This window comes from Rhododendron vialii, chromosome 5a (assembly GCF_030253575.1).
Source record: "Rhododendron vialii isolate Sample 1 chromosome 5a, ASM3025357v1".
In the NCBI taxonomy this organism is placed as follows: Eukaryota; Viridiplantae; Streptophyta; class Magnoliopsida; order Ericales; family Ericaceae; genus Rhododendron; species Rhododendron vialii.
Window position 1 is genome coordinate 8,702,578 of NC_080561.1, and position 133,163 is coordinate 8,835,740.

The 133,163-nt window shown below is 38.6% G+C and overlaps 11 protein-coding genes and 2 non-coding genes across 23 annotated transcripts; 9 read left to right on the plus strand and 4 right to left on the minus strand.

Annotated features, from left to right (window-relative positions):
* The first annotated feature begins 4,555 nt into the window (after positions 1 to 4,555).
* Positions 4,556 to 10,268, plus strand: LOC131326485 (probable receptor-like serine/threonine-protein kinase At4g34500). The gene is made up of 7 exons (XM_058359279.1): positions 4,556 to 5,377; positions 6,297 to 6,401; positions 6,508 to 6,630; positions 7,421 to 7,591; positions 7,720 to 7,849; positions 7,959 to 8,168; positions 9,918 to 10,268. The coding sequence occupies exons 1-7, from the start codon at positions 4,740 to 4,742 to the stop codon at positions 9,978 to 9,980; spliced, it is 1,440 nt and encodes a 479-aa protein (XP_058215262.1). The 5' UTR covers positions 4,556 to 4,739; the 3' UTR covers positions 9,981 to 10,268.
* A 5,812-nt stretch (positions 10,269 to 16,080) lies between these two features.
* On the plus strand, positions 16,081 to 21,418 carry LOC131326486 (cyclase-associated protein 1). The gene is made up of 10 exons (XM_058359280.1): positions 16,081 to 16,655; positions 17,705 to 17,873; positions 17,960 to 18,024; positions 18,942 to 19,251; positions 19,334 to 19,478; positions 19,574 to 19,683; positions 19,819 to 19,874; positions 20,004 to 20,060; positions 20,249 to 20,392; positions 20,936 to 21,418. Exons 1-10 carry the CDS (start codon positions 16,377 to 16,379, stop codon positions 21,020 to 21,022), a joined length of 1,422 nt encoding a protein of 473 aa, XP_058215263.1. The 5' UTR covers positions 16,081 to 16,376; the 3' UTR covers positions 21,023 to 21,418.
* A 3,717-nt stretch (positions 21,419 to 25,135) lies between these two features.
* LOC131328139 (small nucleolar RNA snoR100) lies at positions 25,136 to 25,243 on the plus strand. Its single transcript, XR_009200418.1, has one exon. It is a non-coding gene; the product is annotated as a small nucleolar RNA snoR100 (small nucleolar RNA).
* Positions 25,244 to 26,464: 1,221 nt separating this feature from the next.
* LOC131326487 (glucan endo-1,3-beta-D-glucosidase-like) lies at positions 26,465 to 36,692 on the plus strand. 2 transcript variants are annotated; one of them, XM_058359282.1, is made up of 7 exons: positions 26,476 to 26,869; positions 30,131 to 30,505; positions 33,152 to 33,441; positions 34,190 to 34,513; positions 35,219 to 35,327; positions 35,506 to 35,561; positions 36,348 to 36,692. In XM_058359282.1, the coding sequence occupies exons 1-7, from the start codon at positions 26,797 to 26,799 to the stop codon at positions 36,384 to 36,386; spliced, it is 1,266 nt and encodes a 421-aa protein (XP_058215265.1). In that variant the 5' UTR covers positions 26,476 to 26,796; the 3' UTR covers positions 36,387 to 36,692. The 2 variants fall into 2 exon arrangements, with proteins under 2 accessions (XP_058215264.1, XP_058215265.1); XM_058359281.1 differs by having other exon boundaries at positions 26,465 to 26,869; positions 35,219 to 35,561.
* Positions 36,693 to 38,636: 1,944 nt separating this feature from the next.
* On the plus strand, positions 38,637 to 38,708 carry TRNAE-UUC (transfer RNA glutamic acid (anticodon UUC)). The gene has a single exon. It is a non-coding gene; the product is annotated as a tRNA-Glu (tRNA).
* A 3,408-nt stretch (positions 38,709 to 42,116) lies between these two features.
* LOC131326488 (guanine nucleotide-binding protein subunit beta-2) lies at positions 42,117 to 47,697 on the plus strand. Its single transcript, XM_058359283.1, has 6 exons — positions 42,117 to 42,481; positions 42,622 to 42,716; positions 44,559 to 44,983; positions 45,731 to 46,088; positions 46,723 to 46,836; positions 47,405 to 47,697. The coding sequence occupies exons 1-6, from the start codon at positions 42,376 to 42,378 to the stop codon at positions 47,438 to 47,440; spliced, it is 1,134 nt and encodes a 377-aa protein (XP_058215266.1). The 5' UTR covers positions 42,117 to 42,375; the 3' UTR covers positions 47,441 to 47,697.
* Positions 47,698 to 48,183: 486 nt separating this feature from the next.
* Positions 48,184 to 49,553, plus strand: LOC131326489 (transcription termination factor MTEF1, chloroplastic). Its single transcript, XM_058359284.1, has one exon. The coding sequence runs from the start codon at positions 48,637 to 48,639 to the stop codon at positions 49,498 to 49,500; it is 864 nt and encodes a 287-aa protein (XP_058215267.1). The 5' UTR covers positions 48,184 to 48,636; the 3' UTR covers positions 49,501 to 49,553.
* Positions 49,554 to 54,929: 5,376 nt separating this feature from the next.
* LOC131326490 (BURP domain protein USPL1-like) lies at positions 54,930 to 58,548 on the minus strand. Its single transcript, XM_058359285.1, has 2 exons — positions 58,407 to 58,548; positions 54,930 to 55,969 (listed from the first exon to the last, which is right to left on the minus strand). Exons 1-2 carry the CDS (start codon positions 58,467 to 58,469, stop codon positions 55,187 to 55,189), a joined length of 846 nt encoding a protein of 281 aa, XP_058215268.1. The 5' UTR covers positions 58,470 to 58,548; the 3' UTR covers positions 54,930 to 55,186.
* Positions 58,549 to 75,296: 16,748 nt separating this feature from the next.
* On the plus strand, positions 75,297 to 76,609 carry LOC131326985 (uncharacterized). Its single transcript, XM_058359928.1, has 2 exons — positions 75,297 to 75,397; positions 76,172 to 76,609. Exons 1-2 carry the CDS (start codon positions 75,344 to 75,346, stop codon positions 76,502 to 76,504), a joined length of 387 nt encoding a protein of 128 aa, XP_058215911.1. The 5' UTR covers positions 75,297 to 75,343; the 3' UTR covers positions 76,505 to 76,609.
* Positions 76,610 to 79,474: 2,865 nt separating this feature from the next.
* LOC131327309 (ras-related protein RABG3f) lies at positions 79,475 to 84,071 on the minus strand. 2 transcript variants are annotated; one of them, XM_058360412.1, is made up of 7 exons: positions 83,822 to 84,071; positions 83,401 to 83,427; positions 82,682 to 82,781; positions 81,463 to 81,609; positions 80,955 to 81,035; positions 80,698 to 80,843; positions 79,475 to 79,831 (listed from the first exon to the last, which is right to left on the minus strand). In XM_058360412.1, the coding sequence occupies exons 1-7, from the start codon at positions 83,872 to 83,874 to the stop codon at positions 79,765 to 79,767; spliced, it is 621 nt and encodes a 206-aa protein (XP_058216395.1). In that variant the 5' UTR covers positions 83,875 to 84,071; the 3' UTR covers positions 79,475 to 79,764. The 2 variants fall into 2 exon arrangements, with proteins under 2 accessions (XP_058216395.1, XP_058216397.1); XM_058360414.1 differs by having other exon boundaries at positions 83,401 to 83,468; positions 83,822 to 83,909.
* A 2,079-nt stretch (positions 84,072 to 86,150) lies between these two features.
* Positions 86,151 to 92,941, plus strand: LOC131327308 (ATP-dependent Clp protease proteolytic subunit 6, chloroplastic). 6 transcript variants are annotated; one of them, XM_058360408.1, is made up of 9 exons: positions 86,151 to 86,306; positions 86,416 to 86,474; positions 86,652 to 86,724; positions 88,325 to 88,523; positions 88,652 to 88,717; positions 89,384 to 89,524; positions 91,401 to 91,454; positions 91,646 to 91,738; positions 92,709 to 92,941. In XM_058360408.1, the coding sequence occupies exons 1-9, from the start codon at positions 86,221 to 86,223 to the stop codon at positions 92,754 to 92,756; spliced, it is 819 nt and encodes a 272-aa protein (XP_058216391.1). In that variant the 5' UTR covers positions 86,151 to 86,220; the 3' UTR covers positions 92,757 to 92,941. The 6 variants fall into 6 exon arrangements, with proteins under 6 accessions (XP_058216391.1, XP_058216392.1, XP_058216393.1 ...); XM_058360409.1 differs by having other exon boundaries at positions 88,343 to 88,523; XM_058360406.1 differs by having other exon boundaries at positions 86,181 to 86,307; positions 86,396 to 86,474.
* Positions 92,942 to 93,361: 420 nt separating this feature from the next.
* On the minus strand, positions 93,362 to 100,994 carry LOC131327307 (pentatricopeptide repeat-containing protein At5g18390, mitochondrial-like). Of its 4 annotated transcripts, none has more exons than XM_058360404.1 (8): positions 100,781 to 100,994; positions 98,081 to 98,132; positions 96,806 to 97,076; positions 96,606 to 96,667; positions 95,956 to 96,142; positions 95,757 to 95,853; positions 94,334 to 94,416; positions 93,362 to 93,550 (listed from the first exon to the last, which is right to left on the minus strand). In XM_058360404.1, exons 2-8 carry the CDS (start codon positions 98,126 to 98,128, stop codon positions 93,543 to 93,545), a joined length of 756 nt encoding a protein of 251 aa, XP_058216387.1. In that variant the 5' UTR covers positions 98,129 to 98,132; positions 100,781 to 100,994; the 3' UTR covers positions 93,362 to 93,542. The 4 variants fall into 4 exon arrangements, 3 of the variants coding, with proteins under 3 accessions (XP_058216387.1, XP_058216388.1, XP_058216386.1); XM_058360405.1 differs by lacking the exon at positions 100,781 to 100,994 and adding an exon at positions 98,868 to 100,374; XR_009200262.1 differs by lacking the exons at positions 93,362 to 93,550; positions 94,334 to 94,416; positions 95,757 to 95,853; positions 95,956 to 96,142; positions 96,606 to 96,667 and having other exon boundaries at positions 96,990 to 97,076; positions 98,868 to 100,969.
* Positions 100,995 to 113,528: 12,534 nt separating this feature from the next.
* Positions 113,529 to 117,701, minus strand: LOC131325746 (polyol transporter 5-like). The gene is made up of 4 exons (XM_058358168.1): positions 117,466 to 117,701; positions 116,642 to 117,004; positions 115,450 to 115,899; positions 113,529 to 114,467 (listed from the first exon to the last, which is right to left on the minus strand). Exons 1-4 carry the CDS (start codon positions 117,611 to 117,613, stop codon positions 113,824 to 113,826), a joined length of 1,605 nt encoding a protein of 534 aa, XP_058214151.1. The 5' UTR covers positions 117,614 to 117,701; the 3' UTR covers positions 113,529 to 113,823.
* Positions 117,702 to 133,163: the final 15,462 nt, after the last annotated feature.

Below are 133,163 nucleotides of genomic sequence, written 5' to 3' on the forward strand. Positions count from 1 at the left end.
TACCAGTGAACCACCACTTCACAATCAGTAATGCTACACACACAGATTTTGTGCATAGATTTTTTGTGGGGCCCACTACGGGTCTCACACAAATAATCCAAGCCGTTCATTAAATGTAAAACATTTTTTCAAGGGCTCCCATAAAAAAATCAGCTCAATCCGATATCTATAAGTGTTTGATTCAATCATTTAACTTTTCATTATCCTGAGATTCGAATGAAAAGTTAAATGATTGAATCAAGCATCTATGAGTATCGGATTGAGCTGATTTTTTGTGAGAGCCCTTGAAAAAATGTTTTATATTTAATGAACGGCTCGAATTATTTGTATGGGACCCGTAATGAACCCCACAAAAAACTGTGTGTGTAGCATTACTGCTTCACAGTGCATCATGTGGCAGTTACGTTTGGATATTAGTTCGTGCGGAAACAATGATCCATGAAAAGTTTATCTTTTGGAAGAAAAACATAATAAAAGTAGAAATGCAGATAAAATACACTTTACATAATCATTTGTAGGAGACCTTACCATACCAATTCGGGCCGAAACCAAAGCGCCAGGCATGCTAGGGACCAGGGGCGGAGGGATTAAGAGCCAAGGGGGGTAGCTGACCTCGCTGCCTCCCAAATTTTTTTAGAGATTGGTATAATTTTTACCCAATTTTGACTCTCTTTTAAAATTTATTTTTGCCTCAACCCATATATAAGGGTTTTGTACTTAGGAAAAAGATGAGTCAAAATAGAATTTCCAGCCACAAAAATTCTCAAAGCGTGAATAGTATTTCATTGTTCTTGTTATTAATATATATCTACTTTTTTATTAACTTGTTAATTTGATTGTTCCTTTCAAATAGCAACTAGAAAAAGTGAATCATACATAGTTCAAACTTTCGACCCCATTTATCGAAATTCTGGCTCCGCCCCTGCTAGGGACACAAAGGAGTATATATTTTAAGTTGAGTTTGGTGGCATTGTTTTAAAAAAAAAAAAAAAACTATATGTAGGGCTTTTTTGTGACGGTCTTTTAATTGTCTTTTCATGATAGTCTTTTCAAAATCCAAGTCAATTTTTTACATCAATCCTCTTTTTCTTTTCACAATATATCTCAATTTTTTTGGATCTTTTTCGTCGTCTTATACAAGTTTTTTTTCAATATTGGACTATATTTTTATATTTTTTAGATTTCTCTCGTTGAGTTCGGTGAGAGGAAAAATATAATGCTAAATCTTGACCAAAAATTCGAAAAAACTAAGAGAAAATAACACCAAAAAAAAAAAAAAACTCGTCAAAATTTTTCCGAAAAAGTGTTTCCAAACTCTCCATTGTAATCTTTGCCGAGGAGCTATGGAGGCTTTTGAACCCTAGAACTATTGAGCAATCTCACCCTCTCTTTTTTTTTTAAGGAACTGTCCTTGTCCACCGAACCGACCAATCATCCTCTTATCCAAAACAAAGTTTTTGCATGTGGGTGGCTCATTGGGACCGGACTACACGGTAGTCGTGACTGTGTTACAAGATTCCAATACACGGTTTTCATTGGGGTCCTATCCCAAATCAGTTTTCTAACCAGTCTGGTGCAGTTTGGACCATTTGTGAGGCCTTTTCGGATTCATGACAATGATCGAAATTGTTCACTTTTTAGAGCTCGTCGATAACATTAACCATGATAAAAATCACGTTGATCTAGAGCTTGTCGAGAACGTACGTTGACCACGTCAAAAATCACTTTGATCGTACATAGTTTGACATGATATGATATTGAAATAAATTGATCTTCAAGTAATTGTGTCAAATGGATTGAAATCCAGTGTTGTACAATTTTTTTCTTACAAACTTAATGCATTTTGAAATCATATCAAACAATATTCGATCAACGTGGATTTCGGTGTGGTCGACGTTCGCGACGAGCTCTAAAAAATGAACGATTTTTATCACGATCCCACAAATAATCCAAAACTGGACCGAATTGGTTGGAACCAAACTGGACGGGATCCTCTCCCGTTTTCATTAATCTAGTACATAAATAATGCAACTAAATGCACCGCCACCTAATAAGTTCCTTCATCGAGAATCAAGGCGCGTTTTATTTCAGAAAACAAATAATTGAAGACAAGTATTGTCAAAGGGCCTATTGCCCTACCCTACTCCATTAGATGGGTCGTGTGCATAATTGCCCAATTTAATTCTCCCCAATTATTTTTCAGGCAATAGTGTAATTTCGATTCCCTAATCATATCTGTCTCGAGAGAAAGAAGAACAAAATTTTACGGTAATAATGTAATATGAATTTTGAAAAAATGGGGTGTAGGGACATCTAACAAATATCCATTTTTGATAGCAAAATTCACATTTACAACTCCGGGGTTTCTCGAATTCTATCCAATCTTTGTTTCAAATCGGATCCCGCCGTCTAAATTTCGACCGTTTATTCCAGCAACTATTGATCAAAAGCTACTGATAATGTCTTTGGAGAAATTTTATGCCATCTTTTTGGCACCATCTTATTTTAAGTTTTACTAGACTTGAGTATTATTTTGTTAGAACCTCGTACGTCTCGACAAGAGGAATCTGAAAAAGTGTAAATATATAGACCAAAGTTAAAAAAGTTCACATAAGACTATGCTAACATTCTTTTAGTGCTTCTAGCGTTGTCTTTAATGAAAAAAATTTCAACTTTGATGCATATTTTTGAAACTTTGTTAGTTTTTTTGGTCGAGATGGACGATGTAATGCAAAAACTATATCCTAATTTAATAAAAATAAAGGAAGAACAACAACAACAACAAAAGACGGTATCAAAGGAAGGGGCCAAAAATTAGCCCAAAGAAGCTCTAAGAGCATCTCCAGCAGATCCCTCAAATCTCAAACGTCAGAAAATTTCAGGGGTCAAACATGAAATATGTTCTTCAGTAGATCCCTCAAAAACCAAATAATTTGAAGTCATTCTTCAAATTTTCTTTCTCTCTGTTCAAATTTGGAGAATATTGTGAATTACAAAATATAGACCATTTTTTAAGAAAATGTGAATAGTAAAAATGGACATTTTTTGTGAGATGGAAAGGGTAACATATTATACTTCATCCACACCACAAAAGGTGTACATTTTACAATATTCAGAGCCTTCAAAAAGTTGCCTCTATTTGTTACTTCTTCCGTCCTGTTACTTCTTCTGTCCCTTTTTTAGAGTCCAATATTTTATTTTGGGATGTCCCTTAATAAGTGTCCATTTTGTAAAGTTAGTGGGTAAAAGTTGGTGTATTGTCTATTTTATCCCTAAAAGTAGATTTCTTTTTAAAAAGTAAGTGAGTAAAAATGTAATGATGATGGGTAAGTAGGAAAAGTGGAGGAAAAATTTGATGTGAAAGGTATAATGATGATGTATTTTTAATAAGTTGGAATTACAAAGCAGGACACTTAAAAAGGGACGGAGGGAGTAATTTTTGCATATTGTTTGATAAATCTCAGTTAATCTTATAAAATAAAATCATAACAATATTAGAAATTAGGAAATCTAAATAGTTTTTTTAAAAATGTGATAGTGAAAATGACAAATATCTTTTTGGGGACGGAAGGAGTAGTTCAAAGGATGTGTTGGAGTGCATTGTAAAAACTCTAATCCTTTTGGGATGGAAGGAGTAGTTCAAAGGATGTGTAGGAGTGCATAGTAAAAACTCTAAAAAGTCTAGGACTACCACACACATAGTCACCGCATGGCTAGTGGGATCCATTCCAAGCCCTAAAAAAATAAAATAAAAATTATAAATTTTAAAGTACTAATTTTTTTACGAGGCTCTGTAGAAAATCAACTCTAACGGGAATATCGACAGCTTTGTTTGGTTGTGAGTTTAGTTTTGGCAGTGGGCAGAGAGAGAAATAGGATAATAATTGAAGAGAGAAGTAATGATTGGAGAGAGATAGAGAGATGAGAAAGTAATAATTGGAGAAATAGAGTAATGATTGAAGAAAGAAATAAGGTAATGATTAAAATATAAACTAAAACTAAAAATGAAATGGCAACCGAACACTATCGATAAATCTGTGTTTTTCTCGATTCGCAGAGGCGAAAATAATTTTTGTGGGGCCCACTCATGTGCGGTGGACTTACGCAGTGGTCCTAAGCTTATGTAAACTCACCCTGGGCGCTGCTATTCGCAGTCTTCTATTTTCTCCCATAGCCTACTATATTTCGGTAAATAGTTGTTGAAAATCATACATAATATTTCGGTAAATAGCTGTTGAAAACAATATTATATTTCGGTAACTACATGTCGAAAATATGTTCAACTTTTGGTAAACAACTGCCGAACATACATTTTCGGTAAATAGCTGTTAATTTTTTTTTTATATTTCGGTAATTGGATGCTGAAAATATATCTCAATTTCGGTAACTAACTGTCGAGTATAATTGAAAATTTTTAACGGGCTATGGGAGAAAATAAAGAGCTGCGAATAGCGGCGCCCCCAAATTTTGAAGAAAGACGGAGCAAATTACAACTTTGATACTAAACTTTTGATGTATTTATAAAGATGCCACCAATCTAACCGAAAGCTACGGAGTAATTATTAAGAAATCTAAAAAACCTGTCGGATCCAGTTGAGTCCAAACCAAGTCCCCACGTCGAACGCATTCCATTCAATTCTACTTCTCCCTTTTCGAAAAATCCCAACGATTCTCACCTTCTCCCCCCTCACTCCCATTGGTACTCCCTTGAGTACTTCCAACTCCTCTCTCTCACTACAATGCCAGCCTCTGGCAAGAACCACTCCCTCACGCCGCCGCCGAAACCAACGCCGGTAGTCTCCGGCAGCAAGACCCCCCGGCCCCCCGACGACGACTCTCTCTCCCACCACCTCACCTCCAAGACCTCGCTGCTCGGCCTGAAGCTCTACATTGTCATCGCAATCTCCCTCGCTTGTCTGGTCGTGATCTTCCTCTCGATCTGCATCTGCCTCCGTTCGAAGCGGAAAAAGTCCAAGCGCCGCAGGATGAACGGTTCGGATCGCTACCGTCCCAAGGAGATTGTTGCCGGAATCAACGGCTCAGATCGCGCGGAGGAGTTCAAAATAATGAATTACGAGGAGGAGGAGGAGAAGATTTCTGAAGTGGAACAGGGGAGATTGGGCGGGGGCAAAATTGGAAGTTTTGGAAGCAACGGGTCGAGTTTAAGTGGGACGACGACGACGACGTCGGCGGCAGCGGCGGCGCGGGCTGGGGAAGGGATGGGGTGGGGCAGGTGGTACAGCTTGAGGGAGCTGGAGATGGCGACGGGTGGATTTGCCGAAGGGAATGTGATTGGGGAAGGGGGGTACGGCGTCGTTTACAGAGGGGTTTTGGGCGATGGGTCTGTGGTTGCTGTGAAGAATCTTCTGAATAATAAGTGAGTTGTCTTCAATTGGAGCATAGTTTGTTTTAGTGTTTGAAATAGGAATTGAATCCTCTCCGGTTGGTCTTTGATTTGGACGGTACACTTCAAAATTGGATCGTTCGTTGCTGTTGCTGTAATTAATGGTTTGAATTTGCTCCGAGTTTGCCGAGCAAATCTGAACCATTAATTGCAGAAATAAACGATCCAGATTTCATGTTCTTAACGATCCAGATTTCATGTTTGACATAAGAATTGGATCCTCTCCCGTCCTAATTAGAACTGTATGGGGCGGTCCTAATTTGGATTGTTCATTGCTGCAATTAATGGTTTGCATTTGCTCCGAGCAAGTCTCCCAGCAAATCGAAACCATTAGTTGCAGCAATTAACGATTCAAATTTGGACTGTCAGGCCTGGTCCAAAATTTGGACTGTCAGGTCTGGTCCAAAACTTGGACCGGAAAGAATGCGAATGCTTGATATACATTTCTTGAAAGTTACACACTTTGATTCTTTTGATAATGTAAGTTGTTTATCTATTGGTTTGATTGGGAAAAAGTCTTGAATGGAAGATTATCAGAGCTGCTTAGATCTGGAACTGATTATCGGCCACTGAATTTGTCCCTTTTAGTAATGTATTAGTCCTAGGGAAAGCAAACGACTAGTTACTTTTTTTCTGTGATTCTTTTGTTCCTTTCTTGCTTAATTTAGTCTAACTTTGATTATTTGCGGGCGCTTTCTGAGATCACTTTAATGATCGAAACCATTCATATATCAGATCTCGTAGAGATTATCAACCATGTGATTGGATACCAATTAAATGATTACGGAATAAATTTATCTTGAAGTCAACTATGAGCAAAGTCTCACCATTAGTGTTTTACCTCTAATCAAAATTTCCTGGTTGATACATTTTATCATGGTAATCTGGACAGGGGTCAGGCAGAGAGGGAGTTTAAAGTGGAAGTAGAAGCAATTGGAAAAGTAAAGCATAAGAACTTGGTGAGTTTGATTGGGTATTGCGCAGAAGGAGAAAGAAGGTAAATTCCACGAGCCCGTTTGCTTCTGTATCATATTCTATTGCGGAAATTGCATTTGAGTTGTCCTTATTATTGTCCTAAAATGACTCAACCTGTGTCCAATCAGGTGCCTCGTGTACGAGTACGTAAACAATGGCAATTTGGAACAGTGGTTACACGGTGATGTTGGGCCTGTCAGTCCTCTAACTTGGGATATTCGAATGAGGATTGCAGTTGGGACGGCAAAAGGGTGAGATATTCTTGCTTCAAGTTTCACAATCTTGTAAAGTTCAGAACTTCAGCATCTGCCCTAGATAAAATTCTGCATTACCTGTTCTCGTCCTTGATCAATTTTTACTTCTAAAATGTGGTTGAAGAACGAATAAGACAAGTTATACTAATGTTGGCAAGGCAGTTTCATGCATACCATAATTACTATTTTCTTGAGTGGGGATTGGGGATTATGGGAAGGCAATAAGGTCGCACGGTGATGGTATTCAATTATTTATTTACCTTCTCACAGCTATATTTAGAATTGTAACTCCATTTTTTGTTGTATTTTTTTTTTTTTTTTGAAAGGCCATTTTTTGTTGTCTATGACTATTATCACATCTTTTGTGTGTTCCAAGCCATTGGAAGGTTGCATGGCGCACATAGCACTCGAAGTTAATTTGTTCTCATTAGTGTGACCACTGCACTCTGCAGACAGTGAAATCTTCTAGACATGGGATCGTTTTTAGAGTTACTTCTGACAGACTTTGGGCGATGCTCATGAAATTGCATTAGGGCCATTCTATTTACACTGGGCTAACATAAAGTTGTAGTTGTAGCCCAGCCTCCTCTGTTTGTAGGCCAGCAGCCTCCGTAGTTTTTGTCAAGTAGACGTTGTAGTTATTTTATAGTAGTTTTCATCTTGTCTTCTATTTTGTTCTCTTGGCTGAGCTGTCAGATTCCTCCCTTATATCATGAAACGGTGGTTTTTGTCTTGTCTTATATTCTGTTTTGTCTTGCCTGAAGTAGCTATCTTGTTCCTGTTGCAGACTAGCATATTTGCATGAAGGCTTGGAACCCAAAGTTGTTCACCGTGATGTGAAATCTAGTAACATTCTTCTTGATAGAAAATGGAATGCAATGGTGTCAGATTTTGGACTGGCCAAGCTCTTGGGACCTGAGAAAAGCTATGTGTCTACACGAGTGATGGGAACATTCGGGTTTGTTGTTCTCAAAGTCCTGTATCTTTAGTTAATTATGCAGTTAACTCTAGTTTAAAAGGAAATAAACCATTTGTTTGTTCTCCCTAATTTTAGTTACTTGCTTACTTTTTACTTTGTCGCTGCAGATATGTCTCTCCAGAGTATGCAAGTACAGGTATGCTCAATGAGAGGAGTGATGTGTATAGTTTTGGAGTTCTACTCATGGAAATAATTACAGGAAGGATTCCAGTTGATTATTCGAGGCCACCAGGAGAGGTGAAAACAGTTTTTGTTCAATCTTGTTCCTCTCTTTCTCTTAATCTTCTATCCTGGCAGTTATTTTAACATATTTGTCACTAATCTATTTCCATTGTATTGTATTCAGATGAACTTGGTTGATTGGTTTAAAAATATGGTGGCAAGTCGACGCGGCGAAGAGTTGGTGGACCCCCTGATTGAAGTACAGCCCCCTCCGAGAGCTTTGAAGAGGGTATTGTTAGTTTGCCTTCGCTGTATAGATTTGGATGTTAAAAAGCGACCAAAGATGGGGCAAGTCGTACATATGCTGGAGGAAAATGAGTTCCATTTTCGAGCTGTAAGTCTTGGATCTATCATTATTGAAGCATATTCATGATATGATTCACTGTCTTGTGTTTGTTTTTTTTTTTGATATGTGCAGGATAAAACAAGGTTAAACTATCAAAACAGAAAACATATCTCGACAACTTGCAAAATTCTTTCGGACAGACCCCAGATCTCACAAATGTTTTTATTTTGTGTGGGGAGCTTCATATTTCTTCTTGCACTGAGGAAATCAACCACCTGTGCATGTCCCTTCGCCACTCATCGAAAAATTTGAGAATTTCGTTCCTGACATAACCCATATACATTAGGCAGTTTTTACAATCTGATCAACCACCTGTGCATGTCCCAGTAGCAGAGACGGTGCTTTTAAGGCTGATGAACTTAAGACCATGGCCATTGCCACCTCCATTTGAATGGAACCAGTCAAGAACTTCCCCTAACTTCATAGGCATCCCATGCACTCTATTCTTGGTTATCATAAGCTGCCACACTGACTGAAGAATAGGAACATTCAAAAAATATGTGTTGGTGTGATTCTTCCAGAGAACTACACAGGCAGCAAATCCCATCCACTTGCATGCCCCAACTTCTCAACCTATCTTTAGTACTCAATCTTTGGAGAGATGCCAGCCATAGAATGAACGACCATCTAGGCACATTATGTCTACCCCAGATTATCTTGGACCAGGGATTACTTGAGTACTTCACCCTAATGGCATTCCAAGCAGACTTGACATTGAAAACACCACTCGGATGAGGCAACTAAATGACAGCACACCGCAGGATGTGGTCTAAGATCTTAAAGAGTTTGAGCAATGATAGCTTGAATAACAGGGTTCCTTAAACGAGGCCATCTCCAAGACCCTTGGTCAATTATGGAGTTAACCTTTGCCCTTAAAGACCTGCCCACATCAGTTGGTCAATTATGGAGTTAACCTTTGCCCTTAAAGACCTGCCCACATCAGTCACCACCTTTCACCAAATGTAGCAGGCAATGGCCCAAGTGGGTGCCAGATATCTAATAATCATAAAGGTGTTCTCCCCATTTCCAACTTGATACTTGATAAGAGGTTGCCCAATTTGTCTGAGATCTAAGAGCTTCCTCATGGTCCATGAGGCATCACAAGGTATCTCCATGGTCCAGACACACTGCTCTTTTATGATGTATATATGTATGTACCCACTTTATCCATGGTGACTGCCTTCTTGCACTGGGCCCAAAGATGCCTAAGCATGGCTGCCTAATTCCAGCCCCAAACCACCTTCATCTTGCGATATCTTCTTTGGCTGGCTGTCAAGTTGTTGCCATTGTAGCTACTAGCTGTGCTAATATTTTCCTATAATACTAGCAACTGAGAGTTTCTGAACTCCTAAAAACTGAGAGTTTGTGGTGTGAGTACCTGTTATTCCAGCCTAAACGAGGTAATTGATCCACTGAGGGTACCTGATATTCCAGCTTGGACTAGGCAATTGATTCCTGAACAAAATCTAGATCTCTAATCTGCAAAGAGAACATACGGTTGGTTAAACAGCGAGTCCATGCTAGCATGATTTTGCCCTCCTTGTTTACTTGATGTTGGGACTCGGGACACCTCAAATTTCTGTTTTCTGAATTCTGATCCATTTGAGAGGAATTTTTCAAATGAGTTGGAAATCATTTACCTTTTTTTTCTTCTTCTGATTACGTTATTGCCCTTCCAAATCCTAATTTTTCCTATCCCTTCATCTCATTCTTGTTAAATTGCTTCATCCTTTGTAGGAACCCCGCTCAAACAGAGATACATCACCTCTCAACTCCCCAGCGGCTAGCTATGACTCATAACCTTTCTGCGTGCATCCAAGGATGTAGAGTGGGTACGTGGTGATGCCCAAAGATCAAGATAGAGATGAACACTCTCTGCTGAAGACGCGAGGCATGGAAAGGTAAAATATTTTTGCGGAGTGTATATTATTTCTGGCACTGATTTACAAAGAGGGATCACATTGTTTTATCTTTATCCTTCAACACATGCCCTTTCATTTTTTTGTAAGATATTCAACTCAGCCATGTAAATACATGCTGGTTTCCCTCATTGGTAGAATTTATCAGCTCCTTTGGAAGTTACCAAAATCGTTGTTTCTATCAACCTATGGAGGCTTCAACATTTCTCAGCCTTGGTTTTTTCTTTCTTCGTGATGCCCTCTTGCCAGAGGCAAAGGCATGATTTTGGGGTAGTGGGATCAATACCAAGAGGCATACCAGATTTTTTGTCCTATTAGCTAATCCAAAAAGAAAATTGTATGAACCGTAGGAAAAAAAATGCTAACGACTCCTTTGTGCGATGGTTAATGTGCACACTGCCACATGGCTTGATATCTATAAAATATGTGTAGAAAATCTGAGAATTTTTGTTGAAATTTGAAGTTTTTCGGTATTATGGTGTGTTTTTCGGTTATTTATAGGTGATTAGCAAAATTGTAATGGGGCACGTATGAATTTTTTTAGTGAAAGTGCTTTATGCTTTGGGCGAATTCTATCATTGCGGGTGAAGTTCACCAAAGGAGGAAAAAACATGGAGCCATAGATGGAGAAATGTAGAAGTCCGCCGGTGGCTCCTTCACCTGACCTTTGTCTCCTCAGCCCTTTTGCCAATTTGTAGTGAGTTGACCTTTAGCTCATGTGTTTGTAGTTCTCACTGATAAAAGCAACTTATTTAACCTGTGTGTTACGATTTTGAATTGATCTTCATCCGGTCCTGAACCACCGTTCTTCAATGCCATTTTCTTTTATCGGCACTTTTGCATATACCTTGATTTTTTTCTTTTGAGATCGACGAATATATAGAAAAAAAAAAAAGATCCTCTAAGGTCCTTAATTTGGACTTGGACTGGACAGGACAGACCAACTCCGGATGGACCAATGGATCATTTGAACCATTGATTATTCCTATGTATGGTCCAGATTCCAAAATTTGGACCAAACCCAAAGAAAACGCAGGCCTTGAAACTTTTCCGCGTGAATCGGTGGAATTTTTTGGTTGGGATGTTAATGGCTGAGAAGCCTTTTCCCTACTCATTTTCTCTCTTTGTTTTGAATCATACGGTCTCCAGTTCAGTTTACAAATGGAGTATTACTCAATGAACTAATTTACAGAACCCATCTTTTAAACCTTTTTTTTCCTTCCCTCTTAAAGTTTTCCATTCCTGTTAATATCATCTCTTTATTCGTTGCTCTGCTACTTAGAAACAGCGATTTACACTGTAAATTTAGGAAGGATTAGAGCATTTCCTCCCTCTGGAGGTTTTGCCTAGCTAAACCTCCCTGTTTCCCTCTTTTCTGCCTCACAGGCGTGAGCGAAAATCTCAAAGCTGGTAGCGGTTGCGCGGACATGCTAGGACTTGATGCGTCCAATGAATTTTTTAATTTTTTTTGTTATTCGTTAAATCTAATTTACTCTATCCTATGGGATTTGAGAAGGGGAATGAGTGCTTACAGGATTTGAACCCTGCCCATGTGCATGGGACTACAAGGGAGGCACCAACTGCACTCCACTCCACTTGCTGTTGCGTCCAATGATTGACAGGAATTGTTTTACAAAAAAATATTTGGATCAAGCATTTATGGATATTCATTTGAGCTTATTTTCTTGCAAGTACCCTTAAAACAAACAAGTTGAACGGCTCCGATTATTAGCGTGGGGCTCCGAATTATGAGTTCCGCACCATAGGAAAATAAGAGATCCCTAACAAGAAGGGTTCTACATATGGGTTCTCATTTTATAGATCAAAACTGATATCTTGAACAAAATGAGTTGCTTTGACCATTTTTCGGGATTCGATATGGGTCCCAAAGCCATATGTACGTGGGATATGTACATATCCGTATGTACTCATATTCTTTTCGCGGGACCAATTAGTAAAGGTTTATATGAGTTTACCTTTTTTTTGGGTACTCGGTTTATAGTAGAAGGCTAATGGGTTCATGTTATGGTGACAGCGATACCCTACATATAACGCGGCCGATTACCAAAAATCTAAGTAGGGGTGTACACGATCTGTGCAAGTTGGATTGGTTCTATGGAAATTTAGTAACCGGACCTTTTTTAACGGTTCCAATGAATTGAGAACTGGAATTGGACCACCACCAGACTGGTCTTGCGGTTTCTACGCCCAACTTGATTCATCGGAGATTGACGGGTGTGATCGCATCTTTTGAAAGGGTAGCTGTTTGGGCTGACTCTCACCGGGATTTCTGATTGCAGCAAATACTGAAACAGCTTTTGCTCGGATAGAGAGAAGGTTGGCTCGTAAGAAAGCTCACCAAAAGTGCTCCACAAGTGCGATAGAAGAGCAAATAAGACGCATTGAGAAAGCAGTGAAGGTCTTTATTCGGACCTATATGGTGTCTTCAATTAGAACAGCTCTACATTGTACTAACTGCTGAATACTCCTTTCTTCTCTAGGTCTCGTGGATTAGTCCTCTCTCCCGATATGTGTGAAATCAATCAGTCACTAGCCGTGCCTTGTCCATCATCAAGAAGAGATTACTCCCACTGCTGCGCCAGCTCCTCTTGTTGGCGGTTAACACTACCAGTATGTTCTAGTTCTGTCTGGACGGGGTAGAACAAGAGGATGGAATTGCGTCTGGGAGAACCATGGAAATTTAGTAACCGGACCTTTTTTTACGGTTCCAATGAATTGAAAACTGCGCGAGTCCCCACCTCGTCCTCCAATGAGTAATCGTTGCTGATCTTGCTCTGATTATCGTTTCATTCCCCACTTCAATTGTCATTCTGACATCATTTCCGATCGTCATTACGTTGGTGGTTTTTCGGATCGAACTAGTGATGAATCACAGCCCTAAATTTAAACAGAGGGTTCAAATCAGAGTGGGTGTTGAATAACCAAGTCCAGCCTCGACGGCACTTTGAAGTTGTCGTCGTTTTCAAAGTCATCGCCGCTTTGGCTTGGTCGAAGAATTTGTCAGCTTTCAGTACTTAGTTTTCTATTTTCAGTTTTAGTCTTATCAAACACCACCTTAGTGGCTAGCTATGCTTAGCAAGAGCTAGAGATGCTCTTGGGATCAAAGAAACAGATTGGTTGCAAGCTTCGAAGTGAAAAAAAATAAAAAATATGTGTATTACAGTCTTCCACCTTTTTTCCCCATACCAATCGAAAATGAACAGTGATTTTAAAGCTCAAATGGACTGAAATCTGTTAGGTCTCGTTCTGCTAACTAGAATAAGTACTAGTACTTATGTTTTCAAATTAAAAGTGATGTATTATAAAAGAGTGACTTGTTTTGTAAAACGGAAAATAAGTATTTGAAAAATAAAAATCTTAGCAGAACGGGACTTAGCCCAAAGCATTCCTAATGGGACTGGAACAAGATTTATCCCAGAACATATTTGACCTCACATGTATAGAAATTGTTTTGCCTTCCATTCATGAGATAAAAGTGACGTGTTGATTACATTATCGATCGATTAACATGACATTGTACTCCATCTGGTGGATCCGGGGTGCTGTCGTGAATCCCCGTGTAGTGCATGTGTAAGACAGCACACAGCCGTCGATCTCATCAATCAACGGTTCAGATCAAAAATTTGATCGGTAAATCAGTCATAATTAAAAATTATATTTCAACCATTTATTGTCAAAATTGATGGTCCGTGTATGCCCTACAGGGTGCCTTGCACTATAGGATTTCCCAATCCCACAAGTTAACCCAACCTGACTGGAATTGGGAAATCTTGTAGTACAAGGTCATACAAGGCACTATGTAGCTTTTTTTACATGGCCGAAGGAAAATAATTATGAGCCCGCGAAGCTAAATCTTTTTTCTACAATAGTTATCATTTTAAAAAAAAAATGGACAGATTTGACCTCACATGTATCAGGAAAAAAATACCCTAAGAATCCTATTGGAAATCAATCGATGCCCTTTATCATGTCCAAACTCGACCAAATTCTTTTTGGCTCTACGTACTCGAGCTTTAATATCTTCAAATGGTAACCATTGATTTTTTGAAAGGGGAATTTGCACTTACACCCCTTATACTATCACCGATTAAAAAATACACTCATTGTACTTCAACATTTGAAGTGTAAGGGGTATATCTTCAAATCGGTGACAGTACATGGAGTGTAAGTGCAAATTACCCTTTTTGAAATTCATAGGAAATAAGTACTAATTGTTAAAAAGCATTTCAGCGGGGATATCAAAAATTTTGAGTTCACAATACATTATTACTCTTATACTAGCACTCCATTATTTAGCAAGGAAAGAATTTGTATATGTAGTTGTAATCATCCATGTGGCCCCATGATGGTTTAAGATCTGAAAAGCTCCTAAGGGGTTAAGATCGGATGCTAACGGTGTTTTCTCAAACTTTGCACTCCTACTAGCAGCGACTCCAGGATTTTAAAAACATAGGGTCATACATAAATAATAAAAATGACAATCAATTATCTACTTCAACAAGAAACACGAAAATAAATAAATAAATAAATAACTCAAGAGCTTCTACAATTGCATTCAATGGTGTTTTGCCAAGTGGCGTCACAACATATCAACACCCCACATTTTAGTGGAGTCTATACATTTAGTAGTGAAATTCACGAAAATATGTAGTGTTTAGCAGTATTGGGGAGCCATGTAACAATGCTCCAAGACCACAAAATAATTTTTCCATAGTGGGGTGGATTTCAAGTGAAAAAATAATCTAGTGTGGTTTTGTCATCAAATTACAATGGGTCATTTGTTAATTAAAAATAATAATATAGTAATTAAAAAAAATTAATATAGTAATCGTAGTTTTTTTTTCGTCGTGGGGTCGCCCAACCCCATTACTAAGATTGTGGCATCGCCACTGACTCCTACGATCTGGTTGTGTTCCACTAGTCCTTGGTTCTGTGGAGCAGTAATTGCCAAGGTTTTTTGGTGTCTTTCAAAGCCCGTTGCAAGTCAAGTCTTTATAGTTACGTCTATGGAAGGGTTTCTACACCTGATCGCTCTATCAGCTCTCTTTCACCTTTTCTACTTGAAAACAAAAAAAAAAAAAAAAAAAACACAAATTTGAGAAATTTTTGGGAATACGTCGCTGTGTTCACGTAGTGCCCGAGTAGTCCATTTGGGCTGCCCAAAAGTGTGTTGGACGGCTTAGATTGAAACTATTTCTCTCCTCTCACTCCACCTCTCTCTCTCCTCTTTCTTTTTCCAAATTCAAGCCGTCCAAAATCAAAATGAATGGTCCAGATGCACTGAGCAGACACCACATAACACCCACCCGACATTGAAAAATTTTCCCCCAAATTTTGATTTATCCCATTCGGTTAAATAAGTCAACTGACTCCTACGATCTAGTTGTGTTCCACTAGTCCTTGGTTCTGTGGAGCAGTAATTGCCAAGGTTTTTTGGTGTCTTTCTCAGCTCGTTGCGAGTCTGAAGTCTTTATAGTTACGTCTATGGAAGGGCTGCTACACCTGGTTGTGTTCATGTGATGTCCGAGTAGTCCATTCGGGCCGTCCAAAAGTGTGTTGGACAGCCTAAGGCCCCGTTTCAGAAATCTTCTTAAAAAATAAGCAGCTTATTTCACATTTTCAAAATGAAAAATAAATTTTTAATTTTTTTTGCATTGTATTAAAGATCTTGATGAAATCTATTAAACAAGATTTATATTGGCAAAAAAATTATTTGCCTAAACACATTATTTTTGAGCTTGAAATTGTCTTTTTAAAAAATAAGTACTTATTTTACATTCCGGAACGGGGCCTAAATTGAAACTATTTCTCTCCTCTCACTCCACATCTCTCTCCCTCTCTCTTCTTTCTTTCTCCAAATTCAAGCCGTCCAAAACCAAAATGAATGTTCCAGATGCACCGAGCAGATACCACATAGTATCCACCCGATATTGAAAATTTTGCCTCAAATTTTGATGGATTTTTTTTTGGTCCGTGGTTTGTTGCCACAGGTGTTCTCCAACGCAACAAACGACCAAAGTTCACTGTTTGTCTACCACGTGGCACCCACTATCAGTACACTCCCCTGTAATAATCCCATCCCGCCTCATCTCTCTCTGGCCTTTCACATTTCCGCCACCATCATATTCCTCGCCTTTTTCCCTTTCGGCGTTTCAGTGGAAAACTTCAAACAATACATACCCATATACATATCCTACACAATCAGATCAAGAGAGAGAGAGAGAGAGAGAGAGAGATTGGGTGAGTAATTTGGGATATGGAGGAGAAGTTGGTGGAGAGGTTGGAATCGGCGGTGGCGAAGCTGGAGGCGATTTCGATTTCAGGGTTCCGGCCGGCGGAGGGTGGCGGAGATGCTGCGGCGGCGGCGGCGCTGGATCCGTCGATCGTGGCGTTCGAGGATCTGATGGGCGAGTACGTGGGTAGGGTTTCGGCTGCTGCGGAGAAGATTGGGGGACAGGTTCTGGACGCGACCAAGGTTGTGGCGGAGGCGTTCCTTGCTCAGAAACAGCTCCTTGTTATGGTCAAGCAAACTCAGGTTAGGTTTCGCGATAATATTGCATTTTATGGTGTGAATTGATATTCGTGAGGTTTAATTTTGGTGAAGTTCGTGCTGAAGTTAATCCAACGTTATGCGCTGTTTTAGAAATGTATCTGTTCCTAATTTGAGTACTGTAAATCTTGATCTAAAGTCACGTAATGCGCTTGCCCGTGCGGAGGCGCGAGCGTGGAAGCGTCTTCCAAAAACATCTCAAACTACTAAACTTTGGTAGAACGAGAATTGAGAGATGGAGCGGAGGGTCCTACTGAATAGTTACGTTGTTTCAGTCTGTACCTAAGTCACATAATGCAAGTGTTTTTTAAAAATATCCCAAAGTACTAAAATTCCCGAGGGTGAGAATTGAGAGTGCGAGTGCAGAGTGAGTTTTGAGAGCAGGAGCAGAGGGCCCTACTGAAGGATTACATGACTAAGATCTGTACCCAATATGAGTACTGGAAGTCTCAATTTTTTGATTTCTGATGCCAAAGTGATAAGTGCTAATTGGGATTAGTTTGTATAGAGGGTGCACTTCTGATATCTGGTGAATTTTGATTCGCTATATTGGGAAGAATCCTTCACTTATGTTTTGAATGTTTGTGAGCATACTACAAATGCCCCAGTGAAGTTTATAGATCCAATGGATTGGTATCAGGTCGGGTTGATGGTTCTTCTATTGTTTTTCCTTTTTTTCTTCTGGTTGTTCTGCTCTTTCTAAGGGGATCTTGATAATTTGTGCGAATTGATTACTGGAGGCAAATTGTTGCAAAAAAATTCTTCAAATGCGATTGCAATTTTTACTTGTATTCCGAAGTGCTTTTACTCAGTGTACTATAGATACATTAGGTTATAAATCCAATGAATTGGTATCATTCATCAGATCACATTGAATGTCATTCTTGTACTCTGGGGATGTTGATAATTGATGTGGATTGATTACTTGAGGCAAATTGTAGCAAAAACTTCTTAAATTCTATCGTGACTTGTTTTGACATGTGTTCTGAAGTGCTTGTACAGGGATGTTGATTGTCTTTGTTTTCATTTTGTAGAAACCTGACATGGCGGGATTGGCTGAATTTCTCAAGCCACTAAATGAAGTGATACTGAAAGCCAATAAGATGACTGAAGGAAGGAGATCTGATTTTTTTAACCACTTGAAAACTGCTGCTGACAGTCTCTCTGCTCTGGCTTGGATTGCATTTACAGGCAAAGATTGCGGTGAGGGAAATTTTCACACATTTCTCAAACACTGTAAACAAATGATTTTATTCCTTGTTGGTTCCTTATTTGCTTCCCATTTCAAGGTATGAGCATGCCTATTGCACATGTGGAAGAAAGTTGGCAAATGGCTGAGTTCTACAACAACAAGGTACCTGGATATGTTCTCCAAGCTAGTAGCTCTCCTTTAATGAACCTAGATTATGAGTTTGTCTTGCAGAAGAATCTTTACTGACAATTGGGTATACTTGTTCATTCAGTGTTATATTTCTTTATACTCCCTTTAGTTCCCTTTTGTTTCCATGATAATGTTTCCCTGTCGGAAACCAAGTTTGGTAAATAGAAATTGTGCTGGGGTTGAGAATAAAGACTGTTAGTCCCTCCATCTCATTTTTTGGTCCATTTTTTGTTTTGCAATGTCTGAAAATATTTGTCCATTTGAAAGGTGAAGGCACATAATTTTGTGATATTTTCAATATTACACTTCTTAATTGAAATTCGTTGCATTTGGCACAATGAAAACTATAGTTTTTTCATGTTCTTGGTGGTGTGAATGAATCAAACGATCTTCGAAACAGTTGTGATTTTGGACATGGATGGAACATGGTAAGTTAGCTTCATTGTTGAAGAACTTTCATGTCGTAGTGAAACAGAGTTGGTAATGCCCACAATATATCCTGGAAATTGGCAACCCCAACAATTGAAATGAGATATTCCTTTTCTGTCAATTTTGCATGACTAGACAGTTGTGATAAGCCAAATATTGTTCTGTTGTGTTGCAAGAACTATGGTAGCTGGGGTTCTTTCAATGTGGTTTCTAGGATCTTCTCTGACTGACACATTCACGTGTAGGTTTTTATTTAGTATTAGAGGATAAAGAGGTCGATGTATACATCTGACGGCAATTTGTTGAAAGCAAACTAGCAAGCAGTTAATTACCCAAAAAAAAAACTAGCAAGCAGTTTTGGATAAGTATTTATGTTTGATTGAAGTTTGTAGATGGTGCTCATGGAAGAGAGTTTTTTCTATTGGTCTATTCTGATCTTCCTTTTTGTGTGCGCTATGAAGATTCTTGTTGAGTACAAAAATAAAGACCCAAATCATGTGGAATGGGCCAAAGCTTTGAAGGAGCTCTATGTACCAGGTTTGAGGGATTATGTGAAGAGTCACTATCCTTTGGGCCCCATTTGGAGTGTCACAGGAAAAACAACTGTTCCTGCTCCTGCAAAAGTTCCTAAGTCAAGCGGCCCTGCTCCTCCGCCGCCTCCACCAGCATCACTCTTTAGTTCTGAATCTCCACAGTCTTCATCATCACGCCCAAAGGTTGGGATGGCAGCTGTTTTTCAAGAAATTAATACAGGAAAGCCTGCGACTGCAGGTGGTTGTTCCTTTTCTGTTTTGCTTTTTATCTCTCTAGCATGGTCCATTGGGCATTTTCAGATGATTTTCGTGCATCCTAGGGTTGAGAAAGGTCACAGACAATATGAAAACCAAGAACCGTGCAGATAGAACCGGCATTGTTGGTGCGGGTGAAAAAGAAAGCGGAGCCAGTTCTCGCTCTTTCTCTAAAGCAGGACCTCCGAAGCTAGAGCTTCAAGTTCGAAAGTGAGTACGTATTTTATACTATAATCTGCTTCGTAACTGCTACCTAATATAGTTTGATCTTCAATTTCTTCCTTATTACATTGTCTCTTGTGCAGGTGGGTAGTGGAGAATCAAATTGGAAGGAAGAATTTAGTGATTGATGACTGTGATTCAAAGCAGTCAGTTTACGTTTTTGGATGCAAAGACTCTGTTTTACAGATCAAAGGTGTTTTTGTTTTTTCTTAGGCACTCTGATTGTTATTTTTATCATTGATAATCTTTTTGCAAATCAATAGATACTCTGAGTAGCATTCCTATTTAGGTATCACGAAGAGCTCATCCTTAATCTAACAATGTGCAGGGAAAGTAAACAACATAACAGTTGATAAATGCACCAAGATGGGTATCGTGTTCATGGTCAGTAATAACAAAAGGAAAATCTGATATTGAATTATTATTTTTGATTGGCAAAAAAATAAAAGATAATGAATAATGGTAACAACATTTACTGAGTGATATGTCTTACTTAATGTGCCTTGAAAACAGGATGTTGTAGCTGCTTGTGAGATCGTCAATTGCAATGGTGTTGAGGTGCAATGCCAGGTATCTATTTATTTTCTTCACATCTTGGTGATTTCTTAACAAGTTTCATGTCGTTGACTTGTCTGCCATCCCAAAGTTCAGAGATTCATATTTTGCTGATTCCCTTCGTGAAATTACTCGGTGTTTCTTAGGGAATTAGAATGACTGCATGATGATCTATGTTCATCAAATATCTGTGGCTGTTGTAGGGTTCAGCTCCAACAATTTCAGTGGATAATACATCAGGTTGTCAATTATATTTGAGCAACGATTCTTTGGAGGCTTCTATAACGACTGCCAAGTCGAGCGAAATCAATGTGCTGGTGCCTGGTGCTGGGCCAGATGATGACTGGGTAGGTTTATAAGTTTCGCTTTACTATTACTCATTGCGTTTAAAATACTAAGCCTCGTGTCACAAGTCCAAAGTTCAGATTAGGAAGGTTAAATACTATTCTTGACCTTTTGCTGTTTGTCAGGAGGTTTTCTTGTTCTTTTGCTCGTGAATATACCCTATAAATCTCAAGCTATGATTACCTTAATTGATTAATTACTCATTTGTTCCTCTTATATAAAATCCTTATAGCCCAATAGCAGATAGGCAATGTGCAACATCTAGGATGGCCTAATAAGGAACTAACCATGTTGTTTAGGCTTTCGTACTAAAGACTCACCCGACTAATGTTTTCAGTATATGATTGTCTCATAGAAACAGGCATTATTAAAGTAGGAAACTAAACATGTTGCTATTCGTTACCCTTTATTTTCCTTTCTGCTTTTGTTAAGAAACCCTTTATTTGTCTTTGCTGAATGGAAAGTTATTTGGGTATGGATTGTGTTAGCTCGACTGAAACCACAGCGGGAACTCACCAAGGATGATTTATTGGGTTATTTTGCAGGGGGAGCATGCATTACCACAGCAGTTTGTTCATGTATACACAGATGGCCAGTTCGTAACAACGCCAGTCTCCCACTCTGGAGGGTAATTTGGAAAAATCTTTTCATTTGATTGCTGTCGTGGGTTTTTAAATTCATTTCTTTCTTCTCATCTCTTCCATATTATTTCCTTGGAAGTGTTCAGGTGTGGCTTTTCATTTTTCTCCTATTGGTTCAAATGCTTGTCTGTATACGTTCATATTCTGCTGGTCTTGCTATCTTTATCTGTTTCCTTTTCCATTTATTTTGTTCGACCAAACTGCTCAATTGTCGGGAATGATTTTTCGGTTGTCGTGTTGAGATTCTCTTTCGGCTAGTGTTTTGCAATTGGGTTTGGGTCATTTGCATCAACTTCATTTTTGTAATGGAACGGCTGTGGATTATATGTTCTCTTTCTAGTGTATTGTCTGGTGTTCACGAAACTGAAATTGATGAAGTTTTTCCTACTCGAATTTTGTGAAAGCGCGAAACTGTTTCTCATATAGAGACATGTATGTATTCATGTTTATGTATGTGTGCACTGGATCATACTGCAACTTGGTTGCAACAACTCGAGCCTTGTCGTGAAATGGAGTTCAAAAGTCTTCATTGGATTTTCACACTAATGGCCCACGTATTACTTCTCCTATTTGATGACATCACTCGTGTAAGGTCATTAGGATGAGGTGTGGATGATGGCAACTTGCAACCACCTCTTTAATTGCAATTAGGTTCTTGATGCTTCGTATTATTGAATCGATTGAAAAATGACATGAACTTTAAAAAAGAACTATTAAATCCAAACGGAGGGAGTATATTTTTCTTCAATTATTACTCTTATTTCTCTTTCTCTCTCAAATCATTACCCGTTTATCCCGTTCGGTTAAATAAGTCAATTGGCTTATTTTTTTGTCTTTATTCAATTTTTTTTCATATTTGTTAAATTTTCGTCAATTTTTTAGGAATTATTGTATCGTCATGACAAGAGGAATCTAAAAAGTAAAAATTACAATCGAAATCTAATTTTTTTGAATAAAGACAAATAAGTCAATTTTTTCGTCTTTATTTAAAAAAATTTGATTTCGATCATAATTTTGTACTTTTTAAATTTCTTTCGTCATGACGATGCAATAATCCACAAAAAATTGACGAAAAACTAATAAATACAAAAAAATTTGAATAAGGACAAAAAAAAAAGTCAATTGGCTTATTTAGTCGAACGGGTTATCTTTATTTTTAATCATTATTCTATTTTTCTCTACACTCATTACCTACAAACCCAAATTCAAAATCTCAAAACGGGCGGGGTCTAAAAATTTTCAAATCCACTACATCAAGATCAATTTGAACCGTTTTATCATGAACTTGTACTCACTGTTCGTTTTAGATCTCAAAACCCTTGCGAATAGTCCCCAATAAATTTTCTTTATCTCTCTCCACTTATTACTTCTAAAAATCTCTTTTAAAATTCAAACCGAACAGGATCAGAGCACTGGATCATACTGCAACTTGGTTGCAACAACTCGAGTCTTGTCGTGAAATGGAGTTCAAAAGTCTTCATTGGATTTTTACACTAATGGCAACTTGCAACCTCCTCTTTAATTGCTATTAGGTTCTTGATGCTTCGTATTATATAATTGATTGAAAAATTACACGAACTCAAAAAAAAGATTATTAAATTTGGACGGAGGGAGTATATTTTCCTCCAATCATTACTCACATTTTTTTCTCTATTACTCTCAAATCATTACCCATATTTTCAATTATTATTCTATTTCTCTTTACACTCATTATTTACAAATCCAAATCCAAAATCCCAAAACGAACGGGGTCTAAATGTGGGAGATCTCCATTTTCCATTTTCCACATACTCCATCTGTTCCATAATGTTTGTCCAGTCTGCAAAACGAGGATGTAAAAATAATACAATTTTTGCAAGGAAAATTTAATTTTTTTTCAAAGAATTCACTAGATATAGATGAGTTCTTTTAATTTATGAAAAAAGTTTGAATTTTTTCTTAAAAGAAATGCATTATTTTTTAGTCATCGTTTTGTGGACCGGACAAATATTTTGGAACCGAGATAATAATATTTTAAAATGTGAGACCGTAGTCACATAATATTTTAAAATATTTTGCACTCGCGCTCTCAATTCTCAAATCACATTCGTGCTCTCAATCTTTGCTCTCAAAAATTATAGTTGTTTGGTATGTGTTTTAAAGACATTTTCCGTCTTCTATTTGCGCTATCGCTCGAGCACGCAATGTCTTGGAAGAGTTGTGCTACCTCCACACCCACATGCACACCCATATACACACCCACACATACTGCATAAGTGCAAAAAAATCGACTATATATTGTTTCTTTTTTTTTTTTATGGTTTTATATCAGTGAAAAGATCAAATACTGAATCCGTTTTTTTCTGGTAGTTAAGCAGATTCGAATATGGAATAATATAAAATGTAAAAATAAAAAGAATTCTCTTCAATAAAAAAAAAATCTCTTAATTCTATACTATAGGGTTGAATAATTGAGTAAATAAAATGGAGAAACCGCTTTTACGGTTAAGTACCAACGCGGCAAAAGTGTGTCTTTTTTCCTGCTCGCTCTTAGAGAGTTCTCGATGTTCTCTTTCTTGGTTTGTTATCGAAATTGTTTATAAACGATTCCGTTTTACCATTTTAGGGAACTCTTTGCCGTTGATAATTTCCTTCATTTTCTAGTTGTGTGTCAACTATTTTGATGTTAAAATGATAACATAATCATACCGTTGTGCAGTGTGTGTAGGGCCCACACATTTGTATGTATGGGTATATATATGGGTGTACATGTGGGTGTGGTCCTAGAATTTCCGGTCTTTGAAGGGGGACTTGGTTTTCCATTTTTCACGCGTCGTTGGTGCTGGCGGCTGAGGACCTGAGGTCAACTAAAACCCTCCTATGGGTTGCAACGTCTGGACCAATATAATTAAGCTTTGTGGGGCCCCTTCTATTTTTTTCTATGACTGCTATTCATCAAGTATGATTAGAGTAGTGTGGCGCGGTACACATTACTCGGAGGAGCTATAATTATTAGGAAAGGGAAAAAAAGAAGCTATGATGAATGGATGAGGTTGGATGGTCCGATGATCCCTGGTTGAAGTAAATTGTGACAAATTAGTTTGTTAATCATATAGTGCGTTGATTTTTGATATGGAAAGTCCTCTCTCTTTTCTTTTCTTTTTTAACGAGAGGCAATTTTATTTTATAAACTCGAAGGCATTACAAAAATTTCATTACAATGGAAGAGTAAACATTCCACAACGGGCGGATAAGCACTCCACAACGGGAGTGGAACAAAAATGAAACAAGCTAATGCTTTGTTCTCTTTACAATTCAAAAAGAATTTTTTTAAAAATTCTCCTTAGATTTCCCTTACTTTCAACATTTCTTTCTCTATTTCTCTCTACTTATTACCTTTACTATTTTTCAAAAAAAAATTCAAACACCAATTCAAACAAAGCATAAATAAAAAACCCCACTCATTATTCAATCTTCTTCTAGAAGCTGAAAACAAAAAAAATCTGTCGCCGAAGCTAAACCAAGTTGCCAAAGAGCACGGAGGGTGACAAATCTAACACTGCATGATGCTTGGGGAAAAGAGATATAGGAGGAGGGGAGGGGGAGGGGATGGATTGAGCAGCGATGGAGGAGGGGGTGGAAGAGGCGCAACCCCCTCCCCCAAAGCAAAACTCTAAGATCTGTAAGAGAGAGAGAGAGAGAGAGAGAGAGATAGATGGATGTGATATCTGACATTAACTTTGATATTAAAAGTTTGATTGATCATACAGAAGTATTCACCACATTAAAACATATTGTCACAAGAAAAATGGTGGCATTGTGCTCTTCATCTTACGACAAATATGATTCGATCTAGCATTTGTTGATGCTCTATCCTCTTGTTTTTTTGTGCGGATGGTAAAAAAATCTCGACTAACAATAGCTATGGGTTTTTCTTTACATCACATGAAGGTCATATATTTACGCGATGAGATAGGATTCGTATAAATATGAATCTTGATTCATAGTAATGGAAATATGAATCTTGATTCATAGTAATGGATTAGATGACAACGAAAAGGTATCCATAATTTTAATTTAAGGACAAAGTATTATTGTGTTGTGCTTTTCGATGCTTTGGACTATAAATGAAGGAAGCATGGTAATGTGCACAAAAATTGATTTGGGTCTCAAGGCTTGCCTTCTCTAATGCCTTCATGCTTTGACTTGTTGGCATGGTTCCACAGCAAAACATTTATGTGGTTCCTCGGTTCTTGGAGGTATATGAGAGCCACTGTCTCAGTGGTATTTTGAAGAGAAGATGCTTTGTGCATATATTGCCAAATATTAGGTCTGTCTCCAATCTTCTTCCGTCCAAATCCCTCAATGATCGGAAACTAGATGTATTCTGCTGTTGTTGTAAGGAGAAGGTATTACTGTCACTTGAATATTTCTATTAAGATTTGATTATAAAAAATGGAAGTTAAGACAACAATCAAAATAAGATTTTCCTTTTCTTAGTGTTTAAGGAAGTACTCTTTTGAATGTTTCATGCCTTGAGTTGCACGGTTTGAATGTCTAGTTCCACGAGAAAGACTTTGAGTCAAGCAAACGAAAGTCATCTTTAGGTGCTATTCCCTTTTGAATACAAACGTCCCAAACACGCCCCTATTGAAGTAGTGTTGGAGGGTGAAATGTTTTATTAATTCTTCATTTGGGCCCCCTTATATTTTCTTTCTTTTTATATTTTTGTTCCCACCAGGAGGCAGGGAGAAGGCAAAAAGAAACCAAGCAATATGTACTCATGTGTCATTTTCTTTAACTTTAATTTCTTATTGGTTTCCTTTTATTTGTTTTTACAATCATTAGGACCTGAATGGGACATGAATCCACAAACTCGACGATAAAAAAAAGAAGTTGGAAGCACCTTAAGAAAAAGAATTTAACACGAACAAAACAAACACGATGAGGTAATTTTCGCGAGGAGCTAGTGCAGATTTTGTATTACCATTAGTGTAGCTTTTTTTGTTATTTCCCGATCAATTGTTTTTAAACTGCTTATTTATCTAATGAATTTTTTTACCCGCACCAAAAAAAAAAAAAAAAACCACGAATTAAGACCATAACAATAGTTTTACCCAAACTCTTGTTACTTTCACTTACTTTTTTCCCCTTACCGGAGATGCAAGTAATAAGCAAAGAGAAATTTTATTAAAAATCATGAAAAAAAAGAGGAGCGTGAGTTCGATTTTTGAGCGTAAGCTAACTAGTTAGAAAGTGAAAATCCACAGGGATAGCTTCATGGTCATGTCCAGTAGTCCCGTCTCCTGGCTGCTCCTCTAGTTTCATCTCGTTTGGGTGTGAGACCTCCTATGTCGTAGTAAAAAAAAAAAAGAAGGGAGGGGTGTTTCTGGTTATTCACGTAGGTATAATGAGTTATGGCAGTTAAATGTCCAATTATTATCCCTTGATTTTATTTGATCAACATCTGCTGAGTTCTCTCTCTCTCTCCTGCAAACACAACGAAGGTTTCTCTCTCTCTCTCTCTCTCTCTCTCTCTCTCTCTCTCCTGCAAACACAACGAAGGATCGACACCTCGGCCCCACTCCACGAGCCCATCGATCGATCAAACCAAATAGTTGAAGGAACAGCCCCTTCCATTATTTTACTCGTAAAGTACCCACAGAAAGGCCAATTCTTACCGTTACACCTTCCCGTCCCTTTTCACTTGCCTCCCCTTCATAACCACATAGCTTCGATTAATTGCTCGAACGAACACAATCAGAATTCTTCCCAGCCCTTCAACCATGGCAACGACGTCGGTAAATGCCTCAATCTTCATCTTCCTTTTCGTATGCCTCCACTCCATTTACTCAGCGAGTAAGTCCAATCTCCTCTTCCCTAGCTAACGCTTCTGTTTCTCAATTTCTTTCACGTTTTGTTTCTTTGAGTCGTCTTCTTTTCACTTAAATTTTCTTCTAGTTTTATGTGATTTGTTGTTCGTGTCTGTTTTGCGATTTCGTGCGTAATTTTTGTTGAATCGGAGGTTCAATTAATCAACCAGGCTGAGTAGCTGGGTGTCGGTGTTTGATTTACTGTAAGGCATAATTCTCTCACACAAGGCTTATCACGCCGGGAAAAAAAGAAAAAAAATGCCCCTGTCCGAGTGAAGCTGATTTGACTCGGACGGAATCGTGTTACGGATTGAGTATTGGTTTGTGCTAATAAGGGAAAGCTTTTACGAAAAACATGGCATCATGCCGGGAAAATGAATTTTAATCGACAAACGAAAAGAATTTTTATCGGCAACCACACCTTCTTCTTTTTTTTTTAAAAATAAACATTATACTCCGTGGTGTTCCAAAGTTCTTTAACATCACACATTTACACGGTCTTCATGACTAAATATATGAATCACACGTAAATATGTAACGGTGGAGGGCTCTAGAGGCCCTTCAGCAGTGCGGTGCCCCAAGGGCATTAATGTTGCGCACATACTCAATTATAGGAGTAAGTGTTAGGTTCTGGACACATTGTACCCCACATGCACATGAAAGCATTAATAATCTCGGGAACCACACCTTTTTATTTTTATTTTTATAAACATTGTTCTGTGGTGCTCCGAAGCCTTTTAACCTCACACATTTACGTGATCTCTATCACTAAATATATCGATCACACGTAAATGTGTTGCGTTGGAAGGTTCTAGACACCATAGAGCAGTGCGGTGCCCCCAATGGCGGACATTAATATTGCACGCATACTCAATTATAGGAGTTGAGTGTTAGGATTTGCACACACTGCACCCCCGCACACACGAAAGCATTACTAATCTCTATCCACACACATAAGTGTGTATGGAATGTACATGTATGTGAGAATTTGTGATTGAATTATTGTGTACCTAGACTTTTTTTGTTACTACTCTACAATAAAACCCATTTTTACATCTACATTTGCACCCATATTTACATAAGAGACACATAGTATACCACCAGATCATGCGATGTTCTATCACTTAGGCTCCGTTCTTTTGGTCTTAACTAAAACTTAATTTAAATTTAAAAATTGTTTTTATTTGAAATTTTTTCGCATTTGTTGGTTTTGCTCCAAATTTTTGTAGGTTATTGATTCGTCTCGACGAGAGAAATTGAAAAATTAATTTTTTTTTACTTTTATCTAAGTATTTTGAAAAATAACTATTTTTTAGCGCAAAAAGTGATTTTTCTTGCTAAAAAGTGGTTATTTCTCAAAATACTTTGATAAAAGTAAAAAAAATTTACTTCTCTGATTCCTCTCGTTGAGACGAATCAATAACTTACAAAAATTTGGTGCAAAACCAACAAATGAGAAAAAAATTCAAATAAGAACAAAATTTTGAAATTTAAGTTAAGACCAAAAGAACAGAGCCTTATGTGAGTATACGAGTACGAGATTAAATTCTTTCTATCAGCGGTGGAAACCCCACTTTTTCATCATCATTTTTTTCGGTCCTATCGTATGTTTATTGTTGATCTAATCCGTTCATCTTGTAGACCCCACATAATAGTGTGTTCATGCAAAAAATAAACTTGATCTGACATCGATAGAAGTATCAAAAATTAATTTTTGCTTTGTAAAACAGATAGTTTATCTTTATTATTATTGATAGAAATCAGATCGTTCATTTTATAAACCAAAATCTAAATTTTGATATATCTATTGACTTCCGATCAAATTTATTTTTCGCATGGCAATATTATATTGTGTGTCTTAAAATATGAACGGTTCAGATCACAACAATACACACTCAATAAGATCCATAATAAACGGTGGTAGAAAAGTGGGATTTTACCGTGGATAGAATTTATTTTCCATGAGTACATGTACGTGTAGAAGGAGGGTTGTTGTAAAATGATTAAATGCGGAAAAAATGTACTTGTCGGCATGTAATAAATTGCATTGAGCTGGCTTTGTCTCAGCGGATTTTTCTGTGGTGAAAATAATTGCCAAAAAGTCTGACATATTTGCTTTCTTAAATTAGCAACTATGAGAAATTAAAAAATTACTACTTGTATTTTGATCACAAAAGTTACTTAAATGAGTTCGGCCAAAAGATTTCACTCTTTTCAGTCCAAATTCTTCTTATTAAAATATAGAAAAAGCCTCTTTTTTAAGCCTTAAACAGCCCAGCTCATGTTATCGAAAGAAAAGTCAAAAAAAGCAAAAGAAAATTAGACAAACAGAAGGTGTAAAGCTTGACAAGGACAAGGACGTTGTTTGGCCACGTGCCTTGTGATGAGGGGCAAAATTGTAGTACGAGTCAAGCTGAGTCACTCGTGAGTCAAAAACCATCTTATCTGTGTGGGTTGGGCCATGGAACGGTGAGCTGGGTGCAACGGTATCTCAAGTATCAAAACGATACGCTACCACCGATGGGGGAATACTCTAGCGGTCGTGAAATTTTACAAATTATTTTGGAAATTTTTATTTTTAAGTGCCTCAATTACTCGTATCCGTCGTAATGATTGTGAATCGTAAACAGACCGATCTATTACAAAATCGGTTGATACGTTTGTGATTTGTCATCTCATTAGTACTCCATCCGTCCCAAAATATTTAAATTTTTTAGGAATTCCAACCATTTAAGGAATACTATGATTACAAATTAAAAGGAAATGAATTTCCTAAAATACCCGTTTTGTGAGAAATTATTGGCGTCAACAAATTCTTTGCTCAAGATTAAAAAACTTTCTAGAAGGCTCTGAAAAAGGCATGAGTTTCAAAAAGAAAAAAAGACAGGAGTTGTGCAGTTCCGTTTGAATTCTTATTTTTTTCTTTTTAAAGTTGATAGTGACTTGGAGGGAAAATGGCAAAATAGAAAATATATTGGGACAACGAAAGACAAGACGGGACCGGAGGCTCCAAAACCGTAATGAATCTAACAGTCGAGTATCGATAGTAACGGCAGTAAATCAGAAACAGACTGATACGTGACACACGTGACGGGAATCAGCTGAGGAGCATGTGATTTTCCATCGTGTCGGTACATTGAGTTGTAACGGTATCGGACTCGTCAGTAATAATTAGCAAAAAATGATCGAGTCAGCTGAGTCGGCTCAGTCGAAACCCATCTTACGACTCGTCAGTGTTGTTTTGCAGACGCACAATCTTTCATCGGCATCAACTACGGGCAAGTGGCCGACAACCTCCCACCGCCGTCGGCGACGGCGAAGCTCCTCCAGTCGACGGCGATCGAGAAAGTGAGGCTTTACGGCGCCGACCCGGCGATGATCAAGGCTCTGGCGAACACCGGGATCGGGATAGTCATCGGCGCCGGAAACGGCGATATTCCGGCGCTGGCTTCCGACCCGAATTTCGCGGGTCAGTGGGTCGGGTCGAACGTGTTGGCTTACTACCCGGCTAGCAAGATCATCGTTGTTAACGTTGGTAACGAGGTCATGACATCAGGGGATCAGAACCTCATCTCGAAAATCTTGCCCGCCATGCAGAATGTCCAAAATGCCATCAATGCAGGTCCGTATTCTTTCAATTCTTAGTCTTTTTTCCCCGATGGTTTGAGATTTACGCGCAGCTCGACTAATGCTCATTCCGTCCAGTCAAAGGTCGACCATTTAAGTCGGAACTAAGGAATTACAAAAAAACACTTTCGTCCGGCCAGATCCCAAGAATCGAACACTGATCAAACCAACCAACCTATTGGATGAACCACTGGGGCTCCAATTCTTATAGTCATGTGCAAATAAATACACAGAGTATCTATTTTTAACAGTGTTTAGGAGTACTAAAGGTAGTGTTGAAGTTGAAAGGGCAAATTTCACTGACCTCCCCTGAGGTTTCTGACACGAACAGAAACCTCCCCTGAGGTTTCTGAAATAACACTGCCCTCCCCTCCTTTACCTGAAAATACCAAGGGACCCCCCTCTCCGTTAATTGGACGTTAAAAAAGGATGGAAAAGATTATTTCTCTCTCCACCCACTACTAAAACTAAACTAAACTCCCAACCAAACAAAACCGATGTCATTGTACTATATTTTTTACAATACATATACTACCCTCACCAAACTCTTTACCCCTCTTATTTATAAAATATAAAATACAAAAATCACTACACTTTGTACCCGTTTCACTTTGAGATTTTGTCCTTATTTAAAAAGTTTCACATTTGCTAATTTTCTATCAAACTTTTTTGAATTATTCGTTCGTCTCGATAAGAGGAATTGAAAAAGTAAAAAATTAAGACTTTTACCAAATATTTTGAGAAATTCAATAATTTTATATTCGTTTGATTCCTTTCGTTGAGACAAACCAATGATCCACAAAAATTAACACAAAACTAGTAAATACAAAAAAAATTCAAATATGGACAAAAATAAAAAAGCCTAAAAATCCCACAAACAAGTCCGCATGAAAAAAATTCGAATATGAACAAAAATTAAAAAGCCTAAAAATTTCACAAACAAATTCCGTAAAAACCAAAAAACAAACTATTGGCAATGGAGGGTACGGGCTTGTTGGTGGGATTTTTAGGCTTTTTGATTTTTACAGGGTTTGTTTGTAGGATTTTTAGGCTTTTTGATTTTTGTTCATATTTGAATTTTTTTGTATTTGCAAGTTTTGCGTTAAATTTTTGTGGATCATTGGCTTATCTCAACAAGAGGAATTAAAAGAGTACAAAATTATTATTTTTACCCAAAATATTGAATTTCTCAAAATATTTGGAAAAAATCTTGATTTTTTACTTTTTCAATTCCTCTTATCAAGACGAACTAATAATTCACAAAAATTTTATAGAAGATTAACAAATGTGAATCCTTTTAAATAAGGACAAAATTTCAAAGTGAAACGGGTACAAAGTGTAGTGATGTTTGTATTTTATATTTTATAAATAAGAGGGGTAAAGAGTCTGGTGAGGGTAGTATAGGTATTGTAAAAAATATAGTACAATGACATCGGTTTTGTTTGGTTGGGAGTTTAGTTTAGTTTTAGTAGTGGGTGGAGAGAGAAATAATCTTTTCCATCCGTTTTTAAAGTCCAATTAACGGAGAGGGGGGTCCCTTGGTATTTTCAGGTAAAGGAGGGGAGGGCAGTGTTATTTCAGAAACCTCAGGGGAGGTTTCTGTTCGTGTCAGAAACCTCAGGGGAGGTCAGTGAAATTTGCCCAAGTTGAAAATATCTGCCAAATCACAGGGGAATATTATGTTAATTCGTAGTGATTTTCATTTCAAATATTATTCAAGTTGTTATCAAAATATAACCTGATGAACAAGATAGAGAAATAGAAATAGTTACCTACCAGAAAAAAGAAAGATATAGGAGTAGTGATGCAGTTTCGAGAGAGGGGAATATGTTAAATTGAGGCTATATATGATCTAAGTATTACGCTATCCATTGACAGTTGTAGACTCCAAATATTGTCAATGTCGAAATTACTTTGGCGTAGACAAATTTTAATTTTGAACCAAAAATAAATCATCCAAAAACATATATAATTGTCTTATTTGAGCAATGGTGTACGTGCAGTTGGATTTCATTCAGCATGGTGTTAATTCTACGGCCAACATTTGTTGGTTCCACAATTTTCTACGAGGAAATTTTCTTTTCCTTTTTTTGGTAAACGGAGGAAATTTTATTTTCACCGTCTACGCACTTACTTTATATCAGTGAACCAACAAATTAAGTCGTATTTTTTAATCCCCTTAATTTTATTATTTTTGTTTGTATTTGACAAGAAGACAACTGATGATGAATGAACAATGTCATATGATTCATTCCTAAGATACAGATTAATCTAATAGTAAAAAGAATTAATTGAAAACTCTTTTTTTTTTTACTCTCTACGTACATATTTTATATTGTTGAACCAATAACTTTAGTCGTAATGCTTGTAATCCCTTTATGTAGTTGTTGTATTTGACTCTAAGATAAGTGACGGATGAACGATGTCATATGATCCATTCCTAAGATTTTGACTAATAGTAAAAAGAATTAATTGAATATACATTAATTTACTGAAGCATGTGGCAGTAAGCTATTGATTCAAAATGAACTGTTAATTTTTATTTTTCGTCTTTTCAAACATATCATGCAAATTGTTCCCCATGTCTGGTAAATTCATCCATATTTCTGAACCTAATATTGCTACCTACAATGACTTTCAGCTTCCCTAGGTGGGAAGATCAAGGTCTCAACAGTCCATTCGATGGCCGTGTTGACTCAGTCTGACCCACCCTCCTCGGGGGCTTTTGACCCGAGCTTTGGTGACACAATGAAAGCGATGCTGGCATTTCAAAGATCCACCGGTTCACCTTTTATGATCAACCCATACCCTTTCTTTGCGTACCGAAGTGACCCAAGGGCTGAAACGCTGGCGTTTTGTCTTTTCCAACCCAATGCAGGACGAGTCGACTCAGGATCTGGCATCAAGTACATGAACATGTTTGATGCTCAGGTTAGTTTGATTTGGCGCAAGTCAATTATGAAATACTCCGTATTGTGCTATTCGTACTGCTTACACACCACTTTTTGGCATTCACACTTGATAAAACAAATTTGAGGTGAAGACAACAAAAAAAGGAGTATATGACCTGTTGTCAAAATCATAGTGACAAGCTAGCAATTACTCCACTCAAGTATGACATTGACTTGTTTGGCAAACAAACAAAAGTGTGAATCTGGCAACAGGCTGTGTGGACAATAATCAAAGCTTGGAATTTTCTTCCTTTGCCATGAATATGGTACTGTGGTTTTTAAGACTTCATTTTTTGAATATGGGACCATTGCAATTAGGATGTGATCCTCCTTTTACCATTGTATACAATAATATAACTACTGCTATTCAAATTCTAGTTGCTTTTACTGTATCTTCAAAGAGTTTTTTCATTTGAACATCTAACTTCAAAGATCATACCTACCTATTTGTAGAGTTCCCAAGATATTTTAATCGGATGGAATTCAGGTTGATGGACTTTAACCCTTTGATTCTTTAGACACATTGAACATTTCTTAAATTCTTTTTTGTTTCTACTGAAGATCAAATGCGTTCAATTTTCATTGTCAAGCTGTATTGGTTAACCATTACAGTAAGCCTTGTCAAATAGTAACCTTATGCTTGTACAATTACGTGGTTGGTACTTGAAACTTTTCTTACCTGAGTCCCATTGCTACAATTTCATTGGTATTGGAATTTCGTTGTGAAGGTTGATGCCATACGAGCTGCCTTAAACGCGATGGGATTCAAGGACATAGAGATAGTGGTTGCAGAAACGGGGTGGCCATACAAGGGCGATCCCAACGAAGTGGGGACCAACATCGACAATGCAAGAGCCTACAACGGGAACTTGATAAACCACCTCAGATCAATGGTTGGCACCCCATTGATGCCTGGAAAATCCGTGGATACATATATCTTTGCTCTCTATGATGAGGATTTGAAGCCTGGACCCGCCTCAGAACGGGCATTTGGACTTTTTAACCCTGATCTCTCCATGACTTATGATGTTGGTCTTTCCAAAAGTAGCCAGGTGAGAAGATTCCTAGTTTTTCCATTACTAGAGTTCAAAGTTGTCTTTTGCTAATTTCAGTTGTTGGGCATAATTAAAAATGGTTGAATTGAAATGATGCGTGTGAATACTAGGAATTTAGTTTTGATTCTAATAATTTGATGGAGCAAGTTTAATAATGATCTTGGGATGTATAAAGTTAAACATCGAAGATTAGAGACTAATGACAAATTCTAAGCCTCCCAAGTTGTTTGATAGGAAGTAGCAGAAAAAGGCATACAATTGGGTTGGCCATATTTGGATCCATGTAACTAAAAGGTGGACATGTTTAACATTGTCGGATGAGAGTTACATGTATATATGGATCAACTCAGTTAATTCATTCCACCCCTCTACATATAAAGATTATCACTGGAATTGTGGCAGTCTCTATGTATTAGTTCTTGCTACCAAGTAATTCTTTTCAGGGTAGACTAATGTGTATGAATTAATGTCATGCAAGGAATGACACATTTCACATTTGGGAATCGGGTAGTGAATTTATTGATGGGTCAACCCATTTACTACATACACCAGTCTACATACCATAAAGAAAACGACCCTTACTTTGAATGCACACTTGGCTGCACCCAACTGATTTGCTTTCTCTATTTGTGTTTAGTCTTTAGAAAGCCTCCCATTTCTGCCACTAATTAACTGACTCCATTGGTTTTCGATTTATATCAGAAAACGACTCCTACTCCAGCACCAACTCCAGCGACTCCCACAACCCCAACTACTCCAGTGACTCCCACCACGCCAACCACTCCAGCGGCTCCAGCACCAAAACAAGGAGGTTGGTGTGTTCCAAAGTCTGGTGTTTCCGATGCCCAACTGCAGGCTAATCTAGACTATGCCTGTGGCCAAGGCATCGACTGTAGTTTTATTCAACCTGGTGGCGCCTGTTTTGAACCAAACACTGTGGCGTCACATGCTGCTTTTGCAATGAATCTCTTATATCAAACTGCTGGCAGGAATCCCTGGAACTGCAATTTCTCCGAAACAGCATGTCTCACTTCCTCAAATCCTAGTAAGCTTTCTACAATCCTAGCTTCTTTTTGAATTCTTTGAAAATATAAGCGATGATAACAAGAAAAGGAGGAGGCTGGACTTCATTCCTATGTGTTGAGCTTTCTTATGTAGAGATCTTTTGGTAGTTCACTTGAGTGCAATTTCAGCAGGAAAGCTGTATTTCTGATACCATTTGTAGCTCATTACCTTGAAGTTCTATTTTAAAACACCCTAGCAATTCTTGGACACGAATATGTTGTGGTTTTATCAGGGCTTCACTATAGTGGCATTTCTGTCTTTTCATAACAGATGTAGACTTTTTTGCCCCAGCTTCTGCTTCCGCTGTGGGGCAAAAACAAACGTACGTTAGATGGTAATCTGAAGCTCTATTTTGATACTTTAACTAGGTTTTAGTTAATATTTTACCCGCAGTCTATGCTGTAACAAACAAACGCAGAAAGTTTCTTGTGGGGATAGATTTGGAATTCGGAAACAAAACTTCAATACAGAAAACTTATTCAGACATGGAATTGACACTTCTGGAATTAGGATTGCAAATTGTGGATTTTTTTGTTCCCCCAAAACCAGATCTATGTATTGAGGAACTCTGCACAAAACATTATGGTCACGTAACGTTACACTTAAAGATGATACTGAATCGTCCTGTTGAAGTTTGTAGGCAATCAGAAAAAACTTATCCTTTTGACTGCGTCCACTTTCTCCCAGGGAAAAAGGGGAGAAAAGAAGCCATGTCGTATATTTTGCCGTTCTTGTTGATCTCAATTGATTCCTTCATGCTTTGTAGGTTATAATGCTTGCAATTACCCAGGTGGGGGTACCTTAAGTGGCCGATTAGAGGCGCAGGGCAGTGGAAATAGCTCGACTTCGGGAGCACCTCCGAAGCGCCTATATTACGTTCTCACATGTATATGCGTTATTGTACATAATGTTGTTTCTATGCCTCAATTGTTGTAAAAATAATCATGTCTGGCCATTAGATAAGTCATGTCATGTTTAGTTCATTGGAGAAATAACTCCTCGCCTGGCTTTGGAGACGTTCATGTTTCCTCCTCTCTCTCGGACAACCGTAGTCATATGAGGATATATATATAGTGGCTGAAATGGCCAATGGGTCGCAACCATTGCCTGAGTTTCACTTTTCCAGGTATGTGATTTTGATTAAAAAGAAGGATACTGGATAGCTTAGTCCAAAACAGAGCTCCCAATTGGCATGGCTCTTTCTCGGTAACTTGTTTTTAGAGAATCTGGATAAAGAACTTCACTAAAGCCAGGTCACAATTGAACCAACCCATTTTTTGCAGGTTTTTTTCGCTGGGGTATCTGAACAATCTATTCTAGCCTATATGAAAGGAGAAGGAAATGGGGATCACCCATCTCCTTACATGAGATTCAAACCCGTGACCTTCATGAGGAAAAGCACGGAAAATGAGGGTGTTTGGAACAGATTTTACGCCCCGAATCTGGATTTGGTCGGAGTATAGAAGTGTTCATTTTTGGTAAACGGAGTATAGAAGTGTTCGGTAGGGGTAGGGATTCAAAGAGTGAATTCTGACAGAATGGATTCTCAAAATAAGCATATGGAGGTACAACCTGATTAGAGATTATGAATATTGTACGCCTATTCTATCTTCAACCTTTTTTTTTAAAACTATATTTACAAATCTACCCGCACTTACTGAACAATCTTATATACTAGTCAACCACCCCACCATAAAAATAAATAAATAAATAAAAACGTATTTTTCCAAGCCGGTGGCACACCTTTCATAATCTACCAAACAAGATTCTGATTATGAGCTTTTCGTAATCCAGACTCTACAATTTACAATTCAGTCTTTATAATCCACCAAAATAATATTTACCAAACATCCACAATGTAACTAGTGGCAAACATTTCTAGCGTCATCAAGGTTCTATATTCCACCAAAATAGTAAAATTTTACCAAACATCCACAATATAACTAGTGGCAAACATTTCTAGTGTCATCAAGGTTCGGGGTTGTTCGGCTAAATAAGCCAAATGGATTAATTTTTTGTCCTTATTCAAAAAAAATTCGCATTTTTTAGTTTTTCATCAACTTTTTTTGGATTATTGTTTCGTTATGATAGAAATATTAAAAAGTACAAAATTATTAACGAAATCCAAATTATTTTGAATAAAGACGAAAAAATTGGCTTATTGGCTTATTTTTGTCTTTATTTAAAAAATTTAGGTTTTGATCGTAATTTTTTACTTATTAGATTCTTCTTGTCAAAAAGAATCAATAATCCACAAAAAGTTAACAAAAAACTAACAAATGCTGAAAAAATTTGAATAAAGACAAAAAAAAAAAAAAAACCATTTGGCTTTTTTTACCAACAACCCCGAATGTCTCATTATTTGCGCCTTTTTTTTTTCGCGTGGAAAAATTTAGCAAGAGTGAAGAAAAAGCTTGTGGTACACTAACAAATCTGGTAAATTTATTTGAATTATCTCGAAAATCACGTAATTTTGTGACGACCCACGTCCGTGAACAAGCTCCTATATCCGGTGTAGCCTCTCTCCAGTCCCATTCAATTTCAGCTTTTTTGTGAGTCGTTACCAAGCCCACAACAATAGTTGAAACAGTTCACTTTTTAGAGCTCATCAAGAAACATCGCCCCCGTCGAAAACCACATTAATCGAATAATATCCTTTGATAGGATTTTTAAATGCATTAAGTTTCAGATAAGTATTCTGAAGGGATTGCAATCTTGTGTTACACATTGTTTTTTTTTTTTTTTATACAAGATTAATGCACTTTGAAATTACATCATACGGTATCCAATTGACTTGATTGTTGATGCTTTCATCGATCTCTAACAAGTGAACGGTTCCGATCATTCTCGGGCCCCACAAAAGGCAAAAACTGGGCAGGACTGGAGGGAGACTACACTTGAATGGGAGCTCAGTCCCACAATCATTTGGTTCAACACATTCATAACTACTAGTACCACAAAGGTCCAGAATTTTGTTCATTTGGATTTTAATGGGGTCTACTACTGAGATTAAACCTGAGTTCTTATATTTAAAGTCCAGGATTACAAACAAACATCCGTTGTCGTCCAGCGGTTAGGATATCTGGCTTTCACCCAGGAGACCCGGGTTCGATTCCCGGCAACGGAATTATCCCTTTTGTATTTTTCATGTCTTCAGTCTCTATTTGCGATCCAATCAAGTCTCGACCAAACTAAATAAATCGGAATATGAGTTGTTAACTTAAACAATAATACATATAGTTTTCACAGCTAATTTGGGTCGCTATAGGTTCATTTAAGTACCCGAATCGAATTCGAGCAAGTTTTTACTGGGTCGAGCCCCGAACAGTTTACGAACGATTTGGTTCATTTCCAGCCCTATCAGTGGGTACCTACGGATATCAAGTAAAAATAAACCCTTACCCTCCATACTCCACCAAACTCAATTATTTTGGCTCCCTCCTAGACCCACAAGAAAGATTCAAACCATTCATCTCTTAGCTCTCGCATTTCTGAACATGTGTATGACCCAGTATGATAGAACAACTTGGTTGGAAAATGGTAGATATATGAAAAATATCATTTATAGTGGACAATAATACGGTTTTGAGTTTAAGTCGTTAACTTTAAACGATTGGTCGTATTGCTAACGATTTTCAGGCCTCATTTGGCTTTAAAAGTGGAACAGTAACTTCTTTTTTTGTCTTTATTCCAAATTTTTTTTGCATTTGTTAGTTTTGCGTCAAACTTTTGTGACTTATTGATTCGTCTCGGCGAGAGGAATTAGGAAAGTAAAAAATTTTGATTGAAACTCAATTTTTTTCAAAAAGACAAGAATAAGTAAAAAAAAGCTGACTTATTGACTTATTTGTCTTTATTCAAAAAATTATGAATTTCGATCAAAATTTTTTACTTTTCCGATTCCTCTCATCAAGATGAATTAATAAATCACAGAAATTTGACGTTAAACAAATAAATGCAAAAAAAATTGAATAAGGACAAAAAAAATAAGTCATTCAATTTTTTAATCCAAACTCATCCTCAATTCAGAAGATTTTACTCACACATTTCTATAAAATGCAAAAGCCACAGGATGAACAGTTTGAAACTTTTTTATGAGCTTGAAATGGAGCCAAAATAGTCGAGTTTGGTTGGGTATGGAGATTTACTAATAGGTATGGAGGGGAGCTTAACCCGTTCATGAAAGGGAAGGTTTCCACATTTCGGGTTGTTTGATCTAATAAGTCAAATGGCTTTTTATTTTTTGTTCTTATTTAATTTTTTTCTGCATTTGTTAGTTTTTCTTAAATTTTTTTAAGGATTATTGCTTTGTCATGAAAAATTGAATCTAAAAAGTAAAATTTTTTGATCGAAACCTATTTTGTTTTAATAAAGAAAAAAATAAGCCAATAAGTCAATTTTTTCCATCTTTAATTATTCACAAAAAATTAGATTTCGATCGTAACTTTTTGCTACTTTTTAAATTTCTCCGATCACGATGAAGCAATAATCCACCAAAAATTAAGGAAAAACCAACAAATGCGAATTTTTTTGAATGAATTAAAAAAAATATTTGACTTATTAAGCCAAACATTTATTTTTTCATGTACTTATATCAGATTACATTACTTTATTTTTATTTTTACATGTACTTTTTACTTTATTTTTTCATGTACTTTATTTTTCCATGTACTTTTATTCGGCCAACCAACCAGCAATAATAGATTCTGAAGAGTTCATCGATCCTGGATCCACTCATGAGGAATAAAAGCTTATCATTATATTAGGAGAGTATGGGATTCGTTGCATCGGAATCATTGGTTTGAATAAAAGCTTCTCTATATTCAAAAAAAAATAAAAATAAAAAATAAAAGCTTCTCTTGCTCCTGGTGTAATATTGACCTTTTTGCAATCATTTGGTAGGCTCACATTTTTAAAGGAGGAAGGAAAGGAAAAAAATTGCATCCCATGAGTTAGCATTGTGCTATGGGTACCGATGGAATGATGTACATACGGCGTAAATCGTCGTGCAGAGTAACATTACGGATCTCATATAAATAAATCGATCCGTTGGCAAATTTTAAAACTTTTTTAAAGTAATCTTGTAAAAAGTCAGCTCAATTGAATGTGTGTAAGTACTTGATCCAATCTTTTAACTTTTCATTCAAAATTTATGGTTATTGACCTTTTTTGCAATCATTTGGTAGGCATACACAAAAACACAAACTATTTCACCGTAAGTGTGAGACACATCCACAAACTACTCTGTGTATTTGTGTTTGTAGTTATAGAGTTATTGAAAATATTATATTGGCCCCCATAAAAACAACCAACCCTTTTACAGTCACCTACTGGGGGTTAACGATCCTGCACCGACGATAATGCGGGACCAACTACAATATATGTAGATGCTCAATTTAATTTTTTTATTTTTTTCATTCAGATTTCATCCTTTCGAATTTTCCGCACACCTATAGTGATCCTCATGTCGCCGTTGGTGGAAGATCCCAGTCAGCCGCCATGGAACTTTGAACTTTCGTAAAACAAACAAAAATCACCACCACCTACTAACTACTATGCATTCCATTACAAAAGGTCGGTTTTCTTCTTTGTCTCTTTAAAAATAGGACCACCTTTCCAACCTTAAAATAGTCGCCACACTTTTTTTTCGCATTCTCTTCGTTTTGTCTTGGGTTTATATCTTAATTTGGGCGGTGGGAGGGGAGGGACGGATTCTTACCTTCAGAATTTGGTTTCCCTTTCGCTTTCTCCACCAAAACTGCTAGGGGTGTGCAAAAAACCAGCTCTCCCGCCGACCCGACTCGACGGGTTTCGGGCGGATACGGATTCCATTTCTGTTAAAAACCAGATTTCTATTCGGGATGCTGTGTTTCTTACCCGACCCGTCCCGACCAATTCATGAAAATTAGTATTGGGTTTTAGTCGGACCCGACCCGACCAATCGGTTAGCAGACGGTTTCTATCCCTATTCGGTTCGGTTTGCGGGTTTGAAAATGTTGATACCCAACATGGCGGGTCGGGTTCGGGGTCAAACCCGACCTGTGCACACCCCTATTGCTAGCCAGTCGCCGCAGTAACGCTTCTATGTTTGCAATTGCGTGGTCGCTGGTGGCTTTTTGGGTCACCAGCTTGGAAGCTTGATCGGTAAGAGGCTAGACAAGAGAAGTACTGCTCAATGGAGGGAAGTTTATCTTTTGTTTTACTAATTTTTGTCCGGATTTAGTTTGGTGATTTGTTGGTCCTGTACTTGGTATTAGTTTTATTTTCTGCGAATTTAATCTCGCTAGGCGAGCTTGAATAAGAGTTACATGTACTGTGCTTTGATTGCCCTCTCTAGTAGGCCCATTTGCCTCCATATGGTTCTTCTCTGTTGTCTAGGCTTTCGCCTCATGGAATATTTTTTTTATTCGATTTTCACCTAAGGTTGAATACAACTTTCCATAATTGCCAAAAAAAAATTCTATGCATTACACGTCAGATCTTGTGGTCCTGGCGGCGTCTCCAGTCAAAACGCCACCACTTCCAATCTGAGATTAAAACGGTTCAGAAAACCTCCCCGTCCCCACCCCCACCCCCACCCCCACTCCCTTCCGTCTCTCTCTCTCTCTCTCTCTCTCTCTCTCTCTCTCCTCACTGTCCAATTCTCTCTCCTCGGAACCCTAATCTCACTTGAAGCTAACATAACCCAATTTCACTCCCTGCAGTTTCTGATTTCCTATCCGAATTGAGACTAGGGCTCAAATCAAGCTCATGACCAACCTTTAATGGCCTTTACTCACTAGAATTCTCGAACCATGTCCGTTGCAGAACTCAAAGAGCGCCACGTGGCCGCCACAGAGACTGTGAACTCTCTCCGAGAGCGTTTGAAGCACAAGCGCCTCCTTCTCCTCGACACCGATGGTTCAATCTCTCTCCTCCTCTCTCTCTCTCTCTCTCTCTAATATGTTTTTCTCATTTTCCTATATGTTTTTTTTTTTTTTGGTGTGTTTCTGTTTTTTCTTTTGTATGTTCATTTCATGTGTTAGGTTTTGTGTTTGCAGTGGCGGGATATGCAAGATCGCAAGGGAAGTCTCCGATAACGTTCGGCCCGACGGATCTAGTTTGTTGCAGGACGTTGCAGGGGCATACTGGGAAGGTTAGGGTTTTGACATTTTCAGAATGTATAAGTAAAAGTTTTGTTCATGTAATATTGTAGTGGACTACATTATACTGTAGGAATTGTTTGGCTCTGTTTATTGTTTTTTGGAAATATCCAAGATTTAGCCCTTTCAGCCCAAGCACTTTTAGCTGGGCTGAAGCTAAATTTTGGATATTTTCAAAAAAATTTGGGTAGAAGTCATAATTTTTTCCTTTCCCGATTCCTCTCGTCGAGACGAACCAATAATCCACGAAAGTTTGTTAGTTTGAATAAGAACAAATGCAAAAAAAAGCCCCAGGCTTTTATTTTTTGGAAACTAGGCTTTAGTAGGAGTGTAGGCCTTTTCGCTCTCGCTCTCAATTGTCGTCGATGCTCTCGCTCTCATTTATCGTTCTATGCTCCGCTCTCAATCCTTGCTCTTGCTAAGTTTTGGTACTTTGGGTAGTTTTGGAAAGAAGCTTTCACTGTGTGACTTAGAAAGTGAATATTTTGGGTCTTTCTTAATTGTGCTTTGAACATTTTTTCGCCGCCTATTTGCAGAAATGGTTGGCAATGCCTTGATCGTAACCAGAAGAAAGTTAACTTTGGACTTACTCGGATAATTCTTTAGTAGGACTCTTCGCTCCTGCTTTGAATTCTTGCTTCGCTGATACGCTCTGAATCGTCACTCTTGCTAAGTTTTGGTAGTTTTGGAAAGGCGCTTTCACTCACGCACACACACGTGCATTGTGTGACTTGGAAAGTGAATAATTTGGGCCTTTCTTACTTGTGTTTTGAACAATTTTTTGCCCTTATTTGTTGAAATGGTTGGTATTAGTAATGCCTTGATTGTAAGCAGAAGAAAGTAAACTTTGGAAGGTTGTAAGTTAACTTCAGCTTGTGCTGAAGTGAGGCTATGCAATCTGACTGACTATCGGGAATCTTTTCCTCTTCGACTTCACCTTATATGCCAGCAGTTTTATTGTATACCCGATGCCCTAACTGTAGGTGATAGGGTTTCCCAGCCTCACCCAAACCATGTCCACCCAGATAGGACTCTCCAAGGCGTAGCAATCTCCTTGGTCTGCAGTTCCGTCTTAGGAGCCACAACTGCAGATTCAGTCATTGGCGGAGCTTGGAATCAAGTTGGGTAAATCGGAACTAACTTTTCCTACGTTTAGAACATTCGCTGATAGCGGCGTCAGAATTTGTAGACCTATAACATTGCATTGCGGACATAAGTTGAATCTTGATGTGGTTTACTGGTTTGGAATTTGGATACCCAGATATATATCAGGAACACTCATTACAAGTAGCCTTAAGTCTTTTAACTGGATGGGAATGTTGGCTTTATAAGTGCCCCGTAGAATTTTAGTTTTGTTATCTTATTATCCTTGAAAGAATCCTTGTCTAACATGACAATGTTATATCGGGCATAATTTTATGGCCTTTATAATGCTAAGATTAGCCATTATTGGACTAGATGTTTCCAAAGAGTGTAATAGGATAATGGTACATTAAGCTTATCTGAAAGTTACTCTTTCTTCATACGTTACGGCTTGCAAGATAGCCCTGGTATAATATCATGTCGAGAAAACCTGACCATTCAGGAACATGTTGAAGGTCTTACGACATTTCTTTAAGGCTGATAGACTAGTTTGAATGACTTTCTATTATCTACTTGACGTTTCGTTTGTACTTTGAGGCTGATAGCCTAGCATCAATGGCCAAACGTGTCTGTTAGCTACTTGAGGTTTTATTTGAAAGATATTAAGGTCATTAGACATGTGGTCCCTATCCCTTTTTTGTACGTATATTGCTGGAGGATATTAATGTCACAAGACATTTAACATTTCGCAGGTTTATTCACTAGATTGGACTCCTGAAAAGAATCGCATTGTCAGTGCATCTCAAGATGGGAGGCTAATTGTATGGAATGGTCTCACAAGCCAGAAAACTCATGCCATAAAGCTACCTTGTGCATGGGTCATGACGTGTGCCTTCTCTCCTACTGGGCAGACTGTTGCTTGTGGTGGCCTTGATAGTGTATGCTCCATCTTCAACCTGAATTCGCCCACCGACAAGGATGGGAATCTACCTGTGTCAAAAATGCTTAGTGGGCACAAGGGTTACGTTTCCTGTTGTCAGTATGTTCCAGATGAAGATACTCATCTCATAACAAGTTCTGGTGACCAGACATGCGTTTTATGGGATATAACTACTGGCCTCCGAACTTCAGTTTTTGGAGGTGAATTCCAATCTGGACACACTGCTGATGTACTGAGGTACTTTAATGAATTCCAAATTCATGGTGACCTAGTTTTATTTTTTATTCCTTTTTCATGATAGAAACACACTCTCTGAAACCTTTTATTTGTATTTGCTCATGGTTTTAGGACCTGCATAGATAGTCAAGTTGCTCTTAGAATCTAATATGTTCTTACTAAAATCCAGTAAAAAAGGGTGAATATTCAATTGTCTACAAGGCAGATATATATATTTTTCATCTCGTCTATCAGGCAGATTGACAGCATATATTGCAATCTGTTGTCTGCGTGCCTTCCATTGTTGGCCTATCAAATTCTCATAGTCAGATATTATGAAATCCTCAAAAACTTGGTTGCTTATAAAACGTATCCTAACCATACAGTCTACGGCTATGTTAATAACATTTCCACTGCTTGTGGCCCACAAATACTCTGCCGCTACTATGCTAATGAGCTTTGTCGAGTTATATATCAATTATGAGAGATCATAAGCAGATAATAATATTTGGTTGCATGTGCATATCTTGCCTGAGAGTAGAGCCAGGGCTCTGGCAACAAATAGCATCTTATCTATTTCGAATTACCGAAAAACAAAAAGAATAACATCTTATAACTGCAGAAGTTTCTGTTTGGTTTTGATGATTCGAATGCTATTTCTATTCTTACTCCTCAATCATAACTCTCAAGTACCATCTTGGATTGTGTTGTCCTGGAATTTTGGAGAAAAAGGGTTTCATAATAATGAATCATGTCCTATTCTTTCAGCGTCTCAGTCAATGGATCGAACTCAAAACAGTTTGTATCTGGTTCTTGTGATGCAACTGCCCGATTGTGGGACACTCGCGTTGCCAGTCGAGCAGTCCGGACATTTCATGGTCATGAGGGAGATGTTAATGCCGTGAAGTTCTTTCCTGATGGAAATAGATTTGGAACTGGTTCAGATGATGGAACTTGCAGGTTATTTGACATTAGGACAGGGCACCAGCTCCAAGTATACTATCAGCAGCATGGAGACAATGATGTCCCCCCTGTGACTTCCATTGCTTTCTCCATATCAGGAAGGCTTCTCTTTGCTGGGTACTCAAATGGTGATTGCTATGTATGGGACACGTTACTTGCAAAGGTACATAGTTTCTCCGTCTTAGGGACAATCCTAGTGCGTTCACTTTTGTCACCAGTGTATCAGTGTACTTAGAGAAATATGGAGTACAGGAGTAGTTATTTGTTTTCAGTGTGCGGGTTATGGTTTGAACTTTGTAGCATAAATGCTATAGCAAAATTTAATAGTTATTGGTTTTCTGGTTTATTTAAGTGAGCGAGTTATGGTTTGTGGCATAAATGCTATTTTGAGGTCCCACTTATGCTGGTTTCCCTTCCAGAAGATAAGACAGTTTGCTAGCCTACTAGATACTACCTCCATATTGTTTAAAAAAGAAAGAAAGAAAGAAAGACTTACCTGTTATCGCTTTCGCTCTGGATTAAAAATTAAAAATTTGTCTGGAGAACAGGTGCTTGGTATGGGGTGTCGTTATGGTAAAATTAGAGTTACTAATGAGTGGAAGAGAAGTCTGTCTTTGTTTTTATTTTTGGCTAGTCATTTTGGCCTTCTAGATGTGTGTATTTTACGTATCCAAAAAATAAACAGAAACAACTGCGAGCCTCGCATTTCCTAATTTATTGTCCCCCATGCCCCACCTTTGTTTCCCTTGTTTATGGTGCATGTTCATAAGTGGTGTTTTTTAACTTGGTTTTTTTAGGTGGTTTTGAACTTGGGATCTCTACAAAACTCACATGAGGGTCGGATCAGTTGTTTGGGTTTGTCAGCTGATGGGAGTGCCTTATGTACAGGAAGTTGGGATACAAACCTGAAGGTGAGTCCAATTCCGACACTGGGTATATCGTTTCGCCTTATATTGCATAGGATTGGAAGTTAACTATTCACCAATACAATTAATACTGCATTTCCAGACTACATTTACATACAAGTTATACCTTTATGATACTGCATTTAAATTCATACAAGTTACAAATACAATTACTTTTCAGACTACATTTCCGTCGTTGCTTTAATACTGCATTTCTGACAAATTTTTACCATACCTATATAATGACAAGTCATGCAAATCCAGCAGTTATCTACACGAGTAAGTCTACTAACAAAATCATATGTACAATATTTTGTACTTCATGTCGACGTGTTATTGCATGATTGCAATATAGTTATCCACCCAGTTGCCAATGGTGCAGTGACATATCGATTTGTGCGAATTGTTGTGCTAGTAGACTCACTCTATCTACAGAGGTAGAATAGAAAATGTATGTAATTCTTCGTTTATATTTCCCGTACTCCTTGTTCATTTCATACAAGGTAAATTTAGACCCTTTTTGGTTTCTTGTTTTAACCCCTCTTAATGTCCTTCACCTCTTGTGTGGCTGCAGATTTGGGCTTTTGGTGGGCATAGAAGAGTGATCTGAGTAGTTGGCATCTAAATGCGTATGGCTGTTGTCTGACCTTGTTTAAGTTTTAAAATCCGTCCTCCACCCCGTCCCTCTTCCCCCACCCCCCCACACCCCACCCCCCCCCTCTTGTAAAAGCCTTTGAATCTATTTAGGTACTCTGTTTTGGGAATTCGTAATCTTGTACTGTTTATTCTTGAAATGCTATTTTGGACAGGGAAAAAGGAGTGTAGTCTTGGAGGCGGTAAATCGAAGAAGCCATTTGTTTGCTTTTAGGCTCTTTCAATTAGCGTAGTGGGCCGAACCCAGTTTGACTGGCAGCCCAGAAAAAGTAGAGGCAAGTTTGGGCCGAATCTGTGTGGGCCGAGCTGACGGTCCACCACTCCTTGGGGCCCAATTCTTTATTGTTCGAAGACTTTTACTGGGAATGAAAGTAACTAAGTTTGTTCTGATGCCTATGGCGTCGGGGCGGACCGAAGGAAGTAATAAATTTACAACCACACCCAAATGTACACCCATTTACACGACCATGTGTGTAAATGGGTGTGATTGTAGCATTTTTGCCGAAGGAAGACCCCACTTGATTGGGTGACTCACCAGGCTGTGACTAGGGTCGTTTACGAGGATGTGTGTGGCCGCGTTCACCGATCGTCATCCATGACGTCAGTAGCCAAAGCTATTACCTGAGACGTCAGGCACTCGTGCCTAGCACAAAAGACTTGGAGAGCGAGGACCAACCGTCTATAAAGTCCCAGTGATAAATATGTAAATCCTTGGGTGGCCAAATTCGTTCTTACATCTCAAATCTTACTGTACTCTTTTCCCCCTCTTCAAGGATTACTCACTCTCCTCTTCTTCAACGATTAACTCAGGCAGAGTACCCTCTGGGTGGCACTAACGGTTATTCTTTTTGTAGGTCAGCTCAGGGAGAGGGAGGGACGGTTGGAGTTATCCATTCGGCTATTCAAAATAACCACACCACAATTAATCTTAAAATTCCCGAAATTCTTGTCAAAACAAACAAACAAATATAAAGAAACATAAGGAAAATGATTATAATTCCACTGTCCTTGTATATAAAATGTAGGAGTAATTATTTATTTATTGATTTATTTTTGGTCTCACCCTATCCTTTTTAAGCCCATACCAACATCATAACGACCACAAATACTCACCTCATCTAGTTAGTTACCTTTCCCGCCGTAAACACCAAAATGCTCCTCCTCTCCCTCCCCAACCACCCCAACCCTACAACAATCTGCTCTCTCTCTCCTCCCACCAACACTCCACAGTCCCACCACCACCACTCTCTCTCTCCTCCGCAGCACCTCCTCCGGTTCCGTATCTCCCACCGCGAAAACCTCCGCTACCTCCAAACCCTCAAAATACTCAACCCCGAAACCAAGTCCCTAATCTCCCCTCCCCCAGAAACCTTAACCCAGATCCTGTCCACCGTAGATCTCCTCAAATCCAAGGGCTTCTCCGACCCCGACTTCCCCCGCCTCGCCTTCCTCTGCCCCGACCTCTTCTCCCCCTCCCGGCTCCCCCACTCCCAGATCGAATCCGTCTTCGCTTTCCTGGCCGCGGATCTATCCGCCTCGATCGAAGAATCCCACGGGCTAATCCTCAAGTGCCCCCAGATCCTGAATTCCAACGTCGAATTCTGCTTGAGACCGACGGTTTCGTATCTCCGAGAACTTGGCCTGAAGAAGCTAAATGCGCCGAGTTCTCTGAACGCGCACCTGCTGAACACGCGCATCGACAAGCTCGAAGAGAGGGTTGGGTTTCTGATGAGCGTAGGACTTACGCGGGACGAATCGGCTACGGTTTGCGCACGATTCCCGGCAATTTTCGGGTATAGCGTGGAGAATAATTTGAGGCCCAAGTTTGAGTATTTGGTGAGGGAGATGAAGAGGGATGGGGTTGAAGAAGTGAAGGGGCTTCCCCAGTATTTTGGGTATAGCTTGGAGAAGAGGATTGTGCCTAGGCATTTGCATTTGAAACGGAGGGACGTTGTGGTTCCTTTGAAGAAAATGTTGTGGTGGGGTGATGAGAAGTTTTATGCTAAGTGGAAGTGAGATTGGTATTTGTATATTTCCTTTAATTTTTCTACTTCCTTTTTGTTGGTCTATATATTTTTTGGGTGGTTCAAAATAAAAAATAAAAAAATCCGGGGGAAAATGGTAGTAGTATGTTTGCTAGATTACGCTGTTGTTTTATCAAGTCGAACCCAGAACTTCACAACGCAATGGTAAAGGTAACGGGCTTGTCCGCTAGAGCGATGACACCGGATATATATGTTAGTCCCCGTAGATATTTTGTGAGCAAGTTATGTTTGTTTCAGATTCAGACTCTTTCCTGCTGTCCAAAATTTGGACGGGAGAGAATCTGATCCCTTCTTCCATTCCATCACAGACGTTTGGAATGTGCTAAACTTGCAAATTGGTTGGTTTTGCTTAAACTGCTGACAAGAAACATCTAGCCGCTCTTTACTTGTTTGTCTTTCTTAAAAGAGACATGACATGGTTAATTACCTCATGTTGGCGAATTCATATGCACAGTGCCGGCCCCGATATTTGGGTTGCCCTAGTCCAAACTTATGCTTTGTTGCCCACTTACTATTAAATCACATACAAAATATAAAAAAACATACAAGTTCAAAAAAAATTCAAAATTACATTGTTCTATTAGCTTGAATAACATCAAAATGTTAACCTTGGTTATAGTGCTTTATGTTTAGCATGATCTGATTCAAAGAAAACAACTTCCCTTGCATTTTTTGAAGCAAAATTTTAATTGAGTCCTTGTATATTACTTATTCAAGAATTCGGGGCCTGTTCCGCCTACTTTTTTTTGTGGCTTTTTAGACTTTTTAATTGATATATGCTGGGAGAATGGCCTGTCCCAAAAAGTATAAAAAGTTTTAAAAAAAAAGCGCGCCAAAAATGCTCTTAGTGGAACGGCGCCTCATTTTCAATTGAGATCATAGTCAATCTTTGTTGTGAAATGGTAGTTCGAACTTAAAAATAAAAATTGTGTCAGCTTGCTTAATTTATTTCAATTGTTTAATCAAATGTAAGAACATATCACTTATACATCACTCTTGTGTTTGTTAAATCGAAAATTTCCATCAAAGTAATTTATTTTCGGCAATATTGTGGATTGAGAGGAAAATAAAATTAAAAGAGGTAGAAAAAAAATGGAGAAAAAAAGATAATTTTCATATTATTGTGAATCGGAAAGAAAACAAAAAAAAGTAACCAAGGAAATAGAGGATGGAGGGCCACCTGGGAATCGAACTCGCCGCTCCCAAAGCTTACACAACTTGTAGAGACCAGCAAAACCACGCATCTGCCGCGCACTAGTATAGGAAACACTTTTTTATTTATATCTAACTTTATTTTTTTTTGGGTTGCCCCAGCCCGGGGTTGCCCAAGCCCGAAGGCTTGCAGGGCTTACCTCGGGGCCGGCCCTGCATATGCACCATGATACAATAGTTTCGAACAAGAAATGCTTCACCATATGGTGGGTATTTTTACCACGGGTTGGTACAACGGTATATATACACATAGCAACCAAGGCCTCAAGAGTATTTAGTTTGGAGTTCGACTCTCACTTGTGTGCTGCCAATCCAATATGAGGCTTGGATTTTGTTTGCTTCATGTCTGTGATTTTTATATTCCCCGTCGATAGAGTGACACGTGGTATAAATAAGAGAGTACTATTGGAAAATTAATGGGACTTATGATTGGATTAATTAATTTGATTATTATTAAGCCATAATAATGTTTAACAGATTAATTAAATATAAAGTTCATTTCTTCTGTCGATTGATTGCTATTGGTCGTTGTCTTTGACGATTAAATTACAGGTGGCAAAAGAGAGTGTTTCCAGTTGTCCTATGATTAGGGGAGTAGTTATGCAACGTGTTTTCATGCTTTTTCATGGCAGTTATCTGTATGATTTCTCTATGGAAGTTATTTACAGAGGCGTGAAAGGAAACCGTCATCCTGAATTGGGGGGAAGATTCAAATTCAAACTTAGGAGGGGCTATTTATGCTTGAGATCGTGACAGTTTTCAGAACAACGACAAACAACGCCAACAGGCCAAGAAACCAAACTCCACTTTTTACACCCTACATTCCAGCAAAGTCACGAAATAGTTTCCCGTCGATTGGATAGAAATCAGAAAATTGGTAACAAACTTCAATTGAATCTTCGCTAGTAGTTAGTGAGATTAATCCCTGATTGATCGATCAGTCCTGTTGAACCGGTTACTGAGTAATCGAAAAGAACATTTGGGAAGTTGCCTTTTTAATTAAGAGAGATAGGACATTTGACTAGCAAACAAGATAAGATTAATTTGGTATTCGCGAACAAATTCCAAGCTACTATTTAAAGTAAGAAGCATCAGGATGTAAGCTTATTGTAGATTTTGGTTTATGCTTTACTCGTGTAACATAAGGATGTAAACTGCTCATCCCGTAGGATTCTACGGGATGAAGAATATTTTCGTGAAAAACCAACTTGATTACATATCATTACACACGGGAAAGAGTAGTTAAAATTGACGGTTAATGGGGATGCCGACACGCGCATTATCTATTTGAAACAATTCGTTTATGTGCCAATTGATATCGTTTTTGAAAATATTCATCTCTGCGGGATCTAAGATATAAGCGGTTGGGATAATCATGGTAGGCATTGGGTTCGTTGAAGAAAGAAATCTTTGTGAAGTGTGAAAAGTCAGCTGGCTCAGCTCAGCTCATCCCCTTCGTTTACGCCCAGAAACCTCATCTATCCAGAAAGGAAATTGTCCGTGTTAATGTACTTACAAAAATTGGAATATACTAATACAAGTAAAATACCAATATAAGTAGGAAAAATACCAATTCTTGGTCTCTCCTATTCGTTTTGTTTGTTTGGTTTGATTATTTTCTCAATATCATGAACATCAATGATCTTCGGGTTGCGGTTGGGTCCTTTGAGAGCCTGCTGCACAACAATTCTTCTCAACACGATCGTCAATGTTGCTCCACTAGCTCGAATTCGGAATCTCTTAGCTTTATATATAGTCTCTGTGATGCATCAATTTGTGGTTCTTATCTGCGCACATGTGTTTTTTTTTTTTTTTTTACCAATTTTTGTTGCTACTGCTAATTTGCTACCGTGTAATCATAAGAATTTCAAATATGTCGCGGGTCCTGTGGGGGACGAATTAATCACCCGTATGTTTCTACCAACAATAATGCTACGTCCACCGACTCCAAAAGCGATGAACTTCCACTGAACGTGGGTCCCAGCCTCTACGACGTCGTTTTGGGTGTTGAACCGGCAAAAATAGGAACCTTTCTCTTCATTTGGTTTTATGGTTCTCTTAGGGTTCTTGTTGAAGAGCCTTTGAGCTAAAAACTAATTATGATCCTTTAGGATAAAATGATCAGAAAAATAAAGTCTATGCATCGGTTCAAATGGATTAAAAATTGAAATACTTAATTTGTTAGATGGTTTATATATTTAAAAATATAGTTAAAAATTAGGTATTCCAATTTTTAATCTGTTTGAACCGATGCAAAGATCTTATTTTTCTGATCATTTTATCCTAAAGAGTCATAATTAATTTTTAGTTTTAGAGCTCTCGTTGAAGAGCCCTAAGAGAACCATAAAACCAAATGAAGAGAAATGGTTTATATATTTAAAAATGTAGTTAAAAAATATTAAGTATTCCAATTTTCAATCCGTTTAAATCAGTGCAAAGATCTTATTTTTCTGATTATTTTATCATAAAGGGTTATAATTAATTTTGGAACATAGGAATAGATCTTATACCAATACGGACTATCTATTTCAATTCTTGTGCTTTCTTATATATTCTTTTTGAACATCCAACGTACTAGTAGTATTCATTAGTGCGGGAAGTTTGTACCAAATTTTCATAAAGTGCAGTTTTTGTTGTTCTAATATAATGCGAAGAATACTGAATTACCATTTGAGATACTCTAATTATTTGGTATTTGTAGTTTGGAGTTGAATTATTGAATAGGAGATAGATAATTTTATCTGTTACCAACAGAAACCTTGAGAAATAAAAGAGAATAAATTCTTTACACCGTCGGCGTAAACATTTATTTCCACCAAATCAATTACATTGTCCCACGTTGTAAAATAGTGATCCTAATTAATAAAATATGGCGACATGATTGATTTGAAGAAAACAAATGTTTACATCGACAGTGTAAAGAATTAATCTCTAAATAAAAAGCAACCCAGGATTAATGCTGCGTTTGGACCTTGGGGCACAAGGGTTGCTTCCTATGCCAACGCTTAATTTGTCATTCAAAAATTTGAAACAATTTCAAAATTTTATTGGCCAATTACTCGTCGAACAGTTACATTTTTTTTTTGGGGCAAAATAGACGCATAAAATGCTAAAATTGATCTTACAGCTGAATGTGCAACGGATCATACAGGGGAGTATGATCATACCGGCCGGAGTCAAAATCTAAGTAACCAAGTGGGAGATGCAGCTGGAACACCTAGATTACAACGTTACATTAGTGGGATTTTTGCATCAAGTTTTTTACATTGAGGTTGCATTCTTGTGAACTTAATTTTTTGTCAAGAAATTTTTTTGGTTTTTTTAATTTTTAATTTTTTGTAACTTTTTGTTCAGCTTCTCGTTGTAATTTTTAGAATTAATCATTTGTCTCAACGAGAGGAATCAGAAAAGTATAAAAATGTGGACCGATGTTGAAAAAAGTTCATATACGACAACACTTTTGACAAAAATAAATAGCTGTCCGCTTGACCAAAAATAAATAAAAATAAATAGCTGTTTGATACATTTTTTGTCTTTAGTGAATTTGTTCTTGCTATTGGTTATAATTTTTTACTTTTAAAACTCGTCGTGTCGTGACGGATGATTAATCGAAAATATATCAGACAAATCTAACAAAAATTGAACAAAACACACAACCCAATAAAGAAAAAAAAAGTTAAGAAGAATGAGCCCTGAACGACCAATTTTTTTTTCTCGACGAAAGAAATTTATTAATTTTTGAAAAAAAAATACAAAAAATAAATGTACTAAGGGCACAACGCAAGTGCCACCCAAGACTCATAAAGGCAGAAAAGCAAGACGCCAACCAAACAAACAAGAACAAAGGAAAAAACACCCAAACCCAAAACACCACCAAATCTCAAAACCCAACAGAAAAAAATGCGCCGACTGTAGAAAAAACCTAACCAAAACGAAGCATCGCAGCAGAAAACTATGTGGCCACCCAGCTTGTTTCCAAATGACTTCAACGTGATAATACAGAAACAGTGGGGAAAACAGCGGACAAAATCGTTAGGATACATGAAAACAAAACAAGAAAGTGCACATGAAAGAAAAAAAATATAAAGGACTCAAATTTACAGTATGTTGAATCCGTATCCTTCATTTATCTTTCATGTTTTATCTTCATGGACCGTATCAAGCCTCGGCATTGGACGACTTACAACATATTAAAACAAGTAGTATTGAAATGAGACAATCATATCACAATACGTGCCCATTTTTCATACATTAGATTAGCACTTCACTTCATATGCAAGCACACCTAGATTACTAGACTGTAGGCAGGAGCAAATCTACCTTAGGCACGGGAAGGCCATGTGACCCTCCTGCAATTTATTTATTTATTTATTTTACCCTCCTGCGCTTCAATACAGTCTGCAGAACTAGGGTTTTGAGTTTTGACATGAGCATGAAATCAATACTCAGAAAACCAACTTGATAACGGTAGGAGATGCAACCCAAATGACATTATCAGCAGGGAAGAAATGGCACACCGGAGACTCTCCCGGCCGCGTCCTGAGCACGCGAAACGCCGCGTGGTCCGGGTCCCAGCGAGACGTGTCCGCGTGGCAAACGCCCACAGCTTCCACCCTCTCTCCGTTGTCGCCCCCCAGCGACAGCTCGAACAGCTCGCGGCCGCCCTCCTGGCCGTGGCAGTAGAACACCGCGTAAGGGTAAGGCATTGAATGGCACGCCACCATTTTCGGGGTTTCCACCTTCCTTGGGACCTCCAAAACGGTGTAGTTTTGCAGGAGGGCGGTGTGCTCGGACAGGTACTTGGTGGTCAGGACACGGAATTCGGTTTCCGCTCCGAAGAAGCCCTGGGCGGAATCGAGCATGGATTCGAGGGAATCGGCGCAGAATTTGGTTTCCCCCGCGAGGGGATCCGACTTGCACTGGGAGAGAGTGTACTCCATGGCCTTGGCTTGCGGGGACTGTTTGGGGAAGGAGAAGAAATCCAAGAGCTCCGGGAGTTGGGAGAGTGAGAAAGGGATCGAATTGGATTCCTCTCTGGGAAGCAGACGAGGGGAGGTGGAAAGGTCTTTTGATGAGAAATAGATGGGAATTCTTTTTCCTAGTCTTAGGTCGTTCTTTGTGAAGAAAACATTGAGGGAAGGGTCCATGGAGGATGATGGACGTTCACCATGCGCATGTAGTACTTGTTTAGGCATGCTTTGGAAATTCCAGCTATGGGTGGGGGCGTACTGTACATGTAATGAAATCAAAAGAGTGTTAGATTCGGGAAACCCTAATTCAGATCCAGAAAAATACAATGAGAGAGAGAGAGAGAGAGAGAGAGAGAGAGAGAGAGAGAGAGAGAGAGAGAGAGAGAGAGATCACCAAACAACACAATGGTGCAAAAAAACATCGATTTATGCTATTTATCGAACGTGTAAGGTTTATGTTCATCGTTGCATGCCGTTAGTGAGAGACGGAGAATTTGTGATTAACGAGGCCCAAAGGAGAATGTATTTTCGTATTAATAACATAAAGTAGATTCTATAACATCATACTACTACACGCTTGGCTTATGAAAGAGACAAGATGGTGTTTGGCTATTTGCATACATCGTCGCCAACTAAAAGGATCAAAGGCATACTGGCAAAAAACCACCCAAAACCTAAAAAATGGCAAGACGCCAACTGAACACCATAACAAAACCACATAAGCTCAACCTAAAACATCATAAAAGATTACAAAGATTAAAAGGATCAATGCCATATCGGCAAAAAGCCACCCAAAACCTAAAAAATGGCAAAACGCCAACTGAACACCATAACAAAACCACATAAGCTCAACCTAAAACATCCAAAAACTCAAACGATCCTCATACCCTATGCAAAAACCACCATCATCAATCACCCAAAAAGCCAAAAAGCCAAGTAGACACAAAATAAATCCACCGAGACTTCGCAAAGGACTACACCTCTATTTCTCCCTATTATCAATCGATTTCCACGACCAAAACAAAACAACCTAAAACGAAACAACCACCGAGCAAAACTAGAAATATACGATTTGATTGAATATTTGGAGTTGTGTAGGAGCATTTGGACACCGAGCACCCGCTTGTGTATGCGCTTGGGTGCAATTACTATGATATAGAAAGAAACAAAGTTGTGTCGGGGATGTGCTATGCTACAAGACAAGTCATAAGTACCCCTAATATACAAAAAATACTAAAATTTGGATTCACGACAGCAATTAGTGTACAGTACTATCAAACTCTGCTCTCGCGATATACCTATTTGTTTCCGATAAACACAATTTGTAAATTTGGAAGCTCAATAAAGTATTTGCTAAACATGTATGGTGCATAATTCCGCGCAGACAAATTAAAATTGTTGATAAAATTTGCTTATAAAAAAGTTGTTGATAAGTTTTTTTAATTCCTGCTGATATTGGTTCCAATTTTCCACTTTTATCTTCATTATTTTCTCGAAACTCCTAAAACAAATAAATTAGCAAGTTTTAATAATGTTTATAGTTTGGGTCAAGCTACAAATTAAACAGTACCCCTTTTGTGTAACATTAATTTCATCATATATAAAGAGTCGTAATTTTACCACGGTAGGCAAAACACTTATAAAGTTGCATAACATTCACCAAAATAAGTTGTAACAAATATAGGCCTAATATTTCTCATAAATAGGGGTGTATATTGATGATTTTTCCATGTTTATATGATGTGTTTGTGACAATATATATTAGTACTACAAGTTGGACTGAATAAATTTGATATAATGAATGGTAATAAGTGGAGAGAGATAGATACATAAACTTATTGAGAATTGTGCAGAGAATAAAATAAAATTCAAAACTTGTAAAAGAACAAAGTGACGGTGGGGGAAATCAATACCGGCCCTTTATGGGATCTGATTATTTCGGGGAGAAAAATGAGCTCTAAATAAAACTCCTCTACCCAAAAACATATAAAAAGTAGAGCACTAAATTAAAATCCAAGCAGTTTTGGAAAAAACTGTTTAGTTGTTAATTAGTGAATTAAAACTAGATCTATTTGGGGGCTTAGGCTGAAATTGTGTTTTGCAACAAAGTAAATTAAACAAAAACTTATAAGATCAAAAAAGTAAATTGACAAATTAAATTCTTCTTTTCCCGATAAAGAAGAAGAAGATCAAGGTTTTAAAAAACGGTCGCTAGCTAGCTAAGCTTATGGCTGCTACGGACCCGATTTTTGACACTCTTCTACTATTGTTACATCTCGATTTACTCGCGAGACCGAATTATCACATGTGTATCAGCGGTTGTTTAGACCGCCGTCACTCATGACCTGTTGTAATTGATCTAGGCGAGCTCAACAGGTTTCTCTCATCAAAAATTCATTTTTGATAAATCACTACCGCGTCCTTTGGGTTGGTTCTCAGATGGCATTCTGTCTGTGTGTCTGAGACCTGTTTAATCTTTATAATCATTTTCAAAGATTAATGAAATCTCTTTTGCTGAGGAAAAAAAAACCAGCCTATTTCAACTATATGAAAGTGTGTCATCCCTACCCGATCGCACCATGACCGGTAGCGCTCTTTGAAACCATTCTTTCGGATGGTCGTAGCGTTGCCTTTGTCGAAAACAGTGTATACTGAGAGAGAGAGAGAGAGAGAGAGAGGGAGAGCAGTTGATTACCTGGGAAACTAGCAAAACGTAGACGAGGAAACTGCAGCTCCAAGAAGTAAACAAAGAACCCATGTTTCTTTCTCTTCTCCAGACAAACCCTTCTACTAATTGGGTTTTTGTCCCTGCTGTCTACGCAATAAAGGGATAGGGCAAAGCAATAATCTCAACAGTCCGACTATTAGTACACATATCATTTGTTGTACACCGGGGTTGCGTGGAATCCATTTCGGAATTCTACACAATTGATGGAATTTGTTTAAAATGTTTTTGTAAGGATACCTATCAAAAATTAGCTCGGTCAAATACAGATTGGAGCTTGATCACGAAACTGAACAAAAAATTGATTAAGCCTTTAACGATATCCAAATGAGCTGATTTTTTTCACGGATTTTTACAAAATCATTTTAAACAAATTGAGTGGCTCCCAATCATTTTTGCAAGACCCCAAAATGAGCCCGGCACAACCCGGAGTACATTTGGTTTACAACAAATATGCAGTAACAATCCTAGGAACTACTTCCCAACCCAGTAATTCTACACACCGCAAAAGCGCACAGATTTTGTGCAACGATTTGTTGTGGGGCCCACTACAGGTTCCACAGAAATAATCCGAGTCGTTCATTACATGTAAAACATTTTTTCAAGGGCCGCTTCCAAAAAATTGGATCAATCCGATACTTATAAATGCTCAATTTAATCATTTAACTTTTCATTTGGATTTCTCGATAATGAAAAGTTAGATGATTAATCAAGCACCTATGAGTATCGGAATAAGCTGATTTTTCACGGAGGCCCTTGAAAAAATATTTTACATTTAATGAACGGTTTGGATTATTTGTGTGAAATTCAGAGTAGGCCCCACAAACAGATCTATGTGTGATCTATGTGGGCGTTGTTTGTGTCAACATACTTACTGTTCCCGAATCCCAACCACACGTCTCGCATACATGTGAGGGGGCATTTTTTTGTAATCACTGACTTTTGGTACTGGGGTAATTAATTAACGGTGAGCACAAGATAGATTTCCTAAAAAGCATCAATAATAGTATATACTGTATTTAACTCACTTCACATGTTGACAATGCATTGTTGACTTTTGCCTTACCATCATGTACTTTATTCTCTTGTGTAATTAAATAATATTGTCAAACAATAAAGAAGAATGATATTGTACCACTTCATCACCCGTGAAGATTATAAGCATATTTGGGTTTATTCATTTGGACTACTCAAAATTTATATGCACGATTGTCAATAATTTTTTTCTACTTTTCTTTCTCCACTTATTATACTTTAAAATTTTTCTTAAAATCCAAACTGAACAGGGTCAAAAAATACCATACATATCTAATATTTGATGCGACACATATTGTGTTAGAGTTTTTTCTATTAGCAAAAAGAAATATATTAATAACTCGATAAGAAAGGAAAGGAAAGACAAAAAAACAAAAAAACAAAAAAAAGGAAAAGAAAGGAAAGACACTTGCTCCATTTTTTTTCTCGACAAAAGAAAGATTTTTATTAATCATTGAAAAGATACGACGATTACAAAAAATCCAGAAATAGGAGAAGAGAAACCAATCAAAGGTTAAATACATCAAACGGGCCAAAAGCCCAAAACTGCTCCATTTTGTGTTAGAGTTCATGTGGAGTCTACTGTGTTTATGTCATGAGATTTTTAAGAATTTGCTTCTTCCAAGGCCAAATAACTTTTTAAATGTTATCAACTCTTTTAGAGTCAACCAAATATGGTTTTGCTTCGACTTTAAATGACTCTTACCCATCGAACGTAAAATTGTTCTTAATCACAATCATTTCATACTCCAATTACGATGTTCGCTAGAAAAAGACACAAATCTTCATTTCCTTAAGGTGCATTAATTTTTGCACGTCTTATTATTACTCTCTCCATCCATTTTTAAATGTTCATTTTCGTAAATCCAACTATTTATAAAACATCATCATTACATTTCAGACATTACTATTTTTCACACAACAATAAGTCTAGGTACACTACACTAAACTACTACATTTTTGTGGGGTTCATTTTGGGTCTCACAAAAAATACATAAAAATATTCATAAATTTTAAAATAATATTTTAGAGCTGATTTTTTACAGGGTCTCATAAAACATTATTTTAAATTTTTTGGATATTTTTTTTTGTATTTTTGTGAAATCCTGAGTGGGCTCTACAAAGAATGTAGTAGATGGTATAGACGTGTAGTGGTTTGGTGTAGTGTATGTAGCATTTCTCTTTTCACAATTACCCTTTATGGAGATATAATCATTTCATGCACTCTCTCTCACCATGCAACTTTTCAAAAAGGAATTTACTAAAAAAGGCAAAATGGAAGATTTATCACATTTTACGCATGCACTGACCTTTTCAATTGGACATTTATTAAAGGAAAATATACAATCATTCTACAACCACATGCACTCATTTACACACCCACATGTACAATAAAGGTGGAGCCCGCACACGCTACACACCCAGTGTGTATGAGCCCCACCCTTATTGTGAGTATGAATATGTGAATGTGTGTGTAAATGTGTGTGGTGTTAGAATTTTCCGATTGAACATCAATCACTCATATCCCAATATGGAATGGAATTTCATATCGAACTCCTTTTTCGGGAAAATTTAAACTCAGGCTTTGAAGGGCTGTAAACGAACCGAATCGAGCCGAACCCTGTTAAGTTCGGCTCGGGTTCGTTAAGGTATGAGTTCGGCTCGAGTTCGATTCGAGCCTGAACAACTTGGCTCAAGTTCGGCTCGTTAAAATTTTTCAAGGCTCGGTTCGGCTCGGTTGGGTTCGTTAAGATACTAATTTGGCTCGAGTTCGGCTCGGGTTCGATTTGAACTTGAACATCTTGGCTCGAGTTTGGCTCGTTAAACTCAAATGAATCGAACCGAGCCGAATCAAAGCTCGAATTGAGCTCATCAAGACTCAAATTTGATTCGGCTCAGCTCATTAAACTGAAGCGAACCCAAACTCTCTCATTGATCGTATAGAATTTGAGAGAAAAATAAGTATTGAATTATATATACAACCTTAAAATTCTTTACATTTATAAATAGAGCCCTATTGAATTATTAATTAAATTTAAGTATAGGTTCGCGAACCTAACCGAGCCGAATACCGGTAGGCTCAGGTTCGGCTCATTTACGGAACGAGCCTAGAATTGAGGTTCAGGTTCAGTTCGTTTAACAGACGAATCGAACTCGAACGAGCTCTTACTGAACCGAGTCTCGAACAGTTCGCGAATGGCTCAATTCATTTACAGCCCAAAGGCTTTCGGCCTTTCAGCAAATTAATAATATTTCGAACTCCTTTTCCGGGAAAAAAAGGAAAAAAAAAAACAAGGCTATCGTATATGGACAAATTAAATCCAAATCCTAAAATGTTTGAACGAAACGGCATTCTTTATCGAAGCCTTTAATTATAAATCAATTTTATGTGCATCGATCGCGCAATACGTGAGGATTGTAGATTACCTAAGCCTGATAGCATTCGTCGATCTTTGATATGCCTATACGAGAGATTCTTCAGTGCCAAGCGGGTATATCCCACGTGATACCCGCTCGACGAATCCGAGCTGCCAAATACACTTTTGGACAGTTCGGATTAAAACCCTTTCTCTCCTCTCACCCCAACACTTTTTCTCTCATTTTCTCTCTCCAAATCAGAGCCATTCAAAAATAAAATGGACGGTTCGGATGCGCGAGCGGGCACTACGTGGTACCCGCTCGGCACTGAATTTTTTTTTCTGGCTATACATATAATATTTGTTAAAACTAGTAATGTCATCACTGAAGAGGAAGTTTGCTAATGACTTATCATATCAAATTCCAGTAAATGTGTGGTGTGTGAGGCCATGGAGGCAACTTTATCCTGAAATTTTTTTTTGTCGGGCAATAAAATTTATTAAAACTTGATAAAAGCTACATTAAGGGGAAGACTAAATATTAGTACTGTAGTATCCTAAAATTGTAACGTACTGCTGAAACATAATTATCTTGTTACTAGACAAAGAGATAACCCCAAAGATTGCTGAGTTTGTTTTTAAGAGCATTTCCAATCCATCACTAAAAGTTCAAAATGAAGAATGGATGTGACATATTGGAGGGAAATTTTGTAATTTATTTATTTATTTATTTTTGCACTTTTTGAGAGAGTCTATGAGAAACTCATCATACTTTTTAGATATTTGGGTTTTTAAATTGCCTTTGGTTCTCCAAACATGGAAATCCTACTCCCATTTTGGAAACAAAATCTCTAATACGATGGGCTCCTCCTAGATTCTCTCATAAAGTACAAAAAAGTGGGAATAAATTACAACATTTACATTCAATATGTCACATCCATTATCTATTTTGGACTTTTAGAGATGGGTTGGAGATGCTTTAATACAATTGACTTGGGTTCGTTTCTGAGGTTAGGCAACAAAAAAATAAAATTTTATGAATTTTCTAATTTCGACGTGAATGTTCTACCTTTAACCGAAGAAAATTAGTTAAAGTGCGAATATGTAAACTGGCTGAGACACATATAACAGTCAAACGAAAAAAGAGAGAGAAAAAGGACAGGGATAATTAAGGACATCTACTACCTGCTTCGATAGATCATTCGCCAGTTGAGCTGCTTCACGATGAACCTTTGAGATTCCAAAAAGAATAATATCAGATTAGCCATCTCTTTCTTTCAATTCTCTTTTTACAAGTCCCTCTCATGCATGTACGTTCGTATATATTGATAAATCTTCATTTTATTGCAACTTTTTTTCCTTAACAAAAGAACAGTCCTACAGCCAAATTATTAAATGGACCCGACTGCGCAATCCAAATCTCTGGGAGAGTTAGTGCAGCCACATTAGTCACGGCTCTCCACTTACTGCAAGGTACTCACCCTGTAGGGAATTAAACCCCAGACTTTGAAAAGTACTCTCAAAGTCGAGCATCCGTCCGAACCACTTAGGCAACTCCTGGGTGTGTATTTTTGCAACTTGTCACGTCCCCCATTTTATTGCAACTCTAATCTTTGCTCATCACAAAAATCCTAGTATTATATATAGAAGTCATAGCCCAAAAGCAATTTTTTAAGTTATTAGTTTCCTGATTTTGATGAATGACAAATAAGAATGTTATGTCAACCAAGAATCTTGTCAATTAGCACCACATGACATGGTACTGGGAAGATAACTGATCTAGGAAAAACCCGCGACACAATTAATAACTTATATGCAAAGTCTCTCTCCCCCGTGATAGTTAACAAACATGGAGTACGAAAGAAAGATCAATCCTACCTCCCGGTGGTGGAGGGAAAGTCTTCAATACACACCCCTTTAAGGTGTGTACCATATGCACCTATTGTGTGGTTCATATTGTGCCACCTCATAAAAAATTACTTGTAGGACCGGTCATTCATAACATTTTATTTCGTATCGTAACTTTTCTACTAAAAATTCGTAACTTTTCAACAATATGATTCGTAACTTTTAGCAATAGATTCGTAACATTTTGGGATTCATAACATTTTGGTGTATTTTAATAAGGGTGCATACGATACACACCCAAATAAGAGGTGTGTATTGTTGCACTTCCCGGTGGTGGAACTAGGATTTTCAAATGGTAGGTGACGGAAATTAAAAGTTCAACTAAGAATCTTGCTACACTAGTTCATATATATCACGAGGTTATGGGGTTTGGGAGGGCGGATGGGTATAGTAGGGGCAATTTTTTAAAATCTTACTAAATTTTTGCACTAAAAATACGTGTATGCAAGCATAATAGCCAAAGCGGGGGATTTCCGTGCACCCACCCTTACATGTAGTTCCGCCCTGCTACGTCCCTCTATAGTCTACGACAGTACAGTTACTTCGGGCTTCTACTTTTAACTGGGAATATTATTTTCCTCAGTTCAAATTCATGCATTGAGTCTAATGTATTCAAACATTTGACCCAAAAAATTTCAAAGCCTGGATTAATTACACAGTAAATTGATGATGGGGAAAGCAAAATAAAAAACAAAGTACTCTACTGGCTGCCATTCTTTATTCTTTCTGTGAAAATGAATAATTTTTTTTTTCTTTGTACCAGCTACGTACGGTGTCCAGATCTTGCCCTAACTAATCTTTCAAATACATAAAAAATCCATCCTCCCATATAAACTCGATATGGGGACCATCGAGATGGATAGAACCAAGCATCAAGGTTTTAAAACAAGGATATTGATTTCCAGAGCTAAGCACTTAGGCAGCTCTTACAGATAGTGCATGGAGAAATACTTAATCATTAATCTGACATCTAGTGGTAGATCCAGAATTTAACTCAGGAGGGGCACCTACTCATCATGATTTTGACTGTATTTTTCTCTCCTATAAAGCACAAGATGCGAATTAGATATCCGTGACCAAGTACAAAAGTGTAACGAAAGTACTCGGGGTGGGTGCTGTGCAGCTCCGTGCTGCACAGCTGCCGACGCGGCCTTGCCGGCATCGGTTTGACGACGATCAGAGACGTCCACTGCGTAGAGCTCATTGAGTACTACAAGTGTACTAAAAATTAACTCGATCAAATATTGTTAAGTGCCTCATCGGAATACATATAACTTGAAAAAAAATGAATCCTAATGGATATGAAACACTGGATCAAAACCATTGAATCCATTATTTTCAAGTTATATTTCGATGAGGCACTTAATGATATTTGATCGAGTTGATTTTTGGTACACTTGTAGTACTCGACAAGCTCTACGCAGTGGACGTTTTCGATCGTCGGACCGATGCTGGCAAGGCTGCGCCGGTAGCCGCACAGTACTCTGCGCAGCATCCACCCTGAGTTCGTAAAGAAAGGATATATATATTCATTAGTAGAATAGGAAATACATATCTTTCCAATGGGTTTCATTAATTGTATATTTTGCAATTTACCTCTATGGCCATGGGTTGTCATAATTTAGGAGACTAGGAAGTCAAACAATTTAAGTCGTAAAGAAAGAATATATATATTCATTAGTAGAATAGGAAATACATATCTTTCCAATGGGTTTCATTAATTGTATATTTTGCAATTTACCTCTATGGCCATGGTTGTCATAATTTAGGAGACTAGGAAGTCTAAAACAATTTAAGATTTTTTGTGGTTAAATGGAGATACTATTAGCATCGGAGTAAAAGAACTATAAGTGTCAGAAATTCTAGGGGGTTCACGTGCCCTAGGTGGATCTACCCTTGCTGATATCGATCCCTTGATGTTTAAAATCTTGACTTGTCGTATATGTAAGAGTCGTAAGCCCTAATCAAAGTTCACTATAATTAAATTAGTTTGATCTAGCTGGGCAACTTAATTTCACAATCTGAAGACGTTAGAAGTTACTAATAAATCAATCCATTGGGGTTATTATCATGACTTGTCATATATATATATATATATATATAAGGGTCGTAATACCTAATCAAAGCTCACAATAATTAAATTAGTTCAAGCTAGGCAACTTAATATATATCACAATCTGGAGACGGTCAGAAGTTACTAGTAGTAGTTATAAACAGGGACAGAACACTTAGATACAAATGGGGTCATGATTTAAATGTATATTGACATTTTATCCCTTGGTCCTTAGGTAGATCCACCTCTACTGATATCGATCCCTTGGGGTTTAAAATTGTTAATCCACTTGTGCTGATATCGATCCCTTGTGATTTAAAATCATTATCACTTGTCATATATAAGATAGTTGTAAGCCCTGATGAAAGCTCACAATAATTAAAGTAGTTGGAGCTTGGTAGCTTAACATTTTCATCAGGAGATGTCAAAAGTTACTAGTACAGATTGGTACGAGACCACTTACATATCGATCCTTTGAGGTTTAAAATCATGACTTGTCATGTATTTGATAGTCGTAAGCCTTGATGAAAGCTCACAATAATTAAAGTAGTTGGAGCTAGGTAGTTTAACATCACCGTCTGGAGACATCAGAAGTTACTAGTACAAATTGATATAGAACCACTTAGATACAAATTGGGTCACGTTAGCCCACGTATTTAGATGCATATATATATATATTACCATTTTAACCCCACTAAAATACCTGAAATGCTCAAATACCAGGATTTTGACCCCACTAAAACACCAACATTTTATAATTTTATCTTTCTTACATGTCATGTAAATTTTGGGTCACCCTACTATCAAAAAATGCTGGCTGCGCCCTTTTTTTCATTTTGCTCAACAAAGCTAGCATTATTAGTGAGGAATTTGAACTACCGTCAAACGCGTGGAATTAATTAGAGTCCTGCTATATTTACCGATGCCGTTCGTAGGGAAATCGTACCGACGGCCGCGTCGGGCCATCTCCGGCCACCGAACGGCCGATCCGATCTGTCCAAAAATTCAAAAAAAAAACAAACCGAGGAGCCTTACGCGGGAATCAACGGCATTAGACGTGTGTAGGGTGCTTGATCTAAATACCCTACTTTTCGTGTATATATGTATATATGTAAAATAAGGTATTTAGATCAAGTATCCTACACACATCGGATGCCGTTAATTCTCGCGTAGGGCCCCTCGGTTTTTTTTTTTAGAATTTTTTGATGGATCGGATCGGCCGTCCGGTGGCTGGAGACGGCCCGGCGCAGCCGTCGGTACGATTTCCCTACAAACAGCATTAGTATGACGGTACCTATAGCTTTTTCAAATTAATTACATGGTACCTACCACTTGATTATCACTCCACTCATAATCTCATTTGACAGAACTTCGTTCCAACCGTAAAGATACCGCGCGTGCATGCATGAAGGAAAAATTAAGGGCCAAAACTAAAAATTAAAAAAAAAAAAAAAACCAGCAACTAAACATTACCCTATATTAGGATCATGTAGTCTGTCCCACCAATAAATTAAAAGATACTGCTTTTGCTTGTCCATATTTTGTCCCCTCCCAGTGCACACATTTCTATGTGTGCGTATAATATATACAAATATATATATATATACACACACATACATACATACTTACTTACTAATGCATTGCTATTGGTTTTTGTCAACTGGTTTTGATTCTTGAACGTACTATATATATATATATATATATATATATATATATATTGGTCCCTACTCCCTACCCTGCATGCAGTGCAGGCTGATAATCAACAGTACAGCTACTGGATTCATTTTGACTTTGCATTTTGGTTCATATTTTTATCATTTTGACTTTTGCATATAAGTTCATATTTTTGTCATTTTGACTTTTGCATATCAATTCATGTTTTTGTCATTTTGACTTTAGAAAACTAGGGATATGATCTACTTTTGGAGGCATCAATTGGTGAGCCGCATCTTTCTGTATTGGAAATGGACATAAGTAGAAAGTCATGTAATTCAAAAAGATGACCAACTAGAAAAGTCAACTCACATTAAGAGGAGAAAGGAAGGTTTGACTTTTCATGAGGTAATTAAGTTAAAACATAAGCTATAAAGCGTTCCAAATTAATCCGTTGGTGTCACATGGCACCACTTTGACCTTTTTTTTTTTGTTTTGGAATCACCAAAATCACATGTCTTGGTGAGAGTTCTCTCAAAATACGTGGGTGCATGTGCAACATATCTAGTGTGGAGATTGTTTAGCTCCTCTAGATTGATACAGTTTGACTTTTGGGTTCGGACTCGGGGTTTCCAGATGCACTACGCTCCCGTAGTGCATCTCGGTGAGGCCCTTCGAGATATCATCATCTCTATTTGAAGTGATCAAATTATAGAGTTTTTAGCACTTTGTTTGTTCAAAGACACAAGTTAATCGGGCATTTTGAACATATGATTGAGATAGATTTGTCTTGCATTTCATTTTTTTGAATCATAATACTACATGACACCCGTTTTCAAGCACATATGTTATTTGACTATGTGGCTAGTGATACCCTATCAACTTGATTTTTAAACAATGATGTGGTCGGCAAACTTTGTAAGATGAATGATTTAGATCGTGAGAGTGAGATCTCACGGGAGCCTCACCATGGTGCACCCCATTGTGCATTGGTGCAACCCCCAACTCAATCAAAGTCCATTTTGTGAAGCTCATCGAGAACCACAACAATGTCAAAAATCAACAATTATCATGTATCAATCTACAATTATTCAAAAAATATATATATTTTTGTGAAATAAGTTACTCTGACGTATTCAATGCGTCATTCTATTTTTTCATGGTAAATTGTTAAAAAAAATAACACTTAATGATATCCAATCAACATGAATTTTTAGCATAGTTGATCTTTTTAGTGTGCCCTAAAAATAAACATTTTCAAATCATCAAATTACACCAGGGATGAATTCAAAATTGCCAAATTTAGATCAGTATCATGTCTCTAACTAGTTAGATTATTTCCCCCCTAAATTTGAGAGCGTAACTTATTTTCGTTTTTTTGACAACAAAGAAGATTAAAGGGAAATGGAACCGGCATCACAACCAAGAGCAGGCATCCCAACTAAGTAGGCATAGTGTAATTTATTTACATGCAAAATCATATGAGTAATCATGAAATAAATAAATAGAATGTTACAATTTTAACTAGATGGGAAAATTAAAAAAAATTAACTGTGGAAGGAGCTCCAATTTACAGTGTGGCCTAGGTTTTGGTTGGTGGGATGGAATCAAAACGGTGTTATACAGGACATAGCATCATTAAAAAACAAATCAAAACGGTGTTATACAGGATTCAGGAAGCATCATTAATCAGACAAATCACTGACCATTATACAATAAATGGCATAATTACAAGTTGTTAGTATGGAGAAATAATGTCACGCCCTTGATTTTCAACATAAATAATAATAACTTTAGATAATCAAAATTCTCACGATAATATAAATAATACTCCAAAAGACATTGCAGTTCCCAAATTCAGCAAACCTATTTAACAGTTACAACATTCCAAAAATAAATGATACAGTGCAATATGATTTATTTTACAATAATACTAGGACAACTCTTGAAAATAGCTTTTGACAGTGATGTTCGCATGCACTCCAAACACTTAATGCTTGTGCCCCTGTGTTATACCTGAAATAATGAAGGGTTGAGCAAACCACGCGCCTAGTAGAGAATTCTATGCACAAACTATATGGAAATGTGTTAAATAATGCACCATGAATGAGTGAATATTGACAGATACACCAACAAATGATTACCAACGAGCTACATGCTATAGTCAAAGGATTCTAGACTTCGCATAAATGTCACTGACCATTTACTTCTCAGACTAGATACATTAATAAACTCACGTCAATCCACATCAGTCTATAACCAATTCTAAATCATCTTATTATCCTTTCGTACGATACTACAATCTTTCTCGTGTCCACATTTATGATCATCAAATCCCTTCATTACAAAACCTTTCCTTTTGATTTCAAAACAATTCAAAGAAAACTCAAGACCATTGTAGGCTGAGCTCCGTTGATTCAGACTGAATACCAAAATTCGTTGATTTGTGCCTGGCCAAATACTGGAAACCGTTGATTCGCTCAAGAATACCAGATGATTTTCGTCAAAATTCTTTAACCAAAACCAAAATCCTCTCATTAACTTCATAAACCAATCATGTGTCGTTAAGATTCTGAGCCGAAGCTCCTGCCAAACACTTACTTGTTGACGAGCCCTGAAGACAAATGATATGAGCATTTAGCTTCTGTCAGACATTTACTTATTAAAGAGCCCTGAAAGCATATGATGCATTTAGCTCCTGCTAGGTATTTACTCATTAAAGAGCCCTGAAAGTTCTTTGTGTGTTCATTTGTCATCCACATTCATTCCACGTTTTCATTTCACAAACATTAAATTATTCAATCGAATCCAAAAGCCATTTAATCAATCACATGGCATTACAAGACCAACAATCAATCACATCGCATGTAAGCAAATACACATGTGCTCACCGTACCTCTAAGTATATCTTTGCACCGACACAATGTGCTACTTACAAGCGGTTTCTAAAGTACCCAACCCACTAGTTCCTATACTTGAATCCCGTAGCAAGTGTACCGAGGAAAAATCGAGAGGTTCAACAAGTCGTGAAGATACAAGTTTCTACTTTATCCTTGAAGTCATTATACCGCTCCCATCTACCATTTATACCCATCATAATGTTCATACAACCTTCAGTACTCATAAACACTTTACAATATGTTTTCCGTTTACAAAGATACTATGATTTAAGCTTAATAAGTGCCTCGGGAATGAGAACGATCAATGGGTTCAATAAGTATGATTCATTATGATAAGGATTGATTTTAAAGGGTTTGGAGTGAGTTGGAAGGGCCCGGAATCAAAGCCTCGAAGTATGGAAGAAATGCAACAAAACTGTCTTTAAGCCAAGGGTATCGATATGTATCGATACCTAGTTGCCCAAAATCTTTCCAACCGCAAGGGTATCGATACCCAAGAGAATGGTATCAATACCTGATCATTACGTGGGTTTTAAACACAAAGGGTATCGATACCTACCAGCTCAATTCGAGCGAATTTTTTGCAGATTTTCAAAATTACTTCCAACAATCAAACCAACAATTTCAAGTACGATCAAAGCACAAAATCAACTCATAGGCATATAGAAAGAGCAAGAAATTCCTACTTCGAAGTTGGAGAGCAAACCCCAAGAGAGATTGAGCTCACGCAAGCCTTAGACTCCGAAATCTTACCAAAATACTCATTCTCCAAGCAAGACCCACGAGATTCAAGCTCAATAATGTGTAGAGAAGGTAACAATGGAGGTGGGTTTGTGTGGGTTTCTGATGCGCACCTAATATTGTAGATATTTGGTGCGACTAGTCCCGTTTTATGTTGCTTTAACTTGCGTTTGTTTAGCTTTTATAATGATATTGCACGTAAGGTTTGTTTTTAGTGTTTTCAGGTAAAACGTGCAAATAAGGCGCATTTCAACGCCTTGGATGGCCCAAGTGCTTCCAAGTATCCGAAGACCCTGTCGGTCCCTTAAAATCTGTCTAAGTATGGAAAAATGACTTTCAGAAAAAGTATCGATTCTCGAGATTAAAAATGGCGGTAATTGATCCTTGAATTTTTGTAAGAGTAACTACAAAGTTACAAGGTTTTATTTGAAGAGCAAGGTCATATTTTGAGCCATTTTCTCTTGCGAAAAATGTGCAGATTTCCATTTTACACTAAAAGTGGGGGGTTGACATTTTGATTTAATTGGAATCTTGAAATTCTGGTAATGCCATTGTTTCCAAATGGGGGGTACTTTCTTATTTTCATTAAATAAATTAAAGTAAAGAAAAGGTAAAAGAAAGGTTTAAAATGTAGTCTTTACTTTTAGAGAATGAAAATAAGGTGCTGTGAAGCTGTGGAAGTTGCTGGGAGCCGTCGGGTGCCAAGTCTTGGAGGCTGGCCTGAAGTTTTGGAGATAAGCTCTGCGTATCGATACGGCTTATGGACCATATCGATACGCGTTGGTTAATTGGGCAGGCAGAGAGTTCCGTATCGATACGGACATAATCTGTATCGATACGGGATTGTTACGGGAGATTGGCCTTTTCAGCTTAACAATGTGGTATCGATACTTTGCTTAATCTGTATCGATATGGAGAGCTTTCGGCCAGATATTTTGCTACTTTTTGGGCTTTTCATTTATGGAATACTTGCCTTTAATAGCATGTTTTTAGATATTTGAGGAGAGAGAAACCCATTGTGTATAAATAGGGGTCTCCTCTCTCCCCTTTGGTATCTAGTTAATTATTAGCTTTAATTTTTCCTCCATTAATGTCTTTCATGCTTTTCCTATAGTAATTTCCTTAGAACTCAAGTAAGTATTTACTTTATGTTAATTTCTCGTTTACTAATGTTGTAGCTACGCTTTGGATCTTTGCATAAATCAAGTTTATTTCTGTTTCTATCGGTTAATCATGTTTTCATTTCCTAGCATAATTTCTAGTCTTTTCAATATGTGTGAGTAGTCGATAGGCCAAGTCTCGGGGTAATCTTTCCCGAGTATTTAGGTGGTTATTTGGTTCTCAAACCTTCGGGCTTAAAATCTTGGTTTTCGAAATTTCATTAACCTAGTCTTTTTGGTCTAAGCAAGGCGTGCTAACTCCTTGGTATGAAGTTTAGTCAAGCGGTCTTGGCAAGCGACATATTGAGGGCTCGTGGCCCCCTACGTGTTAGATACATTAGCAAAAGTAGGTTTGTTTAGTTCCGGTTAATCACATCTCTCGATAAACATAGTCTTTTAAAGCTAAATCTTCCGGGCGTGAGCACGCGGTCGTGGCTCTCGCCTGAGTTATATTGAGAACCGGTAACATCCTTTGTCAAGGGTTAGACGATCCCTAGACTTGCCTCCTTTAAGTTAATCGAGCGTTTTCCAGTCTTTTGCCTTGGCAATTTTCCACCGTCAGAAGCAAAACCAAGTTGGCCGTCTTAAACGCCACAATCCACCTTATAAAACTTACACTACGTAGGTATAAGTGACACAGAAATAACAACGAGCGTCATACATTAAATTCTATTATTTCAATTAAGTACTCATTAGTGACGGAATCAATACGATGATACAATAAATAGCATCATTAAAAAACTATAATGACAAATCACTGACAATTATCCAATAAATCGATAATTATGTGACTATCTTTTTGGTCATTAAAATAGATGTAATCGATATCTGTTATCGTTTGGGAAAAAAAAAAAAAAAACCATCCCACTTCCTTTTCCTTGCTTCTTCCTTTCTTTTCTTTTATTCTTTTATGTCGATGTATCCATTATCAAGTTTTATTCATAAATTTCTCTTTCGCCGATCATAGAAAAAACAACTACACACAATTTCAACAAGACCGATAATGCCTCCGAAATCTCTTCCAACATAAATGAGAAAGTAGATTTAAAGGATTATCTTTCGGTACTCATTATCAGCTGATCCTACCAAAAATTGCCTCCTAGCTTAATTGGTAGAGTACGTAATGAACACTTTATTTATCGAGCTAGGGTTCTAACCCCACCCACCACTCCCCCTACCGGTAGGATAGTGTATATAGAATAGGATTTCCTACAGGGGGGGGTCTGGACCGTCTGGTGCGACATATATATTGTTGCATAAATGCATAGCCTTCCACTTGAAAAGCTGACACTTTGAGCGGAATTGGGTTTTGATCAATTGTTCTAAAGGAATCGGGCTTTTACAGTCGCGGAGCTATGTTGGGGTTTGGGTTGGCTCCGGACCCTCTCTAATATTCAAGTTTTAAAATTTTTATTTTGTATATACCTTATTTTAATATCGGAACGGTTCCGGAGACACCCAAAAAAATACCTAAAAAAACACCTCATAGTTCCTGATTAAATTTTGATGATCCGAGCCGCTCAATGTGATCAGAACGTGATTTTAAGGGTACTCATGAGAAATCAGCAAAAAAAATGACCAGGAAGGGCTTGATCCGAACAGTTTTGAACAGTTTTTTATTGAACGGTTCAAATAAAAACTGCTCAAATCAAGCCTTTTCCGATCATTTTTTTTGTTAATTTCTAGCGGGCACCTTTAAAATCACATTCTGCACACATTGAACGGTTCGGATCATAAAAATTTGATCGGGAACTATGAGTTTGAGATTTGGGGTGTTTTTTTAGGTATTTTTTTGGGTGTCTCCGGAACCGTCCCGTATTTTAAATATTATTGATAATTATTCGTGTATAGTTACTTATAATCTTAGTAATAATTTTGGTTTGAGTTGATAAAAAACTGATTATTTTATATTCTCATCTCAATTTTTTTCATAAATAAAAAATAACTACATGACTATCGAAGTTTACCAACAAAATTCAGGAAAAAGAAGTATATACACTCCCATTCCTAAATTAACCAACAGAATAACAATAGAAGTGGCTTTGTTCGGTTCACCGTTTAGTTTTAATTTTAGTTTTGTTTTCAATCATTACCTTATTTCTTTCTCCAATCATTATCTTATTTTTTCAATTATTACTTTCTCATCTCTCTCTATCTCTCTCCAATCATTACTCATATATATCTTCAATCATTACTCTATTTCTCTTTCCACCCACTACCAAAACTAAACTAAACTAAACTCTCAATATAACTCCTACTTTTAGTCTATACAAACTAGACGAAAATTGATTTTGGCACTCAACTTTAATTTTTATCTTTTTTCTATTTAAAATTACAACAATACTCTTCCATGTGTGTGAGAAAGTGGATGAACACTGACAAAATAAAGGGTAATCTGGTGATTTCACATAGGATAAAGTCAAAAAGTGGAGTGCCAATAACTAAATGTGTAATGCCAAATTCACTTTTCATGGACAAGTAGTTAATTTTCATTACTCACTCATCTTTTCTTTTTTTATTTTTTTTTTGGTACTTTGAAATATTACTCACTCCTCTTTGATCGTTATTCATTATTCAGTCGGTCCCAAAAAGTTGATTTTTTCAGGAATTCAACTCTTTAAGGGAACACAATTATTACTCTTCCAAATAGTAAATGGATTTCCAAAAGTGCACTCCTTTTCAAAATATAATGATTTCTTTTTAAGTACTAATTCCTTTTCCATCCATTTTTTGTACTTATTTGAATATAAATATGGAAATGAAAAATAAAAAAGAAATAGTAATGACTCAATTTTTTCTCATTGACTAGTCGAAATTGACAAGAATTTTTGGACATCAAAAAAAAAAGAAAAGATGGACTAACTTTCTGGAACGAAAAAAGTATCCGCGGAACAAAAATATCATACGCACAATAGATAGAGAACTTCTAGCGTCCTCGTAACGTAGGTGTATTATACCTAATAAAAAAGGACAATCACTCGTTAGATACTACGTACGTAGATACCCAAATCATGACATAATCAAATGTTTGAAGTATAAAACCAAAAGTCAAGAGAGGTTGAGAGGAGCCAACAAAAGTTGAAACTCACAAAGTGCAGACATGAGATCTCTATCATCAGCTGTCTTCTTCTTCCTCCTCTCCTTGCTTTTCTTGGTAAGCTTTCCTAATACAGACCACACCAAGCATATATTTTTTTCGCTCATTTTTTTTTTAAATTATTGAACGGCTCGGATCATCCGTGTTCATGGTTGTCTACCGCATTTTGGTATAGTGACTCTAGACTTTTTGTTGATCAAGCACCTTATGTTAGATCATCGCCAATTCAGTTTTTTTTCTTTTCTTTTCTGAAATGATTTTTGGGGAAAAATAGTTAGAAGCTCGATCTGATATCGATAGATTGCAAACTCCATTAACCTATATCGCTTTTTTTCTTTTTCTTTTCCTAAATCTTTTTAGAATTTGTAGTTATCCCAAAAACCTCATTTCAATCCTTCTGTATGGAAAGGATGTTATCCTAGCTCTTATTCAAACTTTAGAAGTTTTGAGGAAAAATTGGGGATTTAATTTGATGAAGGAGTTGGTGCATCATTCTTCTTGTTCAAGTTTGTAGCTCTTTTTTCGCCTGTTTGAAATTTCGGAATTTTGGTGAATGAAATCGGGGCAGTCAGAGGGTCTCCTGAGGCAGCCAAACGGAGACCCTCGTTGGTTCATCAAGCAGAAGAAAGTGCTCACTAAGTCCGGGATCACTAACTTGCACTAGTCCAGTTGAAAATAGATAAATGTTCTTTTCTGCATACTTTTTTGTGATCCGTTACTACCACGGGCTTCACGCGACGAGTCATAAACGGATCGGAATCCGATGAAGAATTCGAGAAACTACGTTAGGTTGACGAGTTAATTAATTTTTTGTTCCTAGTGGAAAATCAGGTTGCGAAATCCGGTGATGCGAGGAAAGATCCAGCAGCAGCAGCAGCAGACTACTGGAAGAGCATGATGAAAGGGGAGCCAATGCCTGCAGCAATTGAAGAAATACTTGTCCATGATGATCATGGTGCAGAAATCTCTGCATCCAAACAGAAGGATGAGAAGAAGGAGAAGAAGAAGAAGAAGAGGTGGGACCCATCTAAAATAAGCGTGGCCCACTTCAAAAGGGATTTCGATACTACCCCTAACATGATAATTTACCACAGCCATATGGGACATACTCATGAGAAATCACTTGTTAAAGGCAGAGCTGGGGTAATAGCTAGAGGTTTCTGAATGGTTTCTTTTAGATGATGAAAGTGGTAATTTGATCAGATAACCTTGTGGTTCTGGACTTGTTTTAGTATAATATACAAGAAGTTGTGTGGTGGTCTGGTTGAATCTGTGTATGTGTAGTTTCCTGTATGTGTCATGTTCTTCGGATGGGTAGCTTCAAGGGTTAAGACCTTGTCATTCGAAACCTCTCATGTCCTTACGGAGCATTTGTTCCGGTTTTAACTGGGCCTTCTGGGAGAACGGAGGGTTTGTGGTCCCTCGGATTTTTCGAGCTGTGCGTTAGTTAGTCCAGACACCTGATTATAAAAAAACATAAAAAAAATGTTCTTTGGATGGCTTCTATCCCGAGCCAATGAGTGTGAAAATGAACGGTTCGGACCACGCGCATAGATTCCGCAAGCAAATCGATCCCAAAAGCATATCAGGCACAGTAGGCCCCCACCAGGTCACGAGAATTTGCCCATGTGCGAAAATTTTTGCTCGTTCATAGTAGGTGACCGGACATAAGTATTCTCTCTCTCTCTTTTTTCCCCAAATGTTGCATACATCAGTGGATTAGCGAGGAAGTTAGCGAGTTAGTCCACAGGAGATCCAGAAGCTGTCCATAGTCCTGAACCTCAAACGCCTCTGCCAAGGCTCAAACTCCGGTCTCCATTTTGTGGGAGGACTAGGAGATAACCCCCGAGCTACTGGTTGACCGGACATAAGCATTCGCTAATGTCCGGAACTTTCTAGAATTAAAATAAGGGTAATTTGCACTTACATCTCATGTACTATAACTGATTTGAAGATACACTCCTTGTACTTCAAATTTAAGTACTTACACCCCTGTACTTTGAAGTGAAAAAAAAAGGAGAATTTGCACTCACACCAAGAGTGTAAGTGCTTAAATTTAAAGTAAAATAGGTGTATCTTCAAATCGGTGATATTACAGGGGTGTAACGACTTTGCAATGTAGAAGGAAAGCCAAGAATAGGAAAGAAAAATCAAATCGACCAAGAATTTAGACATAATTTGCAAATGGTCGGCTCTTGGGACAAAGAAAACTTACCCCGAAAGTGCTCCAAAATGATGAACTAGTGGTTGAGATTCACTTTGATGTGTGGAACTCAATCATCAAAGTGAATCTCAACCATTTGCTTTTTCGAAGTACTTTCGGAATAAGTTTTCTTTATATCTAGCATTACTTTTAGATTGCCGATTTAGGCCTCAGAAAATCTAGAGCGGGCCATGTATAAATGCCTTGTGGTAGTAACGGGGCGGGTAGAGCAATTTAAAAACCTCATATATATCAGTTTTGACGAGCAGGGATTAAACAGCAAAATGAAAGAATTTGAAGAATTGGTTAAGTCTTACCCCAATTTATGAGCTTTAATTGGCTTCTGTTGAAATGGTTAAGTTTTTTTCCCCTCCTTTAATGCCAAGCTAGAGTTTCGCAAATGTGGTAAAAGTACTAAAAATGCTAGAAGTGTTGAAAATTTTCTCAGTAGATGAAAAAAAGCATTTTTAGTACTTTTAGCCAATTTGGAAAATTACCTTTGTTGAGAGAAAAATATAGGTCTATGTGATGTACCGAACCTACCAACAGCTAATTCACGCATTGGTTCAGGGCCTTCAGGCTTGACCATGTATGGGTACAGACCTAAGTCAAATAGGGTGCGGGTGAGTGCAGGTGCGAGAGCGCGAATGTGAAAGCTCTTAAAAATCTCCAAAACAACTAAAATCATAAGTGCGAGAATTGAAAACGGAAGCATACGTCATTTTAAAAGATTATGTGACTAAAGTACAGACATGCTAAAGCAAACAAAACTAAGGGTTGGTTTGGTCCACTTGTTTATTTGTTTATTGATGATAACAAAAAACAAAGAGAGTGAGAGTGAGCTTCTATCTCTAGAAACTCTAGAGAGAGAGAGAGCCTTCTTTCCCAAACTGCCGTCCCCCCTCCCCCTCATTATCTCCATGGCTGTGAGGTGCTTGAGATACTTTCCTTGGGAAAAGTAGATCTCCCACTCTCCCCGTCATCTTTGAGCTATGGTGACCTCAAATATGAGTTTTGGCACTTGGATCATTTCAACTTTGGCAACAAATTTTCCGTCATCTTTGAACTATGGTGACCTCAAATCAGGGATGGATTTAAGAATATAGTCTTGTGGGGGCACCTGTTAATCATAATAGAGAAAACTAATTTTTTTTAGTCAATCACAATAAGATCGTACAAAATTAAGGCATATATTACTAACTACAAAAGTTTATAACGCAGACTTTAAGTTAAATTAGGTAGAAATGAGCACAAAATCTCCGACAAATTTTAAATGAACATCGACAAATTTTAAAATGATTGAGTTAGTTTTGTTAATGGCTTTATTTTGAAATATTTCTCCCAAATGGTTAAAAATAAAGAAAATCAAAAAAGAATAGCTCCAAATAGACAAACAGCTCCTAAAGCAACAAGTATAAATGTATCGTATGATAAAATTCAAGCATAAAACTTAATTCTATACGTGTATTTTCAAGATATATACAAGTGTGTATGTTTATATGTTAGCACACTTTTATAATTATGCTAATTTATACAAAAATATATTTTAATTTCAAGTGGGGGGTACACGTTCGAGTGGGACACGTGCCCCCGCATGACCCCCTTTGGGTCCTTCCCTGCCTCAAATATGAGTTTTGGCACTAGGATCATTTCAACGTTGGCGACGAATTTTTGGGCTACCTAACGGCATCGGTGGAGGCACTTTGCAGCGGCGGCTACGACAACAAGCAACAACTGGATGCAGATCACGTCTGCATCCACTCTGGATTGGCAATATCCACACTGGAGTTGTTTTTTCTTGCAGCTTTTCTTCATATTTTGTCTTTGTTTCTTGTATTTCCGGGACCAACGAGTCCCTTGTACTACTAGTTGGTTTATGTTTGTGAATATATGTTTCTGCTTCCTCAAAAACAAAAATAAATAAGCAATTATTGGCGAGATGGATTGCATATTCACTTATATTTAAAGAATTCTCAACGTTTTTTCCCTACAAATAAATAAAAAGGCAGAGCTCACAGAAGACACCATACAACAGAGTTCAACCAGCACACAAAAAAACAACTTGGTCCCCAGGCAAAGATTAATGTACACTGTAGCACCATATAAAAGAAAGAAATGTAGCGACGTGGTTTATACAGTTTTCCAAAGGGTTTTTTTTATTCTTATCAGGAAACAAAAACAAAAAATAGAATGGTGAAACAAAATATAATCAGAATAGATTTTAGCACTCGCATCCAGTTGACCTCTGCTGACTGCTGCTTGCAACATCAATGGTGTCTGGCAGGTATCTTTGCACCGAAAAAGAAATCCAGTTGATGGAACACGGGAGGGCATAAAAGAAGTGCAGTCAGTACCATTCACAATGCATTTGAGAAGGAAACAAAAAGGTTAACTAAACTCATATGAAAATACCATCTAAAATTAGCAACAAAGCGGAAAATGAGGTTTTGTACATACTCGAGAGATGATCATATAAACAATGTACAATAACCACAAACCTCAAATGCTAGTCAATGAATTGTCCAGAGAAGATGAAGATTCTAACCATTACAAAATTCATTTTGTAATTTAAGGAGAAGGATTCACAATTTCACCGACGTGCATTATTCAATCCAGGTGCCTTTTACGATTGTGACTACCAAGAAAAACAACTCAGCAAATGCAGAAATTAATAAACATGCTTTTCAATAAGGGTGTTGCTAATGCCAAAACCGTTTTTGTTTGTGCCAAAATTCTAGGGCATATGGTACAAAACTTTTATGCACTACAGTTTTGGCACAAACAAAAACAGTTTTGACATTATCATTTCCCTTCAATAATATTATGCAATAGAGATGTTAATTGAAGAGATCACCACGGGGTTTACTAGAAGTAATAGTCTCAAGACTCAATATTTGGTGGACATTTTACTTTGTTTCTTCTTCTCTTGATTTCTATGGAAATCCAGAAATTTGTCATGCATCTCAATATCTAATAAATGTTAAAACTTAAAACCAAAGAGTCAGACACATCAAAAAGCTTTTCAAGCTGACCAGAGACAGTGAAGAGTCCTAATCATTGTATGCCCCGTCAGCACAACAGAATACGAAGAATTTGAGGCATGGGTGTGTGTGCTTGTTGATATGCATTTTTGAAAGAAAAAAAATTTACTCACATTTCTTCCTCCTCCCCACTCTTCAGAGCATTCTTTGCTATGCACTGGAAAGCTTCTTCAACATTGATGCCGTCCTTGGCTGAGGTTTCAAAGTATGGAATATTCCCTTTTGATGCACACCATGCCCGAGCCTTCTTCTCAGAAACCTGAAGATATTCACAAAAACCGTAAGCCGCTATAAACATTAATAGAATAGCAAAACTTTTTGGAAACCTTAAATGATATATTGCAGCTGGAACAAATTAACAACTACCAACCACTCTACTATTTCCACCATCTACGTCAATCTTGTTTCCTATAACAACAAACGGGAAGTTTTCCGGATCTGAAGGGCTCGCCTGCATGGGAGTTAACAAACCATCAGCTTAAACCCATGTTTCACTTAATTCATAAAACTGCATTTTTACACAACCACAATGATCAAGCTCTAAATAAAAGCTAATTTGAGCTCCCTATAGCAAAGCAGTGACAACATTTAGTTTTTTTCTAAATTTAGGAATGAAAAGGAAAAAAGGAGATTCAAATGAACAAAAGCATAAAACACAGCAACATGCAGTTGACCCATGAAAACATTCCTCTCTAATCAGCTCTGAACTGTGGAGAGAGAATGGAAAACAAGACACAAAAAGAGGGAGTAGAGTATTAAACAAAGCAAGAACAGCAAAAACAAATGAAAGAAAAACAAACCGCTAACAATTTGATTAACTCATTCATGCTATTTTAAAGTATCAAAACCTCCCTAAAGAATTTGACAAACGACGTTACCTGAATAAGGAATTCTTCCCTCCAATTGTTTAGATTCTCAAATGATTTCATGACATTTACATCATATACAAGAACACAGCAATCAGCACCACGGTAGAAAGCGACACCGAGACTTTGAAATCTTTCTTGGCCAGCTGTATCCCAAATCTGCCAAAATAAAGGCGAAATCAAACTGGTCACGATTGGTTCAGTAAACCTGGAGTTCAAAGACCCGCATATATAAAATTGTTCACCAAAAATCCAAAGACGAAAAATGATGAACAGAAGACCTCAGCCTCAAATAAGAAAGCAGAATTATAATTTCTGTTGAGACCTTAGAATAACTACAATGAAAAACTTCATAAACGGAGAGACACTACTAAACTGTGCAACAACAAAGCATCCCAACAATAATGATATGATCCATAAACAATAATACTTATTGGTTATCGCCCTCAGCCATGTAGTCCTATAAAGTATATGCCTAGCATAAGATGAATGGCAACCCAAACCCACCACCATACATATTCAATGAGTTTAAATCCGCCTCGAACCTCATCTTGACTTTTTGAAAGCAATGATGGAAATGAGATTCTTTCAAACACCACGAAATACATGAACAAGGTGATTGCAGCGAGAGGTTAGAGTTGAACTTGTCCACAATTAACTTGCACTCAGAATCATAGAAGGGATTGATAGAAGTATCATAGAACATTCTCTGGCATTTAAATGTATCTTCTTTAAAGGAATCAAGTTGTGCCACATGTTATAACACCGCTATACCTAGGGATTGGAATCTCATTCAAATGACATGCTGACTTGTCATCGCTCATCGCATAAGATTTCCAGGAAGTGATGTCTAACAAACTGTCTACTTTGAAATTTAACAGCAAGTTGTGGCGAGCAAAAGGTTCAAAACATTTTATCAAATAACATACACATCGGCATCATCCTCAAGGTTGACTAGACACAACCGAATTTAACTTACTCTGGTCATGGAACTGCAGAAGTTAGGATAGAATTGATCCTCTCAGTTGGCCTAATTTACTAATACTTCCATTGTCTTCTCACAAACCAATTAGTGCATAATAACAAGCAAACATTGACTTAACATTTTTTTTGGGGTATGATCCAACATTGAATTACTTATTACTCAAAAACTCTCAAGTACCAAGTACGAATGCAAGCAAAAAAAACTAAGTAGGGAAAGTTGGTAAACAAATTGAAGATCATCACTAACCTGTAAAGTGAAGAGTCTATCTTCAAACTGCATTTCCTTTGTCAAGAAATCAGCTCCAATAGTTGCCTTGTATTGATTGCTAAACTTCTTGTTCACATATCTAAAAACAAACGTTCAAGGCAGCAACACCAAATCCAGGGTACCTTGTTCTCAACAATATAAGCATAATGCCATAATCAATTTTTTCCCTATAGACCATGTTTGGTCGGCATAAAGCTAAGAACGGATTTCCCTTAAGCATTATCCCATGCAATAATGAATATATGGAGGATAATGAACTGTCTCATCAGAAATATATCTACAACCGAATTTGCCTGTCATTGTTCTCCCTTTATTATTTTTTCATTGACGAGATCCTATTCTACTATATTCTTGGGGAAAGGGGAGTGGGGGGGTGGGGTTTCAACCCTCACCAAATGAAGCGCCCATTACCTGCTCTACCAACTGAACTTACGAGGCTACTTTGCCTGTCCTATTCCACGCTTGGCACTTTTGTCTGTAAGTTTTTATCCAATCCCACCTCCATGGGTTATCCGGCCAAACTATCCCATTGTTAAATTGTGCGACCAAAAGTGAGATAAAAGGGTCAAAGATATAACTAAGCCAATCCCATATATTTTGTCCGTTAAACAAACATGTGATCACTGATCAAGCAATAGGCACCACAAGATTCAGAAGAAGAAAAAAACCTAACAAAATAAGCTAAGAAGGAAGGATACTGGTTCATCAAAGAGGTCTTTCCCACCCTGCAATTCAGACAACCAATCAAACACTCACCCTAAATAAGCTGTAATCAAACAATTCGAAAACCTAATTAAAGTGTAGAGAGAGACGAGTCCGTCTTGGAATCAATCCTCTGTACCTGAATTCCCTGTGCCTCCGTACCGGTGCATTTTCAGCCATGGGATTGTATAAAAATTTTAAAACATTAAAAAAAAAAAACCTAACCCCCCAAAATATCTCGGTACAGGGGTACACCAATTTCTCGGTACAGAGGATCTCGGGTGGTATCAAAATCGAATAGCACAACCTCAATAGGCGAAAGAGCATCCCTAGCTTCAATTCAATCCCATCAAAAAACCCTAGAATTGGAGAATACATAAAGATATACGTATATCTATGTGTTTGCGCATAGCTCACCCGCTGTCGCCGAGGATTATGACCTTGAGGAGGGTTCTCCTTCGTGAAGGCATGGAGAGAACCAAAATCTAGAGAGAGAGAGAGAGAGAGAGAGAGAGAGAGGTGTATCGAATTTCGTCTTAAGTCTCCTCTCTCTGGCGTTGGGAGGACACGAATCAGGTTTCTGGTAGGTTCAATTCGTGCTCGTACGAACGAAAGCTGTAATGCGTTGGACCAAAGACTAAGATTTTGTCGTGACTTTCTTGCAAAAGCCCCGTTTACCGCTTTTTTGAGTTTTTTTTATCCGATCATTTTTTGTTCTTATTTAAATTTTTTTCGCATTGGTTATTTTTTGTTAATTTTTTGGAGATTATTTCTTCGTCATGACGAGAAGAATCTAAAAATTAAAAAATTACGATCGAAACCTAATTTTTTTTGAATAAAGACAAAAATAAGCCAATTTTTTCGTCTTCATTAAAAAAAAAGATTTCGATCATAATTTTTTACTTTTTAGATTCCTCTCGTCATGACGATGCAATAATCTCTAAAAAATTGACGAAAAACTAACAAATACAATATTTTTTTTGAATAAGGACAAAAAAATAAGCCACTTGGCTTATTTAGCTGAACGAGCTAAACTGCAACTTGCACATAATTTTTGTACGCATATCATGCACATATCGGGTCCCACAAAGATGGTACGAATCCCTCATTTTTAAAAATGTTATTTTGAGAGTTCCTGTAAGAAAATCAGCTCTAACAGATATCGGTAAGAGTTTTTTCAGAAATCATAGGACAAAACAAAATGATTTGCCTTACGATTTTTTAGAAAGCCTTTGCTGGTATCCGTCGGAGCTTATTTTTTAAATGAGCCCTCCGAAAAGTGTTTTACGTAACAAATATGAGCTGTTTGGATCATTTTTGTGAGGCTTGAGATGGGCTCCACGAAAATGTATGTGCATGATTTGTTTGAAACGATTTGTGTTCGGATCATTATTGTTTTTTTTTTTTACTTTATTTATCTTTAAAAAAATTGAACAAAAATAATAAGGAAAAGGGTGGCATCAATTAATTTTAAGCTTTTTCCTGAATATTTTTCTTGTGCTTTTTTAGTTGATGAAAGATGAGAGAATGATTCTTAACGTAAAATTATTAAAAAAAAAAAAAAGTCAATCTATTTTGTAAAGTGCTTCCGCGTTTCAAAAAAAAAATTCACTCTGGGGATCCTGTCGAGCGGCACCCGTGCTGAGCGGTCAATCTGGCCATTTATCTTAGAATCAACAGCCCAGATAGAAACATCATTTTCCTTTTCCTTTTATTTTCTTTTTAAATCCGTTCGGTGCCTTTGCATCCGGGCCATCCCAAAAGTGCGAGATGTGCTTGGAACCTCTGCCAAGCACCCCTGCTTAGGCTCCGTTCCAGAACACCTTCTTAAAAAATAAGTATTTATTCACATTTTCAAACTCAAAAATAATATAAATGAAAAATTATTTTTCAATTTTTTTTTACCGTATAAAAGATTTCAATGAGATCTATCAAATAAGATCCATATTGATAGGAAAATTATTTACGTAAACATACGATTTTTGAGCTTGAAATTGCCTTCTTAAAAAATAAGTACTTATTTCCGTTTCCGGAACGGGGCCTTAGTACTCCACTAAGTGAAAACAATGGGTAAATTTCAAAAACAGTCACAAGTAGTCCTTCTAGTCGACTTAAAAAGGGTAATTAATTTGATACAGAACACGAACTGTTAGGTTGAATTTAACACAATCGGGTGTTGTTCCACTAAGATTTTTTTTTGAACTTTTAGGACCTTTTTGGTTTTGTTTTTATTCAAATGTTTTCCGCGTTTGTTAGTTTTGAGCCTCATTTTTTTGATTTTCCGAATCGGAAAAATTAAAAATTATGATTTTTACTCAAATATTTTGAGAAATAACCACTTTCTAGAAAAAAATAAAATAAAAAGTCGACTTTTTTGGCTTCAAAATAGATATTTCTAAAAATATTTTGGTAGAAGTATTTTTTTTAAAACTTTTCTGATTCTTTTCGTCGAGACGAATTAATAATCCACAAAAATTGGACACAAAACAAACGAACGCAATTTTTTTTAAATAAGGACAAAACCTCAAAAAAAAAAAATACTAAAAATTAGGCGAAACAGGGCCTATGAACGAAATTGAGATTTTAATGCAAATTAGATGGACTAGTTCTAAAACTTAACCCAATAAAAAACGATTAAAGGCCGCGGGTCCGGATACTCGTATTGGGTTAGCCCAACTCAATCAAAACCCATTCATTTGAGCCCATACCCATAGCCACAAGCAAATCGTCATTGGGCTTTTTTTTTTTGCTTAAACGGGTCCAGTATCAGTTTGCTTCCTAGACGCCCTCTCTCTCTCTCTCTCTACGTTGCAGAAATGGCAGCATCAGCTCTCTCTCCTGCCCCTAGTCTCTCAATCTCCACTCGCTACCGAGCGTCGGCTCTCTCATCAGTTCCACAAAGGCATTTTACTCTTTCTCCTCTCTCTGCAGTTTGTATCCCTCGTTTTCAACAATTGCCGCTGATATTTACCCCGTGCCTGTTTTTAATGATTGAAATTTATCCGGTGCAGAAACTCAACAAGGTCTACAGCCTGTGCCTTTCCGTGCCCTAACGGTTACTCGAATATTGGTATATTGTTTTCGCAACTCTCTTTTTTTAAAAAAAAAAAAATCCTGGAACTTGGTTCTTTGATTAATTTTTTGAATTTGTTCTGGATAATGCGCTTTGATTGGTGCATTCATTTTCTGTGGATGCGTGCATATGTAAAATGTCACTTGTTTGAGAGAAATCTTGTGTCATTGTCAGGATTATCTAACGGAAAACGTGGAGTTCCTCTAACGCTCGGGAAGCGAGATTTTCGCGGCTCTACTACTGCAATGTTAGTTGCTTCTTTTATCTTACTGCTTTAGGTTCTGCGTAGGTAGGGCTGCAAACGAGCCGAGCCGAGCTTTATGGTGTTTGAGCTGGGCTCGTTTAGTAAACGAGCTGAAAACTAGAGCTCGGCTCATTTATAAATGTAGATGAGCTGAGCCTGACTAATTTCCTTAATGAGTGTCTTCAAAAGAGCCGAGCCTATAAAACTAGGCGAGCTGAGCTTTTGAGTGCGAGCTTGGCTCGTTTGGTAAAAGAGCCTAAAACTCGAGCTCGAGCTCACCTTGATTACTAAATGAGTTGAGCCGAGTCCCAAGTTGTTCGTGAGCAGTTCGGTTCGTTTGCACCCCTATGCATAGGTGGATAAGCGAGCGAATATGTATAGCATGTGTGTGTGGATCATTCCAGATGCAACAGTTAATTATGAGAACAATAGTGTTTGGTATGTATCTTCATCTATACACTGTCCCGATATCCCGATGGAACTTACTTTAATAGTCGCTCTTGAGCTGGTTATATCAGATTTTTTCCAGACTTAATTGACATCCAAATTGGTTTCTTCACTTGAACCTGATGAGAAAAAGATGGATCAGTTAGGACGTTTTGTGTAAGACGAATATCAGACATTGGCGGTAAATATGAATTTCTTTTCTGAGTATCGTAGACTTTGGCAAGAAACTCATAGATGAATTGGGACTACAATGGAACACTTTGGATTTGAAACTGACTAGTGACGAGCAATTTAGGCCATTTGGATGTTGTGGAATGAACTTGATAAAACTGAAGGGTAGATAAATTGGAGTTATATCACTCCATGCTCGATAGTAACAATAGTCTAGTTTAAAATCCTGAGGCCTAAATAGTGAAGTACAATTGTACGGCGCATTCAAAGCCATTTTTTTGGGGCTTTCTGCATTGAATTCTTCTTCACTCGAGGAAAAGAAATCCTACTAGGTGGTGCAGTTAGCAATGCCTTCAGAAACTTGCTCTACTATGTAAAAGATATGTGCAACTAATAATTGTTTATGACACAGGTTTAAAACCAATATGTTGGTTGAGCTGAATCCAATATAGGGCTTCAACTATGGTAATTTCGTTTATGTCTAGGTTTAACAGATTTTTCCATGAGAGGCATTTTGATACCATGCTGCAGTTTGTTGGGGAGGGTGTACATATTGTTTTGGTTTCGGTATTTTTTCGTCTCTGTTTTAAGCGCACAGATGAGGATTCTAAAGCTGGAGGAAAAAAAAAAAAAAAAAACCCTTTTCTGGGTTCTAACAATCTCTAAGAAGTAAGGGTGCTTCTTTTGTTTCTTGTAATGCAAGCGCTTATGCAGATGCCCGGTTTGGTGTTCACATCCCAAGAATATCCAATTTTGGAAAAAAAACTTTCAGAACTAGGTTATTTTAGCAAGTTATGATATGCTGCAATTGAAATCATTCCATTGAGACAAAATTCCATCAAACTTCGAAAAATGGATAGTTCTAGCTAACGGGAATCAGTTTACTCTTTCTGTTCTTGATTCTTTCATTGAAATCAGTTTTTGATGGTCTGCCAGTTTTCAAATGGATAATTTATAACATATAAAGTGATGTTTTCTGAAGTAGAATTACATCCGATAACAGTTATGGCACTATAAAGGCGTTTATGCCAGCTGTTATGACTCCAGTTGGACCAGTGGATCTTTCAGTAGTTTTATTCAGGAATCGCACAATCTTCATTGGGGAACATATAGACGCAATGGTTGCTCAGCGAGTTATATCCCAGCTTGTGACCCTGGCAGCTATAGATGATGCAGATATTTGGGTATGTACTTTTTTAACTTGTCACTCAGTTTCTTACTCTTTGTATTTTAGATACTGAAGCCATGAGGTTGATGTATCGTTTCCGCATTCTTCGTAATCATGATGCGGTTTTTTTTTAAACCATGTTAGGTGTATCTGAACAGCTATGGTGGGGACCCCTACTCAGTTTTTGCAATCTACGATTGCATGTCTTGGGTAAGAATGTGGAGATGATCTAACCTAATTTGCTCGTGAAGTGTCCCTCTCTTCTTGTTTTACCCTGAACACTGATATAGTCGTTAGTAGACAGTAGTTACATATTGGCATCAAATTGGGAGGGAAGGGAGTACCTAAGAAGCATGGACTCCTAGTACTACTTTGTGAATGAATCTTAGTTGCAAGATCCTCCTATGGGGTTATCGCTCCTCACTCCCAATTCTTCCTCCCTCTAACGCTCCCATCAATACAGAATCTTCCTCCCAATTTGGATCGATCTCAAAGAAACAAAAGAAAAGTTACCAATAGAAAATCACATACTCAATGATACACTCAGAAATTATTTTGATATAAGATATGTATTACAACCATGTAATTTTTTCATAGAACATATTTTTTGACTTAAAAATATATGGACGCTCCCACAAGCACTCCTAATCTTAGACTCTTCTATATGCCTTCGCTCCCATGCTTTTGCTCCCGCGTATGCCCGCACACTCACTTGATTCGCTTCATGCAACTTGAGGATGAATCTTTGTTGCTTTCATCAAATGCAGATTAAGATACACATTTATTTGTTCTAAGAATGTATGCTTCTGTGATATCTATATTTTGTTTGTAAGTTTATTCCTCCATCAAAAATTTACTTTCATTATTCTATTTTAGGTAAAACCCAAGGTTGGCACAGTATGTTTTGGAATGGCTGCAAGCCATGCAACACTTGTCCTTGCTGGTGGTGAAAAGGGTATGCGTTATTCAATGCCAAATGCACGTATTATGATTCAACAACCTCGGGGTGCATTGGGGGTATGAACTGAAATTTGGGCTAAGTTACTGCATTTTCTGGACCAACAATTGTTATGCAATAGTAGGATATCTTGAAAGATCTGTAATCCCCTTTGCATTGCTTGTGTGATTTTTTGATTTTTGGTATTTATCAAGACATTTTTTTATTTGTAGAAGTCTTGTTGAAGATATAAATAATAAAGTTGCCCCTCTCTAATTGCTTAAAGCTTTTAGATGAGTTAGTGGTTAACAATTTAATATGGTATCAGAGCATGCAATAGATCCTGTATTCGAACCTCACTGCCTACCGTGTGTTAAAATATTTACACGTATTTAGCCCCCTTATGGAGGAAAGCCTGGCTACATGTGAGGAAGGAGGCATGTTGAAGGTATAAATAATAGAGTTGCCCCTCTCTCTAATAGCTTAAGCTTTTATATGAGTTGGTAGTTAACAATTTAATATGTTAAGGAAATATAGTCTCACATTGCTTGTGAGTGGAAAGAGTGATCACTTAATATATGCTGGGACCTCTCCTCTCATTGCCAATTGATTTTGACTTGTGTTAGCAATCAACTACTAAAATGGCCACTAGTCAATTCTATGAGCACGACTATTTTTGGTCAATGTTCTAAAAGTTGCTGGGCGCTAGTCGGGCGGTTGGCCACCTTCGAGTGATTAATCCGTGCATATTAATTAATAATTGACGATTAATCATTAGTCGGGCCTAATCGGATAGGCCCCTCCAATGCCGATTAATTCCTTGTTTTAGAACACTGCTTTTGGTTCTACCTGAATGCTTATCAATCGTGTTAAGCTTGTTTTAGAACACTGCTTTTGGTTCTACCTGAATGCTTATCAATCGTGTTAAGTGAAATGTGACGCTTATTCATTTTTGAAATTTCATTTTTCAATCCCTCCTTGTTTTCTGTTAAATTTTATTAGCCCAATTGTGCCACATTTAATGTCTTTGTTCTTTGATTTTACATTTCAACATCTTGCAAATCATGAATGAAAATCCAGGATTACCAGATCAATTCCAAAATGACTAGATATGCTCCACTCACTTCCACAACATTTCTTATTCTTCTCATCCATTCTTAGGCCTGCTAAAACCATGTTCATATGCTATATTCATCAAAGTTGTCAAAACCGGATATGTGATTTTCCATTTGTGTTGGAATTGTACGTTAATAGGAGTAAATAGACGTTGAAGAATAGTAACACCTAATGTCAAATACAGAAACTATAAATAGAAAAGAAATTTTATTCACATAAAATTTCACATCTTTAACTACATTACATAATGAAGTGAGAAGTATTTGGCATTTGCAATTCAAATTACATCCCTTAAATTGCATGCTTTATAAGCATTGACGACCTATATGCTACCGAGACTAGAGAACTTAAAATGGATAAAGGAACAAAAATATGAGGTGTATTTTGAAGATGTAGTCCACTATTCATCCATCAAGTCAGTTGCCTTCGTATGCCATTTAGGTTTCAACATTTAATCTACAATTGTCAAACAATGTAATGATTTTCCCAAAAAGCAGTATGCGCATGGGGGGCTTTATAATACATGGATGTAAACTTTTGAAGTAATTTATCTCTAAGCGACAGAATTTGTCTCTTGGTAGTTGGCCATCCACTGCTCTTTCTTCCCTGTACTTGGCATACGACCCCATGGGCCTGACACTTTTGAACATTCTTCACATGCCGTATGCCAATGTTCCTGTGCACTTTTGAACATTCTTTACATGCATGGGAATTATAAATGTATCGTCAATCGTTGTTAGCTCCTTTAAAGCATGTTCATTTGTTGAATCTGTATCAGCACACGCATTTTGGTTAGTTTTATTGTGCGTACAGGCCCAATTGTGCTTTTGCTGCTTGTAGGGGGACTTTGTTGAAGTGAAGACACAAGTGAATGAAACAGTTTACACAAAAAATGTCAGTATCTCTTCCATACTCCCTTTGTGTGCTCTGCATGGTCTCTCTGAGTGATTATAGTACCATCTCATTATGTTCATTTAGTGAGTCAAATTTGGTCACATATGTAGGCATCTTGCTCATTTTCTTTTGGGTGTCCCTTGACCAATGAAACTGAAAGGCTTCTCTTTTGTTCTGTTTTTTTGGTGCAGAAAATCGACCTAATGTATGCTGCCTTTACCGGCCAACCTTTAGACCTAATACAAGCGTACACAGAAAGGGACCGATACTTTTCTGCTGCAGAGGTGAGATTACTCGATTTTAATTCTTATTGTAGTTTTGAGGGGAAGTCGTCATTGGCTATTCATGTTACTGACCTTCATTGTTAGTCCTCCCCATTCACCTTATTTTCATAGAGGGTGTCAATTTTTTCCATTTGACTAAACTAATTTTAAAAATGAATGGATGAATAACTTCATTGGATCATGACTCTACGTAATTACATGTTACTGATCTGGATTGTCAGCCTTTATCAGTCACCACACGTCCTCCTTTTTTGTGGAAGTGGTCAATCAGGAAGAACTAGGGAACAAGAATATTGTAACAGAAACAAGATGACTTACATTTGATAATGTCTAGAGAGATGACCGTTGTGGAACCGTGCAGACTTGGATCTTGCTCACGCGGATTTTGCAACCTTGAGCGATATATATCTTGTTCTATGATATGAACAGGTTGCTAAGAATTTAAGAGTTGCATGAACATTTGAAAGATGTGTTACTCCACTCAGTTCTTGGAAACTACTGTACTATCCCATATATTCTCATTTACTGCAATGTACCTCAGAGATAAATGTTTGTGCTTAGAAATAATTGTTTATGTTGGGCACTGTTTGGATAGCTGAATAATCGTTTTTGGTTTTCACACTTTTTCATCATGGTACTTTTTCAATTTGGTTCAATTTTTTTTTTTTTTTCAAAATATTTAGGTGCTCCAGTCTAGACAAACGCAAGCTAACCACATGCCAAAAAGTCACTTAAGAACATTTTTGTTTTTAGAACCTCGACAACCATGATTAATAGGTGTTCCCACTCTGTTAAGTTCCTGTATTCACAACTACTAGTGAGAATACATATATAACTAACCATTCTGCATATTGGCGAGTGTGTAGCAAATGGGATTCATATACTTCAGTATGCATTTACACTCTATTCAAACTTGTGTAGCTAGGAGGTGTAACCCCTAAGTTAATTAACTAATGCCCTTTGTTTGCAGGCTGCAGACTTCGGTCTCATTGACGGGCTCATGGAAACAGCATATTAAGCTAAGAGCCGTCCTATAGGTTCGTAAAATATCACAGAATTTTTTGGTGGAGGACAATGTTGATCAATGATCTGTATTTGTAATGTTCAACGAAAAACTGACCGGTACTACTTGTACAATGTTAGAATGCACTTTTTTTCTTTTTCTGAAATTCCTAATCGCGCAAACATTGATGTCTTGGGGTCGATTTACAATCGCAGGATGGCTCAATTCCTTTCTTCGATTGCAGCAGTTTTATTTACTTCTCAAAATCATGCAGTTTCCAAGATCAAATAGGCCTGATTTTCCTCATTTGGAGTTTGTAGACGAAATGATTTAAAGCTCGACTTGGTTTTCAAGTATAAAGAAAATGAAAATTCGATGAAAATATGTTTGTGTAGGCTATCTTCTGTTGGGCTGGACAAATGAATAGGCAGTCGTAATCATTTATGTTTTGCTTACCTTTGCACAACTAATTCCATTTCACTCTTGCTTTATCTTTCTTTCACTCAAATCCAAACATTGTCTGAAACAATTTTCCCTTCTTAGAACAAACAACAATAACATTGCAAGTACTGAGAGAGAGAGAGAGAGAGAGAGAGAGAGAGAGAGAGAGAGAGAGAGACTATTGTAGCATCTAGAAGCTAACATTATAGGCTATAAAGTACAACCTGTTCACCATAAACAGTTTGAAATAACCAACTTTTTACATGGTAAATGTTTGGAGTAAAAATATTTCCCCAGAATTGATGCATCTGTGAAGGATGAAGGATTATACCAAGTTTAAACTCCTCCAAATGTGATTACTCATTTACCTGAAGGGCAGGAGAAATGGAAAAAATCAGTCATGTTTTTCTAAATTCTTCTTAGAAGGGGAAGAAATTCATAGAATCAAAGTTAGAGTATTAAGGGGATTAGCAGTGATCAAGAGTTGAACCATTGACCTAAATAAACTTAGCCAAACACTCAACTAACTGGGCCCAGCTTGCAAGTTCTTCCGTAAGGGAATTTGACCAGGTTGCAAGTTTTTCATAAGGGAAATTGAACTTCAAATAACACAAGTCCAGACCTCACTTCCCTTATTTCTGCGAAAGAAGCCATACTTCATGGCATCTTTAAAGTTAAACTCGGATTCAACTCACCTACCGAATAAAACTCAAGCCGGTCCTATATCCCAATTGTACACTCAGTTAAGCTATCCTTGGTCTTCGGTCTTCTCATTTCTTTCACCTTACAAAATCTTATGGGCGCGCACAGAATCATTACCACATCAATTATGTTTCCCTTGTCTATCTTCAATAGGTGCCGCTTCTAATTCTTCCTCAATGTTTTTTATTCTTATTTTTTCTTTACCACCGTTGATCCATCTTTTTACCATTCTCATCCAACAATGCTCATTTTCTTGTTCGAGCAACACTCATTTTGTGAACACGTTATTCCTTAATCCTCCGACATTCAGTGCCATATATCATAGCGGATCTCTACCGACAATCATTTGTCTTTCATTACCTTCCCCCAATTGGCTTTCCGTGAGGAAGTAATTAAATGATACATAGGTTTAAGAAAGTAGCAATTGCACATCTTAAGATAACACTTACCGTAATTTTGGCGCACCATTATGAATTTCTGCATGGCTTTAACCAGGGAACCATATTTCATGGACTTCAATGGTCCCATGTGTCTGGAATAGACAAATAGATAAAATAAAATCACTTCCAAATTTAGTGCAATACAAAAGGAAGAAGTATATCTCATGAAGAAAAACCAAAAATTAAATGCTAGGTTAAAGAAAGAGATCTGCTGCTGTATGTTTTGTGCATTCGCCGAATATGCTCTTGATTAAACCACATATTTAATCAACGAAAGCACACAATATCTGCAAACACATTTTAATGATTTTATGTATGTAAACATGCAAATATGCATTATTTCGTCTAAATTATACAAACTAGACCACTCCTCAAAGATGCAAAGCTACAAGATTTACCTTCTCAGTATCTTGCTGTCTCTTCTTCGAAAAGACATACAAAGCAAGAAGCTTTAGATCAAGGTTTACGAATCAGTAAGCCTATGTAGCCTTCTAGAGTTAAGAGTGGTGACACTGTAGAATAGGCTCTTTTAATCCTGCGGGCTATTGAGCCTTAAAGAGCACACAGGAGATTGTGTGTGTGTGTGTGTGTGTGTGTGAGAGAGAGAGAGAGAGAGAGAGAGAGAGAGAGAGAGAGAGAGAGAGAGTCTTAAACAATCAAACCACCACTTGAGTGTTACGCTTTATCCTATTAAGTTACCAATTGTCCCACAAGCTTAAGCTGTTAGGAAATGTGGTCAACAATTTATTTCAAACTATCTAACACCCTCCCTCACGAGCAACCCCGTCTTGCATGGGGAGATGTAAATATCCATACATGTTGCGAAAGATTAAGAATGGGAAATCAATGCAAGTAGAGAGATTTGAACCCAAACCTTTCCCAACCTAAGTTGTGATACCATGTTAATTAATTAATTGTCCCAAAAGCTAAAGTTAGGGAATGGCCCCAACAATGTATATTGAGCTCTTAACAAAAGGCAAGTTGTAACGGTCTTCCGGCCCAAAGTTCAAGAATGAAGTCTAGGAGTAGATTCACAGAAATAACTAAGCTCCTTGTTTCCTGTTAAAAGGCAAAACACTTCTACACTTGACTTCCAACATAAAGGAAAATCAAAAAGGCAAGTAGGGACTTGAACTCGGAGCCTGTAACAGCAAACTCATAGACTCGCTTAAGTTATGACACCTTCAAATTCCCAATTATAGAAACAGCTCACTAGATGAGTAGATGTTCTATTATTTGTATCTTGGTAATCCCATCTATATGGTAAGTTCAATCTCCTAGCCACCTGGCCTCTATTCACCATCTCCTATGAGGCAGTTGACTGAAACAAAACAGTGCTTAAAGTTTCTTCAAAAGGTTCCTAACAACCCTTATATTTCAATGTAACCAGGAAAAAACTAATTCAGGGATTCTACGAAGGCAAAAGACTAACACAATCTCAGTGTACCGGATTCGCCATGCGGGGAAGCCCAGGTGGCATCTTGCAGGCCCGTAAACTAAAAGAAGATCAGGGTCTGGTCCTCCAGAACCTGAAAAAGGAAAACATTTTGTATTTTCTGTAGATGTTAATACCCAAAAGTTAGTGAAAGACAAAAAGTCAATGTGGAAGGAGCAAATGGAAACGAACCAACCAACAGTTTTTAGGGCCTCAGTCATGTCGGATTCTATGAAGATTGGCACCTTTTGATCTCTGCCCAAGTAGTACTTCACAAACAGTAAATTAGCCGATTTGGCTACTGCTTCCTTCCCATCAGAGTAGGAAGCAAATTCCAAATTTATATGCTTCTGGTCAAGTAGTGGATCATTTTTTATAGTTCCCTGGATAAAATGGAATAGTGGATGAGAGACAAGAACAGCCTAATTGGTGATGCTCCATTGGCTTACAAGTGGATCCTGATCATTAGCTTATATACACTGAATAAAACACAGTGAAGGGTCTTACATAACAAAATAATCTAGCCTCTTCGTGTGGGAACAAAAACAGGAAACAAGAAATACAATTTGTAAGAAGTCTAACCTAATCAAATCCGTTTAAAAGGAAGTGGCTGTTGCATAAACCTGATATTTGATAAAAGCATAACCAACCTGAACCAACATAAACTGATGGACTAGATAATCTAACAAAAAATTGGCCATATCTGAAGCTTAATAACCAGATTAATATGAGTACTCATCACACTAACCAACCTCCTTAAATTTGACCCCAAAAAAAAAAAGAGTTTAATTAGATAGAAGTGACCAGTGAAAGAGGAACTACGACAGCACAGCTGAAAGACTATACCTTGGACAATTTTGCAACATCTAATCTCTCCAGTATGGCTTCCTTGGATTTCTTCAGCACTCCTAAAAGACAAAAGACAAAAAAAAATAAAAAATAAAAAATCCAAGGACATGGATAAAAAGTTGCAGGAATTTTGGCTGTAACTAGGTACATGAAAAAAAAAAGAACAACGGTACTCAGTTTCACCAAAGCGCCCTTACCTTCAGCATCATATAGGCAGACATTCTTCACACCAATAGCGGAGAGCCAATGTAGAAGTTCAATAACTTTTGAAGTCTGGTGAACTTCTTCACTGTCAACAACCACCGCCAGGTACTGTAGTCTATCCAAATTAAGGGATTTGTACCCCTTCATTAAACCACTAGAAATGAAATAGCTTTCGATCACATGAGCTATACATTGTGCACAGTACCATATGCTGATGACAAAATGTAGGATGTGCCAGAGTACTGGAAGCACAAGATTGCCAATCTGCAGAAAAATTCAAAGACAAAATCAGCTTCTAACGTGTTGTGTGAATGATATACAAGGAAGATCAGTAGATGCAACGGTTAATAAAAAAACAATAGTTGTTGGTCATGGAAATGCTTGGAGGAGGGAAAGACCAACATTGACATGTATATGAATTAGTCAAATTTCGGATCGCTCGGTATCTTTAGGGTCTAATATCCACAAGCGGGGGGCCTAATTAGAGTCAGTGGCAAAGCACAGTATGAAGCGGCCCAACATAGGAATTGATAGCATACGGGTGGGAGTCGAACCCCTGACACAAGGTTCCCCAAGGCCCCTTCCTCGTTGCCAAGTGATTACTAGTTGGAATCTTGGATTAATGGATAGTCTGATTGAAATGAGAACAGAATACATAGAATACATAGATCGTTAGAAGGAATTCTAGTATACATGTAGATAAGTACACCAACGAATTGTCCAATTTCCTCTATGGGGAAGAAAGACAATCTCCCCCACCTTGGGATTATTAAATTGAGCAAAAAACACAGCCCTTGACAGAGCAGAACGGTGAAAAAGGATATGCATGTAACCAACCACAATTGATTGAGACACAAGGCTTAGTTTGGCATGGTTTGCCAATGACCTTAATTGTCCCACCGAAGCCAAAAATGACCCAAAGACTAAAATACAAAAATTATGATAAGATGATCCAAGTACTAACACAAATAGGAGTCAAGAAATCTGGGATCCGACAAAGAAAAATCTATGCTTCTTAACTTATTTTCCGCGACCAAAAAGAGAGGAGTCTCAAATGACAAGAGCATCCTGGACATCCAATATCTGTAACCTTGCATTGAGCTAAAACGCTTATTACTCTGTAGTCATCTCACAGTTAACTGACCAGACCTCCTCTAAAAAGGATTCTGAAATGTGTCAACTATTTTAGTTAATCAATGTGTAGGTATATGTATATATGCATAGTCCAAGTTAATATTGTAAATAAATGATTATTACGAAACACTCACTTGACCAGTCCAGCAAAAAACCTTCTGCACTTCATCTTCTGCGTCCATAACTCTACAAACCAAAAAAACAATTCGTGACAAACCAACAAAAATGAAAGCATTTCTCTTCAACTTTCACCAGTCAATTATATACTAGTATATCCTCAAACCACAATGAACCACCCAATTTTCGGAATAATCACATATAAACCAAGATATGAAAATGCTTTTTAAAAGTGTATTTTCGCACTTACATGCATTAGAAAGTTAGAAAAAGGAGTTAAAAATGAAACAACAACGATTTAGTGGCAGTGGGGTCAAGGTATACCTAGAGCATATAGTTTGTTATTCGTCCTTGATAATCATAGCCAAACAAACACTAAAATGCTAAACAAAAAATTTAATCAACAGATCCATAGTTTGTTCTACTTAATAATTTTTGTCCACACAGTAGTTTATCATAAACCTGATTGACTCAAAATTTCTAAGTTCCAAAAAACTCAACAATCGGGCCATATTTGTACAAAGCATCATGGAGCTTCTAGAGTGCAACAAAAGTCTCATTTAACACTGCATTAACAGTTTCTTCACTTTCTTGTGACAAAATGCATGAGCCATTTCTTCAACCTGGAAAGGAATTTAAGCGAAGAGCCACACAAATGAAGTTTCTGCTACTTGAAACACGGGAAAAATGATTCCACTGAAGGTTGGAAATATACTATACCAAAACAGAACCATAAAGAAATTACAACCAAAGATATTTCTTCGTTTTTGCCCCAACTAAAAAAGGGCTCGTATTCATCTCAACCTCAAGTCTCACAATGTATGTTCGGTTGTTCCAGCAGACAGTTTGAAGGCTTCAAACACCCCGGAGAGAGATTTCCAGTTGCTCAATCTTCTTAGCTAGGTCATGTTTCCCACAATTCTTCAACCCATCAGTAACCATATCAAATGTTCGCGACATGGGTGACAAATTAAACTCTGTCATCTCCATCAGATAATTTGCTGCCTCTAGAAATCTACCTCCACGACCGCACCATGTTATCAACATGGTATAGATAGGCCTATTGGGCGATCCACCCTTTACCTTCATGTCACTGAAAAAACAGAATGCATCATCAAATTGGCCTTTCCTACAAAGTGCCTTGAGAATCGGGGCATACAGACTAGGAAATGGCTTTTGCCCAGCTTCCATGGAACGATGGAGAATCCCAAAAGCCTCATCGACCCTACCCACTTTTGAAGCAGCAGTTATCATAATTTTGTAAGTGTCAGTTTTTGGACAAAGACCCAATCCGCACACACTGTGGTATAAGTCAATGCAAAAGTCGACCTCACCAGATTTTAGCAGAGCTTCCGCTAAAGAATTGAAGGTTTCAATGTCTGGCACAAAACCCTCTTTAGTCATCTTCCTGACTAACTCTTTAGCTGCTTCAAGATAACCCGCATTTAGCAACCCATCGATGAGAAGATCACGTCCCCGAACTGGAGGATTGAAACCCTTTCGACTCATCTCCTCCAAGAACTGTTGTGCCTCCCTCATCTTCCCGGCCGAGCACCACCCATTAACGAGAATCGAGTACGTGCTCTTATCAGGCTTAACGCCTTTTCGGATCATCCTTCGAATCAGAGCATATGCTCCCTGAAAATTCTTGACTTGGCAGAGCGCAAACAGGAGGGAGTTGTAGATTTGCGAGGTTTGGGGGCAATCAAAGGCTTTGGCAGTCTTATTGAACAGCTCAAGGGCTTGGTCGATGAGGCCGTGGTTTCCATACTGTTGGATGATGAACGAGACAAGATCAGGTGAGAGAGGGAGCTTATGGGTGGTTTTCATTTCCTGGGCGACTTTCCACATGGTTTCCCAGTGCCGGGTTCGTGCCAAGGTGCGGAGGAGCTCGTCGAATTCAGCGGTGGTCGGGTCGTACGAAGGGTGTTGGGTGCGAACCCAGTTGAAGAACCGGAAGGACTCGGAACCGCAGTTGCAGCAGTTGCGGAGGACGCGGTAGACGAGCTCCGAGTTGACAACCGCGGCGGATAGCCGCATCTTGTTTAGGGTTCGCTCCAAGTAGATGTCACGCCGGACTATGTTGGATATGTGGTGGATAACTGCGAAATAGTCATCATTGTTGGGTATACCCCTCCCCCCTCCGCCACCACTGCCACCGCCACCGACCCTTGTGGCTTTGCCGCTTCCATGTTCAGCAGCAGTAGTCAGGGTTTTGAGGAACCCGAGGAAGGCAGATGTGGTGGCCGCGGAGGAGGGTTTACCAAGAAAGTTGATACTTTTTGCGAATTGGGTTTGCATTTTTCGGCCCTGTTGTGGAGAGAGAGAGAGCAATTTGATGAGGCAAACTCTTCTTCCCCGGTAAGTGGACGGTGGAATTGGTACCAAGATACGAGCTACGCGTACGGTGCCCCAACACAAGTCATAACAAAAAATTCTCTTCTCCCACACAAAGTGGATGGTGGAATTGGTCCCAGATAAGTCGGGGGAAGCGTAAGCTGGCTCACATGTTATCAAAACAAATCTTCTTCTCCCCCACAATCACCAACCATGACTACTACTCTGGGACAATACTGCAACTAAGTTGGGGTGTCAAACTACTTGTATATGTTAACGATGAACTACATCAATCTCCACAATCGATATATATCAAGTAGGAGTATTTATTGACTACAAAACAGATGGAGATTGAGATTTGAGAGATGGGGGTATACTACCTTGTATGCTTGTGATTGACGACGGCAACGGCCCGAATTCAAAAGGGAGCTGCGCCTTCGCCGGTCGCCGCCTCACCGAGCGGCCGGAAGATTTTGGGGATTTAGCAGAAAAGATTCTCCCTTTTTTTGTTAAACCCAGCCAACAAATGACGCTTGAATTCTTGGGGCTTCTTGCAAGCCGGCCCTTTAGGCCCCGTTTGATAAACGGATTGGTGGTTGGAATTGGACTGCTAAGGTGATGATATTAGTAATTTTTTGTTTGGTTTTCAAAATTGGTCCGGATTGGTAGTCCCATAGGATGAACAATCCGGCCTATAAGGATATTAGCAATACCCGTGGGACTTGGTATTCGCATTTCAATTCCAACACCTTCTTGTGGGGCTCCGTTCTGGATGGTTCGTACTTTCACTATGTTGGTTCGAAATTAGCTCCTGGCTCCTTGCTCAGTCCTGCAAAACGAAACACGACTAAGAGACCATGCCGGAGGTTCTCCGGGATGGCCCTCCGGTGCAAGAGTCAGTTTGCTTGCCCGGAAGAGTTAGGAATTGAGAGCTAGGGTTTTGTTTGAGCATACCTTTTCCAAGTAGGCATAATGGGATATTTATAAGGAACCCTTAGCTTGGTCTCCAAGATTGCACCAACGCTCAACACGCGTCGGCTGATGTCACTGTTGCATCACGTTTAGGGTTTTACAACCGTTTTCATGATGAGCTGGCACCTTCACGTGCCACCATCATTATCCTCGTAACCGTTTGGATGATGTCACGACCATCATCATTGCCATGGTTACTGTTCTGATGCGGATGAGCTGGATTGTCGGCCAAGCCATGCTCGGCACCGAGCATGTTGTGGGACCTTTGGCAGCTAACCAAACGAACGTATCTTCCACCCCGAGCAGGTGCAGGGAATGGAGAATTAAAGGAAGTGGTAATTGGCGGGACCCTCGGCTACAGGGACCCTCGGCTACGGTTGCTGTTCCGAACGTCCGAAGAAAGACGTCTTGGAGTTGAAAGGAATACTGGATTACGTTCGGAAGCTGCTCGAGCCATTTGCTCGGCCTGTTACAATAGCCCCTCAACCCATGCCGAAGCTCTTTAATTGGTATGGGTTGATTTAAGATTTGGCCGAGCTTGAACCTTCGACAGATTAATCCGAGCCTCACATAAAGTGACAGTTGTCGAGAATTTGAACGGGTGTGTCAGTTGAAAGGACGTCTTGGCAGACGAGGAGACGGCTGGCATGGGCAAGGACTTCAGTCGCCACGTGTCACGTAGTGGTTAGCGAGGGGTTCGGCGGTGAAATGATGGGCGGGAAATTCGAAAAGGCCCGCTCCGCTTATAAATACCGGTGAAGGAGGAGAGAGAAAGTTCTTCTGCACTTCCTCTCTCTAGCGCTTGGAGCTTCTCTCTCTACAATTCCGTTCCAGAACACAACTTAAATCCAGATCTTCAACTTCAAGCCACATTCCAACAGAGATCTTCAGGTACGTCATCGATTCCTGTCGTTTTACTCTTTCTCTTGCTTTTCATGCTCATTTTCTGGGTTTTTTTTTTTTTTGGGGGGGGGGGGGGGGGTATGAACAGTAGAGTATTGGGAAGAATGATGATGTTCATCTCTGAACTCAACTTGTTCTTCCGAGCCCCCATAGGATGTCTGGGGCTTGCCGAACGATTTCTTTTGATGGGGATAAATAACCGAACGATCCCCAATTCTCTTGTTTTCCGAACGTAGGGAGTCTTTAAAGAAGTACCGAGCCCATTATAGGTTAGCATATGACTCGTGAGCCGATAAGACGAACCGAACTTCCAAACGATTTTCTTTTGCCAACGCAGATTTCAATAGCTTAATACCCCTTTGTTCTTTTCCTAGGTCTGGCTCACGAGGTCATCGACGTGTCTTCAGACTCGGATTGCTCGGAGACCGAATCCGATCGTCAATTCATCAGCGAACTTCTCGAGCTGCGTAGGTTGAGGAGTAGCCGAGCAATAGTATCATCTTCAACAAGGATGTCGGTGACTTCTCCCGTATTCGACGACTCTAACGCCGAACGAGATTACGAGTATGCTGCCGACGACTTCCTCACGGAGCCCGAGATAAGTTTCTCTCCGGAAACCCAGTCTGAAACCGAGCCACAGGTGGGGCAAGAAGCCAAGTCAAGGCTTATGTCAGGAGCCGAAGCTTCGACATCGGCTCCGGGCGACGCCGACCTTTTTGAGAAGGGCTTGCTATGTCCCTACGCTCACTATTTCAGTGGCAGCCCTGGGGAGTACGCAGCATTCCGAACGAAATACAATATTCCCGAGGATGTTCTGATTCACAGAGTCAAGAGCACTGACATAAAAGACCATAGGGATCACCGTCCCGAGCATATAACCGTGCCCCTAATGGCCATTTGCGAGGCCGGGCTTCGGTTCCCAATTCACCCCTTCCTTAGGGAAATTCTTTGGAAATTCAGTTTAGCACCCCATCAACTCGCGATCAACAGTTACCGAATCAGTATGTCGGTAATTGCCTTGATCGAGAGTCAAGATTTGGACTTCACGCCGACGGACCTCTTTTTCACATACACCATGTCCAGACATGGGAAATCTGGCCGTCGGTATTTGTCGACGCGTCCTAAAAAGGAGCCTCTAATAGACGGACTTTCGGATACCGACAAATGGGCTGATTTTTACCTCGAAATGCACGGAAACTTCGAGTTCGGCGACGGTCTCCGTCGATTCACCATTTCGAAAGTAGCTGATACGAGAGGTGATCAGACCGAACGTGCTTAAGTCATTTATTAAGTTCTACTTTTGTCTTCTTTTCTGCTTAGGGTATTTCTTGAATTGTTGTTGTTTTTGCAGAGCTCGGCCCTATTTCCAAGGGACTTAACACCAACTCTCGGGAGAAGGCGACCGAGACGCTGCTTGCCTAGGTTTGCCGTCACGCTCCGACCCTTCTTGATTACCGACCCTCCTACAAAGGTGTGCTGAGGAGGAAGGAGAAAGGGAAAGCGGTCGCTCAGAGCAAGAAAAAGACATCCAGTGCTCCAGCTGCCGAGGCTGTACAAAAGAAGAAAGGAAACTCCAACGCCGTCGGAATCCGAAAGAAGAGGCAATAGGGGGGAGTGAAATTACTGAGGATTGGATTCACAGCAGAGGAGTGGCTTACTCCGTTCGATTCTGCCGAACTTCTCCAGCCCTCTTTTGAAGATATGTCAAGAAGGAACATTCCAAGGCCAGTGATCCCAACAAAGTCGGCTAATCTTGGCCGAAGCCGAAGCTCTTCTGAGCAGCAGGGTCAGAAGGAGAAGAGGCAGAAAACGTCAGAGGACGTTGTTCTGCCGACCACTTCTCAGTCTGTGCCTCTTGACACTGTCCCAGCCCCTCTATCAAAGGATTAGGGGAATCTTGTTGAACCACACATTGATCTTACTGATCCAGCAACCGAGGCCGCCGTCCGTCGCCAGTTCAGCCCTTCATACACGATGCCTGATGGCAGGGTTCTGCTTCAAAACGACTCGGTCAAAGAAGAGCTGAACCTTGCTATCACACTTCTGAGGGGGCTGGCTCTGCCGAGGGATTATGATCAGGTTCCAACCGACCTTCTTCCAGGACTTGGTGAGATGTGTTCTCATCTTGTTCAGGTTTGTTCCCTTCTCTCTTTTCTCTATCTTTTTCCTATTTATTTCCTCTCTTTTTTGATTTTGCTCTTTTGATTAGGCTGGGCAAGCTGCGCTGAAGGCGTATGACAAAGCTTCCAAAGTCTCTGCCGAACAAGAGAGGTATAGGTCTGACCGAGATTCCTGGCGAACCAAGTTTAGGATCTCGGAGCAGCAGGTCAAGGACGAGGAGGTCGAGATGGAGAGGTTGAAGAAGGAGCTTGCTGAAATTAGAGTCGCTGCCGAGACTGCTGAGGCCGAAGTGAAAAAGCTGAAGGGGGAGGAGAAAGAGAAGATTACGGCTGCCGACGCCCGTGGTTATGAGGCCGGGATCCAAAGAGCCGCCCTAGAGTACACCTAGGTTGCTCATAAGATGGTCAACGACGAGCTTGAAGCTCGGTTACCTGACTTCTTCAGGCTTGGATATGCTGCCAGTGCCGACGCGATGGCTGGTGTAATGGCAATCAGCCCGAGTCTGGCTTCCTTAAGCAGCTGCCCGAGCCCACCGTGCCTGATCTTGACCTTCCTTATACTGAAGAGGAATGCCAACCCTTGCCTCCCGAGGATGAAGATGAAGAGATGACCGACGCGCCTTTGGCCGATCAACTGGAGAAGGCTGGTGAAGGTGACAGCCATCCCAAGGCACAAGACAAAGTTGCCGAAGATACCCCAATTTAGGATTTTCCTTAAGTTTTATTTTGTTTCTGAGTATTTTGAAATTTGTTTTTTGGACTGGATGGCACCGAACGTTTGGAATTTTGCCATACCAGATGTAATAGGTTTAAGGGGGGTCGGCATCGAACGTTTTACCAAGCCGAGCCCTCTTGGTAGGAGTTTCTGAATTTCAAGTTTATGTTTAAATGACTTAGAAGAAATTCTCAACTTTGTTTCTGTACTGAATATTTCTCTATGCCTTAGAAATATTTTCTGATTTTGGCCGCCGAAGGTCAAGCAACCTTGGTTTGTTTTCAAGGTTTTGGTAATTACTCATGATAACCCCTACTTTGGTGTAAGGCTCGGCTCAAAATGCCAGTCTTATGCCAAGGTAATAGGTGGGGTAATTGTTTGGTGTGGCCATTTAGTTCAAGTCAAATTATGAACATAGCCGTGCTGAGGACAAACTTTCAGGTTTATCTATTGTTTTGTGTTTGGACTTCAAGTTGTTCGAGTTGTTTATGATTTACTTGTAACAGCCCCTACGCTGGTATAAGGCTTGGCTCAAAATGCCAGCATTGTACCAATGTAATATGTTAAGTAAATATTTGAAGTGGCAATTTGTTCAAGTCAAATTATGAACATAGCCGAACCAATATGATTGATTGAGTCGTGGCTGGAAATCAAATTGTCCGAGCCATAACGTGTTTGTAGTAAAGAAATCCGAACGTAGCTGTAATTGTCAGAATACCGAGCTTATAGCGATCGAAGTTTGTACATTGTAATCAAATGTAGAGAACATTGATGCTTCAGAAGTAGGATAGACTTTCCATTAAATAAAAGATGGTCAAAACAAGTACAGTATTTTTGAAAGAGACAAGCAATAGACTTGAGGGCTGCTGTGATAGATTGAGACCGATGAGAGACTTCAAAGGTAGGCCTTCCTGAGGTTCAGAGCGTTCCAGGGGTTCTCTATTTCCATTCCTTCTTTGTCTTCCAACTTATACGAGCCATTGCCGACCTCTTTAATCACCCTGTAGGGTCCTTCCCAATTCAGTTTGAATTTTGTCTTCTGGATGGCTCGGACAACCTTCCGCCAGACCCAGTCGTCGGTTTTGAAATTCTTAAGCCTTACGCTTCGATTGTAGCCCCGAGCGACTTCCTGCTGATAGTTGGCTAACTTGAGCTGGGCATCGTCTCGTTTTTCTTCGGCTAAAATAAGCTCGGTTGCCACTGCATCATTGTTGGTTTCTGAATCAAAAGTTTCAATGCGCAGGGTTGGGAACCTTGATTCGAGTGGGATGACAGCCTCCATGCCGAAGGCCATTGCAAAGGGAGTTTGGCCAGTGGAACGTCTTGGAGTGGAGCGATAGGCCCAAAGGACCAGAGGCAGTTCTTCGGCCCATTTTCCTCGTTTTGAGTCTAGCCGACGTTTGATACCAGCGCAGACAGTCTTGTTCGTGGCTTCGGCCTGGCCGTTGCCTTGGGGGTAGGATGGGGTTGAATTGAAGAATCTAATTCCGAACTCAGCACAGAGTCCAGTTAACTCTTTGCCCACGAATTAGGAGCCGTTATCCGAAACGATTGCATAAGGCACGCCGAACCTCGTGACGATGTTCCTCCAAACGAATCGCCGAACGTCTGCTTCAGTTGTTGTGACTAATGGCTCGGCTTCCACCCATTTTGAAAAGTAATCCGTTGCGGTGATCAAAAACTTGAAGCCCCTAGGGGCAGTTGGAAGTTTACCAACTATATCCAAGCCCCATTGGGCAAAGGGCCAAGGACTAGTGATGGGTTTGAGAGATTGAGCGGGCTGCCTTGGTATAGGGGAAAAAAGTTGGCAAGGCTTGCACTTTTTGACCACTTCTTCACAATCCTTCTTCATTCCTTTTCAAAAGTATCCTTGACTGAGAGCTTTTTGGCAGAGGGAGCGCCCGCCAGAGTGACAACCGCAGCTTCCAGAGTGAAGTTCGGTTAAAATAATTGGGACCTCGGTTGGATGAACCACTCTTAGATATGGCCCTGTGAAGCTTTTTCTGTAGAGTTGGCCGTGCTCAGAGATCCAATAGTACGCTGCTTTACTGCATACACGGTGGGCCTCCTTTTTGTCCGAGGGTAGCGTATCGTCTTTGAGGAACGAGACGATTTCATCCATCCAACTTGGGCCGAGGGAAATGTTGAATACTTCTTCCGAGACTTCGAAGCTTGGCTGGTGGATCTTGCCGAGGCTGATGTGTTGGTATTCAGATGCTCTGCTTGCCGAGGCCAAACTTGCCAGAGCGTCGGCATGAGCGTTGTTCTCTCTGTTGATCTGTTCGATTTGGAATCCTTTGAACCCTCGGATTAGCTCTAGAGTGGTAGCTTGATACTTAATCATTCTTGGGTCCCGAGCTTCATAATCACCTGTTACTTGATTGACGATCAGCTGAGAGTCGCAGAAAACTTGTAGGTCTTCAACTTGTAAACTTGCCGCGGCTCGGAGACCAGCAAGCAGAGCTTCATATTCGGCTTCGTTGTTTGTGGCTTAGAAGTTGATTATGATAGCACTTTCATGAAGGATGGCACAAGGGTTTACAAGGACAACCCCTGCACCCACGCCGTTGCTGTTTGATGCCCCATCAACGTGCAACTTCCAAACGTCTCCGCTGAATAAGTTCCAAGCTTTCCGAGCCTCTTGTTGTTCTAGCATCCCATAATTAGGCTTGACCAATGTTTCATCGTCCGGGCGTCCTGGGGTGAATTCAGCAATGAAGTCTGCCAATACTTGGGCCTTGATTGCAGTTCGAGGCTCGAAGTGGATATCAAAATTTGCTAATTCGACCGCCCATTGAGATACTCTGCTTGATAGATCAGCCTTCCTCAAGAGATTTTTAAGTGGAAACTCCGTGAGAACTATGATGGGGTGCTCTTGAAAATAAGGAAGCAGTTTCCGAGCTGCTGTAACCAATGCTAGAAGAAGCTTCTCCAGTGGCAGATATCTAGTCTGTGCTGGGAGTAAGGTTCGGCTAGAAAAGTAGATTGGTTGGTCCTCAAGGCCTTCCCGTCGGACAAGTGCCAAGCTCACGGCATGTGGAGAGACAGCTAAATAGAGATGAAGAGTTTCAAAAGCTACTGGTTTGACAAGAAGAGGTGCCGAACAAAGATAGGATTTCAGCTCGGTGAGGGCTGCATCGCAATCTTCTGTCCATTTGAAACTTCGTCGGCTTTGCTTCTTAAGAGTTTGGAAGAAGACATGGCATTTATCTGACGAGCGGCTAATAAACCTGTTGAGAGCCGCTGCCATCCCTGTTAGCTTCTGAATTTCCCGAGGAGTAGATGGTGGTTTTAATTGCTGAATAGCTAAGATCTGGTTCGGATCCGCCTCGATACCGCGCCGAGTAACCAGGTAGCCAGGAACTTCCCTGAGCTAACTCCGAAGGCGCATTTGTCGGCATTAAGCCGTAGCTTGTGCTTCTTCAAGATTGCAAAGACCTCGGCAAGATGAGAGAGGTGGTTCTCGGCTTTCAGACTTTTGACGACCATATCGTCAATATAAGCTTCCATGATTTCGCCGATGAGAATTCCGAACAACAGGTATACCATTCTTTGAAATGTGGCCCCCGCATTCTTAAGGCCGAACGGCATAACCAGGTAGCAGAAGAGGCCTTTTAGTGTGATGAATGCCGTCTTTTCCATATCGTCGGGATCCATGGCTATCTGGTGGTAACCTCGATAAGCATCCAAGAAACTCAGTCGAGCATGACCCGCTGTTGCATCTACCAATTGATCAATCTTTGGAAGTGGTAGACAATCTTTAGGATAAGCATCATTCAAGTTGGTGTAGTCCACGCAGACTCACCATTTTCCATTCTTCTTCTTCACCACCACAGGGTTCGCGAGCCAAGTGGGGTATTGCACTTCTTTGATGACGCCAGCCTCGAGGAGTTTGCCCACTTCTTCATTTACTGCATCGTCATGAATAGTGGCCGACTGCCGAGGCTTCTGAACCACAGGCTTTGCTGATTTTGAAACTTTGAGGGAGTGCTGGATGAGCTTTGGGTCAATGCCTGGCATATCATACGGCGTCCATGCAAAAACTTCAATGTTGCTCTTGAGGAACTGCAAGGTTTCTTCACTCTCGGCTTGGGACAAACCAGCGCCGAGCATGAAATATCGTGATGCATCCTCGTTAAGTGGGAATTTGATAAGATCCTCAATTGATTTCTCTTCAGGAAGAGATCCGACGTCTTCGAGGACTGGTTTGTCAGGGACTTCAACCCAATGTACTCGTTTGGAGCTTGATGACTTTCCGATGGCCGAGACGTAACACTGTCTGGCTTGTAACTGGTCTCCGAACAGATATTCTTGTCTGCCATTTGCGCCGATGTACCTGACCACCTGGTGGTAGGTTGAGGCGACGGCTTTTATTGAATGGAGCCAATTTCGGCCAAGGATCGCGTTGTATGGGCTCGGCGCGTCCACAACGACGAATTCGAGATTAGAGGCAACCGAGCCCGTAACAACAGGGAGGGTAATCCGTCCAAGAGGCCAAACGGGAGTGCCACTGAATCCGATCAAAGGGACTTCAGCAGGGAGAAGGCACGATTTTGGAATTTTGAGCTCCTTGAAGAGAGACAAGTACATTACTTCTGCCGAGCTTCCTTGATCAATAAGCACCCTTTTGACAGAGTGAGTTGAGATTTGGATTGTGACCACCAGAGCGTCGCTATGGGGCGTTTGGACACGTTGTAGATCTTGTTCGGTGAAAGTGATTGACCAGGGATGCTCAAGCAAGTTGGCTCTTTTAGGAGCACGATTGATGGAAAAAATTTGGGTAACTTTCTCAGCTTTGATAAGCTCTTGACGAAGCTGTTTTGCTGCCTCCTTTGTTGTTAACCCATGAATAACGTTGATTACTCCGACTGGACGTGGAATAAGGTTTTGTCCACCAGCGTTCGGCTGTCTCCTTGGCGTTTTTGTCCAGTCAATATGATCATCAAGAAGTCCTTGTGCCGCTAGATTTTCCAAAAGTGCTTTATAGGGAGCGCAAGCCATGGTGTAATGTCCGAGCTCATTATGGTACGAGCATCTCTTCCGACTGTTGTTATTGCCTTCTGCTGTGTTCAATTTGGGAGGGTTCGGCCAAACAAAGAAAGGTTCCCTCTCTATCGTACGGAGGAGGAAATAAATTGACTCTTTGAAAACGGTGGTTTCAGCTATGTAGTCATGAGCTTTTGGACCCTTTTTGTCTGCCACCTTGACTGTGTTGACCTGCTTCTTCGGCTGGACAGCGACCACAGGCTTTGGTGGTGCGATTTGGGGCATGGGGATATGAAGGCTTTGAGGCACGATTGAGTTTTGTCCTCCTTGGAGTTCTCGCTCGGCGAGGAACTCTTCGTAGGAACAGAACTGTTCAACCGTCCTCATTAGCTCGTTCATTCCATGAGGTGCCCTTATTGCTAGCTCATCCAAGATCTTGCTTCCTGTTTCCAACCCATTCTTGAAGTTCCTTGCCGCCCAGTATTGATCAACACCGGGTATTTCGTTAAACAATTGCCAGTAACATTCGGCATATTTCCGAAGCGTTTCGCCGGGCCTCTTCCTCATCTGTGCCAAGGCATCTTCTTCCTTGGCTTGCTTGTTGCTAGTAATGAACCGATAGTTAAAAGCTCTTTCAAGCTCTTTGAAACTGTGGATCGATCCAGCCTCTAATTGGTTGAACCAAATCAAGCCGAGGCGCCCAAGACTGGAGGGAAATGCTTTGCACATGATGGCGTTGTCGTCGGTGACGCATGAGATGATGCTTCTGTAACTGATGAGATGGGTGTATGCCTCGGTAGTGCTGGAGTCAAACTTCTGGAACTTTAGGAGGTGGAGACCTAGCTTTGGCAACGTGGCTTGGATCTTTGCCGAGAAGGGTGATTCTGTCAGCTTTTTCAATTGGTACTCATGGGTTGGCCGAGGGGGAAGACCTTCCCGAGCGTTCCGAGATTTCTTCGATGCTCGTTATTCTTGTTCCTTTTGTTTTCCTTCTTCCTCGTCTTGCTGTCGTTGAGATCCCCTCTCTCTCTTCTCTATGGGGACCCTTCTGTAGTCCTTTTCTGGAAGATTTTCAGTATGATAGACCCTTCGTCGGCTAGGACGATCATCTTGCCGAACGACCACGCTTACGCTTTTTTCACGGCGAAACTTCCAAGCGCTTCCCGAGTTTGTTGCTCGTCCTTCGTAGGCCTTTTCCCGAGGGACTTCATCTTGTTTCATATGCTGGCTCTGGGGACTCTTCCTGTTTCTTCGAGGCGTTCGGCTTCTACGCCGTTCGGATTTGTATGGGACGAGAGCCTGATCATTGTCTTGAAATTCTACGGTATCGTAGCTCTGGGAGCCCTGGGAGTATTCGTCTCCAGCCGATGAACTTGAGAAAACAGTATGCGGGCTCCCCTCTCGTCGCCCTTCTCTTCCTTTAAGTCCCGCACCATTGCCGAGACGTTTATGAACTGGGGAGAGCTGCTGCCTAAGGCGAGCGCTATCCCCAGTTCGATGGTCTGTCAATGGTGGGTCCAGGCGGTCGTGGACTGAGATTCTTTTTGGCAGTGCATCAACTCCCAAAGGAGGAGGGGGTGGCAGATTTCCTCTCCGGCGCCGTCCCTGAGATCCAGAGTGGGATGCCATAGGAAATTCTTTGGCCTTAATCTTTTCGATCTCTATTCTTAGAATGGCTACGTCAGCGTTGGTCTGTTCTTGTTGCTGTTCTAGCAATTGTACGTATGCTAGAGCGTCTTCACTCTCAAGCCCACTGGACGTTGGATGGAAGACCTCACGCCTGGTGGAGTAAATCCAGGAAGGTGAGATGGGGAGGCAGCGTTGATACCGGTTTCAGAGGTGATATGCAAAGAGGAACTGAGGGGTTGAAAAAGAAGAGGTGGGGGTGCTCCGCCCATTTTTGGTTGGAGGAGACTGGTGGAGATCTGGAGGGGTGAAGTTTTTTAGGTTCGAAAGAGATGGTCGAGGTGGAGGAGCCACCGTGGATCTAAGAAACAATTTCACGTCGGGTTCACCAAATTGTGGGGCTCCGTTCTGGATTGTTCGTACTTTCACTATGTTGGTTCGAAATTAGCTCTTGGCTCCTTGCTCAGTCCTGCAAAACGAAGCACGACTAAGAGACCACGCCGGAGGTTCTCCGGGATGGCCCTCCGGTGCAAGAGTCAGTTTGCTTGCCCGGAAGAGTTAGGAATTGAGAGCTAGGGTTTTGTTTGAGCATACCTCTTCCAAGTAGGCATAATGGGATATTTATAGGGAACCCTTAGCTTGGTCTCTAAGATTGCACCAACGCTTAACACGCGTCGGCTGATGTCACTGTTGCATCACGTTTAGGGTTTTACAACCGTTTTCATGATGAGCTGGCACCTTCACGTGCCACCATCATTATCCTCATAACCGTTTGGATGATGTCACGACCATCATCATTGCCATGGTTACTGTTCTGATGCGGATGAGCTGGATTAGTCGGCCAAGCCATGCTCGGCACCGAGCATGTTGTGGGACCTTTGGCAGCTAACCAAACGAACGTATCTTCCACCCCGAGCAGGTGCAGGGAATGGAGAATTAAAGGAAGTGGTAATTGGCGGGACCCTCGGCTACAGGGACCCTCGGCTACGGTTGTTGTTCCGAACGTCCGAAGAAAGACGTCTTGGAGTTGAAAGGAATACTGGATCACGTTCGGAAGCTGCTCGAGCCATTTGCTCGGCCTGCTACACTTCTCATTACCAATTCTTTTTCATTATCAATTTCTTCTATCAATCCAATCCCATTATTTAATCTCATCTCAAACAAACATGATATTAATAATCTCATCATCTAATCCCATCTCAAACAAACATACTCATTATCAATCCATTCTCATTACCAATCACAATCCTAATCTCATCTCCTTACGAATCCTCCCATCCATCCATCTATCACTGTTATCAAACGGGGCGCACGCACTCTTCGCACGAACGCGCTTTGAGTTTATAGGATTAGAAAAAATTATCAATGAGGACGAAATATTACATTGGATATATCTACCAACTCATAAGTCATAGGTTAATATTGCGGGATTCATTACCTAGTTAGTGATTTGAAGAAATAAATTGACACTTGGAATTCAATGAGTGGTGGAACGTTGTTTGAAAATTATTAAACAATACCTTCTTTTTTTGCCATTAATTATTCTTCGTTAATCTTAATCTACACTATACTAAAGGATTTGGGGAGGAGGATGGGGCGTACGGGTATCAAACTTTTTAATTGTACATGGGGGTATGTAAGTTAGGTCAATTGCACTCCACTTCACTTACACCAAATAATAGTATTTTTTTTTCCGTCCTGAGACTGGAATTCCTCACAGATCTCTTGTGTTATGCTCTTCTTGATTGTTAATTTTACGGTGCCCACAATCGTAACCGATAGGAGGGTTTCCAACTCATTGTTCCCTTACGAACTTGAGTAGATCGTTCACGAAAATGGACTTATGTATAATACATTTTCTTGGCTTCCTGCGGGTAACCAATGTTGTACTGCAAGATCAACCAGAATCATAAAGCAACGCTATAACGAAGACCCGCTCAAGAAAAAGAAAAAATCACGATACCTAACAGCTAGGCAAACCGGACAACCACGTGCAACACACTTGCCGGCACCACTAGTACATAGAAAGGGAGAGGCAATTGGCGTGAACGAATTTTTGAAGCTCAGTCACGAAAGTAATATCCAACATTGACCCGACTCATCAACCGATAGTAGTAGTCCCCAACTCAATGTGGCCATCAGAATCACTGTTGCTATCTTCTTTACTAACAACCTTATTGTTCTCCAATTCCCTCATTGTCGACCTCCACTTAAAGAAGGTACCAAATAAGACCTGCATCTCCTCGAGGGTTTTCCCTTGCGTTTCTGGGTACAGCGTGTAAAAGAAAATCCAGCTTGCGATTGCCACTCCCATGAAAAGGAAGAAGGCCCCGCCCGTCGTGATCGCCTTGGTGAGGGAGAGAAAAGTCATCGATATGACCCCACTCATCAAACGGTTCATAGCCGTTCCCATAGCCGTCCCCTGCGCCCGCAGCCTCAACGGGAAGATCTCCGAGCTATAGACCCACGCGATGGGCCCCATCCCGATCTCGAATGTCGAGACGAAAGATAGCATCGATACAATAGCCAGAGCAACAGCCCACATCACTTTCTTCTGCGATCGGTCAATGATCGTCAAGCACGTGCCTAGAGTCCCGAGGGACACGATCATTCCCCCAACGCTGCTTAAAAGTAACGGTCGGCGCCCGACCCGATCCAGTAAAAATGTGGCCACGAGAACGAATACGGTCTTGCAAAATCCTACGGCCACGGTGGCGAGTAGCTTGTGGGAATTGCTTGTTATACCTGAGGAAAAGTTGAGTGAAATGATTATGCATGACCTTAATTATAATTGATATAAGATAACTTATTTACGGCTCTGCACATTCTTAGCCGTCTAAAAGTGTTTTGGACGATCCGGATTAAAAGAAATCTATTAACGTTATGTTAATATTACTAATGTGGATGATTGAAATTGAGCGCCGAAAAAATTATTCACGAAGGAACTTATTCACGGCTCCTTCGTAAATAAGTTTTCCTCTTATTATAAATAATAATTTTAACAATAGGGCACATTAAATATACGGTTCAAAGCATCAAATCAAAACTCGAGGTAAGTCTCTCCAACTCATATGAGTCATTTCTCCAAATATAAGAAATTTATCAACGTCATTAATCTAGGGAAATAATTTTTGACTCCCTCTTTTTTTGATAAATACAATCCACGTACTTTTTGACTTTTAGTGAAAATCGCACTAAATAACAAAAAATGTGGTGCATTTATAAAAAAAGAGTGTGAAAATTATTGCCCGTAATTTATTAGCCGTCACGCCTGCATATACTAGGCTTTCAAATATGGAAACCGCAGATCAGACAGAATTGTGTTTTAAATTTGTGTGCCTATGAGTGGTCTTAAAATCACAAATCTTCCCCTAAGGGTGTTCGCACTATGTTAAAGTGCAGACGTCTCATTTCTCAATCGAATTTCGATGATTCAAGCCGCTAAATGTGTTCATAACGTGATTCTAAGAGTACCCGCGAGAAATCGGCAAAAAAAAGTGACCGGGAAGGGCTCCATCCGAGTATGTTTTTTTAAATCGTTCAATGAAAATTGCTCGGATGGAGCCCTTTCCGATCTTTTTTTGCTGATTTCTAGCGGGAATCCTTAAAATCATGTTCTGATTACATTGAACGACTCGCATCATCAAAATTCAATCAAAAAAGAGGAGGTCCACACTTTGTTGAGTGTGGACGCTCTTATAGGGAGGAGACTGGTCTTAAAATATACCTGCTTTTCCAAATATTTTAGGGCTGTACAAAACGACGGCATCTATGCCAGAAGCTTGCTGGAAGAAGTGAATTCCAACTCCGCAAATGAGAATATGTAGGACGGTGGGCGTGGGGCGGATAAAGAACTCCTTCCAAACGTCTTCGCCGTGACTCCGCTTCGACACTTGAACGACGTCGTCGTTGCACTCCTCGGGGATCCCCGCGGCTTCCTTGATTTCGTTGAGACGGAGCTGAGCCTCCTCTTTCGAGTCTGAAGTCTTGTCGAGAATCCGCTTTGCCTCGCCGAGCCGACCCTGTAAAACGAGCCACCGAGGTGACTCGGGCATGGTGAGGACCCCTAGGCCCAAGAAGATTGGGGGAACCACTCCGAGTCCGACCATGACCCGCCATCCTAGGTTTTGTGGAAGATTCTCGAATGCATAGTTTGATATAAATCCCAGACAAACACCTAAACCAAAAAAAATAATAAATGTTATAAACGAAACCGTTAGCTACACTTCGATTAATTCCGAGGACCAATTCCACCGCCTACATGTGCGGTGACATAATTATAAAGCCAAAGCAAAATTCTATACAGACTAGCCTAAAATGAGTTGATAGTATCTGAGATATTTTGAACATGAGACCTCAGCAGCAGGACCGAACCATAGCATTCTTATGAATTTTAATTAACCCACAAAATTTATCATATTGTTCCGATAAGATTACCCCAAATTCTTTTATGTGGTATATTATTTTAGAGTGCTATTTTTTCACACATTTTTTTTTTACAAGCACACCCCAATCTGTTCATTATGAGATGAAAATACGTAGATAATGACCAATATGTAATTTTATTAACAAAAAAAAATGTATTTTTCAGAAATTATAAAGGTATGGGTAAATTTTACATATTTGTGCTCCTGTTAATACTTATAAATTTATGGGTCTTAGGAGAAAACAAACTCTTAAATTCTAAAATTTGACCTAATTTTATTCACATGAATGTTGATATCTAATTTGTGTGAGTTTTTACAGATGTGTACTTTTGCCATGAGGTGCGGGATGAATCATTTGAATCGATATTATGGCCTCATAGAATGGAAGTTTGATCCCCATGCAAAATAAGTATTGTGAGTAATTATTTAATACTTCGGGAATATGCTTTTTCCTCTCACGTGACATGTAGGTCCCACAAGTAAGGTACGTACCAGCGTTGATGAAGACTTCTGGGAAAGAGGTGAGAAATCCACGGGAGGAGGCAGGGGCGAGCTCGGTGGTGTAGACCGGGGCGATAAGGAGGGCAAACCCGACGCCGAGCCCGGCGATAAATCGGCCCACCATTAGGATGGCGTAGTTGGTGGCCACGGCAGAGAAAAGGGCTCCGGCAAAGAAGAGTGCGGCCGCGATCACGATTGTGTACCGGCGGCCCACCCAATCGGAGGTCCGGCCAGCTGCGGCGGCACCGAGGAGGGAATAGAGCTCGATGATTCCCATGACGATTTCCAGCTGGACGTCGGAGATTTTGAGATCGTCTTGGATGAAGGGTCCGGCCCCACTCATCACCCCAACATCTGCATTTCATATTCGTGTTAATGTTTTTGTAAGCATCAGAAAAAAAACAAAAACAAAAACAAAAACACGATCTCTGGAGCTAAAAGTTTTATTTTAGTCAAATAAATCACGTTTAATTAACTGAAACAAAAAACCGGCCTGGAAAAAAAAAATTACTCCTTCCACAAACAAATGATATTTACAAATTTAAGTGTTTCAAAGAAGTCCATATTCTTGCTGAGAGGCTTTAGGCCAATGGCATTAGAGGTGCGATTAGCTACTAGGAGAAAGAAGGTCAAGAAGCAATAGTGCACAAAGATCTAGACTTATTGGATATTACAGAACATGATGTTCACGACAGAGTTTAATGAAAAATACGAATTATTGATTCGGACTTACGGCTTGATTTGATTTGTTTTATAAAGGAAAGGAGGTTAAGAGTTCAATTGGATTTGGAGAGTGTTTAGAAGATGGAGCTTACCGTAACCCAGTAAGATGGAAGTCATGGAGGCTAACATGGCACAAGCAAAAGCATACTTGTTTCGTTTTGGTTTTCGAGGGCTATCAAATGCCTCAATGGGTCGTTCGTCTGAAAATTGATAGTTCTCTGGCTTCTTGGCATCCATCATGATTTAGGAGAGAGAGAGAGAGAGAGAGAGAGAGAGAGAGAGAGAGATACTACCATGAGGAGATGACTGATATTCCTTCGGCGATGATCGATCGATATACTACTAGCCATACAGTGATTAAAAATAGGAGGAGGCTTACGTAAGAAAGATAAAGCAAAAGGCCAGCTCATAATGTTGCAAGGGCGGCTCTAGTATGTATGTAATGTTATTTTTTTTATTTTTTTTATTAATGGGATGATTAAAAATAAAAAATAAAAAAATGGCTCAAAGTGTTTTAAGTGTTGACCATTGACCAATACAGTATAACAACGAAAGTGACTTTTAATGAAGATAAAGAGTGGTACCAGAAGTTCGTCAAGTGACTTTTAATTGGGACGTATTTTAAGAAAATGATTTATTTTGTAACAAAAAAAAAAGTACTTAATAATTAAAAATTTTACCAAAACAGGGCCTCAATGACACATACTCCGTATCATATAAATCTTCAAATTTTAAATTAAAAAATCCTACTCTTTTTCAGTCAACAATTCTTGTGTCCACAATGAGAAGAAGGATGTCTCTCACTTTTACCTATGTTTTTTTGATATGTTAAAAAAATCCAAAAGTTACGAATGGTTTGGCTCCGACCGGTTTCACGATTGTGCAACCCGAAAAGATTCCATGTGATTAGTTATCCACTCTAAAAAGGTTCTTGATTAACAATAGCATGACTTTCTTGGCATTATCATTCCAAAGTTGCTATGAGAACAGACGGAAGAGTACATACATATGGCTTTGAGATCCGTATCGAGTCTTACAAAAATGATCGAAATTGCTTATTTTATTCAAAATATTTTGTTCAGGGTCTCCGTAAAAATCAGCTCAATCAATATTGGTAAGAACATTTACGAAGCATCTAACTTCGTCCAAGAATTCAAGCCAAAATTCTGAAGCAAAATTGGATATTTTGTAAACATTTTTATCAATATCCAATTGAGTTAATTTTTTACAAGAACCCTAAATAAAATGTTTTGAACAAAATAAACGACTCTGATCATTTTTGTAGAAACGATACGAGTTTCAAAGCCATATGTACGCAGGGTATATACTCTTTCGTATTTACTCGTATTCTTTTCTTCTCGTTAACCTTTTCCCTTTGTTATTCATTATGCAAGGTCTTGGACTAGAAAATTAATTTTGGCACTCCAGTTTTAGTCACGGCACTCTACTTTATATCTTGATTATGTTAGATTACACAATAAAAAGTGGAGTGTTATCGGCTAAAAATGAAGTGCCAAAATCACATCACCTTGGACTAAAGGAAGCCAAGAATAAAAGGAGCCATGATTAAGGGTATATCCTTTTTTTTCCTGGTAATGCATTGTAACGATCCTGATTTTTGGTAAATAAAAATTTCGTTAAATATTTAAATTTTATTTTAATTACTTGGATTTGCTACAAAAAAATTCTTTTTATTTTTATAATCCGTCATAATTAGGTTTAAGTCCTTAAAAATATTCTTCTTGACTAAGAGTCCTACGTGGCAATTAGAGTTAGCTCCCAACCAATTAGTTGGAGGAACCGGATCACCGATTCACCTAATTACAATTCCCTAACCCTAGATGAACGTTTTTGACCGTCTTTGAACCTTATGAAACCCTCCGAACCCTATTGAACCATTAGACCATAGGAGTAATCATTTTATTCCTATGTTTAGTCATTTCAAACCCTAATTATGACCAATATTCCTTTACCCCTTGGTCCATAATTGTTAGGGGAATTTTTGTCCCTTGGTTAATAGACCTTTGACTTGCCAACAAGCATGACAAGACAAGTCATACAAAGAATCCCATCATTTTGCTTCCAAGGGAAGCAAGGCTAGCTTTGCCATGCATGCACACCTATGTTCTAGTCTTAAACCTAATAATCCTAGACTTACTTTCCTAGATTTTTCTTGGATGTATATAGATACAAGAGAGAGAGAGAGAGAGAGAGAGAGAGAGAGAGAGAGAGAGAGAGAGAGAGAGAGAGAGAGAGAGAGAGAGAGAGAGAGAGAGAGAGAGAGAGAGAGAGAGAGAGAGAGAGAGAGAGGCCGGATGGAGAGAGGGAGGTAGAGTGTGTGATTGTGTTTTGGACACTTACACAAGCAACCTTTATAGCCTTAAGCCTATTTTTACTACATGCCAACCCATTCTAGTTTTCCAAAGTACAAAGCTAGGCCATGATTATATTCTTTCTTGCAAGCAACCTCCCCATAGACTTGACAAGTCAAAAACCCTTCATGATGGACTAAGATTTGGCCTACAAATGGAAGTGACAAGTCATGGAAGGCATGTCATGATTGAAAGGCATGAATTGACAACTCAATGGAGCAAATCCATGGGAGAAAGGAGAGAAGGGGGGGCCGGCCATAGAGGAGGGAGGAGGAGCTCAAGTTTTGCCTATAAATAGCAAGCCATTCCAAGCATTTCAACACACACCTTCACTTCTTGCTCTCACTTCTCTCTAGAAACCATTTCTGTTTTTCCAGGCAGCCTACTGCCCTTCGTAAATCCTCAGTTTTCCCCTGCTTAGGCTAGTTTTTAGAACCAACTCCCTTCGGGAAAGTTGTAGAGCACTTCGAGACCTTAAAGTTAGACCCAAGAACCACCCCAATCGGTGAAGAAATGACAAAGATATTGTCATCCAAAGTTCAGTAAAAATCTGGGATTTCCATATCCAGACAGCTTACTGTCCCTTCTTTTATCCCTATTTTTCTCCTACCTAAAGTAGTTTCTAGGATCAACTTCCTTCACAAAAGTTGTAGAGCGCTTCTAGAGTTTCGATTTCGACCCAAGAACGATCATATTCGGCCAAAGATTGACCGAGTTACGGCCATCCAAAGTTCTGTCCAGATTGTGAGTTTCACCACCCGTAGAATCTTCCAACTAGCTTATTCGGTCCCGACTAGTTTCGGATCAAGGTAGATTATTCTTACCCCTAACTCTAAATTTATCCTTACTCACTTACTTACTTATTCCAAGTAAAACGTGTGTTGTTTGATCTTTAAGAAAGAACGGTTTTCGAAAGTTAAAACGTTACCATGTGAATCGAAGTATTCGTATTTTGATATTCCAAGGAGTATGAGCTTGCATACATAAATCGAATGTGTTACTTGTGGTATATTATAGAATTGGATGATCTTGTTAGAATGTTTCATACTTACTTTTGTCCTACCGCGGAGTCTTTGCACGTAAACGAGACACGAGAACCGAAAAAGTAGAAACATGGCACCTAGGGTGTGATTAATGAAAGGAAATGTTTTCCGAGGAAGAAAATATTTTTGAAACTACATTATGACCGGTTTTGGTGGCATAATGTGAGTTGGGTGTGTGTGTTCCAATGGGAATCCGGAAAAAGCGGAACCATTGTGAGGTTGTGTGTGTTCCAATGGAAATCCAGGAAAAGCGGAACCATTATGAGGTTGTGTGTGTTCCAATGGAGATCCGGAATAGCGGAACCATTGTGAGGTTGTATGCGTTCCCATGGGAACCCGGACCGGCGGAACCATGGTGAGGTATGGCTTGGTTATCCGCGGAGAGGAGCCAATGCAAGTTTTGTGTGCCAATGGGAACCCGGTGCGGCGGAACCATTGTGAGGATACTCGGGAACCCGGAACGGCGGAACCGAGGTTGGGTGTGTTAAACAAATGGGTTTTGAAAGATTGATTTGTAAATGAAAATGTTGACACGGTTTACGACGAGTCGCGTAGGAGAAACACGGAAATCTCGAACACCAACGATAGATGATTAACGAATGTGGATGTGTCATTGTTAGCTGTATATACATGTATCATATGGAAATCGATGATTGTATAACCTGATGTTTGTAAGTTATGGGTTAGCGGGTATGGGTTTGTTCTGCTGAGCTTTTGTAGCTCATGGTGTTACCTTTGGTGACCCTGACATATTATATCGGTGGCGACGCTGGTATAATGTGTCAGACTTTGTAGATGATCAAGGTGAGCAGTACACCTTGGAAGCCTTTGGAGCTGAAGAGCTGGCTCAGATGGAGGAGCAGGCGGAGCTGTAGTTAGGGACCTTAGTTCCCTTCCCTTGTGTAATAAAAGTACTCTCTTGAGAGTTATGTTGTAATAATGAGCCAGACTCACCTTGTTTTTTTTGTAATAAAATGTTTTCTTTAACGTACCCAAAATTGGGGGCGTTACATGCATGGTGTCTCGTGCTAGCTTGCACGACTTCAAATTAATCTTTACAGTTCTTCTCACAATCTTTTCACATACATGCATGCTTACGCATAGGAATGAGGTGGTTGGCCTCAAGAGTCGCTAGTAAGAAGAATCGAAACTGATACCTTTGATGAAAACCCTTCAGTCTCAGATCAAGATCACCAGGCAAACTCCTCAAGGGTAAGGGTACATCTTCCGCCGTGGTTTCTCAGCACACTTATGATCAGCAGGGCTAAGTAGTAGCGTTAAAGGAGATTTTACGTTACCTTTGTTTTATCAAAATCAACACCTTGTCTCTTAAGTGTTAACTACGAAAAATTATTCACTACTTGTGGGCGTGGCGGCACCACCATGTGGTACTATAGGGCTCTCCTGAATCACACATTTTTATGGAGTCCGAAACTAAGTGTGAAGACTCTACAATAATGTGTGATGGGGAGAATAATAATTGGAGCACCGCCACGTGATGTCCCAAAGACATTGAATATTCTCTCCTTAACTATATGTAAGGGACCTTTTTGGAGTCAGTATTTCAACAAATTAATATTTGGTCTGGAATTTTAGTGGTTGCTTTTTGCTTTATACTTATATTCAAGATTAAGTATATATGTTTTTTTTTATCAATAAAAGTTTTCTACCATGTGGAAAAAAAAAAAAAAAAAAACTCCTCACGGCATGACGGCAACAATCCACTTTTATGTGCTTTTCCTTTTTAACTTACTCAATATCACTTTATTTACAAAAATTTCGTAACTTTCTCTTCATTTAGTCTTCTATGCAATTGACATTCCCTCCGCCCGCGCGTGCATAGCACATGTTGATTGCTATAGCTGTTTATGCATGTCAATGGTGTCGATCGCGCGCTTATTCAAGTGGATCGACTTAGCGCCAAATTGAAATACAATTAACATAGCAATCCAAACGATACGCCTAAGTCTTGCGTATGTCAATGGTGCCGCTTATTCAAGCGGACTTGTACCAGTGAAATTGAAAAATAAATTGAAATAGCAGTCCAAACGATATGCCTAAGATTCTTATGTCTGTCAATGGTGCCGCTTATTTAAGTGTTTGCGCTCCAATGAAATTGGAAATTAATTAAAGCGACTGTCCAAACGATACGCCTAAATCTTTTATTCATATTAATTGTGCCGCTTATTCTCTTTCTGTAGGTGAGCATTTTTTGCTCATTTGTATGCCCCGTCCTCGATGTACTTCTTTTGAGTTTATAAAATGTTTCAATTTGCTGAGCAACAGAAAAAAAATAAAATTGTGCCGCTTATTCATGAATCATATGTACATGCTGCAGTACTGCAATGGCAAATAATTAAATAGCAGTCCAAATGACACGCCACTGAAATTGGAAAATAATTAAATTAGCAGTCCAAACAAATTAAAATAGCAGTCCAAAGAATACGCCTTAATTATTTTTTTTTCCAAGCTAAAAAGCGTCCCTGGATCATAAGAAATATTGTAAAAATGATTCTCATAGTAATAATGAATTAAGTAAAATCAAATAGTCTATCCCCAAAAAAAAAAAAAAGAAGAAGTAAAATCAGACAATTTCCGTGACTCTCGGAAATGGTACGGCATGATACAATATTGGAACTATTTGGACTATAGAGTCACGTATTTGTGTGGATAATTGGTTGAACGTCGCTTCTTGCAGTCACACGGAGATAACGAAAAAGGAAGTGCAAATCCCCTCTTGCTTGTTTATTGCTCTTTTTTAATTTTTTTTGTCGTTTTCTTTTTATGAGCCTGTCGATGATAACCGCATTGATGTAATAAAGTTTTAAATAACCATTCAAGGCCTGATTTGGCTAAAAAAAATTAAGCCAGATTATTGAATTTATTATGTCATAATATTCAGTAAATAAATTAAATTAAATAAGCAATTAATAGATTTTGCTTATTTTTCTCGAGTTGAATGGATTAATGGTCTTTATTGCAATCCAATAAGCCACCAACCTGACTTATCTTTTAGCCAAATAATGCAAATTGTTGCTAACTTTGTAACATCTTACTCTAATTAAAGTGAACAAAAAGAGTCCAAATGGGGATGTTCTTAATGCAAAACCAGGCCTCACTAACGGTCTGGGCATAAAGGTATAATTACCAGATAAGGAAAAGGAAAGTGCAAATATATCCGCTCCATTTGATAGTCGGACTTCGGGTTGGTGCTGTGCAGTGAGATGCACAGCACCCTGTTATGCACCTCTAAACCGTCGGATCATCCATTTGACGGCTCGGATCTCATATCGGCAACTAACGATTGAGAGCCGTTCATTACCGAGATGAGATCCTAGCCGTTGGATGCACAATTCGACGGCTCAGAGGAGCGCAGCATGATGCTGTGCATATCATTGCACAGCACCATCCCCCAATGGTTGATGGTCTAGTCTACTTGTTTGTCTTATTTCTAAACTTTGTTTGCTATTCTTTTGTCTGCTATCATATGGTATGAGCATGTCTGTTACTCTTTTGTCATGTTTCAAGCTTACCAGCTTCCCCCATGTGCACACCTCCTCACTTATATGCCACCTAAAGCTACTTACCTGCAAGAATCAATATTTTTAATATACGGGATGTTACACCCACTATGGGTACAGATGGCAAGAGTACCGATAGTGTACCGATGGCTTGTGGGCCTACTTTTGGATTCCACATGGATAATTCAAAATTTTAATTAATTTTAATTAATTTTTCTAGTAGTCTTGCAAAAAAATCAGCTTAATTAGATATGCGTAAATTATTGATCAAATCTTTCAACATTTCATTTAAATTTTAGGATCCTGAATTCTGAATCAAAATTTAGAAATTGAATCAACCACTTCCAATTAAGCTGATTTTTTTTCCCACAATGATAACAGGTGATATTATAAATCCAAGAAACAATACATCAAGAGGAAACTCTATTCCTAAACAAGGGATCAAGAAACCAAATAGGAAGGGATTCAGTTCAAAAACTACACCCAACTCCAACTAAACCCATCGTTCCAAACAGACGGAGTACTGCAGAAAACAACAAAAACATCCACACAAGGGTGATAGAAGCCTCACAAACAAGGAGAAATCCCTCACTGATAACACTAAAGAAAAGAGCCAGAAAAAGAGAAAAATCGGTAAAGAAACCGGACAGAGTCCGTAATACCAAAGCAGACTTCATCCATCTATCTAGATCTTCCACTCTAGTGGGAGGAGGGTGCCTTCGACAACCACGATCTGCAAGGCACTACATTCAAAGCTGTCGAACTGCACGGCGGAAGAGGCAGAAGAGCAGCAAACGGTGGTTTGGAGAGGAGGAGGACGGGGGTGATCGAAGGAGGAAAGAGAGAAAACCTCCAAGATCTAGAATCGGGAGATTGAAAAATTCCACGAGGGGGAGAAATCCCTCTCCTCCCGTCACCTTTGGAGCATAAAACCCCAGAGAGAGAGAAAGGAGAGAGATGGAGGGCGGCGACTTCTTTAGTGAGAGAGAGAGAGAGAGAGTAGCAACACATTGATTTAATTAAGCTGATCGATCTTGCGTGATATCTAATATAAAATTACCTTACGGTCTTATTTTTTGCGTCGTTCAGTTGGTAGATCTTGGTACCTAATTCTAGATCTTGGTCTTGACCAAAAAAAAATTCTAGATCTTGGTACCAAATTCATTCATACAGTACATGTAAACCATCATGTCAATCAAATATCACGTGGGGTGGATCTTCGTTTTCGGGGATAATTGTGAGATTTGAATCTGAATCCACTGATTGACAATCAAAAATAAAGGAGGGCACAACTGTTAGCGGCTAATTAATCAATTTTGAAATTTGCTAATAGTGTCATTTGAAATTTTGAAGAATTGAAATAGATAAGTCAGTGGTTAAATAATTAAACAAATTAGTCAGTAATCTTTAGTCAATTGTTTTAATTTTCACTAATTACTCTCAATCAACATCATTTTTTTTATCAATCGATAGAAGATATCATTTTACATCAGATATGAAGTACAAAGTATAAACTCAAGACACTACATCAATTGTGAGAGTCCACGAGATAACTAACCCAACAATTTAATCAATACAAGAAATAAGTCCATTATAAGGTATAAACAAAAAAAGCCCTCTAAGGAAAGAACACTCATATGCAGGTGGGGAGATTCGAACTACTGACCTCTTAGAAATATGCATGAGTCCTGGCCAACCGAGCAAGCTCCAGTTGGTTATCAACATCATTGTTAACTACCACATCTAAATATGATCCTAATTGATTTAAATCGTTCGATCAATTTGTTGAACTTATAATCAGCTTATGCCTCGTTTGATTGACATTTTGAAAAAAATAAATTCCAACACAAAAAATACTCATTACTCTCATTTCTCTCTCATCTTTCCAATCATTATTCTCATTTCTCTATCTATCTTTCTTCAATTATTACCCTAATTTCTCTCTCTACTCATTACCCAAAACCAAACATTAAAATTTTCAAAACATCATCCAAACAAGGCATTAATCAATTGCAAATGAATCAATTATCGTTGACTAATCAATATCAAGTATGTTAGCACCAACACTATTAGTTGTTAGATTTGCAAATTATGTCATATTGATCATTGGAAACTATATTAATCAAATTGAATAGTTTAATTTCATTAAATATTACCATTAGTTCAATTGAAAATCCTACTAAATAGTGATATTTTTTAAGAAAAAAAATTATAATGGAATTTTGATGTAACAATCAACTTATAGCATTAATTTATAATATATATTAACTAAATTTGTAAGTTATCAAAATATTATATGAGTACCTTGTTTTCACCTTAATGTTTAAAACCAAGTTAATTAAATATATTTATAATAGATTGTTATTTAAAATCAAGTTAATTCAAAATATTTATAATATTATTTGAAAAAACATTTGTATAATTTTTTGTTTCCAAAAAATTATTCTAATTATATCATAAGATCAAATTAAAATTTTAAACTAGATTTATAATTGAACACCATTTTCTAGCTAGGTTGCCCACTCCCCAATTGTTAGCAAAAAGATAAAAAGTATGGTGTATATAACTTAAAGTGGTGTGTATATGTAAATCTCCAAAATCTCAAATTTTTACCGCCAAAAAAAGGGATAACTTGCCACTTTTTTATTTTTATTTATACTCCCTCCATCCTAATTTAATTGTCCATTTTGGAAGTTCATGTCAATTTTCAATTCATGTCAATTTTGTAATTTATAATATTTTATGCGATTTTAAAAATATTGTATTATAGAATTAATTGAGATCTATTAAACAAGATCCATATTGGATATAAAATTTATTATCAATTTAAAGATATATATAACTAGTTTTTATCCGAAAAGTATATCGGTGGTAACTTGTTACCTAAGCAACCGATTGTAATAAGTGTTATCATAATTTTTTTGATTGGCAACAAAAGTTTATTGAACTCGACAAAGGGTACATTGAGGTGGTCCACTCTAGATACAAGAAAAACTTGAATCATAGAGAAGACCAAAGAAAAAGGAAAAAAGAAGAAGAAAATTACATTCAACATAAATTGAAAAAAACCACAGTTGAATGTGGAAACATTCGAAACCATAGGGCAGCATGTTAATGAATTTTGGCCCCATTCCGTATCATGTAGCATAAAGATGTCAGGAATAGAGGCAAGTTTCAGAGCACCAACAGTCCATCCCCAGCAAGCACGTCCAGAGGTAATGATAATATATAGCCAAAACTATATCGCGCGTCCAAAACAGCACTGCAAAGACTTAGCAGCAACACCCATAGCAGAAACAGTCACATTAGCCAAAAATATATCCTCCACAACAGCGCTGTAAAGGCAGTGTAGCAACAGCACCCACAGCAGAAATATAAGCAGCAGTGTTCATGAGTAGCATAATTAGAATTGCAGTGTTTATGAGCAACAGAATTAGACAGATATTCTCCATGGTCAACTACTGAACCAGTAGCATCAAGATAACGTTCGAGTGCTTTCATCCGCATCCAGAATCCTCTCCATACAGCCAGTAGCAATAAATCTCAACAGTCAACAGTAACACGAAAGACATGCCCAAAAACAGAACAGCATTAGAACCAGCAAATCATCAGATACAGTAACAGATGATCCTCTTAGCCCTCCTACAATCTTTAGAGTTGAAAAGAGGATATAAAAGAGCAACCACAAGTTCTGGAAATGTTCACAATTTAAGCAGGACAACATCCATTTATCATTTCAGCAGATAAAACAAAGTATCTTCAGCATATCTTAGCCCTCCTAATGGTAGGAGTTGAAAGAGCAAAACAGGAATGATAGCACTAGATTATTCTTTTAGCCGTCCAAAACTTTGAATTTACGAGAGAGTTTTGCAGAGAAGCTTCAGATGGTAGAGTTGCACCTTAGCTGTGGAGCAAACCTATTATTGTCGAGTGATGTTAGTACTGCTCCTCAGGAGTGGAGCAAACCTGTTATTGTTGAGTGCTTTTGTTTCCTTTCCTTCTGCTTTGAACATTTTCTTCATTGACCTTATATCAGACTCCTCAAAATCTATGCCCAAAATTTCCCCTGCTGCAATGGTGTCTTCAAAATTATCCTCTTCCCCTTCTCTATTATGGTCCTGATCTGATATGTCATCATTTGAGTATTCATGCACACTGTCTTCCTACATTCCGCATATTGCTGACTTCTTATTGTTTTTCTAATGGTGCTTGGGTTTAGCTCTACTTGCAAGTTTATACCTTTCTGTTGGGATGGACATATGGAGCAGTTGGAATCAATCACAATTGGAGTAAGTGTAGCCAAAAAAGATACTCCCTCCGTCCCTTTTTAAGTGTCCTGCTTCGTAACTTCAACTTATTAAAAAGATATCATCATTATACCTTTCACATCATTTTTTTCTCAACTTTCCTTACTTATCCATCATCATTACACTTTTACTTACTAACTTTTTAAAATAGAATCTACTTTTAGAGACAAATAGACAATGCACCAACTTTTACCCACTAACTTTACAAAATGAATATTTACTAATAGACAGTCCAAAATGAAATACTGGACTCTAAATAAGGGACGGAATGAGTAGTAAGTATTGCATTAGTGATTGATATATAAAACTTGTTTCTGTGGTAAGTAATATATACTATGTTTTTTTGATTAAAAATTCATAAAACCATCTCGTTTTTAACAAATTCACTTTACTGTTTTTAGGTATTTTGATCCAAGGGCTGTGATTTGCCTACTTTTCAATTTAATTGTTTTTGTTTATTGGGAATATGATACTTCCACACCACTGGAGAGCATCATAGAAGGTTTGCTCGGTTGGTGATGAGGTTGTAGTAGTGATTTGTTGGGTTTATCAAGCTGCAGGTCTTCTTTTCTTTTTCTTTTTCTTTTTTTTATTGGCATCTTGCCATCTTATTTAGTTCTTGAATTTCTTTTTTCTCCTTTCTTTCAATGTTAAAAAAAAAAAGGTGGCTAAGGGGTAGATTTAGTGGGTTTTACTAAATAGTCAAGTTATTCCCACTAAATGATATTTTAGTTAACAATGTTAATAGCATGACTTGCATGTCTTGAAATCCGTGAAAAATTAACTTTAGTCCATTTGTCGACGGGAGAAACGCACCCTCATGGGCAGCTCCACTTGCAAAATAACGAGGGGTTCATTGGGCTGAAAAAATGCCCGAAGATTTCATATTCTTTACATATAACTAGTGCAATGCCCATGCTTCGCATGTTTCCGCAAACTCATTGGATGAATTTGCAGTCAAGAAATGTTTTTTTGTTTTCGTTGTGATGATAATAGAGAAATAGCAAATAGGTTATTGAATTTAACCACAGATCTTATGGAATTTGAATTGAATAAACGGAAGGAAGTTAATTGGTACCTCTATCTTATTCAAGGAGCAAAAAGAACCCTTATTTCGCTATTGAAATGTTTTAATCCTTCAATGACAGGCACAAAAAGAACTTCTGCCAATATTCGACTGGCAACCTTTTTCTTTTTGTTTCCGATCAAAGGTATGGGCTATTCTCTCAAACCTCAACTTCAGATAGACTCTTTATTCCTAACACAACGGTAAGGTTTATATAGACAATGGTATCTAGAGGTTTGAGTTTCTTGGAAGAGTTGTTGGCAAAGCACTTTATGAAAGAATATTGCTAGATTATTCGTTTTCCCATGTTTTTGTCCAAAAGCTGTTAGGCCGCTATAGCAGAAAATAAATCAGGGATTCTCGATCGCATCATAACAATCCGTTCCATGTAATTAGCTAAAAATCAAACAAGTTAGAATAAACAGCAAATCACAAACTCAATTGCCTAATCCATGCATGTATGTCTGTATCTACAACCGTACACACACTCACTTCTGCATATATGGAGAGAGAGAGAGAGAGAGAGAGAGAGAGAGAGAGAGAGAGAGAGAGAGAGAGAGAGAGAGAGAGAGAGAGAGAGAGAGAGAGAGAGAGAGGTATACAAGATCGACAGGGGCTATGATATGCTTGACAAGAGCGACGTGCACTTATTCTCGTTAATCTCGTGCTTGTGTTGCCCCCGAGATGTTCACAGTGAGAGAGTTAGAGAGAGAGATATTGTCTTGATGAATTGGATATATTTATAACCGCACCAATAGTAATGTAGGGACACTTCCTCAAATTATGGAAAAGGAAGCTTTACTTTTCTTGTTGTGGAAGGAAGACGTGCAATACCTAAACTACCCTCAGTTAAACAAATCGGTGGACAAACCTTATGAGGGCAATTTTGTATTTTCAATGCATGCCTTGGCTTACCATCCTACGTTTTTATAGCCGCACCAATAGTAATGTAAGGACACTTTCTCCCTCAAATTATGGAAAAGGAAGCTTTACTTTTCTTGTTGTGGAAGGAAGACATGCAATACCTAAACTACCCCTAGCTAAACAAATTGGAAGACAAACCTTACGAGGGCAATTTTGTATTTTCAACGCATGCCTTGGCTTATCATCCTACTTTTTTCTAACTGCACCAATAGTAATGTTAGGACACTTCCTCCCTCAAATTATGGAAAAGGAAGCTTTACTTTTCTTGTTGTGGAAGGAAGACATGCAATACCTAAACTACCTCCAGCTAAACAAATCGGAGGACAAACCTTATGAGGGCAATTTTGTATTTTCAACGCATGCCTTGGCTTACCATCCTAGGTTCTTTTATTACAAGTGTATTGATTTGATCTTCCCCTCATATTGTCAGCACTGAATTGTTTATAAGTAGCCAAAGTAAAAAAACTTCACTTAATTTTGTAAGTATGCAAATAATCTAGCTAAAAAAAAATTAGGCGGAATAATTTTCAATCAATATAACAATATTTATTTTAAATATAGAGATTTCGATGCAAAAAAATTCTTTATGTTTTTGTCACCACTGGACTAAAATCCTAAAGCCGCCCCTGCTCACCCTTAGTATTTTGTGAGTAGTGTAGCACTAGAAAAGCCTGTTATTCATTTCAAAGCTCTCTCATGGATTTCCATTAATCTGTACTCGATTTCACTTTTTAATCTTTCATGACGAATAAATTGTTTTTTGCCTTTAAAAAAAAAACGGTGAAGGCTCGAATGATGTTTGTCTCGAGAGAAAATGCACAATCAAACATTGACGACTCATTTCTCGTACGACAAATATCATTTTCATATTGATGAAAAATTCGATCAAATTGATTTTTGAACAGATGATTTACTGATCTGAGATTTAAGAAATGAATGAGTTAAATCATCAAATTAAACCGCAGTTTCTCTCATTTCACTTCATTGTGTATCGATTCAATTGATGCGCTTTATGTATGTCGCACAAATATGTGGCTTTGAAAAAGGTGTATTAGGGCATTGAATAAAGTTTCAATTCCAATTCCGCAAGATTCAATTGATGCGCTTTATGTATGTCTCACAAATATGTGGCTTTGAAAAAGGTGTATTAGGGCATTGAATAAAGTTTCAATTCCAATTCCGCAAGATTCAATTGATGCGCTTTATGTATGTCTCACAAATATGTGGCTTTGAAAAAGGTGTATTAGGGCATTGAATAAAGTTTCAATTCCAATTCCGAAAGATCAACTAAATGAACATGCGGAACGACTAGCAAAAACATGGCCATCGCCGGCCTTGAGCTAAACCTCAAGGTGCCGGCACTTTAAATTCAATTTTATTTTATTTTTTTGTAATTTTTAGAATCCCTTTTTATTTTGATATTCCTTATAAAAGTCCATTAAAAATATGTATATTTGACTAGCTATTGCTGCTACAGTTAGACGGCATCCGTAAATTAAAAGTGTGACTTAATTTGTTTCATTGGATTTCCTTTCCTTTTCTGTTTTTGGTCTGTTTCATCCAAATGATGTATTGTATGTTTTGTGGATCCAAAAAAAATGTATTGGATGTTTTGCCATTTCTTTGGTTTTAGCTTCTGCCCATGATTTCGCTTGGGTCCGGGTGCCAACATAATATACTGTTGGGATGCTTTCTGTTAGCTATACGCTAAAGTTTTAACCCTCCTCGATGTACCCTCTTATCAAGTTATCAATAACTTTTCTTTGCCGATAAAAAATTACGTCACAAGAAAGGTTGGATAGGCTATACATGAAATTGTGAAAAGATGGATTATGTGTGCATAATTAGATTTTTTTTTTCCTGCTAAATTGTACAAGGGTGATTTTTATGTTTTCAAAATCTTGTGATGTGCGGTTATTTTTTTGTTTTAGTAATATCTAAGTGCTGCTTTTGAAATCTTATATTAATGTTCGGTATTACTACTATAGAATTTTCCTCGTTGATGATGGGTACTTGTGTTTGGTTTAAAAATGTGACTTATCTAGTTTATACTGTAATTTATTTGCAAAAATTCATATAGAGTCCCATTTTGTATTTCCATTGTAGGCTTCTAAAAAATTAGAGCCGACCCACCAAAAAATATATCTCAGGCTATATATATATCGCAATCCATGACAACGTGTTTCCCACTTTTTTGCCGGGTAGGCATGAGCGGAAAATCAAATGGTGTGTGCGGTGTGAGCGCGGTCGTGCCAGGGTTTGTCGTCGTCCAACGTATGAAAGGCTTGAGCGCCTCGATCTGACTTTGTATGTTGTGCGACTGCGTGTGACCCAAAGGGTGATGCCATAAAGAGGTTCGTGGTTTTTTCACAACGATAGTGGACTTAAAATTTTTCAACCGTGTGAAAAAAAGAAGAACAAACGTAAAAAGAACTTTATTATATCGGAATAATAAAGTTGGCGTATAACGAAAAGATAAAAACTCGAACTACTTGATGAAGTAATTGAGTTGGTACTGGAAAAGTAAAATAGGTATTTCTACTGTTTTACATTTACT

Bases quoted from the DNA above. Each gene is read 5' to 3' on its own strand.
- LOC131326490 (XM_058359285.1), bottom strand. From the start codon at position 58,469: ATGGGTTCTTTGTTTACTTCTTGGAGCTGCAGTTTCCTCGTCTACGTT. The intron at 55,970-58,406 runs GTAATCAACTGC...TTACATGTACAG, and splicing joins ACGTTTTGCTAGTTTCCCAG to TACGCCCCCACCCATAGCTG.
- LOC131326485 (XM_058359279.1), top strand. From the start codon at position 4,740: ATGCCAGCCTCTGGCAAGAACCACTCCCTCACGCCGCCGCCGAAACCA. The intron at 6,402-6,507 runs GTAAATTCCACG...GTGTCCAATCAG, and splicing joins TGCGCAGAAGGAGAAAGAAG to GTGCCTCGTGTACGAGTACG. The intron at 7,592-7,719 runs GTTTGTTGTTCT...TTGTCGCTGCAG, and splicing joins CGAGTGATGGGAACATTCGG to ATATGTCTCTCCAGAGTATG.
- LOC131326487 (XM_058359281.1), top strand. From the start codon at position 26,797: ATGGCAACGACGTCGGTAAATGCCTCAATCTTCATCTTCCTTTTCGTA. The intron at 26,870-30,130 runs GTAAGTCCAATC...GTTGTTTTGCAG, and splicing joins CCACTCCATTTACTCAGCGA to ACGCACAATCTTTCATCGGC. The intron at 33,442-34,189 runs GTTAGTTTGATT...TTCGTTGTGAAG, and splicing joins TGAACATGTTTGATGCTCAG to GTTGATGCCATACGAGCTGC.
- LOC131327309 (XM_058360412.1), bottom strand. From the start codon at position 83,874: ATGCCTTCACGAAGGAGAACCCTCCTCAAGGTCATAATCCTCGGCGAC. The intron at 82,782-83,400 runs GTATCCTTCCTT...GTTTGTTTTTAG, and splicing joins AAGACCTCTTTGATGAACCA to ATATGTGAACAAGAAGTTTA. The intron at 81,036-81,462 runs GTAACGTCGTTT...ACTCCCATGCAG, and splicing joins GGGAAGAATTCCTTATTCAG to GCGAGCCCTTCAGATCCGGA.
- LOC131327307 (XM_058360403.1), bottom strand. From the start codon at position 100,364: ATGCAAACCCAATTCGCAAAAAGTATCAACTTTCTTGGTAAACCCTCC.
- LOC131327308 (XM_058360406.1), top strand. From the start codon at position 86,221: ATGGCAGCATCAGCTCTCTCTCCTGCCCCTAGTCTCTCAATCTCCACT. The intron at 86,475-86,651 runs GTATATTGTTTT...TGTCATTGTCAG, and splicing joins TAACGGTTACTCGAATATTG to GATTATCTAACGGAAAACGT. The intron at 89,525-91,400 runs GTATGAACTGAA...TGCTGCTTGTAG, and splicing joins AACCTCGGGGTGCATTGGGG to GGGGACTTTGTTGAAGTGAA.
- LOC131326488 (XM_058359283.1), top strand. From the start codon at position 42,376: ATGTCCGTTGCAGAACTCAAAGAGCGCCACGTGGCCGCCACAGAGACT. The intron at 42,482-42,621 runs GTTCAATCTCTC...TTGTGTTTGCAG, and splicing joins CCTTCTCCTCGACACCGATG to TGGCGGGATATGCAAGATCG. The intron at 46,837-47,404 runs GTGAGTCCAATT...GTGTGGCTGCAG, and splicing joins GTTGGGATACAAACCTGAAG to ATTTGGGCTTTTGGTGGGCA.
- LOC131325746 (XM_058358168.1), bottom strand. From the start codon at position 117,613: ATGATGGATGCCAAGAAGCCAGAGAACTATCAATTTTCAGACGAACGA. The intron at 115,900-116,641 runs GTACGTACCTTA...TTTTTGGTTTAG, and splicing joins AGAAGTCTTCATCAACGCTG to GTGTTTGTCTGGGATTTATA. The intron at 114,468-115,449 runs GTATATTTTAAG...ACTTTTCCTCAG, and splicing joins TAAAATATTTGGAAAAGCAG to GTATAACAAGCAATTCCCAC.
- LOC131326985 (XM_058359928.1), top strand. From the start codon at position 75,344: ATGAGATCTCTATCATCAGCTGTCTTCTTCTTCCTCCTCTCCTTGCTT. The intron at 75,398-76,171 runs GTAAGCTTTCCT...GTGGAAAATCAG, and splicing joins TCCTCTCCTTGCTTTTCTTG to GTTGCGAAATCCGGTGATGC.
- LOC131326486 (XM_058359280.1), top strand. From the start codon at position 16,377: ATGGAGGAGAAGTTGGTGGAGAGGTTGGAATCGGCGGTGGCGAAGCTG. The intron at 19,479-19,573 runs GTGAGTACGTAT...TCTCTTGTGCAG, and splicing joins CTAGAGCTTCAAGTTCGAAA to GTGGGTAGTGGAGAATCAAA. The intron at 20,393-20,935 runs GTAGGTTTATAA...GTTATTTTGCAG, and splicing joins CTGGGCCAGATGATGACTGG to GGGGAGCATGCATTACCACA.
- LOC131326489 (XM_058359284.1), top strand. From the start codon at position 48,637: ATGCTCCTCCTCTCCCTCCCCAACCACCCCAACCCTACAACAATCTGC.